Raw genomic sequence first — 116101 nt, 5'->3', positions numbered from 1 at the left:
TTTAAATGTATTATTGTAGTCAATTTTACATCACGCTTAATTCTAAGGTTTTTTTTTAATGTCTAGCCTCTCCAGTGTACTGTCACTGACTAATTTGAGTGCCGTATATGGCCAAATGTATGTGAACACCAGAGCATTGAACACCACATGTGGACAATTCCAAATCCATTAAGCTGCTGCTATAACTCTATCCACTATTCTGGGAAGACTTTCCTTAAGAAATTTGGAACCCGGATGCAGGGATTTGCTCCAATTCAGCCACAAAAGCTCTGATGTTTTGAGCGATGAAGCCCAACTCGCAGTCAACAGTGGTGTCGTATGAGGTTGAGATCAAGGCTCTGTACACACCAGTCAAGTACACATTCTGTCAGATAACTATCTAACAGTTTAATGTACCTCACAATTTTCAAGACGAAAGAGAAAATGTTTGCTTTTGTGATTACAGTACTTTACTTCCTTATAGTGTTACATTAGCTGTTTTAACCCCATGAGTTTTTGTAAACAGATTATTTTTTTTACCGGTTTGAATGCAGCCAAAGACATTATGCTACATCCTCAGCTGCCACTGGTAGAGGTCAATCATTGTTCACATGGCTGCAAAAGGTTACATGCCAGGAAAACATAAACATGGGTTGTTTTAAGCACCCGGTACTGGACGTTTTCATGCAATGACAGCGTCATTCAATGGAGGTGTTTAAGACATGCAGCTGTGTTTTTTAGATACATAGGAATGTCTTTCATCCGTCATGATAGAGGTCACACAAATCTTTTGTTTTCCTAAATTCATTCACAATCTCTTTCCACTGCCACTCTCTTTCACTCTCCTTCCTCTACTGTATGGCATGTGTTTTTGTGAGAGAGCTTTTGTGTGTATTTGGGATGTAACATCACATTTATCACATTGTGCTAGCTGTTGCTGGCTGCCTCCTCACTACCTCGCCACTAATGTGTGAATGTGTGCTCATGTTCTGGGGCTGTGTGTGAGCTTGCTTCTGCAAAGGCATTTTGTTTGTAATGTTTTATGGATGTAGCGCATGGAAGCTTTGTGGCTGTAATGAATTTCTTAGCAAATCAACCAGCTATGCATTTAAACTGTGCGTGTGTATGACAGCTTTTTATTGGCCAATTCAGTGAAGCGGTGTCCTTGGTCAACAGATTTTATGAGGTTTAGATTAATCAGATTAGATCACACGCACGCATGCACGCACACACGCACGCACGCACGCACGCACACAGCCTGTCCATGTCAGGCAGGGGTGGGCAATTCATTTTCCTGAGGGGCCACATGAGAAACAGGGACTGTTGTGGAGGGCCGGACCAATGGGCTAAACTTAATTCTGCTCAATATTAATTCTATCTCTTTATAAAAAGCATTACATTTTACAGTAAGGTCTCTGATAATCTGCGACTGGTAAGGTCACAAATGTCATGATTAGGACATGAAAATTGAAGCAGACATGGTAGAAAATGCAATCTCAACTCTCAAGGTTTCTGCTGTTTTGTATGGAGTTGGATGAAGCTCTGGTGTAATGAAGTGATGACCTTGGCACCTGGTTGGTCCATGTAGCTGCTTTTTGTTTCATGTCACATAGCAGCTTTCTCACACACACAATCACAATACAAGTTAGGAGGTAGATAAAATGTTGTTTTCTCATCCCCATACACTGAAAATAATGAGGCAGCTAGTTACCATGATGCCTGACTGGCCGGGTCCCCCTCCCCTCACCGGCAATCAAGTGGCGCACACACGCTTATTAAACCTTAAGCAGGCATTCACATATTGTTACACACACACACACACACACGTACGGGTACACACACACATACACTTCACCTAATGCTGATTTTGCAGCACATACCATCTGTCAAGAATGATTAACCTTTCCATCAATCACTGGTTTTTCCAGACACACATTTACAAAGCAGGCACATGCCGGCTCTCAGCTGTATTGAATGAGAGCAGCAACACATTCCTATAAACACAAAATAAGAAATGTAGTTTTTATCAATGTTTCTGTATTTTAAATTGGTTTCTGCCACTGATACAAGTTTATGGCTGTAAAACCTAATTAGCTTCTTACAAGCAATGAGCTCCTACATGAACACAGTATTATTTGACATGATATTGGTATGATTAATTTAGAACAACAGGAGAGATTTCTATGCTTGTGATTTATCTCCGTTGGGGCTTTGTTGGAAATACACCAATCCGGTTTAAACAGCAGAAGACAACAGGTGCTGTTAGACAGTGAGCTTTATTGCTGCATCTGCTGCCCAGCAACATTTGTGTTCTGTATTTTGAAAGTGCAGCAGCAAGGTGCAGCTCTGCAGCCCTGTCAGCTGGATACCTCTGACGACTAGCTACACGTTGCTGATGTTCACTTAGTTTTTTAGTCTGATGCTAAAAGAGGGAGCAGTTAGCATATGACATGATTAGTATAGCAAGATTTGCCAGGTTATATGTTAAATATCATTAATTATCCCACTCTGGATTATAAAACGTTAAAGCTGATGTTGCTCCAAGACTATTTATGTTTTTTATTTGTATAATATGATTTTTACATGTGAATGTTTATTCTTGACAAAGGAAATAAAAGTGTGTCCACTTCCCATCTTTTCTCCTGATTTACCATAGAGTGCACAATATTATAATTACTTTTCATTATTTTATTTATTTTTTTAGGGTCAGAAGTGTGAAACTATATATATATATATATATAGTTATATATATATATATGGTGTATTGCATTGGGGGATTGCTAATAAACACGCCACATTTTATAGATGCAAAAATTGACAGTTGTCCAACAGTGTATATTATAGAGCGACTAGTAAATAAGGGGGTGTTGTTGGACACAGCAAACTTCATCAACAGATGAAGTTCGCTCAGTTGTCATGGAGACGTATCCGTTGACATTTATACTGTCATTGACTACAGTTCAGTGTTTAACACCATTGATCCCTCCAGGCCCGTCACAAAGGACCTGGGATTAAAGACCTCACTGTGCATGTGCATCATTGACTTCCTGACATATAGACCCCAGGCGGTGAGGCTGGGCAGTCACACCTTTTCCACACTCATCCTTAACACCGGAGCACCGCAGGGCTGTGTTTTCAGTCTCGTGGTACACTCCCTGTACACACATGCATGTGTAGCCATTTTCGACTCCAACACCATCATCCCGTTTGTTGATGACACCGCCGGATCACAGACAACACTGAAAAGGCCTACCTGAAGGAAGCAGAGGACCTGACCTGCTGGTGTCAGGATAACAACTTACTCATACATGTCAGTAAGACTTAGGAGCTGATAGTGGACTTTGGAATGAAGCAGGGAAGGAACTACACCCTTAATATCAACAGGTCCTCAGTGGAGAGGCTGGACAGCTTCAAGTACCATGGTGTCCTAATCAATGAGGGTCTGACCTGGGCACTAAATACTGACTCAGTGGTGAGAAAGACTTTTGGAAAGGAACTTCCTTTTATCCTCTTTAATAATAAAGGATTAATTCTCCTGCATCATTGAGAGCATTCTGACATGGAACATCTGTGCGATAAGAGGTTTGTTCCTCTGATCAATAGGCAATACCCTATCCTGCCCAAAGGATATTTACACCAGTTGCTGCACAAAAATGGCTAGGACAATCATCAAAGATCCAAACCACCAGGATAACAGCCTTTTCTTCCTGTTGAGGTCATTAAGAAGGCACCAGATACGCCAGGCCAGCACTGAGATGGTGAGGAGGAGCTTTTATCCTCAGGCCACTAGGATCCTAAATGAGGTCACCGGCTGATCTCGTTTCTTCATTTATCCAGTCAACTAGCTGTTGTTTATTCTCAGATGGGATACATTATGATCTTAAAGATCCTTTGGGTGTTTCTTAAAAGCATGTGTGTATTTGTTTACCTACTGTATGTTTACTGTATGTGTATTTTCTGCTGACACACAACTGTATTTGCACCTTGGACTGGAAAAAGATATGCAGAACGTGAGCAACCAGAAAGGCATCCTAATATTTTAAGCCTAACCTGATTATTCACTGTGTGTGTGTGTGTGTGTGTGTGTGTGTGTGTGTGTGTGTGGTGTGTGTGTGTGTGTGTGTGTGTGTGTGTGGTGTGTGTGTGTGTGTGTGTGTGTGTAGTCTTGTTTAACTGTATCCGTGGGTTCCAAAAACCAGGAGTCAAGTATAAAAGTCCAGTCCAAAATGCTAAACCCCACAACATTAAAGGGCTGAATGAGGGTTAAAACTTGGTTTTAGGGTTAGGGTTATAATTAGGTAATTAGGGTAAGAGTAAGGGTAAAGGTTTGGCATTTAGTTGTAATGGTTAAGGTTAAGATAAGGGGAATGGGAATGCACTATGTCAATGGCAGGTCCCCATAAAGATAGTGCCACAAACATAAGTCTGTGTGTGTGAGCACATGATTCAAGGTCCTGTTGTGTCATTGACTATAGCTGCCCTGCAGCTACTGTTTGGGAATTTGTAGTTAAGTGCAGACCGGGGAACTATGTACGATTAGATTGTTTGAGAAAGATAACACCCTTCATTTATGGGACAATACTGAGTTTAAACAAGCCAAACTAGAGGACAGAGGATGCTGCTGGAATTCTCTTGGTTTTAGAGTTCAGATATGTTTGATTACATTGTTAAAGGAGCCCTGGGCAGGACTTTTATATAAAACTACAAATGTTCATCCTAAATCGCAAAGTAGAGCAGCATTAAAAAGAACTCCAAACTAAATGAGACACAGAGGATTTGGTCTGCATTTTACATTGTTGTTATCAGTAGGAAAAGAACCCGGTGTCTTCCAACCCACATATACTAAATGCTTCAGCCTCAGCGTTAAGACATAAAGTAAAGAACAGAGTATTTGTGTAATTGACACAGCTGAGAGTTTAAGCAAAGCACAACTTTCTCTTAAAGAGATAAGTCACAGCTCCATCAGGTGAACGCTGGACTTTACTAACAGCTTTGGCAAATATTGCCCAGTCATGTGCCATGTACAGATATTATGTTCCATAATTATTTGGTATTAAAGTCCTATAAATTGCCAATGCACACAATTGCTTAATTCAACTGTAGACCACGCTCTATAAACTACAGATGAGTTTTAATGGGAGTGCAGCTGAGACAGCTACTGTACTGTCATTTCACACAGTGGCCGGGTTGTGGGGCCGAAACTGTAGGAGGTGCATGATGCAGTGTTACTGACCCAAAACAAAGGAAGCCCAGTTCCAAGCTCATGGCTTTCTTTTACATTTCACTACATTCCTCAGCTCTTCAAAAATAAAGTTGATTAGAATGCAAATTTGCAGGCATCCAGATCGCTCAGTTGGTAGAGCGGCACCCATACATAGAGGTTTACTCTTCAACACAGTGGGTCCGGGTTTGACTCCTATCTGCAGCACTTTCCTGCATGCCATTCGTCTCTGCTCTACAATTTTATGTCTTGAGCTGTCCAGTCAAAATAAAGGCCGAAAATGCTCCCCAAAAAAATCAAAGAAGAATGCTAATTTACATTTCTGCTGTAAAATATTGTTAGATGCACCAAGTGAACTAAAGACACTGCATGTTGTCTCATTCCAGCAGAAGCAGAGAGGTTTTCCATGTGCAACCTGTGTGTATGCCCCCCTGGAGTTGTGCCTTTCGAGTCCAAAACAGCTTAAAACAATTAAGTCGTGCAAATCACACAGCTCATTGAATTGTATTCATTTCGTTTAACATGACTGGTCTTAGTTTCTTTTTAAATCTGTTTTTATATGATAATATTACACAAGATTGTTTTGGGCATGTTTAATCAGTGACTGACAGGTCCCCTCTAAAGTGGCTTCCAGTCAGGTTCAAGGCTCCACCATTTGTCTCGGTCTGGCTGATTTAGCTCCAAAAGTGAAACCATGACCGAGACCATGAACGCAATCTGCCCTCTTCAAATCCTCCATTTAGAAAGGTCCCACACATTTTACACATACACACATTTTACACTGTCTATGATTAAAGCAGATGGTTTTTGGAAGTCAGAAGTCAGTATGTGTCGCAGTGCTGGCGTTGGTGGTTGGTGGTGTTGAACGCATGCTGTCTATGTCTATGCTGTAGTTGCACGCCGCGTGTGTGTGTTTGTAACATAGTGTTCAATTATTTCAATAATGTATCCCAATTGCCATTCCTGCCATCACATCAGAGGTTGTCTCCATCTCTGGCAACACAGCAGCATCCTGAGTAGCAGGTGAGCAGCATTTCCATTACGTTCGACATCCCAAATTCAGTGTCTGTCTCACACAAGCACACACCGCAAATTAACAACACAAGCTGACAGGCGCACAGAGACACAAACGTGCTTGCGGCAGAGTTGCGGGTCATATGAATACTTTTAACCATAATGTGTTCATCAGGAAGTGGCAGTCGGAAAAGAGTGATTTCGGTTGAGTGTGTGTGCACGTGCTCAGTGGACACACTGATCTTGCTTTTTATAACATTTTACAGTTGGCTGCATGTATCAAGACAGGAGGGAAATGAACAGCTTGAGGTGTGTGAGTTATGCTTCTTCAGCTGCTGCTCTGTGTGTGTGTATATATGTGTGTGTGTGTGTGTGTGTGTGAGAGAGAGATAGATACAGTAGTAATACAGTTAAAAGAGAGCGAGAGATGCTTTCCTCTTTGAGGTATGGTATGTAGCCCTGATCAATTGTCTGGTGAAGTTCTAAAGTCAAAACTTTGCAAAAGTTTTCAGACAGGCCATAACACGGTCCACCTACCAGAGCACATAAGCCTCGCTGTCTATTACTCAGAAATCTCTCTCCCATGCTTTCACTCTCTCATAGTGTATAGGTCCCATATTTTCCTGCATGCTCTGAAGACAACAGATAACTATAGTAGAGCTGCTTGTTTGGTAAAAATTCAGTCCACTTCTCAGAGCACTATTTTCTGGAGAAGCTTTAGATAACACTTGTTTTTTAATATTATCTGTCTAAACAGATGTGCTCTTAGAGGAATAACTCACAAGAAAATCTATCTTCTGAGTATCAAATCCTCTCTGCTTGCAGGCTTGACAGGTGGCTCTGAAAAGTTTGTAGCTTGCTTTTTCATAGAGATGGCAGCTTTAGTCAGCTTGGAGTCACAGCGGGTAGTGCCCAATAAGACCAGAATGTAGCACAGTGAAATTGGTGGCGCTGGAACCATGCTGACGCAATAAATACTGTACATTTTCTCTCAGTTGCTAGACAGTTAACACACTTCAAGAACATTTATTTGTAGTCCACTGCTGTCATACGACTGACTGAAAACCTTGTCCTTTTGTGGACGAGGCGACTAACAAGATTATGAAATATTGGATAATACGATACATCTAATACCTTTTTGCATTTTTCCTTTATTGGATAACAGTTGAGAGAGAGACAGGCACACTAGGCAACAATAGCTAGGTTTGAGCACAAAAATTAAAGCCAGTTTACCAAATTAAGTGTTTGCATGTGCGACTTTAAGCATTAGCTAATCACTTGAAATAATCAAATAATGACTATGGGACCAATTAATAAGGATTGATACATTATGGCAATTTGCCATTAAAGATTTTATAAATAAATAGAAACCTGTCACACCTTACACAGATCAACAGTGGACAAATGGATTATGGTGCAGGAGTAGTTTGAAACATGTGAGAACATTTTGACAAATGTTTTTCAGCCAAGACTCACCATTGGGACCTACAGTTACTGTGATTTCCAATCTAACTACAGCTGTCTTTCAAGCCTTCAGGGGTCATTTTATACTCAAAAGACAGATTTGCAGTGGCGTACTCCTTTAACACCGCCTGAAGAGTAACAGGTCACAATGACCACTGTAGCACTAATGCAACACTGATGCTGGACAGACATAATGGCGGAGCTGCACAGAGCCTCCAGCTACCTGTGTGTCTGTGTTTCCATTCTGGCAGGTGTGTGAAGCCTCGTCTTTTGGAAAGGATTGAGTAACAGTAATGTTACTGTGTGGATACTGGAGTCCATTAGTTTTGCATGTGTACAATGTGGGAGCCTGACAAATCCTTTTATATCGGAGAGTGTGCATGTGTGGGTGTGTGTGTTTATTTGTCTGGGATCACACATAGCTTTCAGACATGTTTATCTTCAACATTAGTGTGTGTCCGAGAGTGTGTACGTGCGTGTACTGCGGAGTGTGAAATCCCATTAAGCGTGTTAAAACCCTCTTTGGCCTACTGCCTGCTCAGAGAGGGAGAGACTACACACACACATACACACAGTTATCGCACCTGAGTGTGTGTTTGTTTTTCTGTGCCGGCCTGTGTGTATGTGTGCACACTTCACACCATCAACACTGTTGTCTGTCTCAGACCTCACACAGGTTTTAGCTCTTTACCTCATCTTATCGGCAGTCTTTTTCAGTGTTAAGTGTTATACAATAATTACAATCAATGACTAGATTGATTACTATAAAAAAAGAAGTAAGACATTAGTGAATTAAATTGAACTTAAAACAAAGTTTCTGGTTAGCTCACCTGGTTGAGCGTGCGCCCCACGCACAGAGGCTCAGTCCTTATTGCAGCGGCCGTCGGTTCAGTTCCGACCTGCGCCCCTTTGCTGCATGTCATCCCCCCCCCTCTCTCTCTCTGCTTTCCTTACTTAATCTGTCCTATCAATAAAGGCAATAAAAAATGCCTAAAGAAAAGCTTTAAAATAAGAAATAATAAAAAAAATGTAATCCATCATTCACATAACTAAGAAAATACACTAAGTGGCTAAAAGTATGTGGACAACCAAAAGTTACACCAGTATGTGATTTATGTTGACATTTAGATTTAGATCACTCTTTTTGCTGCTATGCCCCTCTGAGGAGGCTGCCTCAAGTACACAAAAGTACACATATCTTTGTCCGCATAGTGTCAAATTATTATTTCAATGCATCAATTAAATGAAATTATATTTAGTCTAGTTGAGGTTCAGAGTTCATTCTTGATCTTGGATCATGGTCAAATTCCTTTTCATTTCCATTTCCTCCAGAACAGCTAATGAATGGACCCTGACTTGAGAGTGTTTTGTAAGCTATGTGAAGTATAGTATGTTGTATACGTAATTATCCTAGCACAATTGAGACTCCATACCAACTGGCCACATTTTAGTTTGAATTTGACCAAAACAAGCACAGCAGCAAGCATAAAAAAATAATACTTATATGACAGACTGTATTTCCACTCCAGCCCTTGTTTTCATTTTCTCAGCTCTCTTTCATGTAGCTCTGACTATTTCCACCACTGCTTCCATGTCCCGGTTCTCTTCTTTTTCCTTTCTCCTCTCTGAATACTAAATGCATTACGTAACCATACATTGCTTCACATCCATGGCATCTCACATGTTCACTTCTCTCTGCAGGGAGTGACAAGTAGAGCACCGCAGGGCCGATAGAGGAGATTTATATCAGCAGTGCCTATTATTCTGGCATAACCCCCACACTGCAAAGACAGAGATGGACAGACAGACAGACTCTGACAGAAACAGATGATACAGAGATGTTCTACCGTGATGAGAAAAATAAGTGAGCTTGCATGAATAGAATTGTTATTTTTCCCCATTTTTTTGTCCAGTTGCCATCCACTATAACACAGCAGTGACTTTCTCTCTCTCTATCAACAACACAGGCTGGGTAGTATGCAGTGTAATATTTCTATAATAGAAATGTCCGTCACACTCCGTGTTTCCATATCTCTTATAGAAATGTCCATCACGCCGAGTATAGATGTCAGCTCAACCCCCAAAACTCCGCCACCCTTCAACCCCCTCCTTTAAAACCCCAGAGGAGAGGGAGAAAAGACGTTTGCTTTCGCTCACCATCAGGGATGTGTGATGTTGTGTGATGTTGAAGCCTTATTTCCGTAAAAATCAATCACTCTGATAGAGCGAGGGAGGGGGGGGTTGTAAAACGGAAGGAGTGAGGTTGTGTGAGAGTGGGAGTCAAAACAAATTACATTCTCAAAGATGTCTTTGAATCGTGTGGACGGCAGACAGACGCACACTCGCTCTCTCACGTCGTGAGAGGTGTAGTTGTACTCCCCTTGAAGCAAGCTTCTTTTATGTCTGACTCTCTTTCACTCGCGTCGACTACCTCCTCTCTCCTCTTTCTTTCCTCTTCACTTCTTCTTGCTCTGTAATCTAATCTAATCCACATGACTCACTTTCATCGATTGCACAAATCTAATGTGTCATTTATGTCCTGTAAAGTGTGTCTGTGTTTGCGTTTGTGAGTGCATATACACCAGGGGCAGTTTTGTACTGCCCAGAACAGTCTCTGTAATTTGGTTTGATGTGAACTCCCAAGACACTGAGAAAAGATTTATTCTTCACAAGCTCGTCAACAGTTTGACATCTTCGCGTCTTGGGGAATCAATAAGCTTCATAGTAAAAAGACAGGAGAAGGGAACTCTCTTTTTTTGGTTGATCTATATTTAAACAGGTTATACCTTCTGAGATCCAAAAATCTGCTAGGGAGACCATACCAACGAGGCGGAAGCCTACCGTAGATGAAGTTTTAAATAAATAATACAGAGAGGAGAAGGTTCTTGGGACAGACCGACTGAGAGACACAGGCCTAGTATCCAAAAAAACACACTAAAAAAACAACTTAATCACAGCAATGAGAACTCACATGGATTCATCTCACACAGCTCCAACGAAGGCTTTGAACTCCGACAGAGAAATGAGTTTCGGAATTTTCAAGCTTTTAAGTAGACACATTTACACGATGATGATGAAATCATAAAGACTGTCTCGCACATCACTGTCAGGGCTAGAGGCAACAAAGGAAAACACTGTACACTAACGTCCATATTTCTGAGTTACATAAATACCTAAATTATTTGGGGAGCAATCCTAAAATAGCATTATAAATCAACATACAGCATTGAGCGATGCTTTGTATGACGGCATTTGCAGAGCGAAAGGACAGTGTTTCAAAGTAAAATCAAGAACTTAGCAGTTGGAAGCAAGGAAAACATCAAAGTTCAACTGAAATTTGAATTCTCTGTACTTTTTGGGTAAGGAAATGAAACTATAAACAGCTACTGTGCATAATCTTCCGTTTTGCAACGGAGGATGAGGCCGTTTTTGGACATACAGTATTTGTGGGAACAGCTTCTAAGGGTTGGCCTCTCGAGGGGCATTTCCTATGGATTTGATAACATATAAGGGCCAGAGACGTGCTATCAACTTCTGTGGCGCATGTCTTAACCCCGCATAAACTACAAACGTTAATACAAAACGATTGTTCTGCTTTTTTAAACAAGCCCACTGTTATTTATTTATGACCCCTGGGGTCTGTTTCAGAAAGCAGGTTTAGTGAATTATATTATATATATTTAGTGAATAGTCTCTGAGTTTGTAAACCCTGAAATGAGGGAAACTCTGGGATTTCTGTTTCAGAAAGAGAGGCAACTTAACCTGAGATTCAGTTACTATGGTAACTGAGCCTGAGAACTGAGCCTGGGAACTTAGCCTGGTCGGGAGCAGGTTTTCTTCAATAAACCTTGAGTTTCTCTCAGTCTCCTCCCTCTGACACAGCGCTCTTTCATTTCCTTATTTATTCATTCTGTCTTTATAAGGCACATTTTAGCACAGTTTGTTATCTGCATGAATAAATAAATGTTTTGGGTTATTAACCATGTTAGGCAGACTATAAAAACTTTTTGTTCCGAACGGGGCATTTCTTGTGTCGATGATCCCGTGGATGGAGAAGCGGTAAACATACCTCGGGAGATGATATTGACGCCCCGACTACAGATGCATTTTCATTTCCAGATAACTTCTTCTAATAGCATTTCATTTGAGCGGTGTCGTTTTTCTTCCCAGTCTATCAGTTATACATAACCTTATCAGTCCTCAAATCCCTAACATCACCCATCATGTAAAATCTTTTATCTCAGTTAGCGCTTGCCATGACAATGAAGAATACTGCTTTTCCTGTGAATACTTCACAATAAAAAAACACTACTTGTTTTGCCAGTTATATGCTTTTTAAGTAAAACACCAGCAGAAGGAAATGTTGGGTTTGCATTAGTCTCACATTGCCAGACCTTCTTCCAAAGTGCTTCGGAGAAGGGTCTGGGAGGTCAACACAGCATTCTGGGATGGGAGAAAAATGTGCATGGCATTTCTTTAAACCAATCCCAATCGTCCTTGCACTAAGCGTCGGACAAAGCCACGGTGCCGCTGCAAAATAGCCTCGGGAAGGAACTTGTTTCTAAGTTTAACATTCCAACACAAAGAAAGCAGAAGGTAACGGACATCCAGCCAAAAACAGGGACATCCGGCGGAATTCGCGATGGCACCGGAGCTATCCAGGAAGTAGACTGTTGTGGATATAAACTAGGATTGCATTGACAAAAACTCACAACAGCTCTGACACTGTGCAAAGAGACTGAACAGCATTAGCTGAGGCTGATTGTAATGAGATCAAATTGCGCTGGATAAGATGCATTCATCGTTTCATCTAAAATCAGCATTGGAATGGCAGACTCTGCCACTACCAATAAAAACCTAAATAACATGTATACTTTGAATGGTTTTGCATAAAAACACAGACTTTAAAGAGTATCAAAAATGGGGTTTGATTTAATCAAATTTTAAGGGTTATAAGTTTGAACTGCAGACTGCATTCTCATGCCACATTTTAACAAATCACATTTTCCTGATTAAGTTCCTGGCCAGTAAACAGAAGCTGCCGTTATTCTCAGAGGACTTTAGGTTAGAAGCAAATACAGTATGGACACAACGCACGCAAACATGCACGCACGCAGACACACACTGGAGTATATACTGTATAATAGTGTTTTGGTTCATTTGTCTTGCTGCTTTTCTTTCACCTTCATATTTCTGTTGATGGCTTGCAGCTTTGTTGGGGGCTGCTGTTTTCCACACTAGTTTCCAATAGTGTGACGCCCAACTACACACTAAGACACACTAAGTGAACTGTGCTGTGTGTTACTGTTTCATTGTCCATGTATTTGCAAATGTACTGTTAATGTGTGCCTGTTATTAATGTGCTCTTATTTCTGCCTCGCTCACAACCTGCCCAGGAGTGTAACCCATTTCCTAAGTGCTGTTCATCAGTCACATAGGATGGGGTGTGTGTGTGTGCTTGTGTGCGTACGTGAGTGTGTTTGTGTGCATATGTGTGTGTGTGTGTGTGTGTGTGTGTGTGTTTCAGTTATGTGCTGACAAAAACATTTTTTAAGATTAATTCTGACTCAACACAAATTGGGTTTTATTTACTTTCATTCCACTAATAAAAACATTTTACACAAGGTATTGTTGTCTGGTAACACAGCGGAAAGAAACCTGTCTGATCATACAGATTTTAAACTAACCTCCAGATTAGCAAAATGTATTTGAATGACAAATCCAGGCAAAAAGTAAAATTATGATCCAAACAGTTCGTTAACAACAGGAACACAATTTACAACTGACATCCTGGAACAACTTTGACCTGCTGTAGTTGAACATGCACATGGTTTTGCTGCCCAATGATGAATAATTAGTGACATTTTTGGTGTGCTCACATAATGATTTACTTCCAAATAAAGTGAATTCAATTATCCGACTAAACAGTTTACTGTCTTATTTACAACCTGTCTGATCATTTTCTTGCTCTGTTGAATTGCGAGAGCTGAGAATACGATACCTCTCTCATGTCTGTACTGTACATTAAATACAAAGCTACAGTAAAACAAGAATGTTGCATAAAGAAACACGGGGGAACAGCTAAAGTCTACTAATATGTTGTATCTCATTTTTTTATTCCATACAAAAACTGAAGTGTAAAAACAATGAGCTGAAGTTTTACGGTGAGGTATGTGCGGGGCTAATTCATCGCTTGGGAACCCCCGGAGAAATGAACAACAGCTTAGAATGTGCATACCTTAACTAAAGCTGCAAAATCCTCTAATTTTGGTGTTTTGATAAAAGCATTGTGAAGGTTTTAAGACATCTAGATTCATTTAATTAAAGGACACTGGTATTTGTTTTTAGATGTCTTTAGCTGCTTTTATATTTGTGTGTGTATGAGCTAAATAAAACAGGAGTGTTAGATAGAAAAACGCACTCCTGTAGGGAGGCTCAGTTCCCTCAGTAGTGTTTGGAAAAAGTGACGCACTGCTGTTGTTTGCGTGTATCAGAGTCACCAAGCCCAGATCTTAACACCAGGTTTTTTTCCATACATTTTTTTTTTTTTTCCCAGAAATCACAATATATCTTGAAACCACTCTGGCCACAGTGCTTTACGTCACCCTTTCAATAAAGCAAGGTTAGAGTCCACCTCAGTCTCCAACCATATGACAGTTTGTACACTATAAATCTTTGAGTGTGACAAGACTGGAAAGCGAGCCGGTCACGATGCTGAGTGCTGGAATATTGTATGCACAGAGAGCGTGGTGGGGTAACGCAATGAATGATGCAAAATGAAAAAGAGGCCGACAGACTCTTAACAGTTCCTGCTGCGTATATCACGTTAGCTACTACAAGGGTATTTACTACAAAAGAGGTCAAGTGAAAGTACTGCTTCTGTATCCCTTTCTGCTCTCTGATGCCCTGCGTTCCTGTTACATCTTCCGGCCCTTCAGCCGACATCACTTTACCTCGGTACTAAAAGAGATCAGGCGGAAATCAGTCCTCTCTGCATGTTAACAATACTGTGTGGTCCCCCCGCCTGCTTTGCATCCTCGCTACACCCCCATGTTCTCAGTTCTCAACGGTTTGTTTACCCGAGCTTAACCCTTGGTCAGCAAATTGGACATTTCCTGTGCATATGTGTGTTTGTTTGTTTTTCGTTGCGTAGCTGGCAGCACTTCCTACCCTTTCTCCGGTGGCCTAACTGGGTAGTTTGTCTCATGCTATGTGGAAGGAAGTCTCACCATCAATTATAGATTCAGCTGACTGGGTGGAAAAGCTTTTGCATTTGCATTTGCGTACACACCTACAAGCACCAGTGTACATTTGTGACGTATAGAGCTCAGATGAAGTCAGAACTTCTCGGTTCTGTTCTAGTGGGAAGGAAAGAGAAAGACATTAGCAATAAGACAAATTACTCTGTGTGGTGTGTGTGTGTGTGTGTGTGTGTGTGTGTGTGTGTGTGTGTGTGTGTGTGTGTGTGCAACAAAAGAGAAAGTTTTAAATAAAGCCCCGTGCTATTGTTACTGCAGCCTCCTAATTTGAAAAAAACATTACTGCATTTCACCTATTTTTGCAATCTTGTCTTTTTGGAGACGTGGAGAAGGAAGGGCACATGCTCATACAGCGACAGGCAGCACATCTGTGTCAGTGTTTGTCTATGTGTTTATACTAATCTCGACTTGAATACAGTGGATCTGGACTGATCAACAAGGTGGAATTGATAAGATCTATGTTTGTCTATGTCTATGTTTGCAAAACCATGGAGCTTACAGTGTGCTTTATACTGGGGTTGGCATTCCAGCTCTCGCTCTCAGATTCAAAATAGCAGAGAGTTTATTCTGTGATGGAGTAAACCACCATCAGTTTGTTCCCCTGATCTAACCTTCCCTTGCCTTGTCTCATTCACTGATCACAAGAATGATCAGAAAAACTCTAACAATGCTCTGCCACAAAAAACAAGGAAGCAGGGCAGAGACGGTGGCATATTTCAGAGAATACAGAGCTCTCTCATATTCCTCTACCATCCATCATCCTCACTAATGCACAATATATTTGAAACAAACTGGATGAACTTCAAACCAATGTTTGGTTTCAACACAAATTCAGAAACGCATGTTTGTTGGTGTTTTATTAAAACTTGGCTTTCGGAAAGAGATTCAAATGCGGAAATTTCCACTGATGGATTCGGCAAGCATATCAGCCTTGACCGTGATGACACTGGTAAATCACAAGGCAGGGGGGGTGTTTGTTTGTCAATGATAGATGGTGCAAAACAGTCGATGTCAGAGAGAGACTGTGCATTAAACACGTTGAGCTACTGTGACTCTACGCCCACACTACCTCCCCTGGGGATTCCCCCAGATATTTGTTTCCATTGTGCACATTCACACGAGAGCTAATGAGGAGGAAGCCTCGGAGTCTGTACGTAAAGTAACCCAGAGGGTGCAATCCATATCTCCAGATGCGGCCATACTTCTGCTAAGTGACCTTATTTGCTATTCATTGAAAAAAACTCACAAGAATTTCTGCCAATACATTACCTGCTCAACCAGGCATGACAAGACTCTTGACATGTGTTATGGTTCTGTCAAAGGAGCATTTAAGTCCCTCCCCCTACCCCCGCTGGATGGGGCTTATCACAATTGTGTGCAGCTCCTACCAGTACTGTATATTGTTCTGCCCTCAGGAGGGGTAATATCATTACAAGACAGATCAGCACTTGGACTGAGGATTCTACCCTGAGTTTACAGGGATGCTTTGACTGCACAGACTGGGACATGTTTAAGGAATCTTGCAGTGACATTGATGAGCTGACTAACGTCATCAGCAGCTATGTGACCTTGTGTTAAGACTTTGTGATTAGAAAGGTAATTAGAGCTGCAGGCAGCGTTGGACCGGCCCTTGCTCCTCTGCACGTGTTGGGGTTACAGGCAGATGCTGTTCGTTGCAACCGTGCATTTGGGCGGAACTCAGACACTGTAAATTGTCACCAATGAAAAGAGAACTCTCTGCTGAGTTCAATGATACCTCACACAAGACTCTACGTCATACAGTTTATTAGCTGTGAAAAGGGGCGTGGCCAACACATAGGGGTCCGGGCAAACGAATCCCGATAACCAAGGAAGTCTCTGCTGAGTTCACTGATGCCTCACTTAAGACTCCACCTTAAACGGTTCTTATGTTGTCAACGGATGATGTTTGTCATATTAGGCTGATTTTTGTTAGTCTACGTTAAATGTGCTGCAGGGGCTAAATCTTTTTAAATTTTTGTAGGGGGCGTTAGCAAGCCATTTTTGTGCTCCTATTTCCGAAACCCTTAAAATACGTACATTTTCACCAGAATTGATGCAACCACCAATTTTTGGTCAGTTTTTGAGTTTTAAGCCCCTCAAAAGGGAGATTAATTTGCCGGAAGAAAGGAAAGGAAAGGAAAGGAAGAATTCCTTCCCTTTCAATAGGGCCTTTGCTGCTGTCGGCGCTTGGGCCCTAATTAAAAGCATTTTCTAACAACAAGCAATGGGTTTCAAAATCTCTGAAAACACTGTTAAATTCAAAAAGAAGGGCATTTCGAGAGAGCAACCTTACATAGTTGTACAGGCTTAAAAAAGAGATCAGGAGTGAAATAGGTTGTGCTAAACAGAACTACAAGGAGAAGCTGGAAAGAGAACTTGCTAACAATAGGCTGGGGTCTGCCTGGAATGGTTTAAAAACTAGTGTAGGTTCAGAAAGCAAAGGCAAAAATAAAGTGACTCTTGATGGTTTTAATTCTGACAATCAATCAAATTGGCACAGTAGTTTAATAAGTTTTATCTCAGGTTTGATTGCCTTAATTGGCAATAAAATGGGACCTATTCCCTTTGATGTTCTCTCTGTGGCCAAATCTTTTAAACACTCTAAAGCTAGGAAATGCCCAGGTGCTGATTGTATAAGTAGTCGACTGCTTTCCTCCTGTGCAGAACAATTAGCCCCTGTCTTTCACCATATCTTCCAGCTGTTAACGTACAGATGGTGCCAAACAGTTGGAGGCAGTCGATATTCATCCGTGTGGCCAAAACAACTATCTCAAAGTTCTTAATGATTTCAGGCCTGTGGCCCTGATTTGTCTTGTAATGAAGTCTTTTGAAAAAACGATAAAAAGAGATATCCTCACCAGCTTATCAGTTTGCATATAGAGCTGGCCGGGGAGTAGAAGATGCCACTGCAACCTTAATAAACCTTGTTTCAAAACATTTTAAAGGAAACAAAAACCATGCCAAGCTGCCAATTTGTTGACTTTTCTTCAACTTTTAACACAACCCGGCCCCACATTCTAATTGTTAAACATATCAATAATTTTAGCTTAGATTTTAACATTGTAGGCTGGATTCTTGACTTTTTAACATCCAGAACTCAGAGAGTGAGGGTTAATGGATGCACATCTGGGGAACTGATATCATCCACTGGGTCACCCCCGAGGCTTTGTCCTTTCCCCTGTCCTCTATGTTCTTTATACCGATGATGGCCGTGGTCAACAAAACAACAGGTGGATTTTAAAGTTTGCTGATGACTCAGCTTCCTACATGACAGGGAAAACAGCCATGGTCCTGTAGTCACAGAAGTTGTTGTTTGACTGGTGTGACAATGCATTACTACACCTAAATGTGTAGAAAACTAAGGACATGTGCATTGATTTTAAACACACACCCACTAACCAAAATACCATTATCAAGGGACAGACTGTAGACTCTGCTTAAAACGTAAAAATATCTTGGGACATGAGTGGATAACAAGCTCAAATTTACTTTCCACTCTAAAGCAAAAAAAGTCCAGCAGCACCTGTACTGCCTGAGGAAACTGTCCAAGTTTCATGTAGACAAGTCCCTCCTCTGTCCTGACGTTCTCCCTTCTCTGTTGGTTCGGAAATCTGAACATCAAGTCCAAAACTGTAACAAACAGAGTTGTGAAGATGATGAGCAACAAGCTATTGGGTGTCCAACAGTGCAAATTATCAGAGCTGTTCCATGGACAGATACTCAGGAAAGCTAATGTTATTCCCACCCCTTATTTCTCAGTACTCCTTTATACCTGCAGCCATTTCCTTCTTAAAAAAGGGTCAGGGGAGTACTTTTCTTTCTTCTTCTTTTTTTTTATTATTTTTTTATTACTTGGTTGGTTATACTGTATATTCTAGTCCGTTTACTATGTGTTGATGATTGTAGAAACATTGATAAAAGGGGTTGTCGATGTAATGTAATGGATGCTGATGTTGTTGACGATGGTCGTTGATTATATTGTGTCAACTTTGTAGGCTGATATGCACTTTTCCTATAGGTTACTTTGACGCTGCTATCCCCGCACCTTGTACTGGTGTTTATTTGTCCTTTTACCGTTACGGCTGTGTTCCAGTTGGACTAGAACTTGTATGTATTTATGTTTATGTGTACTTGCTGCACACCTAACCGCCCTTCGGGGACACAAAATAAAGTTGACGTTTTTCTACACCATTCAACATATTTATGCTACATTTTATACCATTTGCAAACTACGTGCAGAGGTTCAGTTGTTTAGAAGAAGAAAAAACACAACAAATCCGGAAGAAGATATTGGTGCAAATAAAAAGGGGAAGCAAAGCGAGGGGAGTGAACGAGAAACTATTGACAGTGACAGTTGATATTTCTGTTTTTATTCTTTTAAAACACGATTTCCCTTAAGTCAAACACTGTTGAGGATCACCAGGTTGACAGACTAAAGCCAGTTGAGCGACGAGCTATCAGAATGAACAAGAAGGGCCGAACAGCAGCGGTGGGGCGAGTCCCAACCTGTAATGCAAAGTAAGACAGAAGCCAGAATCATCAATACCAATAGTTTAATTACTGTCTAATGTATTATTGTGTAGAGGAGAGCCATGTGTCATGATTTATGAGGTGAATTTATCATCAAAATGCTTCGGAGTACATCTTCATTACCACCAAATGAATTGCCAAACACTAAACATTGCTTTTTACTAACATGCACATTAACAACAGGGCCGCAAACAATAGAAATGTTATATTTGTGATGAGTATAACAGCAGCAGAGATGCAAAGATACAGTATGATGCATTAAGACGGATGCTCATGCGTCTAGATTATTGTCTAACGTAAGATGAAACAGTGTTATTGTTTATCAACTTTTGAACATACACGTTCCACCAAAACAAGTCCCTTCCTGAGGCTATTTTGCAGCGACACCTGGGGTCTGTTTCAGAATGCAGGTTTAGTGAAAACTTTAGTGAGTTTGTTAAGCCTGAAATGAGGAAAACTTGAACGTTAATTGACACCTGAGAGAGAGGGGTAACTCCAGCCCGTTTCAGAAAGAGAGGGAACTTAACCTGAGAGTCAGGTACTATGGTAACTGAGCCTGTGAACCTAACCTGGTTGGTAGCAGGTTTTCTTCATTAAACCATGAGTTTCACTCAGTCTCCTACCTCTGACACAGCACTCTTTCATTTCCTCATTCATTCATTAAATGTGCTGTATTTAAATAGCGCTTTTCTAGTCTTAATGACTACTCAAAGCGCTTTTACATCATACAGGAAACATTCACCATTCATACACTGTGGCTGTGCCTGCCGTACAAGGTGCCACCTGCTCATCAGATAAATATTCACACACATTCATCGGGTGCAGTTCGGGGTTCAGTGTCTTGCCCAAGGACACTTCGACATGGGACTGCAGGGCCAGGGATTGAACCCCGACCTTCCAATTGGCAGGTAACCGCTCTACCATTGAGCCACAGCCGCCCAGTCTGTCTGTATCAGTCACATTTTAGCACAGTTTGTTATCTACATCAGTGATTCCCAAAGTGGGGGTCGGGACCCACAGGGGGGTCGCGAACCAGAGAGGGGGGGGTCGCAAGTTGATTTCCAGAAATAAAACAAAAATTTAAAAACGATTAGAAATAGCATATGTTGGCCATGATTTTAACACAAGATAAAACTAGTGGCTAAATTTAAAATAAAACCAAGCAAATAAATAAAAAGGGAACAGCTCTTTTGATTTTCACGCTTATAGTGCATGCGCGGTTGCGCGCAATGTTTATATATGTTTATGGTGGGTGGGTCGCGAGTCACTTGCACCGTTACTTTGGGGGTCGTGGGCTGAAAGATTTGGGAACCCCTGATCTACATGAACAAAAAACAGTGTTGGTTTAACTGTGTTAGACAGACTGTAAAACGTTTATGTTCTGAACATGGCATTTTTTGTGTCGACGATCCCGTTGATGAAGAAGCTGTTTTACTTCGCAGAGAGTTTAACACACGTCGGGAGATGATATTGACGCCCTGAGTATAGATGCATTTTGATTTCCAGACAACTACCTATTTGAGCTGTATTGTTTTTCCTCCCAGTCTATCAGTTATGAAGCCTACATAACCTTATCCGTCATCACATCACCCATCGTGGACATGCTCTACATCCCAGCAGATTATTTCTGTCGCATTATGTTTTTTGCAAACGGCAGTTTTCTTTGCAACATTATTGATACGTAGCATATTCGTAAAGCCACTGTATAGCTAGGCGCCGTCAGAAGAGTGTGACTGAAACGTTTTTTAAATGTTAGTGTAGGGTTCCCTGGACACAAACCAGTAAGAGTCATTAAAAAGGAGCTCCACAGTATTGCAGGTGAATGATGTAAACCCTTTGAAATAAAAGATTATGAATAATAATTCTGTTAATGATGTGGCTGCAGCCTCAGGATGGGATTAATAGGCCTAGGAGTTTTTTGCCCGCAGGATTACACCTAAACAAAATTGATTATAGGTTCAATACCATTTCACCAACAATATTATACTTTTTTATGATTAAATATAATTTTTATACACTATGTTGGAACTTACTAATTTACTCTTGCAGAAATTTCTCCCACGCAAATTCTCTCTCTTTTGCTGCACCCACTGTGTTGCTTTTTCAACAAAAATACATGTTCCAACTTGCTGTTTGTGCGCATATGTATTTCCACCGACCAGTTTGTTTGTGGTTGTTACCATGGTGAATCGTAGTATCATGGCTCCATTTGATTTTGGTAAAGGTAAATTCATGGTACCTATCTAATATCCTGAAAAAAACGTTCATTTACAGAGCAAGTTCTTTGTGGAATAAAATCCCAAATAACATTAGTTCTATCACAGGAGGGGTACTATTTAAAAAGAAAGTCAAATCATACCTTCACTTAAATTATTTATCATGAGGTTTTTGATTGTGTGGTGAAAGTGGTTGATGTGAGCTACCTTAATGGTTGCCATGTATTATACTGTAATATATAACTTTTTGTTTTTGTTTTCAAGATATTTCTCTATTTTCTTGGTTTGCAATTGTTTTTATTTAATTTTAATTGTAATTTTATTCTTTTCTTTTCTTATTTAGCTTTGTAAGCAGATAGTGTTGTGCTTTTTTCCCTTTCCTTCCTGTATATGTCATGTAATAAATTAATATTGTCTGATTAAATGTTGTTTTGGACCCCATGAAGACTAGCTGGTTGTCTAGGCGTCAGCTAATGGGGATCCTTATAATAAATACAAACACAAAAATAGTGGTGGGGCACGTGCTTAACTCTGAGTCAACCTACTCTGAGTTGAACCAACTCAAATCAGCTGTTCTGGAACCAAAATCTCAGAGTTTGTTAAACCTCCTTCCAGAAACAGGCCCCGGGCCTGCTGCCTCTGCTTAGTGCCTCCCCTGATGGTTGTGATTGGTTTATAGAAATTCCAATAAACCAGAGCACTGTGTGGAAAAGCCGGACCCTCCTCCGCAGCGCTGTGGAGGAATGTCTGGCAAAGTGAGACTATTTTAGGACTAAACACCCACAAATACTAATGAAATTCCTCAGCCTCTGCTGTACTCTGTGTTTAGTGCGAAGTAGCAATCGTGAGCATGCCAACATGCTAAATGAGACAGTGAACATGGTGAACATTAGACAGCATTACATCAGCACAAAGCCGCCAGCGTGGCTTTAGAATCTTTGTCTTGTTCAGACAGCAGGGATTACAGCTAAAAAGCTGGAAAGATGATAGAAGAGAGCGTTGGTCAACATCATGGTTAATGGAGCAAGTTGTAATGAAGAATAGTACATCATCCTTATCTTAGAATTTACGTAATAAAACCCTTTTTTCTTCTGGAGAGAAAGATCAAAGAGACCCTTATTGAGAGATAAGAATGAGCCACAGAAGCCAGTGGAACAGCAGCAGCTAGCCAGGATGTGACGTCAAGACTTTTGATCTTTACAAGGACACATAAAAAGTTCAGAGAAGCTTTGTCCTATTCTAAAAAAGCATTGCTCTCCTTCATAGATTAGAGGTGGTACACCAGCACCTCTCTGCTTCGCAATTCATCTGTAATCAATAAGGAGGGAACATAAGCCGAAAGATGGCTGAGAGGACGGCCGGACCTTTTGCTCCTTCCCACTCTTTCACCCCCTCCATAATGTCACATCCTCTCTGTTACTCTTACAGCTGAGAAAAAGGCTCTCAAAGAGAAGAGGGAGCCACTATTCTAGCAAAATCCCCAGACAGTACATCCCTCTCTCTTCCCAGCCTCCTCTTTTTCTCACAGAATTACTGCCTTGTTCTCTCCTTAACGCCTAATACCTCCCCTCTACCTCACTCTTTGCTCCATCTCGCCATCTCTCTCCCCTCCCCCAAACATCTTTCCTCACCACTCTCTTGCACCCACTTTTTCATCCTCCTTCATCCTCCTCCTCAGCACTCCACAGCCCGTTGTGAGCCTCTTTTTTTCCCCCTGCCTCTCCCTCTCTTTCTCCTGTTCCATCAGACATAAGCTTTTTTCCCCAGGAAGTGTTTTATTTAGAGCAGATTAATTAATTAGATACAGTATCTTAGTAAGGGCCATTCTTAGCCCAGGCCTATCAAGGCCCCAAGGCTTATGGTGTGGCAGAAAATGTGTGTGTACACAAATTCCAACAGCAACACGCTGAGTGCATTTTTAACATTTGCAGGTGCTTGTTGTGTATCTGAATCAATGTGCGCTAATTGGACTTGTCAAGAAAGGTCTTTTGAGTATAAAAGATGTGTGTGTGCAAAGAATTTTGGGCGTATGTGTGCCAGACTGTTACATAAGAAGAAATAACTTCCTCTATCTCATCGGGCTGGTAACAGGGTTGTGTTTGTTGGTACAAACCACTGTTTAATTAGCAAATCTTTTCTAACACTGTCCTCCCATCCCTCTCTCTCCCTTTCCCTCCAGGGACGAGTTCTCACACCAAGTACAGAGCAGCAAGCAATGAGGAAGAAAGAAAAGAGGTGCTTGTCCAATCAGAGATGCAAATGGCCACAGAAGACATGATTACCAGCCAATCTGGCACCAGGACGACTTCCTCTTGCCAATTTATACACAACAAATCAAATGCGACCCCCTAATTAAACAATCGATACGGTTTACCTAGACACGCATACTGCCAATCAAGTGATACATCCTATGCCTGGCTCATTTCTACTATAATAAATCCTTAAATCTTCACAAAATTGAAACTTCAATTCGTTATACGATTACAAGACAAGCTAAGGAGAACCACATTTTACCTTGCTGTGACTACACTTCGAGCACTACAGACACAAATCTGACAAAAAAGGCAATACTACTGTACAAACAAGTCCTCTCTCCCTTTCCAATGGCGCTAGCCTGCATGAATAAACGTTAGATGGCAAGCATCTCTGCTCGGCTTTCTCCAATGGATATTGTGACGACATCCCAAATGGCCCGGAGGACAGGACAGAGACGGCAGAGACAAAACGTGACTGGAGGTTCTTCATCAGTGGTCCTGTCCACAGCCAGCTCCTTTCTCTGTTGGCTCGCTCTGCTGTCAATAATGCGGTTGCCAATGGTAACAGCTGACTGCTGGCTTATCGAAGGCGAGAAGGGCTTTGTGTGGCTGGCTATCTGCAGTATGAACCAGCCGCCGTATGAGACCATCCCCTCCCACATTAACAGGTAAGGAAACTTACTTATACACATACTTGTCAATATTATTTTGCCTCTTAGTCAAACATCTGCAGCATTCACATTTCTCTTAACAGCACTATTGTGGATCTGAGGCTGAATGAGAACAAGATTCGGTCGGTCCATTTTTCTTCACTCAGTCGCTTTGGCAACCTCACCTATCTGAACCTCACCAAAAACGATATCAGCTATGTGGAAGATGGAGCGTTCTCAGCACAATTCAACCTGCAGGTGAGCAATGACCTAACGTACTTTTATACACATACTGCACTTAATGCACATACACACAATGGAGAAAAGTGCATTCATCAAGTATTATGTTTTGGTCAATTTTGAGGGATTTGGATATGTTACACTTTTTCTTTTGTATTTCATGGGGAAATACTTTCCCCATTTAGATTCATTTCAGAGTTACAGTGTTGAATAATGTTACAGTATAGGTAACGTTTTACACGCAAAAAAAATGATTGGCATAAAAAAAATGTATTAGTTAAATTTAGCTCCAGTTTAACAAGCTGTGATATTAAAATGCAGCTTACCCATAAATGCGTCAGCATGCTACTAATCCAATTCTGTTCTATATATATATATATATATATGGCAATTTTATACGGTGGCGGATATGGGCAAACGCCCTGCAACTTCAGAAAACACATGCAAATAGACAAAACACAAGCAAATTAAGAAAACAACTTCATTGAATTAACAACACATGTGCAGCATTCAGAAAACATGCTGCAACCAAATACATAAACGTGATGCAAATAAAAAATAATGCAAAAAGAAAAGCACACAAACCCTGAAAAAAGAAGCGTTGCAAAAAGAAAAACAACTTTATTAATTTGACAACACATGCGCAGCATTCAGCAACCACGCTGCAAATACACACAACAAAACCAAATACATAAACGCAAATAAAAAACGATGCAAAAAGAAAAGCACACAAACCACGAAAACAAATGCAACAAAAAAACGCTGCATCCAGATCACACAACGGAAGTTCTCCAGGCCTCTAGAGGGAGCAGCTAGGTGGAACAGCTGGATTTTTGACCCCCACGAGAGAGAGAGAGAGGAGGAGAGAGAGAGAGAGAGCAGATGAGAGGTTTGTTTGGAAACGGGACCAATAGTGAAGATAGTGGCGACATAACAAGGTTGGTACTCATTTTAACATTTGGCCCCCCTCTTTCACAGCTTCAGCTGCTTCCTCTAGAGGCCTGGAGAACTTCTGTTGTGTAATCTGGATGCAGCGGGTTTTTTCGTTGCATTTGTTTTTGTGGTTTGTGGGCTTTTCTTTTTGCATCATTGTTTTTTTGCATCACGTTTATGTATTTGGTTGTGTTGTGTGTATATGCAGCGCGTTTGCTGAATGCTGCGCATGTGTTGTCAAATTAATGAAGTTCTTTTCTTAATTTGCTTGTGTTTTGTCTATTTGCCCGTGTTTTCTGAAGTTGCAGGGCATTTTCCCCTGTCGGCCACCGTAATTTGATACCCAGTATTAAATATAAATAAAATGTCAACACATTTCAATCTATTTAATATTTAATATTTGAGAAAAAAATTTGGGAAAATGAAAAAAAAAGGGTTTTCTCAAAGTACGGTATGCATTTTGGTATTGCTACTGAAACATTCTTAAATTCTTGATAATAAATACCTTCACTTTGAGTATTCAAGTACATTTTGCTGATAATCATAATTATGAATGAAGGACACACAAGAAAGACAAAACCCGCTCATTATAGCTTTCAGAAACACTCAGGAAAAAGTGTTTTCACCAAACTGAGCTGAACGCAGCCATAATGAGCTGGCATACTTACACATCAAGCAGCTGCTGGAGCTGGGCCAGGAGGTAAAATGTGAACAAGAAAGATCTTAGTAAATTGAGCACAGCATAGAGGCTTAGATCACCATGTGAAACATGAATTGTACTGAACCGTCGTCTGTTTGTTCTGCATGTTTTCAGCTTGTCGTGTGTGATGCCTGGCGCTCACCGGCTCTTCGGAGATTAGAATAATCCCACTTGTCTTTGTCTCCCCAGGTTCTCCAGATGGGTTTTAACAAGTTGCGGAACCTGACAGAGGGGATGCTGCGAGGTCTGGGCAAGCTGCAGTATCTCTACCTGCAAGCAAACCTCATTGAGACTGTTACACCCAACACCTTCTGGGAATGCCCCAACATAGAGAACATAGACCTCTCCATGAACAGGTACTGACCTGGACCTGTGTATGTGTCTAATGAGAGAGAGAGAAAACATGCTGTGGTAGCACTGAGACGATTAGTTGATTAATCAATTAGATAATTGTTAGAAAGGAATTCACAGCAATTTTAATTGTAATTGGTTAATAATTGAAGTCCCTTATCAAAATGTGGTCAGAGGATCTACTGATTTTCAGCTGTAGAGAATGAAAATGTTATTATATTTGGGGGGTTTTCAACTATTAGTTGGGCAAAACAAGCAACTTGAAAATATGTGACCATTTTGGAGACTACACAATTTCACAATGAAACGGTTCTATGAACTGTAGCAGTATTGTTGTTTAATACTAACTAGAGCCCGACCGATTTTTAAGGCAGATACCGATATATTTGGTTGTTTAAAAAATCTGATATGCCGATATATCGGCTAATATGTATTTTTTTTAAAAATCCAGAAGCAATACATAAATAGATTTCCCTAACATTAGTTATTTATGAGTTCTCACTAAAATAATATGATAATAATTTGTTGTATTGTCACAATGGAAGAACAGAATAGAGAAACATCATGTTCTGATAAATAAAATGTATAATGACACAAACTTAAGATATGAAACTTAAAGTTCTTTGAACAAAAACACATTAACAAAAAAAAATACTCAGTGTTGCCAACAGGGACGTTATAGATTGCCCTCTGGTGGACAAACTATGTAACGCCAACGCTCATAACAGTTTGGTTTTAAAATATTCATTTATTAGAATAATTTATTTGTCATTATAAATGATTTTGATGAATGAATATTTAAAAAAAAAAAAAATCAGCCATTATAAATGCCGATACTGATAGATCGGCCGATAATATCGGCCTGGCGATATATCCGTCTCTATGTCGGTCTCTATTACAGACATGATATGAAAGAGGATTTCAACGCAAATAACTTAAAAAAAAGGCTGCAGCCAATCTGACTTGTCTTTCTGGATTTGTAATTTGTCGTTCATTGGTGTTAATTGCTAACTGTTTCTAGGTAAAATATAGTAAGTTCCTCAAACATCAATGGCTTGGTGTCATATACCCATAATAAGGGCTGCTCTCTAAATTCACCAATAAGCAATGTTTTACTGACAAACTGGGAAAGAAACAGATACCATTTTCCTCCCTCACTGACTGTATCCTCAGTAAACGATGATGCAATGCGGCAATAATTTTCTCAGTGGGAACAACTGTCTTAGTCTGAACTGTAACTGGTATTGATCTCTTAACTTAAATATAAAAAGCAACAGCAAAATGGAAGATGTTTAACTGCACTTTGGGGCTTGTGGAAAGGTGTTTTGGGAAATGTTTAAGACCTAAAACTGAATAAGACTGAATAACAAGTGAAGGGTTGGCCTGCAGTTGTTACACATCAAAGTCTGTTTACAGGTCTTAAGGAGTATTACTGCATATGTGGAAAGAGAAATGATAAAGCCTTTTGTGGCTCCGGAGAGAGCTGTGCAAAGTCTGATCAAACTCGTAATCTAGGTTTGGAGTGGGAAGATCTGGGGTTGTGTAGTTAGAAAGACGTGAGCACACCAAACCTCTGTACCACACTCCTCATTTTGCCTTAAGGCCACATTAGCAGATACTAGTACATCTCCCAAAACTCAGACTTACCTGTAGGCGATTGAGTTGCATTGTGGGTAATGTAGAAGCCAAGTGTTGACAAGAGAGAAGAATTCGACCATCATAAGTCTTATGATGGTCGACAGTATTACAGAAGTGCAATGCTAAATTGGTGCAACAGATTGTTCACCCTGTATTAGCAGGCTATCCTCACGCAAACGGCGGTATGGGTCGATTAGGTAAGCAGCATAACAACGCACAATTATGTTTCTTGTTAGTCAGCAATCTCACCAGCTGTGGTAATTATCACAAGGGCAAACGAGGAAGTGAAGTGACTAAGTATAAGAGCACCAAATTCCACGTAAGGAGTTTGTGTCCTGTGTTAAACTAAAAGTCATTTTAAAATTAACAGAGTTTTATGTAGCTAAGTCTGTGACGTAATGACGTTCATGACGCAAGTTACGTCCTCATTTTAGTAGTTTTACTTGACTCAATTTAGGCTAATTCCTGAACAATGTTCAATACAAGTTTAAAACCTGTTCCGTTAAATAGAACGGTCATCTTATTAACTGCCACCACGAGGCAGTAAATAGAACAGTTGTATATGACGTTTTAGGAGTCTTTGGAAATCGACCTATAATGTCGTTTAGGTATGACGATGTGTTGGTATTCAGCTATGTGATTCTATATGAGGATACATTACCTTACAAATCTCTCTATACTTTGTGCCTTTTCAGGATCCAGGTGCTGGATGGCAGTTTGTTCTCTGGACTCTCCAAGCTGACCACTTGTGAACTTTACACGAACCCCTTCAACTGCTCTTGTGAGCTGCTGGGTTTCCTGCGCTGGCTCTCAGCCTTCCCCAACAGGACCAGTGAGAGGATGGTGTGCGACTCTCCTCAAGGATTCTTCGGCTACAACCTCCTGAGCCAGAACCCCCGCATGCCTACTCAGCGCACTGCTCTGCACGCGCTCAGTCACGTATGCACAGACGACGGTAGTAGCGTGACACCCTTCTATGTTATTAGCCCGCACGATTCCACCACCCCCCCCTCAGATTTTGCCTCTCCATGCGGATTGGACGATTGTGCTTCAGGGACCCCTCCTGATGACGTAATTAGTTTGAGCCCTATTTTCTCAGACCCCAATCCCATCATGACGCTAAAGCAGATGCGACATTCAAGTGCTGTGATTACGGTTCAAATTCCCCATCCATACAGGAAAATGTACATCCTGGTGCTTTATAACAACAGCTTCTTCACAGATATCCAGAATCTGAAAAATCAAAGAGAAGATATTGAGCTCAAGAACTTAAAACCTAACGTCGACTACAGGTACTGTGTGGCTTCTATACGAAACTCCCTGCGATTTAACCACACCTGTCTGACCATCTCCACTGGCCGCCGGGCCGGGACTGAGACGATAGCCAATCAGTCGTCAGCCACCCACTATATTATGACGATTTTGGGCTGTTTGTTTGGCATGTTACTCTTCCTTGGCCTAGTTGTCCACTGTCTGAGGAAGAAGAGGATCATGCAGGAGAAAGAGAGGAAGATGAGCAGGATCCAAAGGACTCTGATAGAGCTCAAGTATGGTGGAGAAGGGGACATAGAGGGAGGTAGTGGAGGATCTGTATCCCAGAAGCTTGGTGCTGGGGACAGTCTGTCCAGAATGCCATACCTTCCTCAGGGTGGTGAGATTGATCCATACAAGCTGCAGGAGGTGATAGAAACACCGGTGCACAAGCCTGCTAAACTTAACTACATGGAAGTGAGAGGTTCTGGCATTGAAAGGGAAAGAGAGCGAGAGCGGGAACGAGAACGAGAAAGAGAAAGAGAGCGAGAAATGTCACCACAAGCAAATCCCCAGGGCTCAGTAGCAGAGATCTCAACCATCGCAAAAGAAGTTGATAAAGTGAATCAGATCATCAACAACTGTATAGATGCTCTTAAATCTGAGTCTACCTCTTTTCAACAGGGGATCAAATCCCCCTCTTCTGCAGGTGGAGGAGCTGTTTCTACTGCAGAGCCACAGCTGGTGCTTCTCTCTGAGCAAGGAGAGAGAGAAAGAGGAAGTGAGTTCCTCTCCCCGGTATACAAAGGAGGAAGAGGAGGGCGAGAAGAGAGGGGGAGAAGCTATCATCATTCTCTGCAGCGACACCACAGCATGGAGGCTCCTCCGGCCTCCAAAAGGCCCAGCACCTCCTCTTCTCCTGGCTCTGCCCGGAGCCCTCGCTCATTCCGCTCAGAGGGAGGCTACCACTCTTCAGAAACCCGCTATATCGAGAGGACCTCGCCCGGAGAGAGAGGAGAAAGGGGAGGAGGAGGAGGAGAGGCCATTCGTACAGTCAACCCGGCAGCTGCAATCTTACGAGCTGAAGCCCAGAGAATCCGCCAGTACAATGAACACCGTCACTCCTATCCCGGCTCCCAGCAGCACCTCCAGGAGATGCAGCACCACCCCCAGATCCTCCAAGAGCTCCACCACCACCCAGGGGGCCGTAAGCCCTCCATGTTAGACCCCATCACCCTCAACAGGCAGGCCAAACAGAGGGAACTGGCCTACTCCCAGCTCTCGCCACACTACCCGCTCTCACCCCAGTACCACAACCTCAGCTACTGCTCCAGCCCAGACGAAGACGAGGAGGACGAAGGACTGCTCTGCACCCCAACCCTGGGGCTGTGGGAGAGGTTCAAACTGCACCGGAAGAGGCACCGGCAGGCTTCCATGGAGGACGAAGGATACGTGGCAGCCGGACACGCACTGAGACGAAAGGTTCAATTTGCCAAGGATGAGGATCTTCACGACATACTGGACTACTGGAAAGGTGTGTCCGCCCAGCAGAAGACCTGATCCCACATCTGGAGACCCCAAACACTTTGAAGATGGAAAATAACAAGTCTGCACCCGTAACATATTGATACAGATGACAAAAATGACTTGTAAATACATACAAAACACACACACACACACACACACACACACCTTACAAGATCTACAGAATCCAACTTCACACATACTTCTATAAACACACACTTTACACAAACCAAGCCTTTGCTTCTGAGAACATGAAGGACCAAACTAATATATTATCTTGAACAAGAAAAATCATAACTTATAGAGAGACTGAGTAACTTTTTGTAATGTAACAAACATCATAGCTCAGACTTATGTAGCTATTTGTACTAAGTTTTGAACGAAGAAAAAAAATAATCAACATTAAGAGCAGAAACCTTATATGTTGCCGGGCAACCCATCCTGAACAGCCTGGCCACACTTTGAATCTGCCTTAAGGCTGACATTCATCAAACCTGACCAGGGCAGATTAGCCTCATCAATTCTTATTACCGCGGTTTGAATGCGATTTTGCTTTGCTGGGGAGGTTGTTTTTTTGCATCGCGCCCTGCGATGCTGCTTCGAAAATAAGACCTGTTGAAAGATTCGCCGTGATTTAGATATTTAAAACATCAAAACGACAACAAATTCCGGATGGGTCACCAGGCAACAGTAATATTCAACTGTGCTGAGAATGAGTAGGCAGCTCTCACCAGAGAATGAGTATAATGTGCCAAATCAACCAAGCGGGGATAATAGAGCCCTACTGTGTAACAACTTCTCCTCGCCACTGTTTTTATATACAGAATTTTAAAAAAACAAACCTAGAATGATATCTTATTACTATTAATTATTCTTATTACATTACTGGTCTTATTATTATTCCTATGCTCCTCATCATTAATATTCTATTCTTTTAATATGGCATGGCTCTGTCGCGTGACTGTGTTTTGACTGTTTCCAACATCTCCGATGAGAAGGGCACACCAACAGAGACAAACCGTGTGATGGACAAGACGTTGAGTTTTCTTTTCTACCAAGAGGAATTTTGGGTCTCGCCCAGCAAAAAAAGCCTGTCTTTTCTCTTGGTGAAAACCCCCGCCCCCCCCGGTCCCCCCGTCCCCCCCCCCCCCCCCCCGACTGCTCCACAACCTCCAAAAAATGGAACGCTGTACAGATGAGAGAGAGAAAGTTTATTGCAAAAAGAGGTGATGTTTTGTTTGTTAAACATAGTTTGAAACTTTCAGACTTTCAGAAGCCAGAATCCCACGTTAGTTACCTACCTGCTCAGTTTCAAGGGTACGTTTTTGATTTTGAAATCGAACTAAAAATTCTAATCTTCAAATGAATGTCTTCAATTCCCACAGGGGAAACATATCTGCACTGTTCAAAATCAAAAAACGACTCATAGGAAAAGACCTAAAACTCTCAGCTTCCTTCCCGATACACTGTAGCTCCACTGTGTTTTATCAACAATTCATCTTTTCCCGCTCCTCCCATTTCCCAGGTTTATACTTGTAATCTTTTGGATTCATCTGGTTCCACTGTGGTGCCATTGTGCCAACTTGATAAATCACAGACGTATTTGAAATGATTTTAAATACTATATACAGACCTCTTCTCCTTCACATCTATACACATCAGTTTGCCAAACAGAACAACAATTTGCACAAAACAATCCACCCCATTGGCTCACTGCTCCCCTTCTATCCTCCAATCATTTCTAAGACCAAAGTACTGTGGTAGTAAATTGACCCTTAATGCCCCTGACCCTGTCCTAGCTATTTACCCACCATCACCCTTACAGTTACAACTCCAGCACATGCTTACACAACCACACACACAGATGAATGTATTCGTTGAGAAGTAATACTTTTTAGCAGCTGGAATTTTCTGTTTGTGACGTACAAGCTGTATTCAAACAGTGTCCTCATCTGTCTGATAGAAAACATTTCTCAGATGGCCACTTGTGTTTCAGAATTGGATATAAATAAGTATTTGTCTTTTTTTTTTAGATCAAATCTGACCACTCAGGGCAGATTCTCATGGACAACTTTCATTAAATGAATTGTGTCACCAAATGAACAAAATTGTTCAACCAATTGTCCATAATAAGGCCAAAATTGCCACTGCAGACATCTATTGAAATAACAATGGGGTTTTGCCTTGATATTAGAAGTGCTGTAGTAGAATGTGTGAAGTATCACTAGCGTGTCGAAAAGAGACTATATGTATATCTGCAGGCTCTAAATACTGGAGGCTGAAAAGAGGAGGAAATGTGATGATAAAAATACTGCTGTTTATTTTTTACAGAACTGTGCTACAACAACACATGTAAGAGGACTGTAAACCAGGGATGGAGTCAAGGACATTTCAGATTCAGTGGATTTAGAATTTAATAAGCTTGTGGTATTCACAGTATTGACAAACAATTTGTGATTTGAATCGTAGCCAAAACGCTTTCTGAATTGAAAGAGAATCGACTCCATCCTTGAAACAACACTGAAAACTACACAATGGAAACAACAGCGCTGGCAAACAATGAAAGGTTTATTGGTGAATGGAAACACTGTATAAAAATCGTTTTTTTCTCTGCTATAATCAGTTCAGAATGCTCAAGTCATTAAACCCAGTTAAAGCCACAGTCGTGGGTTAGTGAAATCAACACAGCTGTTTTGTAGCACTGCAAAAGCACATTCATTGGTGTTTTTTTCTTTTCTTTCTTCTCTCTCCTTATACTGCAGCAAACAATCCAACTCTGATCCAAAAGGAAACCGGCGAGCACTGGTGGTTTCTGTATTACACATCCCAGATCGTGGCTTTAACTTAACAACAGCCTTAAAACATTTAGATTTTCTTTAATCTTTTTAACAACAACAAAAAAAATTGCTTTGAAAATCAAATGTCCTGGTTTCTTAACTTATACTTTCCTGACTGCAATTTTATAATTGCTTGATTCTTAAGCCTCACTTGAGCATTCTTTGAGTAACAGTAATATCAATGTAGCGATGTATTAAAGTACTGTTTTTTGTTGTTGTTTTTTCCTGCTCCGTTTATGAACAATAATGGCCTGAATTTATCATGTGTCAGAGAGCAGCAGGGCTTGTCTGGAATCAGTCAACAACAAGCTGACGGTCGAGGTGAAAAAACATTGCCTAGAAAAGTGCAAATAATATAGAGGTCCTACTGACTACAGACCGAAATGACAATGGAGCATGATGCAAGGAAATCCTCAGTGGAAGCTTGTGTTACATTCTTCTAGTGAATGACTCAGGAGCGAGCGAGAGAGTGAGAGAGAGAGAGAGAGAGAGAGAGAGAGAGAGAGAGAGAGAACACTCTGCCATAGGATCTCTCAGAGTCTTTCTTTCTTTATTTTCTTGTCAAACATTAAAATGAGCACAATAAAAATAGCCTTTCTTTCACTGTCTCCCTTCCTGGAGAAACCATACGTACGCCGGAAGTTTCAAACACACCAAGGACTTTGACATTTCAACAGTTCAACTGTTTGTATGTTGGATTGGTTACTTATGCTTGAGCAAAAGGGTCAGTTTTTCAAAAAAAACAAACATATTTTCTTACTCGGTTTAAGCTACAGACAGTAGCACATAATTCTATGTCTATTGTCCTTCCCACTGCAGTTGATGGAACTAAATTCATTATCAGTGTTGCATAAAGGGGCTTGAGACCACTGTCTCAATGATGGTGCGTGCCACGTCACTTGAGCTGTAATTGGATACATTTGACTAATTGTACCACAATAAAGACATGTACACAACACATTGTAAAAGCACAATGCAGATCACAAAGATTCAGTATCAGCATAGCAACACATAAATTGATGATAAAAATATTAATTACATTGCCCCAATGTATGCTGGGAAGCCATCAGACACCCTTTCTCCAAGTGCTCTACATAATGTTGAGGTTATCTCACACACGTGTGTTGGGTGGCTAAGACACCTGCTTTAGCTGAACCTGGCCTCATTTTAAAAGCAATCCAGTTGAGTTAAACACGCAGCTGAGTTTTAAACCCCCTAAAAGTTCCGGTTTAGCTGGACCTCTTTTTTTAAAATCAGCTCAGCTAGTCAGGTGCTGATAAGTCTAACCCCTGACGTTACACTTCCGGGATTTCTCCGGTGCTGCAGGAAAGTCCGCCGGATGCATGTATTTTCCATTTCCTTATGCTTTCTTTGTGTTGGAATTTCAGTGGATTTATGAGGTCTACTGCTGACTGCTCCTCAGATCTCTGCAGGGTAAATTGAGACAGCTAGCTCTGTCCAATCTGAGTTTTCTCATGACAATTCCTATTGGTTTAAAGAAATGCCAATAAACCAGAGCACGTTTTCCTCCCATCCCTGAATGCTGTGTGGAGTAGACCCTCTTTCAGCACCCAGAGGATCTGGCAAAGCAAGAGTGGGTGCTGTGTGACAGAGCAACAGCCCCGCAGGTTAACTCTGTGGTTTCACACAGTCATACAAAGATCAATAAATATTGCTTATACATACAGTATGTCAAGTATCCAATTGGTAGTTTTATACCATCACACAGCATGAAGACATCACAATAATTACTAATTCAAATTGGTTAATCCATGACTGACTGATATCTTTGAACAGATTTTGGCTTGTAAAATATAATCCTGTTAAATGAATTTAAAACCCATTTTAAAAAAAAAGAGATTTTTTTTTTTAGCAAATCCACACATTTTTTATGTCCCAGTGCAAGCTAAATCTGTGTAAACGTAAAGATGGGCCAAATATACTGAAGGAAAACTTGGAAGAACATGGAAACTGACAAACCCAACACCCTTCAGTCAAAAATACTGCTTAAAGAAAGACTTTAAAAAAAAGGAGAAAAAAAAAAAAATTATGTATTGGCACTGTGGATAAAAGGACCTATCTGGAGCGTGTCCTAGATGAGATGAATTCAGATTCTTACATTGCTGAATTTTAATTTGACAGCAGCATGTGAATGAACCAAGTGAACCATCTAATGAGGAGTACATACTCGGAAAATGTGGTGTTTAATACGCCAAGAAACTTTGAAAATTAGAGACAATCACAGTGGACCACACAGCGTTTGACAATGCGTTATGTAACCTACTTTTTGGGGCAATTTCAGGGTGTTTTGTACCAAAGAAATGTTTGACGTGTTTAGAGTTTTAACTGTCAGCAGCTTAAACATCAGCAACTGAAATCTGAAATCTAGTCTTCACAATACAAAAACAAAGCCTGGGTTACACACTGGGTGTGTGAGTGTTTACAAGAAAGGTAAGGGAGAAGACACAATCAAGTTGCATTTTGGGAAAAGTAAGAGTGCAGGGTTTTTGGAGTTTGACCCACACTGTTGACTTGTAAGTTGAAGTTTTTAAATTTGCAACAAAATGTTGTTGGTATCAGCTTACAGTTTTTTTTAGATTGCTAAACAACAGTGGGCACAACTGAAGCCACATGTGCAAAACTCTACTACTACTCTACTACAGTCTGCAATACCAACAGTCAGCTGAGCTAAACACATCTCCTTCAAAACTCATTCAAAGCAACACACATCTCAAAACAGGCTCAGTGCACCAAACACTATGAACAATCCTCACTGAGATAACACACACTGTCACTTAGAACACACTAAGTCAAAACACTAGCATCAAACACCAATAAAGACAAAAACTCATTCATCTTTACAGTTTGTACAATTTGAGTGACTTTACATTACTCATTAGTTTATTTAAAGAAAAGGTATAGAAAACAAGTAAACAAGACAGAACAAAAATCAGCAGTTTGCTTCAATGTAGTATTATGTCTCTAGTAATTTATGGAATTACTGAAAAAAAAAAACTAAAGTTACATTACAGTAACAAAGAATAGTGTCATCACACTGGATGTTGACATCATCTCTAAATACTAATGAATGTTGTGTTTCCATTGCTTTCACCTCCATTACTTTCTGAAAAACAGTAAGAATGCAGTTTTACTACAGTAAAGGTAGTGTTTTTCACGTTTTATTTATTTAACCGCAGACATCTGACCTGGGCATGTTGGAATCTTTGCTCTTTTTCCTGTTTCTCTACAAGCGGTACAGTGTATAATGGTTTTGTAATTCTTATTTAGTGTTTGTATTAAAAAAAATAAACATATGTTCACTAACTAGTCTAAAACAAGACACCTGCTTAGCCTTTCAGCCAATCAGCAGTGTTTGATTGGCACCAGACTGAAATCTATTCTGTTTTGAATATGTGGTTAACAGTTGTGATAGCAGTGTGTTTGCATTTGAACAAACGTAAATGGGCTGTATTTAAATAGAACTATTCTAGTCTTAACAAACACTGAAAGCACTTTTACATAGTACAGGAACCCTTCACATAATGTGGCTGTGACCAAGGCTACTATACAAGGTCCCACCGGCTCATCAGATTAACAGTCACACACATTTACACTTCGATGTGCAACTCGAGGTTCAGTGTCTTGCCCAAGGACACTTTAGGGATTGAACCACCAACCTTCCAATTGGCAGGCAACCGCTCTACCACTGAGCCACAGCCACACAAAGTGCTGTAAATCCACAGTGTTGTGCAGGGTGTGTTTAAAGTCATGGGATAAGTGTGCAGAGATTTGAAAACTGTGTTCAAGCAGTGAAAAACGAACTAGAATTTGCTGTGCATACTGGAGTTAGGGTTTTGCACATGTGACTCCTGTATTGCCCACTGTCTTTTAGCAATCGAAAAAACTGTAAATACTCATTATCTAACAGTATAGTTTGATATTTTGGGAAATAACCTTATTCACTTTCTTAGCAACGGTTAGATTAGAAGATCAGTGTCACACTGACGACTTTAGTAAGGAGCGAGAGCCAAGAGGCCATTATCTTAGCTTAGTATAAATATTGGAAGCAAGCAACCGGTGGACACTCTAGGAACTCACAGCACAGAGCTGTTCCTAAGAAATAGTCGCACCTCTATAGTTTTTACACAACAACCCAGAAAATGTTAATTAGTGAGCTTTGGAGGTGCTGGTAGGTGTTTGTTTTAACTCTAGGATACCAAAAAAATAAAAGCTAACTGTATTCCGCAACAAAATAACACAATACCACATTGGTATTGAGTGAAACCATTGCTAAGAGTTGTCAATTCATTATCACAGCCTCTAACATTAGTGAAGAAAATGCTTTCACTGGGTGAAAAGTTTGCCATTACTTTGTATTTAAAGATAAAAAAAAAATAAGGGTGGGTGGGTACAACATAGCAGTACAGTCCAGACTATGCCCATATTTGGTTTAGAGGCAATCAAAAAAAATAATCAAGCTACGTTACATTAAATTATTATACGTGGATTAGATCAATGCCTACTTTTTTTTTTTTACCAGATAATTAGTAATTGTATCAGAATCTATTATTTTGTTGTTAAATGACCTCACTAACCCAGCCATTTCATTGTAGATATTTCCTCCACCCACTCTCACTCCCACTGCACATGTGGGCAATAACACAGACCTGCAGTACAATAAGCCTGGACCTGGCGCTTATCTTTCCAGGTGAAATAACCCATAGATTCATGACGGGGATGTAATTCATGTGCAGGAGCACAATCCTCTTCCATCCTGGACTGACTGTGAAAATTGCAACTTCAGTACACCACTATTATTCCTTATCTTTAAACTGCTGCAGTACAAGTGGCTTAGGGGTCCGACAGCGGGCGACTTCTGTCAAGACGAGAACATGTCCTAACAGGGTTTTTATTTTTTTTTATTCTTACATCTACTATCTATCCATTGCGATTTAAACCCTTGTATGGTGTTTGGGTCTGTGGGAAATGTTTTCAATGTTCGCTAAAAAAATTTATTTACTATTATATTACTATTTATTATTTCTTCTAAATCAGACTCATTGGCCTTCGCTCATTTTCTGTGGAGAACATAAAAAATAACTTATTTTCAATGACCCCCCCCCACACACACACACACACACACACACACACACACACCACACACACACACACACACACACACACACACACACAACTATTACATATGAGGTGTTTGGGTCTACTGGACCCGAATGTATTTAAATGGAGGTGCTAAGAAACTACGTTGTCTTTCTGCACCTGATACTACCACACAAAGTTACACAATTGTTACATTTCGAGCACTTTCACCTGTTCTGATTAAGTTCTAAATATAAGCACTAATAATGATCAAAAATCTTGTTTCTACTTTTTTTTAACCTTTTTTGTATAATTTTCCTATGAATTATCTTGTTTTCTCACAAAAAACTAAATTATCCTATAATCATAAATGTGGTCTCACAGGGGTAAATGGCAAATATAAACCATAAATGATGTAAATGTCATTGGTAATTGAGCTAAAGTAAACACCTGTTAAGTATTTTTACATAAAAGGTTATGGCTGTATTGATTTAAAAGCCTAATAATAATGTGTTGTGTCCACCAGACCCAAGAACATTGGCTGTGTAACAAAAATATGAACCCCACACAGGGGTTAACCCAGGGCAGGTGAGTTTGGTATGTTTCCACGGTTACATCATATTTTTCCCATTTTTCTCCCATTATGACACTTTAGATATCTCGCTCACTTTCAAGCTTGCGTTGACAGGACAGGACAGGAGAACACTGTTTATACAGAGCTAACAGTTTAATTTAAAACTTTTCAAAAATCTCATTCTGTTGTTGAACTTTTAGAATTAGACGTGGTATTCACAGAAATGCACATAACACAGTCATGACGTTGGGCGGCTTATTAAAGAGACCTCCCGGGCCGGCAAAATGAGAGTTTTCAGTGCTGTACCCGGTGGGGCGAGTGAAAAGGGCAGCTAAACAAATCCTGGTAGTGCTGCTGCTCACAGTGGTAGAGAACCTACATTAAGTCTAGTTTTGAAGTGCTGTTGTTAAAAGCTGCCCTTTTTAGATGCAGTCTCATCAAAGCAGTCTGACGCAGAGCGGAGAAGGAGCCTCCAGCTTGCCCCAGTGTCAGAGTCTCGAACACAAGCAGTTGTCAGCCTCATCACAGCCAGAGCTGCAGTGACCAAAATATCAGTCCTTGTGTGTGTGTGTGTGTGTGTTTGTGTATATATGCTGCCTGTCTCTCCCTCATCACTCTATAGCCATCCACGCTGATGCCTGCCCGAGTACAAAAAAGCCTCCCCAGGCACAATAAGTCCCCTTGCTTCATTCCACATATGGCATTTTTAGTGACCCTCAGGCAGGGATGGAGGGTAAAAGAGATATGAGGACAGAAAGAGAAGGGGGGGGGGGGGGGGGGGGAAAGAGAAAGAAGCAGGAAATGGAATTAACAATTGGGGGCATAGGAAGATAAAAGAGGACAGAAAAGAAAGGGTGCTTTGCTCATTTTCAGTGTTTTGATTTCTTTCAAAGCCTTTTGGGGTTGTCTTTGTGAAATAACCTTTTAAAAATGGGAACTGGGCTTGCCTTCTCTCTCAAAGATCGGGGCCGAATGTGGGTTAGACTGTGGAGAGAGGCGGCTTGATAAAGACTGATGTTAAGAGTCATTAGGGAAACATTTTCAGCACTGTATTACTACATATTAAAATCAACCCGCTACAGGGAGGGCCCTACGTCTCACTATACACGCACCCGCGCATGCAAGATACGCCAAGCAGCATTAATAAGGTACAAAATAAGTGAGAGAACACAGTGGAAAGGTCAAGGCTGGCTGAGAGGCGAGGAACATGATTTATGAGTTATTAGGTCAGCAGCTACGCTGGTTATCTTTTCTTTGACCTGGTGAACGCGTCTAACCATCTCTTGTTTAAATATCTTATAAGGCGCCAATCATCCAGCAGACATAATCTCAAAGTGGAGCAGTAGCATTTCCAGTCTCAATTCTTTTGAAAAACAAGACTAATTGCATTTAGTTTTGTTTGTTTTTTAAAACAAGGACACAGACTGAACAAGTAACACTGGAGTCCTGGAGATGGTTGACCCTGAAACGCTTCTTTCAAGAGTGTGAGGAAAGTGCATATGTGGTGAATGTGATGGAGAAAAACAAGGGCCAGTATGAGAGCCATGAACAAAATTGCACTTATTAAGACAAATGAATGAGCAGAGAATGAGACGTAGAGGATGGACAAAGTGTGAGGAAGGCTAAATGACAGATATTTGGTTGTTCAGCCTTCCTCAAACTATCTCACCTTCCTAAATCACCACACAAGGTGACACTGAAACTTGCTCAAAATATACAAACGCACGCCAGCATGCATTCCTGCACACACAGTCCCAGATTGACGGAGGCTAAGACGGAAGATCAAGGCAGTGCAAATTAAAAGTGTTCTAATTAGCCAAACTGTCACTCTCCGGCTCTGGCAGCCATATTGGAGTCTGCCTGGAGACCTGCCTGCCTGCACATTTCCACTGGCCCTCTGAACAGCCATATATACTGTATGGGAGTGAGGATAAGAGGCAGCGGCTGTTGAGAATTCCACTTGCCAGACGTTAAGCACGGAAACAGCTCTAAAATGTTAGAATGAATGAACAGAGATGTGTTAATGAAGCTGCTCTGCAAAGGCCCATCATCAGAGGAATAAACTTTGCCCTGTTACGGCTCTGTCCAAATTTGTTCTTTTGGTCCGGCACCAATTCTGAGTGAATCATCACACCATTAGCCTTGGCTGTTTGTTATGCCAGAGGATGATCATGACGTAGCCGCTGCTAATGGCCGAATATACCCAAAAATTTCAAATGAGGCCACATTTTACTTTTGGGTTAATGAGTGCATTTGGAAGGGACTTAAACAACCCTCTCAATATTAATCTGACCATGAGCTGCTTAAAGTCACTATGTGTTGATTTTCTTTTGTCATTAAAGCATCTTAAATATTATTATATTTTATTTGTTGAAAATTTGAGACAATTTCAATAAAAACTAGACCAATCTGTGTTGTTTCTGTACTTTTACTGCACATTGCTACGTAACGATTTTACCATACGGGTTCGTCAGATGTTGATCTGCTGGGAGTAAGTGGAAAAACATCTACATTACATCGGTGCTGAACATTCCTTGAATTACTGATTTACGACCTTCCAGGGAGCCTCTGATAATAAGTCCATGTCATTAAAAATCCACCTGCAGAAACTTGAAATGTGGTTAAATTTGGTAATACATCACAACGAAAGGGTCCTTTGCTTTCGGTTTTGTCAGTTATGTTATTTTCATGAGGAGCAGAGCACAGAGTGTGTCGAAAGCACTCCCTGTTGGTGCTTTCAAGTTGACATTTTAGAGTTGGCAACAGAATAGCAATGTAGTTAATGTAAGAAACGGGGGGAAAAATCCCAATGTGCATCACACATTGTGTTTGTTTGCTGTTATTTTCTGACAATATACAGTAGCACGAGCAATGTTTTTTGATAGTCGACTATTAAAAGTTCTTTGCCCAGAGCGGCAATACAAAATGACAACAGCATAAACAGACAAAGTGTTCAATGTAATGGACTGCCAATTTCAAGCTTTACGTCTCTGCGAACTCACTGTATTCTAAGGAAGGTAGAACACAATGGATGCTTGGAGGGTAGAAAATCAATCTTAAAAAAGTTTGCTTTAGAAAATGGTCAGCGAAGATTTAAAGCACACACAACGGGCCATATCTTGCACCCGGCGTAGCGCAAAGCCCAAAGTGTCTTTGCTAGTTTAAGACCAACGCAGATGTCAATTTCCCGTCCTGCGTTTAAATAGAAAATGCACCTGCGCCCATCTTTGTGACCATGGGCGTGCTGGTCTAACAGGGTCGTGTGTTCAGGTGAATTATTGGCGTACTGTATCTTGAGTCAGAGAGAAGTGAGCGCACCACTGACCAACAAAAACCTGGTCTAAAGTTAGTAACACAGCATTTCCTTATTTTAACATCAAATTAGTAAAATGTGCCTAGGCTTATGCACAGAGCGCGCACACCATGCTTGATGCTCGACACACACACACACACACACACACACACACACACACACACACACACAATGCAGGGAAGCGCAACAGCACACAAACATGCAAAAGATTACAAATAAAAATATTAGGGGTGGCAGTAGCTCTGTCAGTATGGAGTTGGGTTGGGAACCGGTGGTGGACTGGTAGCTGGAGAGGTGCCAGTTCACCTCCTGGGCACTCCCAAGGTGCTCTTGAGCAAGGCACTGAACCCCCAACTACTTGGGGTGCCTTCCCATGGGCAGCCCCCTCACTCTGACATCTCTCTATTTAATGCATGTATAGGAACTGAGCATCTGTGTGTAATAACATTGTAATTTCCCCTTGCGGGATTAATAAAGTATACATTGTTATATTAAGGTGCAAATCCGCCATCATAATACCAATGCGCCAAGGTACAAAAGTGCCGTCTTTTAAAGGGAATGGAAGATGACACTGATGTATTAATGAAGACACTAAGTACAACCTTCTTGAACCATGCGCCTGGGCCTTTTTTTTAGGATTAGCAAAAGTGGATTTGAACACGCCCTAAACGCACCTGCGCCATGGGCTTAACGCCGTGCCCTTAGATCGTTGAAATGGGGCCCAATGTGTATTCAGTGAATGAGCTAAGACAAATTCCCATGAGCTGATTAAAGGGAAAGAAAGAAAATTACATATGGCTGTTAGACAAACTTCTGTTTATAGTTTTCTTGATTTCTGACTGAAATAATGGACATTCTCTCCCTTTACTTAAAATAAGACAGTTTACGACTAATCTCTTTTTGGTTGAACTATTCACAACTCATTTCCACACTAAGGCCATTACCTGTAACAAGGTCATTTTGAGGGTGTCCCAATCCAGGACGGTTGGGACTCAATGAGTTAAGCCATACACAAGGATAAGGTATAGGACTTTAACGCCTGAATTTAAAGAACTATTTCAGTTAAAGAGGAACTTAACAAATTTGACATATCGAAGTCTGTTTACAGGTCTTGGTAAATACTACTGTATATGTTAAAAAGTTGTATAAAGCTTGTTTGTGTTAATAAGGGAGCTGTGTGAAAACTGATCAATTGCCCCAAGTGATGTTGGTTATAATCATTATGCAGGAAAACTGTGCACATTGTCTACGGCAAGCACACTGAGATAGATTTCCTCGAAGATGAACAAGAGAGTTGGTTCGTGATTAACTGTTTAAAACCTTCATAATCATCTGACTGCTAGAGTGTCCTTTTTAACAATGTGGGTGCATTTCTAGATCTCAGCAATTAACTTATTACAGTTAAAATATTCTGGCTAGAACTATGAAAATAAGACTCCGTTTGCATCAAATAGGCCTGACCCTTTAAAAGATGAGCATCAGCTACAATGGCTAATGCAAATTGAGCTACAGTAAATGTTGGACTGAATTAAGGTGCGAAAAAAGCTCATATAGCTAAGAGTTAAAAGATTCCCTGCTATTGCACCAAACGTTAGGACATACGTACTATCTCACACACACTCACACATCTTTCCCAGTACCATGCTGATTCTGGTCTAAGGGGAACATAGAGAAAAGAAACTGAAATCTGAACTAAAGCAAGGCAGCTGCTCTTCCTCTCTGTTGGGACATTAAAAGAGGTAGAGAACGAGAAAGTGGAGGAAAAGGTTAGAGAAAGACTCACCTCAGAGAAAAAGAAGCCAAGCTTCCTGTGCGAGAGGAACACAAAGATGGAGAATCTAGTGAGGAAGGAATAAACTGGAAGAAAGGAGGCAAGATGGATGAAAGAAAGACCTGACAGGTCCTGTCTCTTTCTGTCCCATAGGCCTCCCGGGTTTCCAGCTGAGACTCATCTCTGTAGTGATGTCTCTTCACAGCAGATCTCACTTATCAATATTTCTCAGTGTCTTCACTTTAAGGTTAAAGACAAGGTTGACATGCCACTCCTAGAACTTTTAATAAATTCATCACGCATGAGAATTGCTTTCCAAGATTTAATGCTGCCTCAAAATGGTTTCTGCTGCACATTTCTAAAACATGCCTTTCACAATAATTGTTTACTGCTGGGTAAAGATTGGTGTGTGTGTGTGTGTGTGTGTGTGTGTGTGTGTGTGTGTGTGTGTGTGTGTGTGAAATCTGGTGTATGCTGCAGTTAATAAAGCTCAGCTTTGGCATTTTCAACATCAGCCTACCACTTCATTTATAGTTAATGAGATATCAGGGGATGTACTAATTGTTTACGACAGAGATGATGGGCTGATGAAATAAAGATAAAGGAATGAATAAATGAGTAGAAAGAAGTGGAAAGAGCAACCCGAAAAGTACTGCTAACTCATAACTCATGTCAACGTTCTCAATGCTAGAGCCCCTGGTGATACTTGAGCAAAGTTTCACGTTGTGTCGAGCCTTCTTTGTGTTAATGTTAGAAATAGTGATTTTGATGCTATCTTAGTAGTGCCCCTAGTAATCACATTCAAAAGGCCATTTGACTTAAAACGGTCAATCTTAAAAGTGGCGCTTCCATCCTAATTATGCTTATAAACAAAAGTTTGACTCTGGTACATTCACAAAAAGACCCTAGGTTGCATTTCGGCGGGAGTTACACTTTAACAGCATCTAGACTCGTGTGTCTTGCTTTTGCTTCGTCGCACTCATTGTCTGCACATTGTTGCACAGCGCTGATATCATCATGTTTCCGTGAAAATCATGAGGTTGCAGTCCATAATACGTTTACATTAAACTTTGAAATTAAACACTTATTGGTCTCTATTGGCAAAGGAAAACTATAGGTTTTCTTTTTTTGAGCTCGGTTGTTGTTAAGGGTCTTTGTTGAGCTTTTTAAAACAAGGCTGTATGGAGGCCTCCACATGCCATAAGTTATTTCTATTTCACTTCTTACACTTAAAAAAAAAAAATCAAATAGAAAACACTAATGAGTTTAAACAAATGTTATAATATAAATATGTTGCCAGAACAACTAAAATCCTACAAGTTTGACTGCATGAACCAATTAAGGATTTATTGAGGACAAAATATTTCAAAATTATCGAGAGATGTATGTATATATATATATATATATATATATATATATATATAGTATATTGTGGAATAGGCTAAATATATTTAATTACGTCAAGGGCACTTGTTTTGAAAACAAACACGTGATTACTGGAGTTAGTGATGTGTGTTCTTAAGGCCGTGACACATTAAACCGTCTGGCGAGGTCAGTGACTCGAGTCTGTTCGGTGTGTTCCGTGCAGTCGTCCCTCTGAGGGGCCGTCGTCCTTCATTTTGGCCGACCCGACACGCTCAGTCGGAAGGCGGGCACTGCCGGCAGTCGGACTCAAATGACCAATCTGATTGGTTAAGTGCTAGCCTGGAAACAAAGAGCGGGATGAGTGTGACTAGAATCTCTCAAAATCTGGCAAAAATCTTTTAAACTGACCTTTGTCAATTTAAAATGACAGATTCAACAACTGCCAGGCTTATTTCTCGCTTAAAATGTTTTCAGAAACACGTTTCGTGAACTATTTTAGTAAAATATGAGATCGTATTCTGAACAAGCCGCCATGATAGTCTGGCTTTAAATTTCCGGAGAAGTAAGACCCATGTGACAAATGCGTCCAATCGGCTGCTGGTTTTTATTTTTGGGCGACAATAAAGATTAGCGCTGCCTGCTGTTATGGAGACGTATTACATCTCCTTGCTTTGTTGTGGTTCGAGGCACTTTTTTTGACCAATTAGGGGAGATTGATCAGTTCAACCGCATTTTCAGCCAAGGGTTCGTCACAAAAATGTCGAAAAGAAGAAGAAAAAAACGTCAAATGACAGTCGAAAAAAGTGTGGAAAGAGATGATGTAAATGTAAAAAGATGTGCATTTTGACCCGGAAAAACAAAAAGTTAAAAGGTTGACGGGAAGACAACACAAGGGTTAAACTTGTCCCCTCCAAGGAGTCACTGTTGGTGTTCTATAGAGGTCTTTAAATTACCTTTAGACTAGCCACTCACCTTGAACCGACCGCCTAGTTACACCTAGTAACACAGCAAACAGGGAAAACAAGGTGAGAATTGTTATAAAATCTACAGTGGATGAGTGCTACAGTCACCATATGTTGCAGCAAAATTAATATTCTTCCAAGTCAAGTCAAATTGTCAAGTAAGTCAAATATGCTTTATTGATTACATTTGCATTTCAACAGTAAAGAGGTACAGTCATTTTAATTGGATGTGGACAACAGCGATAGAGCCCCAGAACTTTACACACTGCCTTAAAGAAAACATTGTATACTACAGTGCTGTATGTATCACATAGCTTATATGAAACACTCTAAATATTACTTTTAGGTGAGAGCTGCGGGGTGTGGAGGAGATGTGCTGTGTTGTGAAAATGAATGCAAAAAAAGAAAAAAAACAAGGACAGTTTGTGGCATGTACTGTACAGGAGAATATGTTTTCTCATGAGACATATGGCTGCACCAGCTGGAGTGCTCATTTTGTTGCAGTGATAAGTGGCTTTATTCTTAGCTTGCTTCCTTTTGTTTCTCAGTTTTTATTGGATTGTTTCCTTGCTTCCTCTTCACCCATGTTAATTTCTGCCATTTCTCTTTATTGCTGCCTAGGAATTGGCCTTGCGTTAACTTGTGTTCGTCCTCACACCGACACACGCAGGCATGATCGTTAACCAAATTCGTAACAGGAGGAACTCATAGGTCATTCAAATTAAATTTATATCCAAAGATTTCTTTTTGCATTTTAAAAGGTTACAACAAGGTTCTGCTACTATTATTTATGTGTATGAAGCATTTCCGGAGAGGAAACAAAAATATGCATACGGTTTAAGACCCTGTGATTAAAAAAAATAAAAAGCTTTTCAATGATCAGGCTGATACTTTCAAAAAAGTAAAAGATTAAAAAGATTAAAAACACTCACATGTTCCATTCCAATCAATTCAAACGCAACCCACGTGATTCAGTTGTAAACTAACATTTTATTGTAAAAATGATGTGTTTCTGTGCCTTCACTAACAAGCTAATGTGTGATCTTGCAGTAATGTTACTGTAAAGCAGTTGCATTTTTTTTTTTTTTAAGGCAGAAAGGTAATGATGTTTTCTATCTATAACATTTAAAATGACTTTCACAAATACTTCTCCTCCCCTTAACCCAACTCAAGCACATAATAATGAATTCTAATTATAATTCAATAATAATTAAAAACAAACAATTCATACATATGACATGACTAAATTTGATTTTTATTAACACTAAATCCAAAATCAAATTTGGATACATCCCAGGACTTGAATTAAAAAAAAGGAAAGAAAAAATAGAATCTACAGATCTTGTATTTAAATTGGATCGGCGAGGACTGGCGGTTACCACAAAACGTTGGTGTAAAACGTAAATCCCCAAGAGATATGAGACAAAAAGCAGAATAAAAAAGAGTCAAAGATTCAGTCTTGGTAAAGACCACGCAACATGCATCTTCTACAGATCAGAGAGAACCACATAAACCTTTCTCCACACTGCGTATTTAACTTGGTGGGAAGTGTGCTTTAAACGCCCACTGTAAAAAACATGCTCCAAAATCCAAATTGTAGTGGTTTTTGTGTGGCATTTTAATAACAACTTCATCCTGTTAAGAAAAAAGGTATTTCTCAAAGTTTCATTGATGAAATATTCAGAGTACAAACCAAGTTGTTTTCTTAGCTTTTTTGAATACAAGATACAAGAAATACATAAATACATAAATATTTCATCAAACAGAGTTAATCTTCCACAACACAGCACTGACTACACTACTTACTGTATGTATCAAGCTGTTGAGAGAACTCTGAATATCATGAGACAGGAAAGAAAGAAAGGAAGGAAAAACAGGAAATTGAAAAGAAAACTAATCCCATCCGTAATGTGTCACCTGTATGATAGAGTTGGTGTCAAGTGACTTCAGATCATGGTTTGTCGGCTAAAGAGCTCGAGGGTCACAGCAGAGAGGAATGCTGGGATGCTCATCTGATGATGCAGATGAAGGGCCACCATCTCTCCCAAAGTTTTTGAAAACTCTGTCTCCATCAGCTGCATGCTTCCATTGGAGCCCTAAGCGCACGCACGCCCACCACACACACACCACACACACACACACACACACACACACACACACACACACACACACACACACACACACACACACACACCACACACACACACACCACACACACACACACACACACACACACACACACACACACACACACACACACACACACACACACACACACACACACACACCACACACACACAACACACCACACACACACACACACCACACACACACACACACACACACACACACACACACACACACACACACACACACACACACACACACACAAACACAATATCAAATAATAAGTTTAATATGGGTTTTCCACTACTTCCATCTCCAGGGAAAAACTTTCAAAGTGAAGCAAGATCACTTAAAGTTGTTATTGTCTACAGGGAATTGTTGTGTGTGTGTGTGTGTGTGTGTGTGTGTGTGTGTGTGTGTGTGTGTGTGTGTGTGGTGTGTGTCTGTGTGTGTCTGTGTGTGTCTGTGTCTGTGTGTCTGTGTGTGCATTCACAGCAGGGTGAAGGTGTCTAAATCTGTGTGGATTAATTAAAAGGAATGAGGAGCAGCTCGGGGCAATGAAGTGAAGGAGAAAGGGATGAGAAAAGGAGGGATAAAGTAATTAAAGCAACGCAGGGATGGAGGAAGGTAGCGAGGAGCTAGATCCCATGACATGCAGGGAAGATATTGAGACATTTGAGAAATGTCCTGTGTCAATGTGTGTACAAATCATGAGTATCATGAGAAGGCTTATTAAACAGATGGCGAAGGGAAACACTCAGCAAACACATTACGTAAGAACCTAAAGACCACAGGTGAAAAAGAAGAAAAGAATGGGAGAAGGTTCACAGAGGAAGATGTGGCTTTACATTTTTTCCCCACATGGACACTTTCTTTACTGAAGGTCCAGCTCAATAAATGTTCACCCACCGAATATGATTCAGAGCTAAACTTTCAAAAAAATATGATTTAGAAAAAGAATAATCCTACTTGAGCTCAACATTTGTATTTGCAAATTGAACAGACTTTAGCAATGGGACATTGGAAAGTAGTGTAGCTGATGCAAAGAAAAAAGTAGCAAATCCTACTTGATAAACCAATTAGTGTGCTTCCTCACACACAACAGGCTGAGGTGAAGTCAGCGGTTCACTTTTGTGTTAATAGCGACAAATCTCTTCGGGGTGAGAGGAGAGGATAACTGAACTAATGACATTTGCCAGCTGACTGCACATTGCTAAACCGAGGCTAAACACAGTATGGAAAGTGCTTGAGAGATACAGACAGAATGACTTGCTGTTTCAATGTTGTCATTTTACCAAAGATACAAAAATGCACCAATATTATCTTACAGTCAACTGACTACAAGTAGCAAGCTGCTAAAAGAAGTTTTCAGTTTTTTTTTGTTTAGCAGTAAAAGTTTCACTGATTGTTAACGACTGAATGTGGTTCATCTGGTTAAATCCCCAATAAATGGCACTCACTGAGTAATTTAAAATGACATCCACTTTTTTTTTTTTGTTAAAAAAATGAATTATCAGAATCATTCTATCAATTGATGATAGTTACAGTCTATCGTTTTTATTGGACCAGCTGTTTCTTTCTTTTACTTTTTCTACCGAAATCAAGTATTTCTGCCTTTTCCCATCCCAAAGTAGAAGACGATTCAGCATTCACTCTGAGGAGGGAAATGCCAGCACTGTCAAAAAAATATACAAATAAAATTAACAACATCTACTTCTAGAGGTGTAGAGGATTTGTACGTGGAGGTTTGCATGTTACCTTTTAAGTGAAGGGGCCGTGTTCAAGCTATTATCTTAGTATAAGTTGCTCTTTTATTGTAAGTCGTATGACCCTAGTGCATGGACTCTTCTTCCTCAGTATTTCTTGGCAATTGCTCCTTTATGATAGTGTACAGTCAAGGGGCTGGAGAAAGGAAATTAGGGAGAGAGGGAGGATGACATGCAACAAAAGTCTCCAAGCAGGATTCGTTGCGGTTGTGTGGTAAGCACCTTAGACTACCAGGCCACCATGACACGCGACCATAGTGGTATTGGTAATTTGGTCATTATAAATATTTTCATTGCAAAGAAGTTGCTTCATCTGAGTTACAGTGGATAAATAGTGAAGTGGTAAGTAGGGCTGGGCGATATGGAGAAAATCAAATATATTTTTGACGATATCGTAGTGTTGACTATTCGTGCTTTCACTGAATATTCATACAATATTTACACAATTATAGATAATCATCAATAATGTGGATATAATGACTAAGTGGGTAAAGGCAAATAATAGAACAGTTACAACAGTCTGGTAAGTTCAGAAAATGACATTACTTTACTGTAATTTAGCCTTTAAAACCTGGAAAAGACACACTTATGGCATATTACGATATCCAAAATCTAAGACGATGTGTAGTCTCATATCACGGTATCGATATAATATTGATATAATGCCCTGCTCTACTGATAAGTGTTTTGTTTTTAAAGAGGTATAGACATAGATTCTAAGTCCCATAATAATTTAAAGCATCTCCAATAATCTGCTTCCTAAATGTAAGTATGACTGAGAGATTAAAAGGACCTTTTCCAATGTATCTCAAGAAAATATGCACATTACTTACATAGACCAACTTTAACGGTGGCAAAAAAAAAACACATTCAACACTAACAACCATCTCACGCAGAAAACTTGAAGCTGATTCATACCATGGCTGCAAGAAATATGCGTTTCCAAGGACACCTCACAACAACAAGGTTCTGGTCACCTCTTCAAGCATTAATCCTTAAATCTTGCTTTATTTCTAAATCAATCTTTACTACAGAGGCCTGGACACGGCAGGGAAGCAAACCAGAGGCTTTTCTAATCACACCAGCTTTCACATGACTACTTTCCATCGCTCTGTCTAACTGCCTCACTCTGAGGCTTTATTTCCCAAGTGTTTTCTTTCCCTGCGCGGCTGTCTGAAAGCTATGCCATATCCTCAGGCTGCTGCTCTCATAACAGGCGCACACACAAACACGTGTGTGCACACGGCTCTAGGAACTGCTGGAGCTCTGGGAACATGGAACACATACATCAAAGAAAAACACTGCAGCCAGTTACCATGGAGATCTCAATGTCTGAAACACCTTCTGCCAAAGTTTGTCCTCACAACAGACTTTGTTTGTGAGTGGGTGGGCCGGTGGGTGGGTAGGTTGGAGAGACACAAGTGTGAGTGGACAAATTGATGGAGGCCTATGGGAGCCAATGATGGTGAGGACTCACATTTAGTCAGGAAAGAAAAAACAGAAACTTTTCCCCCCCTACCTTGTTTGGTCTGGACTTTTCAGAATGATTTTAACAAAAATTACAACCATTAAACCTCCCGTGGACGACAGTCTGGAGCAAACAGCCGAACCTCTGTCAGACAAAAAGAGGTGGTCTCGGTCCAACCAAACTTAACAATGGTCTAGTTAGTTTTTTAGTGTGAAAGCATTTTTTGGAGGCTTCAGACTTTCCAACCAATTACAAGAAGTTGTCATGTTGCGTGTAAAAGTAGCATAGCTCCTTTACAGCCATAGTGCATAGTTTCTGTCACCCCCATGAGGAATTCTAAGCAATGACAACACATCTGTTGTTGCATCTACAGGACACAAGCGCACCACCCCCACGGAGTTACTTGTAGCCGAGGAGGACACGGAGGACTCTCTTCAGAAGAGCTAATCATCTACACTCAAGTTGCTGCGTGCGAAAGTCGCCGGACAACACCATTTTCTAAACATAGCCATACTGAGAAATATAAAGAGTTGTGTGGAGCCGATGGTCTTTATACACGTATCAACTCGACTTGAATGTAACGGAAGTTCATCAATATGAAAAAGTTGAAGCGTTATGGAATAGCTCACTGCGTAGTGAGTGCGTGATCGAGAGAGAGCGAGAGAGTGACCGTGGATGTACCCAAGTACCGGCACACTGGTAGATATTACCAATGTGCCGGTAAAAAAAGAGGTCACTTAAAGACATTCCCACTAAGGCTAGTCTTCTTCACGTGACAAGCAAGAGCAGCACAGTGTACCAGAACAAAAAAAAGAACAGCATAATAACTGTTCATCATCACCACAATCATTTGGTGACACTCAATGTACAAAGAATGCCTTCACACAAACATCCCACAGGGTTTGACAAAGGTCGCCATTGTTTTCACCAGCGGCCTTCTTTGTCCAAACCTAGCACTGAGTGCATATTAAGCTCATTATAACAATTTTTTCTGTCTTTCACATATGTAATTTTATTCAGTCTAGAGGCACTGCCAGTAGCAGAAAAAATGGTACTTAATTACACGTCTATTTGAAAATAATAACATAGATGTGAATGTTAAGGTGATTGCTTTGGACAACAATAGTTCTCTGTAAATGTGTTTTTTTTTTTATTCCAATGTTGCGGTACATAACAATTATACGATCAAGGTAAGTTTCAGTCCAGGTTTCAAGTACTCAGAAATGTAGCAGATAAAGAGTAAGGCTGAATCCCATTTCTCCAACTTACCCCTACCCGTTAGCCCGAGCCCTTGGCCCTCGAAACCGAGTGGTAAGGGCTGGGGGAAAAAACATACCTTTATGTAATGGGACACCACTTGTACTACTTGTCACCATACAGTACTGATCACAAACTTCCAAGATGCCATCTCCAAGTGTGTCTATGTCAATTGCGTGGGTTTTGACAACAGTTTCATATGCATTTATATATTGTTTAGTTATTTTATGTTCACTTTGGTGGTGCTGGTGCAGATGTTCTATCTATGTAGTACTTAGGTCTGTTTGCAATACACGTGTATACACACTGCAAGGTGTGTATATGTTTCAGTTATCACTGTTTGAATGTCACTGATGTATAACAACTCTTTAACAAAAATATGCCTTTAATGTCCAATAAATTAAACATAACAGGCAAAACCATTATGAACTATTAGAACCCTAACTTACATGTCATGCACATAAAAAGGCACTCAAATGTGTAAATGTGTAAAAGAGACAAACAAAAGGCCAAAAACATAAACTACAGCTATTCTAATATTCCAGACCAGTCTGATGCCTATTGGCCAGTAACCCTTCCCTCATATTTCTTTAATGAGTCTCCCATATTATAACCAACAACAATGTCCAAGTTAGAGGATGGATACCCGACCCGAGCCCGACGGGACCCGACGGTACCCGACGGTACCCGACGGTACCCGACGGTACCCGACAGGCCAGGCTGGGTTCGAAAAGATTTTTAGAAAGGATGCTCGGGTTCGGGTCGGGCTCGGTCCCATCAGCGCGATAAGGCATTGAACATTTAGAATTTAAAACAGCTTATTATGTAGGTAATGGCGCTTGTTGCCCCGTGTGCATTGATGCGCTCATCTGTTGACATTTCCGAATGCCTTCCTACAATTGCTTAATAAAAGCGGGCTTTCCACACAAACAAACGTACATGTGTCATTAGTATGAGAAACAAATGCGATTTTAACTGTGTCGGGCTCGGGTCGGGCTCGGACATAAATATCTTAATGCCTGTCGGGCTCGGGTCGGGTTCGGTTACTGCTCTGTCGGACGCGGGCCGGGCTCGGACAGAAAAATCCGTCCCGATCCGCACTCTAGTCCAAGTGCATGAACAGGAATTAATTAGAAATGATTACAATAATAAAGTACCAATACGATAATGAATGGCTACAACAAGAACACATGATTAAGAAAGAAACTGCTGCCTGTTATCAGCCCGAAAGTGGATCCGCTGCTGTGTGTCCTCCTGCGTCCCTGTGTGATACAGGACCGTATATCTAAAGCACGCAGCGATGTCTCCAAACCAAGCAGTGTTGTGCACTGCCATCAAACAATATTCTCTGCTAATGGTTAAAACTGTAGACATGCATGGAGTCCATTCAAGGCAGAGAAATGTGGGACTGTTGATGGTTAGCAGTTAACGATTAGCATTTGCATTGCAAGCTAGCGATATTTTAAAAGTTTCAATTAAGAACATGGTTGCAGGTATAAACAGTGAGGGAAAAAAGTATTTGATCCCCTGCTGATTTTGTACATTTGCCCATTGATAATTTCAATGGTAGATTTATTTTAACAGTGAGAGACAGAATAACAAGAAAATCCAGAAAAATGCTTGTCAAAAATGTTATAAATTGATTTGCATTTTAATAAGGGAAATAAATATTTGACGGCCTCTCAATCAGAAAGATTTCTGGCTCCCAGGTGTCTTTTATACAGGTAACAAGCTGAGTGCTCCTAATCTCAGCTCGTTACCTGTATAAAAGACACCTGTCCACAGAAGCAATCAATCATATTCCAAACTCTCCACCATGGCCAAGACCAAAGAGCTCTCCAAGGAGGTCAGGGAAAAGATTGTGGACCTACAGAAGTCTGGAATTGGCTACAAGACCATTGCCAAGCAGCTTGGTGAAAAGGTGACAACAGTTAGATCTCACCTCGTGGAGCTGCAATGTTCATGAGAACAGTGAGGAATCAGCCCAGAACTAAACGGGAGGATCTTGTCAATGATCTCAAGGCAGCTGGGACCGTAGTCACCAAGAAAACAATTGGTAACACACTACGCCATAACGGACTGAAATCCTGCAGCGACCGCAAGGTCCCCCTGCTCAAGAAAGCACATATACATGTCAGTCTGAAGTTTGCCAATGAACATCTGAATGATTCAGAGGACAACTGGGTAAAAGTATTGTGGTCAGATGAGAACAAAATGGAGCTCTTTGGCAACAACTCAACTCGCCACTCAACACTGTTTTGAGGTGGAGAAATGCTGCCTATGACCCCAAGAACACCATCCCCACCATCAAACATGGAGGTGGAAACATTCTGCATTGGGGGGGGGGGTTTCTGCTAAGGGGACAGGACAACTTCATCGCATCAAAGGGACGATGGATGGGGCCACGTACCATCAAATCTTGGGTGAGAACCTCTTTCCCTCAACCAGGGCCTTGAAAATGGGTTGTGGGTGGGTATTCCAGCATGACAATGACCCAAAACACAAAGCAAAGGTAACAAAGGAGTGGCTCAAGAAGAAGCACATTAAGGTCTTGGAGTGGCCTAGCCAGTCTCCAACCTTTAGCCCATAGAAAATCTGTGGAGGAAGCGGAAGGTTTGAGTAGCCAAACGTCAGCCTCAAAACCATAATGACATGGAGAAGATCTGCAAAGAGGAGTGGGACAAAATCCCTACTGAGAAGTGTGCAAACCTGGTGGCCAACTACAAGAAACATCTGACCTCTGTGATTGCCAACAAGGGTTTTGTCACCAAGTACTAAGTCACGTTTTGCAGAGGAGTCAAATACATACAGTATTTCCCTCATTAAAATGCAATCAATTTTTAACATGCGTTTTTTTGTATTTTTTTATGTTGTTATTCTGTCTCTCACTGTTCAAATAAATCTACCATTAAAATTATAGACTAATCATTTCTTTGTCAGTGGGAAATGTACAAAATCAGCAGGGGACCAAATACATTTTTTCCCCTCACTCGATGTACAGGACTGTATGGAGCACAAAACAAGACTGTAATGACAGACTTGTAATTTTTAGATCAATTATTTAAGCTGAAAATACTTGCATTTATGGGTCTCTCTGCTCGATGCAGCAGTCATTGTTGCGCAATGTATACGGCTACCCCTTGTTTACAAGTCAGCTCGCGTCCTCACTCGGATATAAGAGCCATACACCCTTTTGTCTTAACCCTATCCCTTGATCAAAATGAGTATTGGGACAGCCCTTAGTCTCACGTGAACGCGCAAAACCTATGAGCTTCCGCCTAAGTAACCTTGTTACTTTTCTTGTAAGAAAAATATATAATGTTAAACTGTTGGAATGCTTCTATTCATCAGGTTTATATCAGAATCATTGGCTATCTGGAAAATTCCACCTTAACACTGATATACATTATGTAAACATGCATCTGTTTTTAAAGCATTCCACTTTGTGATGTGTGTAATACAGTTTTAGTTGACCTTATCATTGTATTCTCTTTCCCTCTTGATTCCACCATAACAGCCCAATCTATTTAGCCAGTTATCCATGGAAAGAAAATACACTTACACCATAACAAAAAGTTAGACCCAGAAATTCCTCACCAACAGATTTACATCACCAATACATATTCCATGATTATAACATAACCTACACTTTACCTCCGCCCTCCCATCTGTCTATACAATCTACAATGTGGCTAGAGTAGTGATTTCCCTTTTTCAATTTCTAGAGCAAGACGTTCTGTTACCTTAACATCCCCTATTCATCCTAATGGTAATTCTGAAGAAAAGAGTCTTAAAATATGATTAAAGCCAAGGGTGTATATTTAGATCATGAAGATATATCCATCTCATTATTACCCTTTCGTGCTGTTATTCCACAGAATGTTTTTGACCTATGGCTCAAAAATCATTCAATGAAATAATGTTTGGAAGGCAGGGTATAATAACATCCATAATATCCGATAAGGCTCTTGCTATTTCTATCCAGAAGGTATCAACTCCTGGACATTCCCATATCTGTATGTATGTATATAGGATATATGTTTTTCTTTATATCTTTAACTCTACTTCAAACCACTTTGACAGTGGACGGGCATAAAGTATACATAACACAATTCAAATATTCTGGATATTTAAACCTCCTAATCTATTATGTTGGAGTATTGTAGTTCTAGGTTTTTGTCTTATTCATATACAATTAAATAATAATAATTTAGAAAAAAGGTTTTAAACAAAAAGCTTGTGTTTTATAATGTAACAGTTTGTTTTGGGGGTAATCTTTCTTAAATCAAACGTGATTGTGCTGGTACGCTCTGGATAAACTGGAGATACTAACCGCTGAAGTGAACCTGCTGAACCTAATGGTTTGTCATGAGGGCAAAAAACAGGTTGAAAAAAATGAAAGTATTCTTAAAATGATTGAAATTTACTACAAAAATATAAGAGCATAATTGATTCGATGAATACATTAGGGGAATTAGCATATTTTTTCTGGTAATGTTTAACAGAGGACCCATACCCAGGTGCCTAAACGACTGTAAATTTAGCCGTACTCATTTTGGCTAATCTACCTAATGAAGTACCAGGCACTAACACTCTGGGATTCTGTTCACGTACAGTAAACCATCTTGCACTAGAGAACAGATGGAGTGGCCGGGTCATTTCTGCTCATTACAACCATTAAGGCCATATTTACCAACCTTTTTATTAAGTTTTTGATTAAAATTAAAATTGTATGTTCTTCTACAAAAATCAAAATTCCTTTTTGATGGCTTAAAGAGAAGCAGAATTTAAACAAATGTGACCCAGTAGGCCACACATTCAGCAACACTTGTTAGCTTTGTTGTCACGTATCGTTTTTCTTATGCACAGAAAAATTCAAACAAGTTGATAAGGTCAGGAGAGGTTTTTTTGAAATCAGCTTTATTCAAATACTGACCTCATCTATGCTTATTTGCATATTCACTCTTTAAACAATAGCTGACCTTTATGAAGACAACCAGGTTGTTTATATTTGAAAACTGGATTTCCGTCATTCAGCAGAGAGAGCGAGAAGCAGGAAAAATATAAGGTGAGGTTGAAGTAATAACCAGTAACACAGGTCCCTCCTACAGGGTGACACCAACGTCAACATCATCCAGCATAAAAACACACAGGAAGAAAACTTGCATTTGTTTCCCAGGATCAGGGGTAAGAATCTACCAAGACAAACTTACCGACAAAATGTAATAAGGATAGACCTCAACAATGGAGAGGAGTGCTACCCCATCCATCCCCTTTTCATTTGTCTATCCAATTAAAAGGAAATCAATACTTCCTGGCTTGAGATGCAGGGCGGGGCTTTATCGTGACCTCATCCAACCAAGGAGCTGCATGCTGCCTGAATCACAATGATGCTCCTGTCCTAAAACAGATACGGTCAGAGTAAAGGTGCACGCCCACGCCCGTAGACAGACAGAAACATGTGAACGACAAGATCTAGAAATGAGCTTTGCCTCTATATTTTCTAGTATTTAATTTATTCTCAATTTTACAAAAATATGCACTGCGCAGCACGTGATGTACAATCAGCAAGTCTGCCGATAATTTCCTCAATAAGTGGGTTTTAAGTTTAATCTGTAAAATGTCCATCGCAGTTTCATTAACACAAAGTGAGATCTTCAAGTGTCTTTTTTGTGTGTGACCAAAAGTCAAAACATATTTTAATTAGTGGCATGTAGGACAGAGGACAGCAGCAAATCATCACATACAGTGGAGAAGATTGTACCGGCAAATATAATTTTTGCACTACAACATAGACTGACATGATTTCTTAAGGATCGACTTAGTTGCAAATTTCTTTCCATTTTTTTTTTAAAGATTTATGTCTTCAGTAGCAACCTTATTTTTACTATGATAGTAACTGATGGGCTTGGGGCTGACAGCCACAGACAACATCTGCCATGCTCTACTGTTTTACACTAGTACACTAATGTCTGTAGAATGGGTCCAATTTGAAAAGTGCTACACCAAAGCATAGTGTCGTTAAGTACAAGCATACACTGCGCTTACAACACCAGATTGATGCCAATTAACCACACAGACTTCTGCACACATCACACTGGCCAGATATTTAATCAAAAGTCGAACTATCATTTTCTTTTCTACCAATCATTTGTCAATCTTCCCTCACTCCGTCCCTCTCTGTCTCTTCCCCATCAGCACCCCTCTGCTCAGCCAAGAATCGCAGGGCAGCCATCTGTGTCATAGTCCTCCTTTCAATTTGTCTATCTACAGCAGAGTTTAATTTGTAATTCTTAAAATACATTTTTACTGTGATGAGATACGGCTGAATGGTGGTTGTAATTGATTTAATTTAATCAATAACACTCAGTCAACAAATTAATTTTTTTTCCTCTCTCGGGATAGTCATTGGTGAAATGATGTCAACTGATGCCATCATATTGAAGACTTTAATAAACTATTGAAACTATGGCTTTTTTAACCGCTTTAGTTGCAATTACTATTATACTTATTACTTTTTTTCCTTTCCAAAAGCTCTACATTCTACATTTCCATTTGGTGAGCCGTTTCTATTATGTGCAACTTTGACTGGCAAGACAGGTAATGTGACTGGCTGACAAGATAATTAATCACAACTCTCCGACAATTTATATTACAACTCTCCCTGCCCTTTAAGCCTTTATGAAATGCTCTAAGACAGCTTCACTGTGCCTACAGACATGACATACTACTTTGCACTGGTCTTTTCAACTGTACTGTTAAATACAAGCGTGGATGTGACCGATGGGTCTATATTGAGGTGGTGACATGGAGTTCACAGATCAGTTGACCTGATTGACCAGTCGGTCTCCGCTCTCCACCGCTAATGAGGGGACTTTTCTTCTATGTCTTACCCTCTCTGTCTCATTCTCTTCTTGCTTTGCTGCATATATATATCTCCAATACATCTCAGTGCTGAGGCAGAGGCATGCATTGAAATTCCAGTATATAGAACTTCATTCTTATTTACACCTTTGCCTCTTTTCCGATTCCACCTCCACCCACCACTGCTCCACCAATCTACACACAAACAACGTCCCACCACCACCAGCATCATCATAATCTACAGCTGCCAATTCCCATGCATGGCAAAGCTGCTGATTGGTGGGGTTGAAATAAACACAAGGCTAATAAATTGAATATTCAGAAATATGCAGATGAATTTCCTTCAATTTAAATGCAGATTTTGGCATTTTTCTGCAGTCAGGAGGAGGATGTCAGAGAGAAAAAGGAAGCTAGAGAGTGGAGCTCCCACCCAAAATTATTTAATCAGCAGCTATTCTATCCATATTTATAAACTAATCAGCTATTTGTTTACCGTTTTTTTAAAGCATTGTTCATGTGTCTGAGCAATAAATAACCAATGATTACATATAGCTAACATAACTATTTTGTGAGCAGCTTACTGAACGACTAATCAACCTGATTCTCACTGGCATAAATACATAAAACATGTTACAGTTGTCAGTACTAGAAATCTTGACAATTAAGATGTGCCTTAATTAATTACTTTAATTGTCTGAGCATCTCCATATGGAGGAATCTCAAGATTTGTGCATTCATTACTTAATACTTGTTAATAATGGTGGTGGCATAATCTTCCAGAAATGCTACCTATAACTCTTACTTGCTTCCCTGTTGGTTTTAAATTGTAATGTTATATGTTTTTATTTCTCAAATGTTTGGTTTTGAACAGATGTTAATCATTTTGTCGCAGAGATGGAAAAACCTAATATGCAATACTACCCGGCCTTTGTTGTCACATTTAATGTGTGATTGACAGGTCATTAATCAGCTGGTTAGACTTGAGAGAATGACAGCGTGCTGACCTCTGTGTACCGCTAAACAAAGCCTGGACTAATACTGAAGAAACACGTCAATCGGGCTGGATTAAAAGTGAGATAGAGAAAAGGGCATTTCTATGCAGTGTGGTTTTCAGCCAGAACTCAACAGAAAAACATGTAGTATGCATTTCAGATAGGATTCAAAATAATAACAAACTGGACTGGTAAACAACATTTAGTGGTTGAAATTTTATAAGTCACATTTTATGCTTTTCTGTGTTTTCGGTCATATCTACAATGTTATAATGTTGGATTTTCAAATAATGAGGTAAACATATTTTAGACAAACTTGTTAGCTAAAACGTTCAGATTTCGAACTATTCTGAACACTCCGGTTTCAACAGTTTTTTTCTACTGTCGACTAAGTCTTACGCAACTATAAGCCGACCTTCTATGATTGGTCATCTGCTCCAAGTAGGCAGGACTGGAGTGTTTTTTTTTCAAGCAAATGCATTATTTACATTGTCCCATGTATCTACATGCTAATGGCAGTAGAAACTGTCATCTTGACTGCCAGTGTGGTCATATTCTCCCAATTCCAGGTCACATTACTACTGAAACATTTTCTGTTAGTAGTATTTGGTTTAAAAGCAATTTTTGACGGAAGAAAGTGCTGCTTTGTTACAATCTACTACTACTACAATCTAACGTTAGCATATTGCTAAGTAGCTACATGCTAACGCAACATACTGCAGCTGGAACCTTGGCCAGTGTTGATAATTTCTTCCCAAATTCTGCTGATTTTACTGCTGGGACATGTCCGGTTGTCTAATATTGGTGTTCCTACAGAACGTTTCATACAGAGGGTGAATACAGGTGCAGCAGCCATGAGCAATATGAGAAAAGTTTTTTTTTTTTTACATAAAAGAATGTAAACATCTTCTAGTACAAGCACAAAATGCAATTATAATCCTGAAAATGCTATATAATCGTTGCCCTTTAAGAAACCCGCAACATGAGTTTTTTTTGATATACTGTGAACTTACGTTTTGCTGACACATTTACTGTTAAAGTTTAAGTTCTGTCTGGACTTTGTTTTGGCCATTTATTCCTCAATTTGGTCTTACAGTATGTCTGAGGCGTGCTGCTACTTTGTCAACATCTTGTTTAAGGCAAAACTGTACATCACATGTACAGTATACATAGCTATAAATAAGATTAAAAAAAACAATCGTAGATTGGTTTCTATATCAAATTAAACTTAAACAGTTTGTGTGTATCAACGTGATGTTTTTGGGTGATAACAATAGATGGCTCAATTACAAGTCCTGGCAGAAAACAAAAATACCCAGAAGACGCTCATAAGATATGTGACGTTTTACTGTACTGTGCACAGACAATATTTACAGCATAAAACGTTTTTACAATAGTGAAGTGCACCCTTAGCATTTCTCTTATTCTCTTTACTTACTGAAGGAAGACATGAAAAGAAAATTTTAAAAACTACTCCGCTGATTTAGCACGGAACGATTCAGCTTCGAAATTTCAAAAGGATCAAAATTGTTGCATGCAAACTAGAGATATCCTCTTGCTATTCCATGCATTCATTCATTCTCAAAACTGGTGCCTTACATTATCTACAGCACAACTGACCACCAACAGCTGGCTCAGAGATTAGGGTATGTTATGCCAGTAGCGGCTAATGCAGCCTTGAGCCCTTAGTCTCAAGCAGAGATGAGGAGCGAGCTAGACAGTTCTGTTAAACTCCCTTCTTTCTAATAGAGAGTGTCCACTGTCTGTGTCATTTCCCGCTGTGCAATGCATTCTGGTAGCGTCGCGGGGACTTTGGAGATGCGGGAGTCGAGTCGGCAGCTCTTCATTTGCATAAAGGTGGCTGGATTCAACTTTATGTAAATGAGGAGCTGGCAACTCGACGCCCGCTTCTCTGAAAACTGGGGGCAAGCTCACAGGAAGCGGTGCAATCCCATCCGTGAAAACAAAGCTTTTATGGACACCCACCTTAACTCGAGACCGCCAGATTTTCAAACTTGTAGTCTGCAGTTATCAGACTTTAAACAGCCCTCTCTGGAGCCACAAAAGCTTTATGCACATATGCTGTAGTGCAGTATTCATCAACCATAACATCCATTCAGTCTTCAGTAAATGAATAAAATAGAATTATGTGACTGGCTGGGTTAACTCATGATTGCGGAGTTATCAAGACAACATTAATGTATGAACTGATGTGAGTCTGTGACAGAACTAGGGACGCCTTCTCCACCTCAGGAAAAGTCACAACCTCAGGTGGACTCATGTGGGGTTCTGGTGTATCACGTTACCATGGAGACAGCAGACATATGTTCCGAACATCGACCAGAGGAGCCAGTGACACTGACAAGCGTGTGCACAGGCCTACACAAATATACTCATACACACCCTGAGGGCAAGCAGGACAGGAAACTGTCAGGAGAAATCAGAGTCAACATTCTCTTCCTTCTCTGGGATTTTAACTCCAAGATTTCTCTCCGAAGGTTTAAGAACATAAAGCCACATCCACAGAAATGCAGTTAATTTATTCACTCTTGTATTCCCATCAGCCTTTGGGTTTACTGTTTATTAGTGCTTTGCTGATGTTTATCTTCAAAACTATCAGCAAAACATCAGTGAGTGTTTTGTTTCAGTCAGTGAGCAAAGTGAAATTCAGTCCCAGGAAGCCTTCTTTCTCTTCCCAAAATATTTAAAACACCCACTCATCTATCCTTTTTAGTTTCTTATTCATGGTTTGTTCTCAACTTTGTCTTGCACACATGAAGAGATCATGTATGCGCACGCGCACGCGCACACGCACACGCACACACACACACACACACACACACACCTTAGATGACCACCCAACAAACAGCGTACGATAGGAATGCAACACATTACAGATCTGTTATTTCACTGATAATTCTAGACCCATTTTGCGCAGGGACAGATTTAAGATAAGCAAACGATACACACAAACATTCATCCACAAACTTAAAAACAATGACTTTTTTAACCACATTACACCAGAGTGACATTACCATCATCGTCCCGAATTTCAAAAACGACCATAATGGCGGCTCGTTCGGAATACAATCTTGTTTATTATACGAAAATAACACACCAAAATGTGTTTCTGAAAACATTTAAAGCGAGAAATAGGCTAAGCAGTTGCTAAATCTGTCTTCCTTTCAGATATACAAAGGTCAGTTTAAAAGATTTTTGTCAGCTTTTGAGAGGCGGCAAACCAAGCCGGCAGCTCTTCATTTGCATAATTGTGTCTGGATCCAACGCAAAAAACGAGCTGGCGACTCAACACCCCGCTTCTCCAAAGTCCCGGCAACGCTACCAGAATGCATTGCACTCTCACAAAGAAATGAATGGGAAGCGGGGAAATGACACAGAGTGGAAACAGACCATGATAGATAATTTTTTTCTAGGCTTGAGTATTTGTGATATCTACGTACAGGTAGTGTTTAATTGAATATATAATGTACAAAATAATCTGTTTGAAATGCACCTTAGTATCTGTTCTGACTGCACCTTATTCTCTACCGCACTATTTTACTTTAAATATGGGTATTTATACTTTTCCCAACTGTATGGATCTAGTTTCTGGATATTTATACTTCAGTTGTTTTTTTGTTTTTTTTAAGATGTTATATATATCACTCTACATGCTCTGCACACCCATATAAGCATTTCAGCCTTTATTTATTTAAATTCATATAACTCAACTTTTCCACAATTGTGTCTGTGCTGTATTCTTTTAAGCTGTGAACTTTGCACGTAATTTTGTACTACCGTGTGCTGTGGTATGACAATAAAAGCAATCTTCAATCTTGAATCATAATACACAGTAGGGCTGGGAAGGATTCAGCCAGACTCTCCGTTCTCAGCTGAGATGGTCGGCATAGCGCTGCAGTGTTTTACCATTGCCCTTTACACTGCATAAATTAGCCTAGCAGCTAGCGGAGTTTCCCTCTGCTCATAGCTTAATCCTGCAGTAATGGCAAGAGATGAAGACACCATGTCTGGAGAAGCCTTTTTTTTTTAGTGTTCACTGTTAACTCACTTTACATTTTCTTTGCTATGTCTTTTTCTTATCCGACTTTCTTCACAGCCGCACTCGTATGCTACTCTCACTCCGTTGCTGCTCTCCTTGCTTGACCACGCACGCACGCACGCACACACACACACACACACACACGCACACGCACACGCACACACGCACGCACGCACGCACGCACGCACGCACGCACGCACGCACGCACGCACGCACGCACGCACTCAACGCACCTGCCATTCTTGCTCTAACTTCTACTGTTCTCGTATCAGGGGGTTGCCTTTAACCGCCGTCTGCTGCTTACTGTTGTCCTATGAAAATAATCTTGATTTCTTGCTACTGTTGTTTTGCTTTGCCTGTCTTACTGCTTGTGTATGCCCGATACTTGTGTTCTAGGCTGCATGTAATTAACATAATGCTTGTTGTCACATGTAATGCTTGTTGTGATTGTATTCAAGTAGTCGTAGGTGTGTTGGAAATGTTTTGATGCGTGTTGCTGTCTTTTTAAACTTTAGACATTTCTTTTTTTATCCTTGACCCCAGCCCCTCCTCCCTCAAGTCTCTTTGCCTTTTGCCAGGCAGTACTGGTGTTTCGTTGTAAAATTAACTTGCTCATTTCCCTTTACTTTCTAATCAATAAATAGGGGTTAAAAAACAAAACAACACTTTATCGGCCCTTATCATTTTAAGTAGCTGCCACACTGCCTGCCACTTTAAACACTAACACAGTAGTGGCATTAAATCTGATTGGTCAGAAAATGAGAGAGGCAGGAGATAACAGGCTTATCACTGAGTGAGTATGAGTGACACCATATACCTTTTTGGCTCAGCTGGGCCACAGTGCTCCAGCTCCTGACCCCTCTCATGGCACGAGTCTTATTGGCCCTGTGGCCAGCAGCAACACTGATAGTCGGGTTTTGCTCAGTTATTATTATAGCTATAACAGACGAGTGACTCAACCATTCAAGCAGTGATGGCTTACAATCTGTCTTACACACACACATACGCATTCATTGGCAAACACACATTTGTGTGGCATTAATCGTTCCCAAGTCGCTGATAAAACAGACACAGTGTCATTAAGACTTGACAGTGTTCATAAACTGTACTTTATTAACTTTCCGATTCCTTCTCTCACTCTCACACAGAAACTAATTATTTTTGTTTTTTCAAAAGACACAATTTTATTGCTTCTTTAAACCAGTGCCACTATTGACATTTTTTCTCTGTCGACGCATCACCTATCACCATCCCTCCATACATTCTTTTCTTTCCCTCCACCACTCTCTGGTGAGAAGGTTGACAGTTAATTGGGACTATGTTTTAATGAGCTGGCCCTGAGATTTTATCTTCTCCTTTCATTAGGAGAGGGGTGAAAAAACCAAGGAGAAAAGTGTCAAGGAAGCATCAAGGAAGGAAGGAAGGAAGGAAAGACAGGAAAGTCAGTCTGTCGATAGAGAACATCTAAAAGTTTTTAGTCACTGCTGTAGCAAGCAGAGCTCTGTGTGTATATGCGTGCGTGTGTGTGTGTGTGTGTGTGTGTTTGTTTGTGTGTTTGTTTGTTTGTTTGTTAGTTAATGAGCTAATCAATAGCAGTAGTGTGTAAGCCCAGCAGTGGGTCTGTTCTGGGAGATTACTTACAGCGACACACAAATTTAAGGACTTGTTTGTCTACAATATGCCTGTTTTTTTTATCTTTATCTGACAGATGCACTGCTTCATTCACTACCCGTCTATAGCCAGCATTACACAAATAAATTATAAACTATTTTTATAATATTTTAGATGAAATTTAAATTTCTTGGGCCTGCAGCAATCTAATCACGGTGTGTGCAATAAAGAAAAACTGTCAATAAAGCTATTGTATCCTGTAACAAAAGACTTTTTGGACTTTGTGTTTATCCGAACCTTTAATCGGGAAAATGGTAATGTTGTTTAATGCGAGTAGTGCCTCCATCTCCTTGAAACTTCTGGAAGAAAAAGGTTCAAATAACTCACTGGCTCACACAGCTAAGGTGTTTATCTCACTGATTAGCAGAGCCTCGTAAATACCTAATCACTGATGCTAATCAGCCCTCTCACCTAGGGGTGAGCTAAAAATATAAATTACACAAATGCTCATTTCAGGCTAATACACAAACATGTTCTGCACACTTTCCCTAAATAATTCAGTCATCAAAGCCATTTAAACATAACCTTGCATGTATCCATTATTAATTGACAAACAGCATTTATGCACATGAACTAGTTATGACTAAGTAGCTGTTGCATCATACGGGTTCTTGTTCTTAACACTATTATTCAAGAGCCACACAGTTACATTCAAACTTTGACACGCACAACTGTTGATCTCACACCACTGAAAGACACATTCTAACTTCTGACTTTGTTCTGTAAAAACAACTGCTTGGAGGTGCCAACATAATTAGACTATTGTTGCTTTGAAGTCAACAAATTTATGTAAAATTCAAAACATTTTAACTAAATGCTGTGGGGGTGTACATCTGGATTTATCTGAATTTAAAGTTGATGCAATAATGAAATAAGTAACTTTGTATACACATAGATACACACGCACACATACTACATACACAACACACACACACACACACCACACACATATACGCACACACACACACATACCACACCACACACACACACACACACACACACACACACACACACACACACACACACACACACACACACACACACACACACACACACACACACACACACACACACACACACCACACACACACACACACCACACACACACACAACACACCACACACCATTTTGTTGATGTTAAAATGCTGTACATGCTGTCCTTGTTTCTACTATTCCAGACCGTATCTTACAGTTGCAACGTCTTACGACACATGGTCAATCTTATAATGTCTAGCCACAGCTTATTCAAAGCAAGAACTTGCTGCTTTTTCATATTATTGTAAACTGAATAATTATTTTGGACTGAGCTTTGAACCTTTAGCTTTGGGAAATTGTGAGCAGCTTTTTCTGAATTGTACCTACATTTTATAGATGAAATGATTAATCAAGGAAATAAAATACAAATTTTCTCTCAATTTGAAACACAAGTTTATATACGTTAGCATCACTGAAGTAGTGTTTCAGTATTCTCGTGAACCCCCCAAAAAACTGAATTAGTAGTTGATGCTTTTTACAGGTGAAATGGGGGAAAAATTATTATAACCTCTGAGCCAAGTTAGTGATAAAGACTGAATAAACAAAACCGTTCTTGAAGCCATGCTTACTATCATTGTGTCTCTCTACAATCCCTGCTGAGACTCACACATGATTGACTGAATGAGTGAGAGAGACAGAAAGGCCTCTCATTTGACAATTAAACTTGAGATGTTTTGATTACCAAACTGTAGAGATTTTAAAAAGGGCTGAAAAGTCATTGTAAATAAAGGTTGAAGAAATAATTTGAATGAGAATTTGATATAATGAATGCATGAGAGAGAATGTGACAGTTGCAGGTTAAACAGCTTACACCATAGGAGGGGGATTTGGGTGCCTCTGCTAGAGGGGGATATTAGCAGGATTATCTGGCAACCCTGTTGCGGAGGTGAATAACATTAGAATCCTATTAGTAAAGACTTCCTGTCCAAAATCCCCCATTTGCTCTCCACTTATTCCTACCTCATCCTACAATTAGTCCACTTTATATTCACACAACCCAGATTACAGTCACACACACACGCATCAAGAGTGTGTTATGTATATTGTTATTCATGTGCATTTTTGTGTGGCTGTTCCTTTGTACGTGTGACTAGTGTCGTATTCCATTAGTAGTACAGGCCTCGTTGCTCCCATAGGCCACCAGGGGTGTGTCATACACACTCCGACAGTGGAGAACACCCGGAATACTAATACAGGTAGTTTTAGCATTGGTTTTGTGTGAATGTCTTTGTACATATGTATGCTTGTGCTCTCACCAAAAAGGAGGGGGGGTGTATTGTGAGATTGGAGTGAGTATGTGTGCATCTGAGCATGACAGTGCGCACTATGATGGTATCACGACTGTGTTTGTGTGTGTGAATGTTTGTTCTGTGAATGCTGCTTGAGGTTAATAAGTATTGACAGTGAATTATCTCTTCTGGCAGGGTTGCAGGTGGGTTCAATGGAGCAGATTGGACACACCAGCAAAGAAAAAAAAAATATGCCTACATGCACACTCAAATCTCCCCAATATTCTTGTACTCATGTTTTTTTCTGACTCCACTAGCATTCAAGTGAGTCCATGAGCAAGGCAGTAATGAGCAGTTGCAACAGTCTAGCACCTGACCACTATAATCACCCTGCCAAGATAATAAAGCTGCCTTCTACCTCACTGGTAGAGGCCCCCTATCATAACACAACAACATAGTGATTAGCTCCTGCTAGACACTCAGATCAGAAAGCAACAGAGAGAAGGGGAGAGATAAACAAAAAGAGATAAAGAGAAAAAGTGTAGCATGACAGGATGGAGAGAGAGGAGAAGGGGAAGGAAAGAGACAATAAGGTAAGTGCGAAGGGAGCACAACAGGATGTTTTCACTGAAGCTACTTAAGAGAAGGATTTAGCTCAACTGCTAAGGGACAGACACACATATGGTCTTTATTTAGCCCACTCAATGTGTGTATGGGGAGCAGTGATCGATTAATGCAGCCCAGCGACATTGCACACAAAAGAGAGAGAGAGAGAGAGAGAGGAGAGAGAGAGAGAGAGAGGAGAGAGAGAGAGAGAGAGAGAGAGGAGAGAGGAGAGAGAGAGAGAGAGAGAGGAGAGGAGAGAGAGAGGAGAGAGAGAGACCCTGTTCCTCTCCCTGCATGGCTGAGTAGTGCACAAAGCCATAATGTGGCGTAATGGTGCATAAACGTCGAGATGAGGGATTCAGTAAAAAAAAAAATGGGTGAAAAGAAACACCTTGCAAGGTCAAAGTTGCACTTCCTGAAGCATTAGTCTAAGATCCCACCAAGACAGATATAAACACTCTCACAGATGCTGTAGCCTGTAGGAATTTTGATGTTGACAATTTCCCCCCCTTGTAACCTCACACTTCTATGTTAATTATCAGGGTGCGTATGCTTACAGAAATACACACTGCCAGTGGCTCATAGCCACATGCAACCGTATCTGATCTCAGCAAGTGTGTAGGTATAGATGTATAGCTAGAATTGTGATAAAGTGTCAATTTGTGTCTTTCTGGTCCTAAAGGTCATGTTACAGTTTACCACACACTCAAGCGTCACCGTTATCTCTTTGTCTGTAAATACTGACTCTTTGAAAGCACCAAAATTATAATGTCAAATTATATCAATATTAAAGTATTCAAAAACAGTGCGATATGTGTCAACATTGCCCAGCCTTAAATGTAAAATACCTTTTTGAAGAGCAAGGAGTCGTCCATGTGCTCTGCATAGACTGAGGTGAGCCTGTACTGGTTTTCTGTGGTGATATCCATCTGATAACCGGTCAGGACGTAACAGACTGTGCGGAACTCCTGAATTTTCTTCTGAAACACCTCCTTCAGCCTCTGGTTCCGGAGCTCGGAGCTCTCCATCTGCTTACGTAAATCTGCAACACACACAAAAGGTAGGGAGAATACATCAGTCAGGTATTCTGACACAATATTTTATAACATCACTCTGTATCCATGAGCAACTCAGACATTTTCCTCTAAGATTCTGCAACACGTGCAAGACTTCTTTTCCACAGGGCTCCACAAGTAGATGCTCAACTCACTTAGCTAATACAGCATAGATGGACAGCTCCATATCAAATATAGACTCCCTGAGGCACTTCATCTGCTCTCTTAGGGTCTACCAATCCACTATAATGCACAACATGTAGTGGTGGGGACAAACAGCCAGCTGCGTCTCCGAGCTGGGAGCAGATTTGTGTAGAGGAGAAGCAGTATGGTGGATGGATTTTAATTTGTTTAAAATCAATTTGCAGTAATTGCTTTAATTGGAAGACTTGATTTGAGAAGGCTGAGAAATTAGTTTGCCAGAGCAAAAGTGAGTTGTTATGGGAAGAAATGTATAATGTTACTACTGCAGAAAAAGTGACACATGCATTTGAGTATGTGGGATTGTGCATGAATATATTGTAACATTAGAAATGGTGAATGAAGTGAGGCGAACATACAAGCCACAAAGAGGTAAACATTTCCACGATGTTGCCAAAAACGTGTGTTTGCGCTCTATCCTTTATAAAAGGGGCTGCATGCAAAAAAAGTGGACAAATTGCTCTAATTAAATAGCAGTGAGTTTTGTTGTCAATAGCTATGTATATCACAAAAAAAACTTGTGTTAAAACATGTAACAAAAACAGGCAGAACAGAAAAAGAATCAAAAATGCACCATTTCATTGTAAATATAAATCAAACCGGTAAAGTATTATCACAAATCACTCAGCATGGAGATGGTAACGCAGAGATGAGTTACACTGTTGCAGTAAAAGTAGGAGAATTATAGCCTGGACAGAATAATCTGTAAGTGGTATAGTCTAATTCCTGGCTACACCACAAAGCACTGAAAAACGTGAGTGTGTGTGTGTGGGCTCTATCCTTTCAAAAGGGCCGCATGCAAAAAAAATTGCTCTATTTAGATAGCAGTGAGTTTTGTTGTCAATAACTATTCACAAAAAAGTTGTGTCAAAACATGTAACAAAAAACAGCCAGAACAGAAAGAGAATTAACAAAGATAATTCAAAAGGGGAGCAAAACTGTTTGACATTAGGCAGATAAAATGCTCATAGTAGTTTTGATTATTTTTTTTCAAGGTCAAAAGCATTGCACTCAATCGAATTTGAATCTACTTTAATAAGAATTATCAAAAAAACAGTTAGGGCAGCACAATTATACAAATTTTAATTACAATCACGATTTTGGCTTCCCATGATCAAATTTGCATGATCGAGCGATATTTTAAATGAGTCATTCCGTTTATAGAACGCTCCAGTTGTTGCGGTTGTTTTTACATGCGTTACATGACCTATTTCTTCAGTAAAGCCGTGTCCGTGTTTGGATCTCTCCTCTTACACTCTGCGCAGCCCCGCCCCCTTTCACTCACACACTGGTCCCCAGCAACACATTTGCATTTTAGCCTTTTTAATCCAGTTATTACTGTAGCTAACGTTAACGTTACATGCTGTGTCATAGTGTGACATGCAGCGATGTTTCTGTTGCCTCTAACGTCTGTTTAGGAGCATCAGAGAGCAGCGCAGACATTTAAGTGGCACCGTAATGAGGTACGAAAACCCCACTTGATATTTTGTCCGGTAGATAACGGGCCTACAACATACAACTTCAACATAAGAGGAATGTAGCACATTATGGATGTGAAAGCAGTAATAAATAGCCGATGTGACAATAAAATAGGTTATGGTTAAAATCAACAAATAATCGTTATAATTAATCGTGATCTCAATATTGATCAAAATAATTGTGATTATCATTTTGGCCATAATCGTGCAGCCCTATAACCAGTACTATTGTACTACTTATAGGACAACCTGGCTCCTGGAACAAATTGCAGCACTTCCTTAAAATCCACTCACTTGTGCCAGTTTAGAAATCTGGTTTTAAACCTGCAAACTTGTACTTGTCCCGCCCCCAGTGCTAAATAAAATCCAAATGCTAAATAAAATCCTAAAGGAAACACTGTTATCTGTGTTGCTTTGTTTTTGTCTTTGTAATTTGACTTAATGTCATTGTAAATGAGGGCTGCCCCATAATGATCTCTCGAGTATAAATAAAGGTTGAATGAATTTACGTTCTTACAGCAAACAGCTATTCACAAATTCTGAATTATTTGGTGCTATTAAAAACACATAGCCGTGCAACAGTTTACAGTAAAAGTGGTTCATTTAGATGTAGAAGTATTTTTATTATTATTTTATTCTCTTATGAGCCTATTACATTTGTAGCATTCATAATCAAACAAGTAAAGGCTCAAAAGTATAAACTTAAAGAGTATGTGAGTGTGTCTGTGTGCCCGTCTGTCTCCTGGGTGACTGGGCTCCTCTTGAGTGTCAGTCAGTGCTGATAAATACTGTTTCAAGACTTCAGCATTGTGACAAAACTGTCACTATATGACAGCTATCAAACTGCAATGAAAATGGCGGCAAACTCTCAAGTGACAAGTATGGAATAGACACTGCTTAAACTGACTGCAACATGCAGACAAATAAGCACGTACACTGGGAAATAAACATGTCATTGCCGATGTCAAGACGGACATGTACAAGTGCACACACAAATATGCCAATGTGTAATAGTGAGTACATCAATGCATTAGGGGTAAGACATGTTCTACTACTGTCAAGTTTTGACAAAGTAAGTGACTTCTGACTTTTGCCCTTAATTGGTCTCTACAGGTCTCTTAAAAGCTGTCAAGAAATTCCACTGCACACAGGGGAGCCTATTATTTATATGTGTTTGACTGCCCATTTTCCAACCTGAACTTTGCCCAATGTATGCATATGTATCTGTTGAATGTAACATGGAAAAATGAAGATAAATGGTACTGAAAAAAATATGTGTTGCTTTGCCAACAAAGAACAGCAGGAGTTTGCAAATGGTGACCGATCTGGCCAGGTAACACAACTCAAGTGTAATATTGTCCTGACTGTGCTTCTTGTTCTTCTTCTGACTTCTAGTCATAGAGTCAAATGGAGAAAGGACAATGTTCTACAGTGAAATGTATGAAAAATTCACCATTTCACTCTAAAAATAAATCATGCAGCCAAAGCATTATCACATATACACAAATCCCTCAGCATGGAGATGGTAACGCAGAGATGGGTGACACTGTAGCAGTAAAAGTAGGGGAATCAATGCCTGGACAGATTAATCTGTAAGTGGTATAGTCTAATTCCTGGCTACACCACAGAGCACTGACAAGATGTGTTAATATGTAGAAGCCTTACAGCCTTACAGCAGGAAGACAACTAAAGTTCAGTTCAAACTCTATATATTTAATAATATTTTCACATTCACTGCAGTAATCCTCAGGGCGCTTCCAAGAAGAAGTAAAAAATAAAATCCTTTATTCACAAAATGTAGTCGTGTGTAAAGCCAGGAATAATACTCAGAACAGCTTTATTCACTGGTTTAATTTATTTTTAATGCTTGATGAGTATAATAGAAGGCCATTCAAGGTGAAACATGAGCCAAATTAAAGAATGAATCCTGTCATTGTAATCCTAGACTTCATTTAACATGTTTTTGAAATCACAACTGTTGTTATACTGTCATACTTAGCTCTAAGGTAACTGGTAGCACTGCTCACCTATACACAAACAGGGCTGTCTATTTATAATAAAAAAAATGGCTGCCATTAAAAAGCTTCTCATGACCAACAGTTTAGAATGTAAATGGACATTTCATGACTGCAATAATTGTGTTTGTGTAGCAGAGTTAATGATTTCACTTGCTATCACTGGGTATTCATCTCAATTCACATTTAATATCATTTATTATCAGCCATCAGTTTATTTCTACACTGTTAAAGGTCTTGATTCATTCTTTTTTTTAAATCTTGTTTTGAATGAGTTATTTACCTGTGTATCGTGAGTAGCCTCTGCTGCGCCCCTGCAGACGTGAGCCATGCATCCCGTTACAGTCTGTGGCGTCTCTGTGGTAAGTTGCCTTAACATTAGCGCAGTTATGTTTATTTTATTCGTCTTCTTATGGGTAAAAGTGTGTTTTGTATTTATGTGATCTTCAGCTCTCAGTTACTTGAATAAATGCATTATGTTGAATTTTGTTTCTTTCGTTGTTTTTAAATTGTGTTTTTCTGTTAATTTGTTGTCAACGTGTACCCTGGAAATCCAGAGTTCTCACAAGACCACAATGGGAATTTGCTCAGTGATTTACTCTGGCATCGAGTAATGCTGCTCATTAACTAGACCCTTGTATCTGGGCTGCACCAATCACATCGGTGTATCTGATATAGGCGGGCCAGAGCCGAGCTAAACAGACGAGTCCAGTTTAATCTACTAGTTAGCTCTGCTATTAGCTAAGTGAATGGTGCAATGGATACGTCACCCTGTGTGCTGTTGTGATTGGTCGTAGTGTTATCCAATTGCATGCAGTGAGATTTTCAAATACACACTTGGTGCCGCCCCTCGAGATGGGAAACTTTCATCACTCAATGCCAGACCCTTAATCGTTCGGATTTGGGTCTGGATTTTCAGACTAGTTAACATGTGGAAAAATTTGGAAAACAATAAGACGTCAATGACTAATTGCTATTTACACAAAACGTTCCAACTGACTAATAGTATGATACTATTCTCATTATAACAAAGTCTCAAAACCCCCAATGTCTTAAAACAACAAGTAGGGTTTTTGTTAAGCACTTTGTTTTGCAAGATACAACTTTCAAAGATTATTTTAGATTTTGTGGTGAGGTTGTAAGGGTCAATAACGAACAATAGAGTTATGAAAGAACACTTTTGTTTTTATACAAGTCTGTGCTGATCGCAAAGACATGAAATGTATTCAGTTTATCTTTGATACTTGTCCAGACATCTTATTACTTTGACACTGGTCTAAAGATAAGAACAGGTATCATAAATTAGGTCTGTATTCTCTGCTAGAGGGTAAATTAAACATAACGGTAGGAAACTCAATTATTACTTCAGGAGAAAAATAGGTCAGAAGCAGACAGCCTAAATTAAAGACAGGGGAAAATGACAGAAGAAAAGACAAGAGTGAAATGAAGCCTAACAAAGGAAAAAGTAGTTGGAAGTTGTAAAGGGAGAAGTGACAAGAGGAGTGTTAGGTGAGCGAGAGACAGAGGAAGAGTGAATATTAGAGAGGGAGAGCAGAGCACTGTGGTCCTCAGTTGACAAATTAGCCAACAGACTTCCAGCGCTGAACTGCCCTGAACTCCAATTAAATATTTAACCCTGTCATAACTACACTTTTCCCATCAAACTGCCTGTCATAAGACTCACACTAGAAGGACAAAGGCCAGCAAAGCAATTTCATTCTTCCTTTGGTTTAAGATGCAGCCAATAGAGGGCATACGTGAACAGTTTCTCTCATTTATTAGTTTTCATTAGTCCAAAAAGGGATCAGGACCTGAACAAATGTCAAAAGTGTGCAGTGTGGAAAGTAGTACAATACTAAATTGCTCTTCAATGTTAACTATGACAGTCTATTTACCCACATTTACCTTAATAACCTTAATAAGTAATCAAATAAGTAAATAACTACGTAATTACAGCTCAAGCCTTTCTTGTACATGTACTTACTGTGTCCTACATCAATTTTATTTGTGTTGGTCAAGATTTATTTCTCCTATAACATTTGCTGTGGTCCTTATCTCATCTATGGTATCTCTCATCACTTTATGGTAACGGAAATGTGATAAGAAAATAGACAAAGTAAATGCCAAACCCTGTTTCATTGAAGAGTCAATTTATTGCAAGTGTGTAAATGTGTGTCTGCGTTGTTGATCTTACCAAGCACCTCCTTTGATGGCGGAAAACCAAGGCCAAGGCTGGGGGCGTGCATACTTGATTCGTCTTGTGAATGGCCCATGGCACCTCCATCCTGCAATGAGCGCACAAGTTCCCTGAGACGTGTCACTTCCTCCTGAAGAGCCTCAACATCCTGCTGGCGCTGTTGCTTGGCAACAGAAGTAGGGTTCATTTTGAAGTGGAGAACTCGGGTTTTGACGGGATCATAGTCTCCCTGAAACAGAAAGATAAAGATCAGTTCTTGCCTGCACTCTGGATGTCTGAAGATTTTTAAAGAAATAAAGAACTGACATACTATTAATAGTAATTTCATTTCGTTTTCCTAACTTGAGAAAAGTGCATTCATTTATACAGCAGGGTCTGAAAATGAATACCTTGTGTAGTCAAATTATGACTAAAACAGCATTAGACGCGGTAATAAAGCAGGCCAATAAAAAGGTTGTTAGTAACGACTTTAAGACATTTCTTTTGATATTGATATATACATCTCATGCCCAACTAGCAACTTCCTTTCTGTTGAAACATTGTTGTATCCCAAAGAAAATCATTGACTGACTGTGGGTGACATCTTCAGATGTCTTTTGTCCAACAAACAGTCCAAAACGCAATTATATAGCAAAATATAAAGACTCAAATTTCCACATTGGAGAAGCTGGAACCAGAAAGCAGTTGACGGTTTTGTTTGGAAATATAATTTAAGTAATTGATTATTAAAGCAGTTGCAGCTTATGAATTATGTATATACATTTATCATTAGTAGTTTGTATTGGCTACAATTGACCAAACACCGTCAGTTTTTGTTCAGCGGTCATTGTGCTTGGAGTGACTTTATCTGGAAGTTTGCAGGTCATGTAGTCAATTGAGGTCTGTCTGATCTTGGTTTGAATTAAAAAGAACAAAGGGCTAAAAAGTATTGATATCTAGAGTCTCTCCCCATTCTTCCCAAGTGCACGTTTTTCCCTTATCGATCAAGTAAACAGCTCTTTAAGTTATCACAAATAATAACTCAGAGGCTTTTAGAATACGCTGCTAAACAAAACACCAGATACGGCCGCACGAAAACTATGCACTTGCGCATTTATGTGAAGTGTTTGTGTTGAAAATGGACATGGCAAAAAAGCCTTAACATACTTTCAGAATCAAAAGGCCAGGAATTTTATAAAAACCATCAGCAGTGTGTGCTGACTTTGATTCAGAGGAATAAATATGGAAGCGATGAGAGGTATGTATGCAGAAAAGTGCTTCATATTACACACTCTGTCGCCATTTAATCTCAAATTACTTTTCATATTGTCTACTCAAGTGCGGCTAAAAAAGGTTTTGGATGTAATAAATGGCCCTGTCTCCATTCTGTTTGCTTACCACTGCTTTCAGACAGTAAAAGAGCTTGCTTTTTTAACGTTTTTAAAACATTATTTAAAGTACTTCAAGTTGCTTTATAAGCAAGTCTGACCTTTCTTGGTTATGTGACAAAACAGCATCTTAATTTCAAGAAAAATCGGCAAAAGAAAATGTATTGAATGTAGGGTATGAATTACTGCGCACTTCCATCCACTACTGTTATGTGAACATAACCAAGCATCAACGTAAAGAGCTGGTGGAACTAATTCTCCAGTCAGAGGGCCAGTCACACCTCAACTGGTGGAAAACCATTTAATAAATAAAAGGTACTTTATTGTCACACACACATGTAGCAAAATTCAGTCTCTGCATTTAACCCAGCCTTCAAGGGAGCAGTGGGCAGCCATTTACTGGGGACCAACTCCAGATCTGGAGAATCTAGTGCACCCAGAGGAAACCCACACAAACGTGGGGAGAACATGCAAACTCCTAGCAGAAAGGCTCAGAACCACCTGGAATCAAACCCAGAACCTTCTTGCTGTGAGGCCACAGTGCTAACCAGAGGGCCACCATGCTGCCACTTTGCAAAACAATATGGAAAATAAAATGTTTCTTTGTTTGTATTAATAATACGAGGAACGTTACAGCCTCATCGATAGCTCACGGACTGCTGCCAAACTAATTGTTGTTGTGTTTAACATGCAATGACAGTAAAGCTCCCATCTATTGTTCAATACAGATCTTCTTTTGTCGTCATTTGCCGCTACTTGTTGTCTCCTTAGCGGAGTGGAAGCCTGAGAGACAATAAGTCACTTTTTTTTTGGGTAAAAATTAAAAGTGGGCATGAATTAAATAAGAAATGCGCATTCAAAAGATGGTTAGATGGAGAATAAAAACAGATTTAGACTTTTACATGACATAGCATGAATTTAATGAATCACTTTGCATATTTATCCGATGCAACTAATGGTGGCGCCAACATGGCATGGACGACGCAGGTCTGCTTGTGTAGGAAGCAGGGCATTCAAACAAGTAACTACATTTCCAACTTTTATCTAAAGATATTCAATTTCTGTGTAACCTTTGACTGCTCTGCTTTACCTAGCCTGCCAAAATCCTCTTTACAGAGGCTACAGGAGCCTACAGTGAAGATATTAGCATCAGACTGCCTACCTGCTTGATTTCCCAGTGTGCTAATCTTTGGCCACAGCACAGAGCAGTGTGGACCACAGCAGCAGAATACCCTGTACTGGTTTGCAGCAAATGCAAGTATTTATTAAATGTGGTGTTGTGTAATGTCTAATCGTAGAAGCACATCATGTTAAGGTACATATATACACTTGCATAGATAACAAATATGTAGGCTAATTAAATAGTATAGTGATTTTTTTTATAAACACTTAATTTGCTGAAACTAAAACATGGGCAACAGAAGAGTTGACATTTCCCATATATCTATATCGTGATATTACCGTTATCTAGGTACAAAAATACCTATTTTTTTAGGTTTTGGTATTGCCCAGTCCTAGATGGATGTTAGAAAGAAAAAGAGAGAATACAAAATAAGAAGCTAAAGCAAAAATGGGTATGTCGTTACCTGACAACTTCATTTCCATCTGTGTTTTGCTTTGTTTTCTTTTTACTCTTTAATGTCTGGGTAAATGAGGAGTCTATCTTAGCTTAATGCCAATATAAGGATACAAACAAAACAAGAGGACACAGAACATTCACACAGACCAATCTAAGCTCCTGATTACTGGCTAAATTAGATTCCATATGTCCCCAAGCGATGGTTGCCAAATAAACTACAGGCGTGTGGAAGAGCAAGAGGCAGACAAGGAGAAAAGGGCTATGAAGAAGATGGAAAACAGTGAAGGACATAGAAAAAAAACACGAAACAAAGAGAGTTGGGTTATCATTGCCTGCAGTGTAAGGGGAAAATGACTTTTACGCTTATAAATAACGCTTTGTATAATTTAAAAGGAACAGAAGGATTGAGCTTTCCAAAAAAAGGAACAGAGAATGTGTGTATTTATATCTAAACATTTTCAACTGGACTGCACACACGTCACAGCCAGATATATTTAAGGCTTATTTTCTTCCTGGACAAATCTTTTGAAGTTCTGTACATGGAGGGTTTATTTAAGGATGCCTCTTTATGCGTGTTGTAATAAACAGCAAGAAAAATGGATGAGACAGATACATAGATTAGAGCCATAAACCTAGCACAAAAAGAGGAGAAAGGTCCTCAAAACGCAGCCAACAGCGACATGCTGTCAAAAAGCGAAAAACTATTTCAATCACACTTCCTTAAAATTAGGCCAAGCTAAAGAAAATTAGAATGATTTGGCCATGGCATTCATATTTTACTTTTTGAATGCCTGGACCGAGCCGAGGGGCAAAGTTTTAATTGACTGCTCGACAGAAAAAACAAAAGGAAACGTATTTCTCTTTCAAAGTAAGCCAAGAATCAGCGTAATCCTTTTTTAATTGGTTGAACTCTCCTTATATCTAACTAAAGTGAGAAACTGGAGGAAAAAAAAGGTCATCGTCATCCATTTCACCTTCTGTGCAGAAAAAGAGAGTACAACAGACAAGAAAGTAATCAAGTGTTTAAGTATCAGCCACTAAAATAAGAAACATGAAATCTTAAAAATCAGTTAGGGATGATCATACATCAATTAGATAAAAGGTATCATTACCTTTCACTGCACATGCAAGTCTGCATTTCAGAAAAAAGGGAAAGTGAACTATGAATTTTAATTTAGTTCACTGCAGCAACGTAAAAAAATTGCCTGAGTTTGAAAGTGGATGTAAACAAACTGCTTAATATTACAGTTGGCCTATTTTGTGTGTGTGTGTGTGTGTGGTGGTGTGTGTGTGTGTGTGTGTGTGTGTGTGTGTGTGTGTGTGTGTGTGTTTACATGCATATATACAGCCTACTCTTCCACACAGTATTTACAGTGCAGCAAGGTGGAGTGCCATCCTAAGTGCCCAAGGCTACATATCTTATTCATAGAACAACAATAACAACACATCTAATAACAGGGAGCAGAGCCTGTTATAAAAAAAAAAAAAAAGAGCAAGAGGCAGGGAAAGAGAGCAAAAGACCAGAAGATTGGGAGCATAAGAAAGAAAGGGAGTGGAGGCATAGAAAGAGTAAGAAGGGCAGACAGTAAAGGAGGGGACCAAAGTCCAGAGAACAATGTCTGTTTTTGACACAGCTAAACAAACCGCTCTGAAGCATCCACTTCTATACTAAACACAGCAATGACCACAGGGGACCCATGAGTCACTGATGGAACAGGTGACACACTAAAGGTAAGTGATTGTGCATGAGTGTGAGAGCAGAGGGGTACTATCAAAAAATAACAAAGAAGTAAGGCACATACAGTACACAAACCCTTGAACCACATGAACTGATGAAGTGAGGTTGAACGGAGAGACAGAAGAGACAGTAGAGAAGCAAACCTCTTCCACTCACGTCACATCATCAAAAACACATGGGAGTTCCTGACTTCAAACAGAATCAAAGAAAAGGAGTCCTGGTTACTCTGGATTCAGAGAGTTCACCAACAACATTTTTTTCATAAAACTACTTTTTTCTTATTTAAGAACCAATAAAAACTATTGGACCCAAGGTCTGTTGATTATCCAGAGTAACCGTCCGGTATCCAGGGACAACGTTCAGAAATACACGTAACTGTTGAGGGTTTTTCTTAATTTGTTGCTGATTTTCATTTACAGCAATCTAGCAATGTGTTACAAAAGAAAGCGAGTGTGAGAACCAGTAACGTGTACATTTGATACTCTCTTAATGTCCATATAGAGGTCTCCCCCTTTTTCCTTTTCATGCCAGTTTTGAGTTGTGGCCTTTTCTTTTGTCAAGCAGTAATGTTTGTAAGATATACAGGCTGCTATCTATCACTACAAATTCTGTTATCAAACCCAGATGCAATATATGGTTGTATTTAGGGATTACATTAACATAAATATAAAAAAAATGTAATGTTGCAAGTGTACATCATTTGCATTGAGGTGGTGACAGAAATCTGGGATATAACCATCCTTTGACTAAAAACTTTATAAAATATGTACTAAATACAAGTTGATGTTACTAATACTTCATCCTCATATTTGGGCTTACCTATGGCAAATGTGCATCAAGCAGAGCAGCTGTTATAAGGCCTGTCGCAATAGTCAAATCAATTAAACGCAGGATAAAAAAAATGAGCTCGATAATTTTTCAGGCCGCGATAATTTCCATTTGCATGCATGTTTATTGTCTCTCGCTCTCTCTCTCTCTCTCTGCATGTTCTTTGTGTGGGGAGGCGGGACTCCTGGCGAAGAGAAAACGCTAGTTAAGAGTTGGAACAGGGTTTTGAATAACACTTTGCAATTAAGGCGGCGTCAGAAAAATAAAAAATAAAAAAAGAGCAACATCCACAGAGCTACTCGCCGCCCTGTTGACAACCTGCAGGTGGAGGCGGTGGGGAAGGGCTCGGACATTTATTTTTATTATTATCAATTTATTTATCTATCAGGGACAATGCAGCGCACATTATTACATACATAATTTTTACAGTCAAAGCCATAACAATGTGTAGTTTTCACCAGCCAATAGGCTAATTTGCAACCACAGTCCCTGGTCAGGCCTTTCTACAAAAAAAATTATCCAAATATAATTTTTTAAAGAACTACATAGTGTGAGTTACACAGTCATGCAGCAAATACATTGTATACTAATATATTACATCAACATTTCACAAAGTTGAAACCACATTAGACAAACCAACATAGGCCTAAACGCCGCTGTGCCGGCTGTGGACTTGTGGGCAATTAACCAGAAAAAGCCTACAGCCCACAGACACGGAGTGTGGACAGTGTTTCAGAGGCTCCCGGATGGTGAGCTGAGACTCCGTCAGGCAACGGTTAATGATCAGTTATTTAATTTAATTGCGCTTTCTTTGCTTTCTTCAATTAATTAGCCTGAGGTAAACAAGGCTGACACAGTGATGCGCATAGTTTTCGATGGATAGTCAGTGAAGCTACAATAGTCAGTGTTTTATGTTTGCTGCAAATACTAACTAAGTCACCTGATTAATGCAACATGATCAAAATGTCTACCGGCCATTTTCCCCCGCAGAAAGCCACTACCCGCCAGGCTAAAGCTAATATAGTTAGCCTAAAGAAACAAGGGGTCCGTCCGTCCCAACAAACGTTACGGTTTGGAGCCGTAATGCTGGAAACGTAACACTAATCTACTACAGAAGTCTGTGTCTGAGCTAACGTAATTTACACTAATTTAATTGTTCTTGGATACACGGAGTTTGTTGCTAGTGAATGTGACATGCATGTCTGATCAATTTATCAAACAAACAAGCTGGCCCCGCTAGTTGACCACAACCTGAAACTGAGAGGAAGCAACATGCCGTCATTGTCATACACTTTTGCCTGGATTGATAGTATTATATGAACACAGTGGTGTCATGCTAGTTAACCAGCGTATGGCTACTTAATTTCCCTCTCCAAAATCACAGCACTTACTTGCTTTGGTGTTTGTAAAGCATTAAAGTTCAACAAAGAATGGTTCACATTTTTTATATTCTGTGTAGATGCACTCCCCTACAAAATCACCGCAGTAGTTGAGAATGATTTATTATTAACAAATAGAGATATTTATGTAGTCTTTTAAAAATTACTTTTTCTTTTCTTATAGCAATATATATCGCATGGTAAAAAATATCGCAATGTTAGTTTTTCCATTATTGTGCAGGCCTAATGAATATACATAGAGGTTACACTCCACTGTGTTTTCCTTCATGGGTAACATTTGCGGATGGCCGGCTAGCTGGAGCACCAATGTCGGAATAGAGTCTCTTAAACAAGTCCCTGATAGAAGGTAGACATAAGTCAATTTATTGCTTGAAAGCTCAAATTGGAGTTAAGAGAAGGGGTAGATGCATCCACTATGCATTGAGAAAGATTTGTTTGGCTTATCCCTGTAAGGCTATGTCCTGGACACAAATATCAGGTATCCTTCAAATCATTAGTTAAAGAGCCCAGCAGAGTTTTCTTGTAAATAAACAGTTACAAGTTATATTTACATTCAGCGACACTCACCCAAACACATTTGTGTTCATTAGTTCATTTGTTTCTTTATAAAACATTTGCAAAGCAGATTTAGTATTTTTTATTTGCTTCCATACCCGTTTACTAGCTTGCAGCAGTCTTTGTTGGTGTATTGCGGCATGTCTTAACGCCACAAGTTGGTGGGAATTAGTGGAATAGCGTAACAACATCACCCGTGTGCCCACATACACAAGATAAACTAAACGAGAATAAACAGCTCAATAGCACAATTACGTCTAAACTCTATAAGGATTCTTCTTTTCTGAAGAGTAGCAGGACTGCAGGTAAAGAGCTCCAAGATCCACAGGTCAGCATGAGTGTGTCATCTTTGGGATAAAAGCAGAATAAGACTGCAAGGACACCTTCAGATTCCCTGGGGTAAACTGCATGCTGGCATGTTGCACTGGCAGGGTATACACATCATTGGCCTAAATTGTTTCTCTATGGTTGGAGCTAACCGCAACAAATATATCTTCAAAGGCAGCGCCCTCATGTCTATGACTTCCGTTTGTTTTGTAAGGGTCCATAGAGTGATCGCTAAATCACAAGAAGCAGAAAAAGTTCTGAGACAGATTAAGCCTCTTTGTATTTTACAAAAGAAAACAAGTTGATGCTGGACTGCTGTTATTCAAGACAAAATGATGAAGGCAAGAAGTAATGAAAGCCTCCTTGCAGGCCAACTGGGGTATAATACCAGCTAAAAGATCTTGATAAAAGGTGAAGCTGAAGAGCTTTTTAGACCATGAAGTTTTAGCATCAGAATCTGTGGCAGACTCTGCAACCTGAGCCTTTGGTAGTTTATCATTCCCTCCAGGATCTCGTGATGTTGCGATCGTGCCAATTCACGCAAATTCAACCAATCACCTCAACTTTGGTGCGCCCCGCAATTGTGACCAATCACAGCAACCTTTCCAAAAATTTGACCAATAACCAGAGTTTCCCACGAGTTCAACCAGCATTCGCACATGACAAACTTTGTATCAGTATGTGACTCAGACCCAATGACCAAGCGGGAGTGAGAATGGGTTGACGTCACACATAAGTCAGCAAATTAATTTCCTTGTTTCTGATATGAAGACGAGACGTGTGTCACCCAAGTATCTCACATTTCTCAACAAAATGTACAGTGAAAGACCGTGCAAAACATTTCAGACCGTCCTGCCAACCTGTACATATTTTAACATCAATGTACGCTGTAACAATCTTCCACTTTGTTTCAATCCTGTTGGCTCTCTGCAGCGGGGACGGGGCTGCTCAGTTCCCCCCGCGACTGGCGCACGTACGGGTGTTGTGCACACGCACACGCGCACACACTTTTTTTGTCTTAAATTTTAAATACAAAACTGCCCTCTGGAATAACTACAATGTGCAATATAAAATCCTCTTCCTCATTGACAGGTTAGTCACGTTGAACCATCTCACCTGTATGAACTAAGTGTGAGTGACCTTTCTTGTGTCTTTTTGCTGGTAATTGGATTCCCAGCTGCTGTGGCAGCACTGGACAGATGGGTATTCTCTGTTTTATCAGTGAAATATTTATCTGTATATAATCAGATCTAGCTGCAATTCACAGGTTGTATTGAGAAACATTTCCTATTTGACTTTCTTTTGGAAGTCTTGAAATAGAAGCAAAAAATAAATACTTTTGTGTTAAATCAAATGTGCCGTCACTGACATTTCCCTCTCAAATTGCATCCTACACTAAAGGGGGAATAGATACTCCTTTCAGACGTCTCAAATCACTTCACTGATTTATTGGATACGAACAGAACTGTGCCGCCATCAACTCTTTGGCTCAAAAGTCAGAAGGCGGTTATCAATTGTATAGAGAAATTATTTCTTTCTTCACTCTGCACCAATGCACACAACTCCCTACATGCCGGACCTGTGATGGTGATGGGAAGATACAATATCTGGTGGGAAAGAATCTCAGTAAGCAGCGTACATTTATGACACTGGAACACAAGCTTCTTGGCCATAAAAAGAAGGTTCTCAAAGATTTATACAAGTTCAAAACTAAAACCTGATTAAAGAGACAGCTCCCTCTGGCCCGCCAATTGTTGCTGTCATCCTTATCATCAATCTGAGCTTAACTGTTGACAGTATGCAACAGCCTCATTAGTTTCAGGATTTGGCTGTCTTAAAGGACATTGGTTAATAGCACTGTATTTGATATTGTCATTAAAATGTCTGTGTCTTTAACACTACTGTACTTAATTGTCTTGTGTGTAGTTGGAAGGGACAAGGTTGCCCAAAGGAAATTTGGTTTATAAAAGTGGTAATTGTTCATGTCCCAAAGGCTGTTTGAGGAGGCTCTGATTTTATTTTCCCTGCTAGCAGTAGTGTCATCTGCAATTGCCTGGTGTGTCCATCTGTTAAACATTAAGAAGAATAAAATATCTAACAACAAAACAAAATATCTTGACTACTACTTGCCCAGTGCTATAAAACCCCATGTTCAGGATATATTTGTAGCCCCACAAGTAGGGAGGAAAAAGCAAAAACAGCACAGGCTCAAGGGATTGCTTGCAGGTCCTAAACATTTAGTCATATTTATGCTTGATTTCAACTTTGATTTAACCTTTAAATAGCAGCAGGGGCACGGCTTAATACCTACTAAAAAAAAACCTTACCTAGACTACAAACATGCCATAGTCAAAACAAAATAGCAATAGTTTTTTTCACCTAGTACTATGTCTCTTTCAATCTGCCAAGTAATGTCAAAACATAATGTTGCTGTGGCTAAGTATTATACAATTTGGCATGCCCATGTAAGCACATGTACAACAGAGAGACTGCGTTGATGCAACCTCTTGCAATGCCACAATTATCTCTGTCTAGACACTGGCATGACAGCAAGAGCAAAAAAACTTAGTAGAGCAGTTTTAAGTATATTATTACTATTATTGCATCCACATTCTGCAGTTCAATACCATTTCTTTTATGAGCTAAATTAAAAAAAGTTGGAATTCTGCTGTACTTGTTGTAGCCATGAGGATGTTGATGTCATTCACATCCCATGTGCTCACTATAACCATTATTTCTCACCAGAAAGAAAACAGGGTCTAAACCAAAGAGGTGCTTCGTAAGTTAAGACGCAACACACCTGGAGGAGAGCAGAACAGGCTGTAAATAATTGTTCTTCATAATAAGACTAAATGTTGACTGCAGGTTCTCTGACATGACAAATTTGGAGCAAATATTCTTAAACCCGCCCTTCAAAATTCAATACAACAATCATCAGCACATTTTCTTCAGATCTACTCTTTTAGCCTACAAAGCAAAGAATGTCAAGTTTATATGTTGCTCCTCTCTGTCGCCAAACTGGTAGCACCTATAACAGATTCATATAGCTTCTACATTTGCTATTCTGGACAACCGCGTAGGTGGTGGAAAAAATATCTGGAGAGCAGGACGTTGTGTGTTTACGTTTCTGTCATCATCAATAATGAATGTTTGGAATAAATAGAGAATCCAGTAGTTCTGAAAATAAAAAGATGAAAGCTTTGCAGTTTCGCGCCTTCCCATACAGTATATTCATACCATATGCTTAAAGCTGACATTTCCCTCCCTTCTAAAAAAGGAGATAATGCATTAGTTGGCATGACCAATAGCAGCAACCATGCATTAGAAGACAAAGAAAACATCTGATCAAAGAAACATAGAATTAAAAAAAAAAATAGTCAAAAACCTGACGACTTTGATTTTGCATTGAACCGGAGAGGAAAACAGGCTAATGACAAAGAAGTACCCAAAATACACAGGTTTTATTGTGCCACTTTAGAAATTAAGTTTATAAAAACACATTCAAATTTCCAATGTATTCATCCAGATGGGTTAGTGTTTCCAAAGTATAGTATGCTTAATAAGACAAGTAGAGTATTAGAGATGAATTAGCAGCAGTTTTGCACAGCAAGGAGGCCTACTTTTTTGTCCTTCACCAGCAACTACATGCATATGCCCAACATGCTCTCTTTTTAAACCTGTTAAGGAGAGAGACCACTCTAAAAATTGTTTTAAGCTTCTATGATGACAGGCGTCTCCTAACCAGTACATATAAAGAAGAGAATAATCCCATTGAGTATTTGTTTTGATTTTTTAAAAACATGTCAAAATGAACAGGATATGAAATTATCTCATGTTGTAAGTCCCAGCTTGCAAGTCTGGCCCAAAGCTCATGTCTGGCTTTAGCTACCATGACCCTGCCAACATCAGCGAGTCAACCTACTGAAGGGAAAACCGTTTGTGGTGCTGATAATCAAGAAAGAGAAAGAGCATGCATTTCACCCAACTGGCAAAGACAAAACTTATTGCCTTAAAATTAAATTAGCTCTGCCTATGATGAAGGTTTCATTTCAGCTTCATTACACATGACTCACACTACCAGTATTTTAGCAATGTTTTATTGCAATATTGTGATATCATTTTCCATGATGTTTTTTGCCACAATAATTGTAGAATTAAAGTTTTATACCACCATATCCCTAATGAGTACTTTTTAATTGCATGATGCAGATTAAATCAAACATATGTACAATAAAAAGTGTAGAGCTCTACAACTATATGTATTGTCCAATGTACAATACATATATACTTAAAATAGAAATGTATGAAAATCTGAGTATCTCAGGAGTGCCTCTTGACAGATTACTGGTGGGGATGAGTGAGCACATGTCCATGAAAAGCACTCTCATAGCACCGGTAATCTTAGTGGTTGACAGTCACACTACTCCGTGTGATCTCAATATAAAGGAAATGATGGATTGGGCTACAAGAATCTGATGTGGAAGTTGCAGCCCAGTCTCATGGCAGTTCGTGAAATGGTCAGGTTATTTAATCTATTGATTCGTGTACAGGTCACGTTAATGTCACCATTTCCGTGTGTTGTTTACGAGTTTTGAAGTAATGTATTTCAATAGGAAGCCTATTTTGTGATCACAGAACAATAGTGATACCGAGTAGTAGGGCTGTAACGATATGGAAAATAAAACCAAAATCGCGACACTCCACTCCGAACCTGTGTCGTGGTGGGAGAAGGCAGAATCGCAACACACCCCTTCCAACTCCAGAGTTATCCTCATCGTCCAGATCCAAAGCTACCACATCTTTAACTTACTAGTAGTCCTTTTGGTGCCTCATTCCTGTTTTGTCTGGTAAATTTAGCTAACTGTACAGACGGCTAAAAGCGAAAGATGGGGGCTCCGGTAACGCTAACGGAGGTGTAGCTAACGTTACGAGTGGCTGCTGTTCTGAATCAGGTGCCTAGGTCTGTTTCCCGACGGTTCAGTAAACTGCGGTTAGCGTCCCTAGCACCGGAGTTAAGTGCTGACCAGGATGGTTGCTAGCTGGCTGAGGGCTGACTGTGGAATAGATGTGTCCGCGGACCGGGGCTGTTGTCAGCTCTCATTCCGACTGAAGCCTTGCAGCACCGGGAGACTGAGGCAGAAGACGGGGTTGTGCTAACTAGATAAATTACCATTAGATTAGTCGTCTATCTATACAGCTAAACATACTGTAAAAACCATCCTAAAGCTCTGTTTGAGACTATTAATAACATTGTTTACCCTGCTGAATGTATTGTCTCTGTGTATTCAAATGTTGACTGCAAACACTTTCTGTCTCATTTTGTGGACAAGGTTAGAGCTGTCCGGGCGAGCATTGTACCATCAGCAAACTCACATATAACTATTCATCAGAGACCTTCAGTACTGGACTCCTTCTGCCCCATTTCCCTGAACAACATCATTAAGCTTGTGGGCTCGATGAAACCCTCCCAAAGCCCTGTAGATATTGTACCCACATCTTTGCTTTTAAAAACCATACATCTACTTGGCCCATGTTTGGTTTCAATTTTTAATTTATCTCTTCAGCTGGGCCAGGTCTGTGGCTATTTTAAGCATACTCTTGTTCAGCCTATCTTGAAAAACAACAATCTAGATACAGCTTTTTTTTAAACTACAGGCCTATTTCTAAATTGCTTTTATTTCGAACTTTTCTTTTTTTTTTTTAGATTATTGCGAACCAGCTAAATAATGTTTTGGATTCTCATAATATCTTTGATAAGTTTCAGTCCGGCTTTCATAAAAAAACATTCAACTGAGACTACTCTCCGTAAGGTCTCTAATGATATTTTGATGGCTGCTGATGGGGGTAAATGTTCTGTGCTGGTCCTACTAGATCTCAGTGCAGCATTTGATACTGTTGATCACTGCACTCTGATTGATAGACTGAAAACAACTGTAGGCATTACCGGATCAGCTCTGGATTAGTTTTCTTCCTATCTTTCAGACAGGAGTTTTGCTGTGTCCATATTTATCTTTTAGCCCTGATAGGCTAGACAAACCATCCCTGCTGTACACTTGTTTAGTCTCCATTAACAAAGGGATGGCTGACAATTTTTTGCAATTAAATTCAGATCAAACTGAGGTGATGATTTTTGCCCCAAACAGCATTACATCTAAGATTAGGCAGGCCATTGGGGCTTTATCACTCTCTGATTGTAATGTGAAAATCTGGGTGTCATTTTTGACAAATCTATGTGTTTTAACAGTCATTTGAAATCTGTGGTTCGTTCCATCTCAGGAACATTGCTAAGATCAGATCTGTGGTCTCTAAAAAAGTGATGGAGATGCTTGTTCATGTTTTAATTTCTTCATGTTTGGAATATCGCAATTTACTGTACACTTGTTTAAACAAATCATCCTTGGACAAATTGCAAGTTGCGTTCCCCCTACAGCTTGGGAGCGGAATTGTTACCATTATTCTTATGTCTCATTCCAACGAGTTAATGAACCACTGAAATGATTTTGGAAACATTATTTTAAGGTACAATAAAATCTTTGGTGTTGGATTTATCAACATTGAAATCAATCAATATCAACAAATAAGTGATCTGTTGTATTACTGGGTTGCAAACAGATGTAATCAATGACAATTTGTCGCCGCCGTCTACACACACCACACACACACCCACGCACACGCACACGCACACGCACACGCACACGCACACGCACACGCACACACACCACAGCACACCACCACACACACACAACACACACACACACACACACACACACACACACACACACACACACACACAAGTGGTCATGCTTGAGAACACGTGGATTTTATTCACCCAACGGCTAAATGGAACCAATACGCTTGCCTACACACATTTCATTAAATTGCCCTGGTAGGCTTAGTTTGGCACAGTATGAGTCAGGGGGGTTAGAGGACCTGACTGAGATGAAACACACACACAGAGCCAATTTAAAAGGAGCAGGGATTGGGTATAACTGAGGGAGATAGTTAAGTAACTTTGCAAGACGAAAGTAGATGGATTAGATGCACACAGTCATGCATATATACTGTATATGTGTGTCTCTTCTAAACCCTTTTCCCAATAAAGGAGGTTTTGTAATCAACCGCAGGTTCGACAACTTTTCCACTGGACGCTGGTGGAATCCCACCAATGTACTTAAAAAACTGTCAGAAATGGGGAGCGTTTGTGTGACTCAATCTGCAATGTCATATGGGTTAGGCTGCTGCCTTTGGGGTTATTAAATTGGTTCCTTTGTGCCAGACGAGTAAATCCATCACAGAAAACTGTTGCAGGGAAGTCTTGGTGCCTACCTGTAGTTTGTGTCTCTCCAGTCTCATCTCCAGAATATTGTTCTGCTCCTCCAGACGCTGCCGCTCCGCCTCTAAATCTTCAATTTTCTGTCTGAAAAATGCATGCACACACATTCACTGACTTGTTTATTAATATGACAAATGTGCACACTGTTGACTCAATAGGATAATCCTGGAGGTATAGCTCTGCTCACAGACATTTTAATCCAGCCTTGTTATATGCAGGACTCTTAATGTCTCAGGTTTTGAATTGGTTATTGGTTTTTGGTTGTGTGTGTGTGCGTGTGTGAACTACCTGAGTATGCTGACCTCTTCTTTGTTCACTGAAGAGTTGCTGTCAGCAGCAGAGGCCTGGTGCTTCTTTAGAGAATCCAGCTCCAGCTCCACCTGGGACAGACAGAGAAGAAAATGGGCCTGGTGCACTAACATCAGACCACCTTTGGCCGTGTGCCTGGCAGAAACCTTTTGCATGGATCCTGAGGACTCTATTATAGTGTGCTGTTATCTTTATACACCATTAGTCCACTGACTAAATTGATTTCCATTTCACAATTTATCAAACTTTCCCCCCCCCTACTACTTTACTCAGTATGTGTCTTAGTTTCTCTTCGATCTTGCTCTCCACTCTGCAAATATCCCTCATGTCCATTTAAACACCTATTTTCCTCCTTTTCTGAGCATCTGTCTGTCTCTCAGCTCATCCTCACTCCCAGTCTTCCCAAGATGGAGAAGTAATTACTGCTATACCAGACAGGTGGATTTCACGCGCCAATACTCATTGCCATGGCTATGTTGATGTCTCCTTGGCAACAAGGACCCATGAAAAGGGATAAGAAGACACAAAGACAGTGTCACAGAGTGTGTAAGAGAGTTTAGGTCACACCTGCCAACTATCTGCTTTATCTCAGTTTTATTTCATATTTTTAAGCAGTATACATTTTTTACTGTTCTGTTATTTCCACATCCCTCAATAAAGAAAATTACATATACAGTAGAAAACTTAATAGATGGAGTGTCCCTTTTAATCCGAATGTGAGATCGAGAAATTAGTTATTGAGCGCAACCTTGTACCTACTTATTTCAAGTTACAATTTAAAAAAGATTGATGTTCCAATATTAGTAGTATGCTTTGTGCCAGGATGGAAGAGAAAGTTGACGGTCCTCATCGCAAGAAAACCAATGTACTTGTACCATGATGAATAGAAATTTTAAATGGTAAATAGGATTGTCTCTTCGAATAGGTTTGCAGGAACAACTTCATTATTCAGCACACTGGAAAAATGCATGTTAGTAGTCAGCATGTTAGTCATAGAGGCATTAGAGCATCTTTGACTCACAGAAAGGCCAAGTACACCTGCCAGGATTACAGCCATGACTAAAAAGATACCTGAGACAGTTTGACTGCTAGTGGTTGAGGTTAAAATTACCAATCATGAAGTACTAATTAAGATTTATAATAGCTAATATATAATAATTTAAGAAAATATGTGTGTGCACTTACTTTTTGCAGCTGCAGTTTCAGAGTCCCTGTCTCTTCCTGTGCTTTGGTCAACTGTCCCTGAAACAAAGGACAGAACAAATAGAAAAAAGTTGCCAGTTGCCTGTCCTTATCCTACTGATATATACAGAATTGACAGAAACAGAGGATGTGAGCTGAGCAGAGGCGGGGGCAACCATATATTATCCAAAGTGTGCATTTAATTCCATTTTGAAACACTCAACACACTCTCTAGGCTTCTCATATTTTGTTCCAGTGATGCTCACAATGCCCCTGTGTACGACAACAGCAGTTTTATCAGTTTTCAGTGCAGATTTCTGTCAATGTTTCAACAAAGCAAAAGTACTGAGCCTGTAGACAAGGAGCAGCCGAGCATCACACATTTGCAGTGCCTTTAGCTGTGAGCAAAGTGTCACAGAACGACATGCATACTAAATCGGCCGGCAGCTTAGAGCATAATTTAGTGCTTCATATCCAAATTTGTTTTGAAAACAGACTATGAAAGCTAACTATAAATTCAAGTGTTGTATTTGTGTGTGTGTGCACAAGCCTGCACACCCACCTCCATCTCTGCATTGTGGTTCTGTGTCTTCTGCAAAATGTCCTCTGCCTCTTTGAGCCGTTTGCTGAGTTGAGGAGTGTATTCAGAAGGTGCCAGCTCGCTGTCATAGGACTCTAGTATGGCACGCATTCCGTCACGCTCCTGTAACACACAAACATTAACATAGCACTCCAAAATGGAAATCCTGCTGTAGACTTAGCACCTTTCCATGTAGCCGAGGAAGAAGAAAGTCATGACATTACAGCGCTACGTTGTCAGATATGTGATGTTTGTGTGCATCGGAGTGAATAAACTGAGAATATCAAAGCTCTTTGATGTTTTTAGGATTTGTCTGTGTTACTTTTGCATGACTGGTGTTTTATTATGACAGGCAAATGCTTTTGTGAATGAGGAACAAAGTATGAGGCAGCTGCTCCTTTCTCATCCAAGCTGTGACAAGAGAAGCTTAGGGTTATGGTCATACTCAGTCATTCTTCTCATGTAATAATCAAATCAAAGAAAAATGTCTCTGTAGATAAATAACGTATTAAAAAAAACAAAAAAAAACATAATAAGAGTCATGACAGAGAAATGTCTTTGTAAATGAAGCATATAATAGTATTCTGCCTTATCTCCCTTGTCATAGTTTAAAAATGTAGTGGTATAAAAGACGTGTTCTCAACATCGTACTCTGTCCAGTAAATCAACCCGCCAAGCAGTTGCTTCTCATAGAAGAGATAGGATAAAAACATGCTCAAGTCAACGTCTTTACAAGTGTCACTCAGGCTGACACGCCATCTACAAATAGCTCACGAGTTTCTGTCAGTGTGTAGGCTTGACGCTTGAGTGTGGAAGTTCATTTTCACACACAAAATCATGCATGTCTTGGTATGGTTTCCAAAAAACACAATCTAAAATGTAAAAAAAGAGAAGTCAGCCCTCTACAGCAAGTATTAGAAAAGAAAGACTAACGGAAAAGGAGCAAGAGTGTGGGTGATGGGTCAAGAGGAAAGTAAATGGACGTTGACAGACATGGAAGACGAACAAACAACAACGGCCCTAGTCTGCTTTCAAGTCCATGATTGAAAAGATAAACTGACAATTTCATGTCAGAACAGAAGTTATGCTTTACTTTCAACATATGTTCAATTGACTGGGATGTTTGAAGAGATAGAAGTAAATACTGTGTTCAGCTAAACCGCTAAAAGTGGACAAAAAATAGAATATTATTTTTTGTTTATCAATGCTGTCAACTACCGTAGTCAATGCTTAATATCACATGAAGCAACAATGTCAGCCCCTGGTATAGTTATCTGTGGCACTAGAAAACACCATTTTAAAAATTTTAAAAACTGCACAATCCATTACATGTCTGACACAACATTTTAGTTTGTAAATTAATGAATGATTAATTAATATGTTACATAGTAAATATGTACTGTTGCCAGGCAACATGATGAGTGAGAACAATCAAATCGGTTTACAAACTGGCAAACAGCCTGTTTCTTAATGCAAATGCCATGTCAGTCAAGAGTTTTAAAATTATGCATCTCCTCTCCTCCCTTCACTGCGCTGGTCCACTCGGCATTATAAAGCAAAGCAGGCTGTATTCTGGAGCAATCAAGCTTTTAATAAACATCTCACAAACAGCCAGGCTGCTGAGAACCATCCTTGCATTTTGAGGGTCATTGAAAGCTCAATAGGCTGTTATTAACGGGGCTAATTAGGAAAGGCATGTAAGATTCAGGTTGAAGTCAAGTAATAAATACTGGCAGTAAATAACATTTCAGATAACTGCATGTAATATATGCTGATTGCCAAGGAGTGTCTTCTTTTAAAATGGCTTAACAGCACCTTGTAATTCCTGGATGTAACAGTCTATGAATAATAGGCTGCATTTGCTCTGTCAGATTTGCTCATAGGCTAGTATCCAATCAGATTCAGACTGTGATTAGGCAGATCAAAACCAACATAATCCATTTAAAGATTACTGAGTCTGGTTCATTTAAAAACACTTATGTGACATCTTCCTTGATTCAACTTTTTGTTTTGGGGGCATCATTTGTCATGCAACATTACACAATTGCCTTATACATTCTGTGATAAGCTTGGAAACGAGAAAAGAAGACAAACCAAAGGACAGACTGAACAGAAGCAATAACAAAAAAGGTACAACCACATTCAGAGGTGTGTGTGTGTGTGTGTGTGTGTGTGTGTTTGTGTGTGTTGCCAATCCTAACCAGCAGGCCCTTTGGCTATTTACTGTCTATTAATGTGCAATGAAATTCACTCAATCTAAATCAAAAATCTGACGGCTCTTCTCTGATAAAAACTCTAATTTTAAAAAACACACAAAACAAACAGGGAGCGAGAGGACAGTGTGATAAAACTACTGTTTTCATCATCTATTTTTTTTAAATTGCTTTTATGTCAACTGTTTTATAGTGTGGGAAGATGTGGCTGTGCCTCTAATGGGTCAGCGACTCTGTCTCACAAAACAAAATAAGAAACAAAACAGCTGAGCAGGGCAACAGTAGAATGAAGGAGGCCTAGCCTTGTAGAAGAGACTGAAGGATGAAATGTGTTCTCCTCTGCCTCTTCCTTAACAACTTGTTGTCAAGGAGCAGCTGAGCAAGGCAATTAATCATTATTGATTTGTGAGGCAGAATGGATCTGTATATAGCACGGTGGCTAAGTGGTTAGCACTTCTACCTCACAGCAAGAAGGTTCTTGGTTTGAATCCAGGTCGTTCCGGGCCTTTCTGTGTGGAGTTTGTATGTTCACCCCGTTTTTGCGTGGGTTTCCTCCGGGTGCTCTGGTTTCTTCCCACCATAAAAGACATGCATCCTAGGTAGGACTACAGTTGAAAAATAGCCAATTGGCTAACACTGGCGCATTTACAGAAATGTTCATTAATGTGCATTGTCCTAATCAAATAAATAAGATAAATAAATAGAGCTCAAACGGTTACTTGATTCATTAAATTTATATAATTAAAAAATGAATTGACAACAGTTTTACTAATGTTTCGTAGTTTAAGTCAATTAATCAATTTTTTGGTTATTGCATGAAATATAAAATGTCTACATCTTTGAAAATTACACCATTATTATTTTTACAACATCTAAGAGGTTACTCTTAGTCAAAAGGTAACAATAACAGTAGTTGACTATTACTAGATGCCCCTTTTTTATAATAATAAGAACATTGATTGGTTGCGGCTGTACAATATCTTTCACATCAGTATGTTGTAGATTGTTTTTGTAATTATACTAAATTATTTTGAGGAAATGTATGAATAAAAGACTAAACGTAGGCAGTTGTAGATAGTTGTCCTTGTAATCTGATAGTTGTAATCCTTAAGCATAATATAACGTTATGAACATTTGGCTGGCTAGACCTAAAATGTTTAGCAAACCAGCCCTGAATAAAAAAAGGGTCAAAGTTATATAAAAAAAGTCACTATTAAACATATTTTTTAATCCATCCCGACTGGATGATAAACAATATATTCACACCCTTTGAATACTTGGATAAGTGCAAATGGTTTACTGTGTTCTCTGACAAATCAGTCAGGGGCCGAGACCTATTTTCCGCATGCCTGTGGCTTTGCTTGGTTATGGTGGCGCCTGAGAGTGTGCGTGTGTGATTTGTGTAGTAAGAGACCAAGCATGTTGACCTAGGGAATTACACACACTGCAAAATCAATATCACTGGGAGGTCTACTCAGGAACTGCAGAGCAAGGGGAAGCAAGACGGGCATGACATTCATCGACCAGGAATTCTGTGCAGGCCTTGAGATTTAGGCACCTGCTGCGCAAGTGTTTAAAGTGAGATTCTGGCATTGGGTGATGATGGAAATGTCGTGTTTCGTGTTTTGAATATTTGCTAATGTGTCTGTATTTATGGGTTGGTTGGTTGGTTTGGGGTGTGTGTGTGTGTGTGTGTGTGTGTGTGTGTGTGTGTGTGTGTGTGTGTGTGTGTGTGTGTGTGTGTGTGTGTGTGTGTTCATTGATTTTCTGGCACCTTGGTTAATAAGAGTACTCGCTTCTGTAGTCGACGGACAAGAGCGTCCTGTGTCTCCCTCTTCTTCTGCTCCTCCAGAGTCTTGCTGCGCTGCTGGGACAGCTCTGCGTGGAGCTCAGACTGTGAATGCTCCACACTCCTCACACTGATGGACCAGGATACATGAATGGGTGGAAAGCAAAAGCGTGCGTCGGGGTTAATAACAGGGCAAGGGAGAGGGCAAGGAAAGAGGGAATCGAGTTCAGTGCTGAGGGTTTAGACAATCTGGGAAAAGCAATTCGTAGTCAATTGAGATTAATACTCAGTAACAGATAACTTAGCAAATAATTCCCATACACTGTCCAGGAATTATTTGTAGCAGCGCTTATGCCAGATTTTGATCAATAGGACATTATACCATGAGCTCCCTTCCCCCCTCTTCCCCAACACTCTTCTATTCTGCTGTTTCTAATATATAATAATGAGCCCAATACTTTCAGCAGAAGAGAGACGCTTGTTAGCTAATGAAAGCTTTCTTAGCTGGACTAAGCTGCAGCATGAATACACCAGAGCAGCCACGCAGCCCTCCCTACAGACATCACCTCTGCCTAAACAGGACAAGTTTAATTAGTGAATTCACACACACACACACACACACACACACACACACACACACACACACACACCACACACACACACACACACACACACACACACACACACACACACACACACACACACACACACACACACACACACACACACACACACACACACACACACACACACACACACACACACACACACACACACAGGAGTGCTATCAGAATCAGGACCAGTTTAATTAACTTTGTGACAATTAAGGACTTCACAGAGATACGCTCTAATAGATACAAGGGGGAAGAGAGGCATCCAAGCAGACAGACTGAGAGAATCTGAATGCAGAGAGAGGGTGAGTTACCGGCTGTTGAGATTGTAGTTCTGCTCTTTTAGAGCAATTTCTCTCTGCTGGATCTGAATCACCTCCCTGGACAGATCCTCGGGTTTCCTACAGACAGACATACACAGAACAGTTAGCATAGACACGTGTACAAGCATACACACGCAAACATATACACACACACACACACACAATGAAAAATCAATATGACTGAGAGGGTAGAACGAACCGAGAATAAATGAAAACAACAGCGTTTCCATATTCTGTTGTTATTCGGCCAGTGGGGAGCTGGGAAATAAAATGACATGAGCAGCAGAGGGAGAGCTGAGAGGAGGATAGTGGGCTAAATACTGGTCACAGTCCTAAAAAACAAATTCACTCCGTGTGAGATATTGACTGATTACAAAACATGCATACACAAACACACAAAGGGAAGGCAACAATGCAGACAGTGACATAGTCCGACAGAGATAGACCACATGACCTCCAAACTCTAAATCCTGGCTGTTACTATGGATCTGTCCAAAAATCCATCCATCTTCGTCCACTTATCCGGTATTGGGTCATGGGGGGCAGCAGCTCCAGCGAGGGACCCCAAACTTCCCTTTCCCAAGCCACAGTAACCAGCTCAGACTGGGGGTCCCGAGGCGTTCCCAGGCCAAGTTGGAGGTATAATCCTTCCACCTAGTCCTGGGTCTTCCACAAGGCCTCCTCCAAGCTGAACTTCCCTGGAACACCTCCCTAGGAAGGCACCCAGGAGGCTTCCTTACCAGATGCCCAAAGCACCTCAACTGGCTCCTTTTGACACAGAGGAGCAGCGGCTCTACTACGAGCTACTCACGGATGACTGAGCTTCTTACCCTCTCTCTAAGGGAGATGCCAGCCACCTTCCTAAGAAAACCCTTTAACTCCTTCACTTGGGGTAAGAACTTATTCCCTACTTGAAGAAGGCATTCCATCGATTTCCTGCTGAGAACCATGGCCTCAGATTTATAGGTACCAATCCTCATCCCAGCCGCTTCACACTCAGCTGCAAACTGATCCAGTGAGTGCTGAAGGTCACAGGCCGATGATGCCATCAAGACCACATCATCCGCAAAAAGCAGCAACCATATCCCCAGCCCCACGAACTGCAACCTCTCCCCACCCCGACTACGCCTCGATATCCTGTCCATAAATACTACAAAACAGGATTGGTGACAAAGCACAGCCCTGGCGAAGGCCAACCCTCACCTGAAACGAGTCAGATTTACTGCCGACAACCCAGACACAGCTCTCGCTTTGGTCATACATCTGATTCATTGTTACAAGACCATGACGGGATCCGCATTGTTCCTCCTCAATCCAAGGTTCGACTATCGGTCAAACCCTCCTTTCCAGTACCTTGGAGTAACCTTTACCAGGGAGGCTGAGAAGTGTGATACCCCTGTAATTGGCACAACCCCTCTGGTCCCCCTTTAGAAGAGGGGAACCACCACCCCGGTCTGACACTCCCTAGGCATCGTCCCAGACCTCCATGCAATGTTGAAGAGGCGTGTCAACCAAGACAGCCCCTCCACACCCAGAGCTTTCAGCATTTCTGGACGGATCTCATCAACCCCTGGGGCTTTTCCACTGTGGAGTTGTTTGACTACCTCAACGACTTCCACCAGGGAAATTAACGACAATCCCCCATAATCCTCCTGCTCTGCCTCTACCATAGAGGGCGTGTTAGCTGGATTTAGGAGTTCCTCAAAGTGCTCCTTCCACCGCCCTATTACCTCCTCAGTTGAGGTCAACAGGATCCCACCCTTATTGTACACAGCTTGGATGGTTCTCTACTTCTCCCTCCTGAGGTGGCGAATGGTTTTCCAGAAGCACCTTGTTGCCAACCGAAAGTCCTTCTCCATGTCTTCTCCGAACTTCTCCCACGCCCGCTGCTTTGCCTTTCACAGCAGAGGCTGCAGCCTATCAGTACCTTGCAACTGTCTCTGAATTCCTTCCGGGATAGCATATCCCGAAAAGACTCCTTCTACAGTCGGACGGCTTCCCTAACCACCGGTGTCCACCAGGGTGTTTGTGGGTTACCGCCCCTTGAGGCCCCTAAGACACTAAGACCACAGCTCTCCACCGTAGCTTTAGCAAACTTTGAACATTGTCCACTCGGGTTCACTGCCCCCAGCCTCCACAGGGCTGCACGAAAAGTTTTCCGGAGATGTAGTTGAAAGTCTGTCGAACAGGGGCCTCCTCCAGACATTCCCAATTTACCCGCACTACCCGTTTGGGTTTACCAGGTCTGTCCAGAGTCTTCCCCCACCCCCTGAGCCAACTCACCACCAGATGGTGATCAGCTTCGCCCCTCTCTTCACCCAAGATTCCAAAACACATAGAAACATATGAAATGATTATTAAATTGATCACTGACCTTTGGCCTAGGGTGCTCTAGTACCAAGTACACTTATGAACATTCCTATGCTTGGTGGTGTTTGTTAGACAATCCACGTCTAGCACAGAAGTCCAACAACAGAAGACCACTTTAGATTAAGGATGCCATTCCTCCCAGTCACGCCTCTATATTTGTCTCCGTCCTTGCCTATGTGTGCGTTGCAATCATCTGTCCAACAACAGATTGCCATTATGTCTTTATCTCTTGTGAAATGGGTTTATATTAGGGGAGGTTAACTCAAAATCATATGTTTGCTGCCACCTCACAGTTAGAATTACACACCTTGAAAGTACAACTCAACATCAGGAGATTGAGTGTGCTCATAAAGACTTTTTTACCTACCAATGTAACATCTTTTCTTCCATGACATTATGATATGATAAGAAGAGGCTGAGCAGTCAAGGTTAACATCATGGATGAAAAACCAGAGTATGTGAAAGTTAGGTGGTCTGGATTTATCACCACTTCCAATTCTGCTAGATGGAGCCTTAGGTATGAAAATAATCTCATGACTAAAATATGAGTTCATGAATCATATGATGGAATAACTATGGTGCCCAAAGTAGGTAATTCCACGTTGCCCTGAGCACAGAGGGATTAGCCTTTCCCTGATCTTATGGGAGGCTGTTTTTAAGTGTTCTGCTGGAGTTTCTTCTTTTTGGGTTTTTTTTTTGGGGGGGGGGGGTTGCAGGTCACAAGAAAGCCATCTCAGGCAATGTTCCAAATAACAAGTTGGTTGCATATTATTGGGTGACATGAAGTGCCATAATACAAGATAATTACGGGTAAATACACTGCCAGGCACTATTAGACAGAAGATTAAACTGACTGTATTTTCAGATCATTTTGTAGCATCATAAACTGTGCAAAACTCAAGACTAAAACAACATATTTCTTTTCAAAATGTAAGACACCACGTTTTAACTTGGAGAACGTGGGAGCAGGTCAGGAGATAATGAGAGAAAAGGCAGAATCCATTACTGTCGGAAACAGGAACAAGACACACATACAGTATAGCCTACTGTGTACACACACACAAACACACATACAAATGTATTTCTTACTTCTTGAGACACAAATGCACAAAATAGTCTCAATTCTAGCTGGTCAAAAAATTAATGAAAAAGAAATCCATTTCCAGGAAATCTCCCCCTGTATTTTCATTGTCTGTCCCTTCAATGTTGTACCACGTAACATCTTAGTTTTAAGAAAATGTTTTCATTACTTTTCTGTCAATCTTACATTTAATTGTGAACCACATGGGTACACACACAAGCAAGCACAATGTTATCAGACGGTATAACAGAAGGAAAGAAAATACACACTAGCAACCAGCCAACTACTGGCAAACTCGAGTTGCGGCTGTGGGGCTTGTCTACTCTACCAGACAGCCACATTGATTGTTGTTGGGGAGGTATAACTGCTCTCCAAAAGTTATTTTCGTCTGACAAAACCCCACACATTGCTGGTAAAGAACCAAGTTGTGTGTTGCACGAGACAAACTCCTCATCGACAGCACCAATGGGTTTACTTCTCCAACTGCCCCACATGTTCTTTTCACACCACTAATGACTAAATCAAAATATGTGGTGACAAAAAACGTTACAGTGTGTAAACTAGAACAAAACAAAGTTTAAAGTATCAGTAGCTTGCAGTTATGAGAAATTACTTACAGGCAAGCAAATTAACAAATCAATAATACAGATATTGACTAGTGTGCAAAAACACTACCGCCCTTATGAGATATTTCATATTTAATGAAGTAGCCTAAACATGGGCTCTAAGATTAAGCTTTGTAATGAAGTCAACAATAATTATGACACATTACTTATGGCACTGTGATATCATTTTGTCACTGCACTTCTACTGAAACGCGATCATTTTTAACTCCTAAAAAATACATAATGACATAAATCCAGATTCAATTCAAACACATACACAACTGAAATACCTGGAAAGATTCAACACATTTCAAATTATGTAATGACTGCTTAACAGCCAAAAAGGTAATCACATATGCCTGATAATATGCAGTAATTAAGAATTCATAATATTCAGAATAACGCTGAGTCAAGACTCATTTTTATGTGGCAGTGTTACTGTACTGGGTGAAAGAAAGGTGAACAGATTGTTGCATGAAATGCTCTTGCTTTCCATGGGCTTCTACATCACAGGACTGTGTCGGGAAAACAACATCCTGACAATTAAGTTCGCCATTTAGTAAACAGTAAAAACAGCTTGAAGGAGTTTCTAACTGTTGATTTGCAAGCTGCATTAACCTTTACTTTTGATCAGTATGAGCCTGACACATATGGTTGCCCTTTAGAAGCCGCATGTGCAATGCAGGTCTTTCTGTTGTTGTTTTTTATTTAAACAAAAGCACTCAGACAGCCAATGACGTCTCGCATGGAACAACTGAATTTTGAGTAGGGTTTCAAATGTTCAACTCAATTTACCCAGGGTAATTTAGATCTTCAGAAAAATAATGGACAGCCCAACCAAATTATTGTGTACAGTATTGCGTACATTAAAGTGAAATTCATGTGACATTCATGTGATCCTACCAGGTCTTTTAACATCTGACACAGACACACACAGACACACACAGACACACACAGACACACACAGACACACACAGACACACACACACACACACACACACACACACACACACACACACACAAAATTCTGTTTACACTACAGCCAGAGATAATCATAGAGAAAAAGGTGTGTGTGCCTGTGTGTACGCATGCATACAATGGACAAGGCTGCAGTGTTTATAATCTGTCAGATCTGCTCCACTGCTCACAAGGAAACATGCAATCATTCTCTCATTACCAGTTAGGACAGGATGCATTGAGACACACTCTGCGCACACAAGCAGGTATAAAACAAACACCTATACACGCTGGTGGACTCCATCCACAGTGATGATGCACATTTATTTGGAGTGACCACAGCTCCACCTAGTGCTGCTCATTTATATTTCAAAGGAAACATACTGACATAACTTTTGAAAGCAACAACTTATGTATTTCCTTCTTTCTGTCTTATAAATCTCACAAACACAGGCACACGTTTACACAGTGTCTGACCTTATGTTGAGTCCAGTAGATTGCCCGAGGTTTACCCAGGCTTGAAGCTTCTCCGCCAGTCTCTAAGGATTCAAGAAACAATAGGTCACATGTTTGTCTATGTATAGGAAGTCCATTATAGTGTTACTATGACAGCAGTCAAATTAAGAACAGGAAATGAGATACAACGAATAATGAAATTGGGCCGCTGTAAAGTAAGCACTGTTTTTAATCTCTTCATTTCGTGTTTGGAGCAGTGGAATATGATAATGAAATTCTAAAGAGTGGAATGCACAATACAATCTCATACACACAGTTTAGTTTACCTCCTTCTCCAGTTCAATATTAACCAGCTCTTCTTTCGTCTTCTGCATCCTCTCCAGCTTCCTCCTCAGCCCCTCCACCTCCTCTTTCAACAGGCTGCAGTTCTCCCTGCTCTCCCTGGACAGAGCGGAGTGAAAAGAGCAAAGACCAAAACAAAACACAAAATTAACTTGAAAGATGTGTCCTTAGTGTCTAATGTAGAAATTGCATACTTTTGAACCCTGGCAGCATTCAATTTACATGATTTTAAAAACTAATTTCCAGTAAATATATCTATTACATAAAAGATAAAATATTTGGAATTTGGTAGCAGATTAACCTGTATTACATAAATCTGATTATTCTAAAACCCCAATTATACATGTAGTTTGTCTCTAAAATCGTAAGGGGGATGATTTTAGAAGGTTTTTTACACCACTATTTCATGCTTCAAATTTTCTTGAATACTTCCAACACTGCCAAATTATTATGTGCGAGGAAACACAATGAATTCTGTAATTACTCTTAGTAATGTTTAGCTTTCTCATGTGGCATGACTTTTCTCCCATTTTCCCCTCCTCAAAAGTCACCTGTCACCCACTGCCTCCAAGTGTGTGAGGGTGCACTGGCTCCCAATACCCCCACCCAAACATGTAATCTGTCTATCATTGCGGGATTGCAAGCATGACCATCACAAATGTTATTTGTTTTGATTTGGTGTGTGTGTGTGTAAGTAAAGGTGTGGCAGACATTGTTGGGTGACCATACAGATGTTTTTTGTGTTTTAGAACGTTATCTGTTGGAGCAGACGATAGAGTTTTATCATATCTTAGTGTGGCATGATGACCCAAAGTCACACTGAAATGTCATCAGGACTTTTCGAGCACTGTGGGGTCGCACTAGGCTGCAGTCTTTAAAAATGAAAGCCTGTCTGTTCTATTGAAAGGTGAGAGATTTTTAAAGCCATCTGATTATTCTAAAACCCCTATTATACATTTAGTTTCTCTCTTAATAAAAATCGTAAGAGATGATTTTAGAGGTTGTTTTTTTACATCACTATTTCTGCTGCAAATTACAGCCTTTTAGCACTGCAGTGGACAGCCAATAGATAATGTCATTGACGACAGATGTCATCAGACACGTTAGTTTCCAACATGATAGTACCATTCTCCTTATTTTCAATGGACATTTGCCTTCATAAAAATGTATTTGACCTGAGAAAGGCATTATCCTCTCTGAGGCACTTCAACTCCTTTTCCAGGTCTGGAACTTTGGCCGCCTCAGACTTAATAGTCTTCACAATGGCGATGTCTTGCTCCTGGAGGGTGAGACGCCTCTCCAACTCCTACCAAAAAAAGGAGCAAGAAATCAGCCAAAAGAAATACCAACACGTGTGTATTGCAGTGTACTTCAAAAGCTATGCTTTTTGTGTTAAAATTACCCTATATACACAAAAATTATATCTAAACAAATGTGATGGGAAAAAAAGAGATTCAACCAACATAATTTGAAAATAAAATATGAAGTGAAAACAAAAAACTGACAATAATTCAAATGATAAAACTATAAATGAGACATTCAGTGTGCTTATATGCACACAACTTACATGCAACTCACTTTATACACTGTATGCAGTATGCAATATCCTCACATTAGCTAGGTTTCTAATTGTCTGCATCAGTGCAGGTTTGTCTTTCACCTGTCCTCAGCCACTCACTGTCATCTTTGGACAAATAGATTTACCGGCTGCGTGTTTGAACACTGCTGCATTTACAACTCTGCTGGATTAGGCTCAGTAATGGGGGATGAAAGCAACAAGCAATAGAACTCATCTTACACATTTCCAGCGTCAGTTCTTGCTTTCTTTTCAGCATGTAGATTATTAATGTAGTTTTGAAATCATCATCATATTATTGTTGTTTTATTGATTAACTTCTTTTTTTTTTAAAGTGCACCTCTGAATCATTGACAGGAGCATGTTGTGATCTCAGTTTGTGGACGGCGGACAAGTGTGCGGTCAACTGAGTTCAACATACCTTTATCTTGATGTTGTGCTCCGAGCAGGAGGACTGGGCAGCTTGAAGACTTTGGCAAAGCTGAGAGACTTCCTGATACTTCCTGATTATAATACCAAATGAGATAGAACTGTGTGGTCAGCATTTCTTTTCTGCAGTATAGCATGAAACAGAGCTGGGCAAGTGGTAGTCTCAGTATGCGTCTGTACCTGCGTTGTAAATCTAACTGTTCCTGCAATTCCTGGGTTTCAAGGGCTTGAGAAGAAGTTGTCAAGTCTTGGTTTTGAATCTTCTGCTTCAGCTCTCTGATCTCATCCTTCAAAGAACTGATGGTCTGGGAAAAGATTACAAAAGTAAGCCAACAGAAGATAAGAGACATGACCAGAGTACAAAATGCAGTAAGTGTGTGTGCGAGTCTGTGTGTGTACCTGGTTAGCAGTGTTCAGTCTTGTATCTCTCTCCTCCAGTTTCCTGTTCAGGCCCTTCAGGTTCTGACGGAGTGCACAATTTACCTCCACCTGTTCTGATAGGGTCTTAGCTGCATCAGTCTCTCTCTCCCCCAACTTCTTTATTTGCCCTATGAGGTCTTGGTTCCGGTCAACCTCATGCTGTAGCATAAAAGGGTGAAAAACAGGTTTTACCCAAAATCTTCTCTGACGCTTATCAGTTAATGTGACATAATCTCAGTAAGAGAACGGTAAGGAAAGAATTAATGTATATAAATTCTGTGTAGAAACTTTATGTTAGAGTTAACCATCGTCCCCATATCCTCATCTGTATTATATGTACGGGTTTTAGACCTGTACCTCAAAGTCTCGTGCACTGTCAGAAGCAGCCTTCTCCAGCTCAAATCGAGCTCGCTTGTGACTAAGCTCCATCTGCTTCTTCTCCTGGTCCAACTGAAGGTAGCGATTCTTGGATTGAACTCTGTCTGCTGCTTCCAGCAACTAAAGGGAAATACAAGTCAATCAGTGCAGAAGGTTGCATGTTAATATCCCCTTTACACAGCTCACTGTTGATACATCAATTTCTATATACCTACCTCCATGCTGCGTTTGTACTGACTCTGCAGGTTTCCATTCCCCGCTGTGTGATCTGACAGCCTCTGTGGAGCATTAGAGTGGCTGATGAAGGAATTGAAGGACTTCAAGGTTGTTAACACAGTCGTGTCATCCTCTAAATCCATTTGGAGAGTCTCTGGTGTTGTAGCTAGAGCACAAATGGAAGGTTCAGACATAAGAGCAAGAGTCAGTAAAGGCATAGCTAGCTACTGCAGTATAGAAACAACACACCACAGCTAGCTATGTCAGCTAATACTTAGCTAGCTAGCTGGCTAGCTGGCTAGCGAGATAGATAGATAGATAGATAGATAGATAGATAGATAGATAGATAGATAGATAGATATGTAACATTAACGTTAACTTCTATTAGCTTCCCAGCTCACACAACACAAACATCAATTAAAGTTACCTTATCCAAGCTAAGCTAGAAGCTTAAAATAATAGCTAAGTTGATGTTAAGTTGATGTTAAGTCGCTAAAGTTACTCTACGTACATTTAGCCCGGTAACGTTACTCTAGCGGTTTAAACTGTTGTATTCGTCACTAACCCACACGCTAGGCATAACTGTTAGTTAACGCTTAGCTAGAACGTTACAGTGGGATGCGTGTGGCTAGCTAGGGTTTTTCAGAAGGTACTGAAGTAAATGAATGCTGCTTACAATCTTAAAATAACCATCTAGCTAGCTTTTACGCTGTAACAGTCTCGCTTGGAAGCATATTTCCTCACCACAGACTTGTTTGTGAGCAGGAGCCGGTTAGCCGCTACTGTTACCGCTAGATAAGTTATCTTTACTCTGCTAGCTAGTTAGCTGTACACAACATTGCATGCAGCAGAACTCCCTCCAGTTCAACTCGAATGAGAAGCGTGTAGTATCGCGAGATCTCTTGATGTATCGCGAGAGGGTTAGTTGTCAGAATTACTTTTTAGGGGGTTATGAGAAATGAAATCATCACACAGCAGCACTGTACAGTTGTTTTACATAACTAAACACGTTAACGGGTTATTAGATGAGTAAAATTAATTAAGGTAAAAGTATGTAAGCGGTTTAGACGTCATGAGCAGCTTTTTATGAGGAGGCAAGTGACATTATTTAGCCTCTAGCTGTATGAATCTACCTTCAGGAGTCAGAAAAAACTAAAGCAATGAATAGCACCGACAACATTGTTATCAACTGTCTGCTTTTCAGATAGGTTTAATGAAATTAAGGAAATAAAAACAAAACACAGTGGAAAGATTTTGTATTTTCATTGTTTTTTTCAATATCAGCCTGTATGTTCTAGGATGTAGGCATATGTGACTTTACTGACAATAAAAAAAAAAAAAAAAAAAAAATATACATATATAAAATGTAATTTCATAGTTTGTCCCACAGAGAGCAGCACTGCATTTTTACATTTTTATACAAGATGATGAGGGAACTGGTCAACAGTAAGCGTGGATATGAATATTGTACCTGCTTAGCAGACTGATCTGGCCAGATGGCGATCATTTGGCACTAGCATTAGGCATATAGGCCAAAGTGTCACTGATGGCAGTTTTAAAGATGGCAAAGAAGGTATGGCCTGATTGCCATAGGTGACATGAAATAAGACCATTTGTGCCACAATTATCTCCAGAACCATTAACATCCATGTTTAATTGAATCACAAAAACTACCAATCATGATGCTCCTGATCCAAACTTAATTTAACAGCAAATGTTTACTATACCTTGTGACCAACAATGACTCTGATTACTATGAGTCCAGTATAGAGTTGGGCAGTATCCACATTTTGATACCGTCAAACCTCCTCCCCATTTTATCGTGGAATACCGTATTACCGTGACTAATTAAAAATGATGATTTAATGCTCAGACGGCATCACCAAACTGTTGGTTTGTGCATACACCGTTCAGAAACTGAATAAAAAAACACTAAAACTGAAACACCGCTCTCTTTTCATGAGGTCAGAACCCAAAATGCTGCCAAACTGCAGAAGTCCTGTTCTTCGTCGAGACCAGGTCACTCGGTGCGCGACTTGCCATCTTTCCTCCCCCTCTCTCTCTCTCTTTCTCCTCCACACTCCCACGTGATGACAACCAATAATAAATGATATTTAATATTTAATCCTTGTCTCCTATATAAGTGCGTTGCATTTTTTTTAATGTCGGTATTGAAACTGATACAGTTGCTATTTTTAAGACCACGCAGTATACCATCCCTAGTCCAATAGCTTATGCTTCTACATAAATGTTTCATTTATTCCCGCAAGGGAATTTGTCCTCTGCATTTGAAAAGCACAGCATAATGCCCGAGGACCAACTCTAGTTCTAGATGCTGTGGTCCGAAGCAATGGCCACCTGGCATACATTAATGCCTTTTGCTGTGGGGAGAAACAAGAAGGCTCAAAGAATTTGATTAAACATAGGGAGGGAAAAGGTTGAGAGAGGACTAAGGCCTTACCTGTAGGATGACAATATTAAACACTGATCTGACCCAAATAAACAGAAAAAATATGAGATTACACAGAAGTCATTAAGTGGTCCCGCCACCTCATCATCTTGCAGGTGTAGACGCTGGAAAAGAATTAGCTGAGGGTCTAATCCAGCAAAAGTAAGTAAGTATTAAATTACCACACATATTTCCCAGTCTAGAGCAGCAAGTCAGAGCTGTTCTCACATTGCCAGACCTAACTTCACAGCACTGTGGAGGAAGGTCTGGCTAGTCCACACAACTGGTTTACTGGCATTTCTTCAAAGCTATAGTGCATATTTTCTGTCCCCCCCATGATGAATTCTAGGTAGTGACTACAAAAGTTACGGCGCATCCACATGATACAAGCCTTCTGTGATGGTGCACCACCCCCACATCTTCTCCACACAGTTAGTGGCCAAGGAGGACACGGAGTCGCCGGACAACACCAGACAGAGTTTTGTGGAGTTCTTAATTAGCTTTGTTACAACTCAATTGGCAATGGCTTGTGACACTAAAGCTTTAAACCAATTACAACCGTCTTGAACGGTGCGGGTGGGGGTACGGTGCCTCTGCAAGTAGGCCTCAGAAAGGAACTTGTTTTGCTGAAATGTGTACGTAGGGAGGCAAGCTCTGGAATTAAATTGGCTGTTGCCAAAGTATGTGACGAAAATTTTATTTATGATTATCTTGGATAATTGTAATTAATCAATAGAATTTGATTGACGTTTCTAGCTTGGAGGATGTTTCCCAAATCAATTAGAGTTTAGAATGTCAATACAAAGAATGTGGAAGTTGAGGAACATCCGGCGTAACTTCCAGTAGCACCAGAACAGTCCTGTAAATGAAAAGTCTTAAGTCAGAGCCAATACCCTCCCTCACCAATATTTATGCAAGAAAAGAGACAACAATAAATAAAAGCTAGGGGGAGCCACAGAGGCAGTGTTGGGAAGGATACTTTTAAAACGTATTCGGTTATACGGAATACGGATTACAGAATACAGGCCCAAAAGTGTAATTTGTAACATATTCCATTACATTACTCAATCTGAGTAATGTATTGTGAATATTTGGATTGCTTCCACATTGAATTGCATTTTTTAAATGTAGGAATGTGGCCATCAAATACTGCTTACTAAACATGGATTTTTTTGTTGTGTTCTTCTGTTCCAACTGGCTGCATGTGTACATCATAGACACGTAAATCTATATAATAATAATAATCTTTGTATGTCTATGGTGTACATGACAAAGTGGATAGACTTTTGTATTTGTAGTCCCGAACTGCATAGCCTACTACAAAAATCTAACCGCTGTCTTGCTGCCACAAGTCTGGGGGCTAGCAAATCCACACATAGGAGAAGGTAAAGTCGCAGATCAAGTAAGCAGGTAATTACCGGATACAACTATAAAATAGCAAGGTGACCAGTAAAACTACATTAGATGACTACTCTTGGATAATTAAGAAAAAAATTACTTCAAGATGCTTCAGGTTGGAGGTGGAGTAATTTGGACGCTGAAAGGAGGTTGGTTGCTGGCAAGCAGAGGTTGCACTGTACAATTATATTATGTTCTCCATGTTCTTTCTTTAATGTGAAAGGCTGTTTGAATTTCCAAGATAGAAACGCATTCCTGCCCTGGCTCTGTTTTTCCGGTTCGGGCTCCATCCCTATCTATGATCACGCAAAAAGCTAATTTTTTAATTTTTAGGGTATATCAGGGCTTCTGGGAAATGCATGGAGTGGCCTTAATTTTAATTTGCATAGTGAATAAAATTTTAAAACCCAGAAGTATCGTCATTGATTTCAACAATGTAACTGTATTCTAAATACCAACCATTTAAATTGTAACTGTAACAAAATACACAGTAATTACTCATTTAATTTGATTTGATTGGATTTATTTAATTGTATCAAGAATGCCTTACACATTAAAAGAAAATATACAATAAAATCAAATACAACCAAGGATGAAAACACATGAGGAAAAGCCAAGACACTTACAGAGTGTGTGAAAAACATTGACATGACATGAAAACATTTTACTTAAATGATAAAAAATAGAAACGGGACTTTGCCTTTTGTTCTATTCCGCAACCCTTTATAGTAACCAGGCCTTGACTGTCTTTTTGAAAGAGTTCAGTGTGGAAATTACTTCAATTTGCTGATCTAACTTGTTCCACGGAACTGCCCCTATATAGGCAAAGGTTCCTTTCCCTAACACTGTCTTAAATCTATAAGGACGCAGGTCAGATATGCTGCCACACGTGTAAATATTGTATGTGTCCTTTACCTCAGTTATAAGACACGACAAAAAAATTGGGACACTATCAAACAATATTTTCTAGATCATGATCAGTCTTGACATAGTAACAAGAAACACAACAGAGAGCCAGTTGATCTCAACAAATTGTGACCTGAATATGTATCGCCGGCACATGTGGTCCGTTACTCCCCAACACTGCACAGAGGGCAGGGTGAGATCCAAGAGGAAGAGGGTGGATGGTGCAAAATTGTCTGAAAAGGTCAGACAGAAGACATGTCCTCTTCAGAGTGACACAAGAGCTCTACTTCTCTCTGTCACTGTCGCTTTCTTTTTCGTCCCTTCAATCCCCAAGAGTGTTCGCTTGTTTTGGTCTGCTGTCCTCACACCCCCTGCCCCTCCTGCTGCTCTTGTCTCCTTTTCTTGGGGTCCAAGATAGGGAGACAAGATTAGCTTAGTGACATTTTTTCCCCGCTGTCTTTCTTTATCTATCATCGTCTGACTCAGTCGCTCCCCTCTCTCTCTTTCTCGGCTATTCTGTCGCCCTCCTCGCCATTTCTGCCTGCCCTCGCCCTCCTGAGGTCGGCCCGAATGCAGCAATGTCTGTAGGATGACGTAAATGTACAAAAAAAGCCACACACATTCAGATGCTCATACATATTTACACACACACACACACACACACACACACACACACACACACACACACACACACACACATACACACATACACACACACACACACACACACCCCACTCACATCATAAGAAGTAAATCAGCCAAAGTGCCTGCAGATGTGCCCTTCATTGCCATCTGTTGTAAAATGAAAGCAGCTCACAAAAAGCAATCTTATATTCAGTGCCTTTTCGTCTTTTTCACCCACAGCATGTAGACATCACCACAAACATAAATACTCCAGTTTTCTAGAAATTAGAAGATTTGGCTGTCCACATCTAAGCTATAATAATCTATACACAATGTTGTTACCTTGTCTTCTGTTGACTTTTGGTATCATCAGTTAAGTTCAGAATGGTGAAAACTAAAAACCTGTTGATTATATAATAGCCATAGAGAAGGTTTTTAGAATCACCAGTCATCTGAAGTGATGTAGTAAAGTCATTAAAAACTTTTATTACACACCATTAAGCTTTTTGCATATTTATGAAATTGCTTCAGTGCATTTCATATAGTCTTTTTTTTTCAAGACAATGCTCACATTCATGAGTGTAGTTGTGAAACTTCACGTTTATGAAAATTACTTTTTAGATTTTTGAGTCATGACATCTTTGTGATGCTGAAAAAAACTCTTGTGGGAGCTGCTGTGTCGTGATGTGTGCTGTGCAGAGGGCCTGAAATAGAATTTAAGTCAGTCAGATGATGTGTTGCAGAGCGGTCACGACAAAGTCCAGACACAATGTGTTGCTTCAGGAACTATTGTAACTGTACTGTAGCTCTGTATGGGCAAGGTAGAGAAGGAAAATGGCCAATAAAGAAGGAAAAAAGGATGTTAAATAGATAAGTGGGAGCAAAGTGGAGTTTGCAGTCATGATGGATCCATAAAGTGGACAGACAAAATTGGTAGGAATGAAAAGAAAGAAAGACAGAAATGGGAGACAAAAGAAGGAAATTGCAGAGAGGGACAGAAAAGAATGTTAGAGATCAAATGAGGCATAGATTAAAAGGTTATTTCACTGTCGGAAAGATAATATATCTTTAAATTGGTATACTTATGTAGTAGAAATGCGAAATTTCTTTAAAAATTGGTGACGAATAAGCGGCGAAAAGCCATACAATGTGTATTTGGCTTATGTGGATGAAAGACACCAAATCCCAGAATGTACTTGCTTCGCTGCTCTACAAGTCCACTCCCAAGCCACGCCTACCGTTCACAGACATAGACAGACAGCGAGGCACTCACCTCAACTCAAGTGTTTTATTGTGATTTCAACCACATACACAAAATGGTTCACCGTGGCAAAGGTGGTGTTACACATGTAAAATATATAACAACATTGTATTAAAATGACATACGATACGGGCTGCATTTAGTGCACACACATTATAGGCTTTGTAAAGTTCAGCTAAGGCAATGGTAGCAATGGCACTTGGAGTGATGTAAACACTGAGTATAAACCCAGCCGTGAATTTGCGTAGAATGTAGACTGGTCGGCATTTAACAGTCACAAACTCCACCAGCAGTTGGCAGTAGTTGGATACAAGCACCCCATTTCTGGACCAGTCCATGTGCATGTTAACACAACTTTCAGCTTTCAAGTTTTCCTGCATAATCTCGAGCTGTTCCCATGGATCCCGGTGGTACACATGTGTGGTAGTTTGAATGCACATAATTGTTGTAAAGTTTGCTGCTGAAAAGAGAGAGCTGTAGCTTAGCTGCAAGATGGCTGACACTTGACTCGCTTTGGCTCGCTTCAGGTAAAGAGTCCAACCCCCTAGGGCGGGTTGAAAACATGCAAAACTAGCTGGGTTGTAGTCCACAGCCTCTGGGCAAAAATACCTCCGATGACGCTAAATAACGATTTTTGCATCTTCAGAGGCTTTTTTCCAGACACACAATACAAAAATATCTAGGCTAAATCTCATTTCTCTGTCTTACCCCTACCCCTTACCCCTTACCCTAGGTTTTGCACGTTCATGCAAGACTAAGGGCTGTCCCAATACTCATTTTGATCGAGGGGCAGGGGTGTATGGCCCTTGAAACCATAGACAATAAAAGAAATTAATCAAGGGAGGACGAAAGCTTACTTGAAACCGAGTGGTATCCATAGATACATTGCGCAACAGGCAACAATGGCTGCCAGATTGACCAGAGAGACCCTTAAATGTAAGTGTTTTTGGCCTAAATAATTGATTTTAAAATTGCGACAGTCTTGTTTTGTGCTCTACACAGTCCTGTACATATATACTTGCAACCATGTTTTTAATTGAAACTTTTTAAATATTGCTAGCTTGCTATGCTAACGCTAATTGCTAACTGTTAACATTACATTGCTGATTTGCACAAAAATCCCTTATTTCTCTGACTCCATGCATGTCTACAGTTTTAACCTTTAGCAGAGAATTTCATTTGATATCAGTGCACAACGCTGCTTGCTTTGGAGACATTGATGGTGATTGTGCTTAATATACATTGTCCTTTGTCACATAGGGACGCAGGAGGAATTAAGTCCTATTCATGCACTTGTACATTGTTGTTGGTTA

The 116101-nt window shown here is 40.1% G+C and overlaps 2 protein-coding genes and 1 long non-coding RNA gene across 5 annotated transcripts in view; 1 reads left to right on the top strand and 2 right to left on the bottom strand.

Annotated features, from left to right (window-relative positions):
• LOC116697203 (protein ELFN1-like) overlaps positions 1-32075 on the top strand; it is a 108853-nt gene extending 76778 nt beyond the window's left edge. The window contains 6 exon segments of the mRNA XM_032528520.1: positions 23884-24627; positions 24714-24867; positions 26672-26838; positions 29167-30854; positions 30857-30912; positions 30914-32075. Coding sequence (XP_032384411.1) covers positions 24338-24627; positions 24714-24867; positions 26672-26838; positions 29167-30854; positions 30857-30912; positions 30914-31282 — 2724 coding nt within the window. The 5' untranslated portion in view covers positions 23884-24337 and the 3' untranslated portion in view covers positions 31283-32075.
• On the bottom strand, positions 11743-21419 carry LOC116697688 (uncharacterized). Its single transcript, XR_004334030.1, has 3 exons — positions 21000-21419; positions 18296-18300; positions 11743-11801 (listed from the first exon to the last, which is right to left on the bottom strand). It is a non-coding gene; the product is annotated as an uncharacterized LOC116697688 (long non-coding RNA).
• A 15236-nt stretch (positions 32076-47311) lies between the features above and the next one.
• Positions 47312-109021, bottom strand: mad1l1 (mitotic arrest deficient 1 like 1). 3 transcript variants are annotated; one of them, XM_032528643.1, is made up of 18 exons: positions 108895-109021; positions 108150-108316; positions 107914-108054; positions 107536-107715; positions 107317-107441; positions 107129-107210; positions 106307-106437; positions 105116-105230; positions 104811-104872; positions 99312-99398; positions 98372-98516; positions 94367-94507; positions 93808-93864; positions 92602-92693; positions 92307-92397; positions 77184-77415; positions 71089-71282; positions 47312-49261 (listed from the first exon to the last, which is right to left on the bottom strand). In XM_032528643.1, exons 2-18 carry the CDS (start codon positions 108291-108293, stop codon positions 49112-49114), a joined length of 2169 nt encoding a protein of 722 aa, XP_032384534.1. In that variant the 5' UTR covers positions 108294-108316; positions 108895-109021; the 3' UTR covers positions 47312-49111. The 3 variants fall into 3 exon arrangements, with proteins under 3 accessions (XP_032384534.1, XP_032384540.1, XP_032384536.1); XM_032528649.1 differs by having other exon boundaries at positions 108827-109019; XM_032528645.1 differs by having other exon boundaries at positions 108150-108304; positions 108895-109016.
• Positions 109022-116101: the final 7080 nt, after the last annotated feature.

This window comes from Etheostoma spectabile, chromosome 2, assembly GCF_008692095.1.
Source record: "Etheostoma spectabile isolate EspeVRDwgs_2016 chromosome 2, UIUC_Espe_1.0, whole genome shotgun sequence".
In the NCBI taxonomy this organism is placed as follows: Eukaryota; Metazoa; Chordata; class Actinopteri; order Perciformes; family Percidae; genus Etheostoma; species Etheostoma spectabile.
This window is presented reverse-complemented; position numbering and strand designations above follow the sequence as displayed.

Coding starts and splice junctions, on each gene's coding strand:
- mad1l1 (XM_032528643.1), bottom strand. CDS start 108,293: ATGGATTTAGAGGATGACACGACTGTGTTAACAACCTTGAAGTCCTTC. Junction 98,517..99,311: donor AACTACAATCTCAACAGCCG/GTAACTCACCCT, acceptor CTGGTCCATCAG/TGTGAGGAGTGTGGAGCATT. Junction 77,416..92,306: donor TGGAGAGACACAAACTACAG/GTAGGCACCAAG, acceptor TTTCTGTTTCAG/GGAGACTATGATCCCGTCAA.